Here is a 143,219-nt window from a genome sequence, read left to right on the forward strand (position 1 = left end):
ACGTTAGGTTAGGTTAGGTTAGGTAAGGATAATTTGGTTAGGTTAGGTAAGGTTAGGTTAGGTTAGGTTGGGTTGGGTGTTGTTGGGTTGGGTTGGGTTGGGTTAGGTTTGGTTAGGTTAGGTTAGGTTAGGTTAGGTTTGGTTTGGTTAGGTTAGGTTAGCTTGGGTTAGGTTGGGTTAGGTTAGGTTAGGTTAGGTTAGGTTTGGTTTGGTTAGGTTAGGTTAGCTTGGGTTAGGTTGGGTTGGGTTAGGTTGGGTTACGTTAGGTTAGGTTAGGTTAGGTTGGGTGAGAATAGTTTGGGTTAGGTTAGGTTAGGTTAGGTTGGGTTGGGTTGGGTTAGGTTAGGTTAGGTTAGGTTGGGTAAGGTTAGGTTAGGTTAGGTTAGGTTAGGTTACGTTAGGTTAAGGTATGAACCGTCGTAAAACCGCATTAAACAATGTCACTTAGTGAGATGCAGTGTTTTTCACCTTTACATGTTGGGAACTGCGATATCTAATGTGAAAGCGCTTGAAACCGTCGTAATGTTGTAGAAAGCAATGTAAAGTAGCGAGTAAAACGTTTTCTAACGATAGAAGTGCGAAGGTTATGTTAGGTTGAGTTATGTTAGTTTAAGCTAGGTAGCGTCGTGAAACCACCAAAATCGACGTCATCTAACGAGATAGTGTTGTTTTATTGCGAGTACGAAACTGCGATAGGTGAAATGTTGTGAAAGCACACAAAACGGCATGAACAAGCCAATTACTGCTTGTTGTACCGTTACAAGTGCGAAACTGCTATGTTGTGATATTCTCGTTAAAGCGCAATCAAGCATCGTGAAACCTTAAAGAAAGATGTCATTTAGCGAGAGACTGCGTTCTGTACTGTAATGAGTTGGTGAAAAACTGTGAGGTCATGCAAATATCGTAATTGTGAACGAAACAGTGTAATAGAGCGTTTTGAGATACAAGCGCGAATGTTAGGTTAGGTTAAGATATGAACCGTCGTAAAACCGCATCAAACAATGCCACTTTGTGAGATGCAGGTTTTTTCACCATTACAAGTCGGGAACTGCGATATCAAATGTGAAAGCGCATGAAACCGTCGTTATGTTGTAGAGAGCATTGTAAAGTAGCGAGTAAAACGTTTTCTAACGATAGAAGTGCGAAGGTTATGTTAGGTTGAATTAAGTTAGTTTAAGCTAGGTAGCGTCGTGAAACCACCAAAAAGGACGTCATCTAACGAGATATAATTGTTTCATTTCATGTACGAAACTGCAATAGGTGAAATGTTGTGAAAGCACACAAAACGGCATGAACGAGCCAAATACTGCGTGTTGTACCGTTACAAGTACGAAACTGCTATGTTGTGATATTCTCGTTAAAGCGCATGCAAGCATCGTGAAACCTTAAAGAATGATGTCATTTAGCGAGAGACGGCGTTCTGTACTGTAATGAGTTGGTGAAAAACTGTGAGGTCATGCAAATATCGTAATTGTGAACGAAACAGTGTAATAGAGCGTTTTGAGATACAAGTGCGAATGTTAGGTTAGGTTAAGATATGAACCGTCGTAAAACCGCATGAAACAATGTCACTAAGTGAGATGCAGCGTTTTTCACCATTACAAGTCGGGAACTGCGATATCTAATGTGAAAGCGCATGACACCGTCGTTAGGTTAGGTTACGTTAGGTTAGGTTTGGTTAGGTTAGGTTAGGTTAGGTTAGGTTAGATTAGGTTAGGTTGGGTTGAGTTGGGTTAGGTTAGGTTAGGTTAGGTTGGGTTAGGTTAGGTTAGGTTACGTTAGGTTAGGTTAGGTTACGGTAGGTTACGTTAGGTTAGGTTACGTTAGGTTAGGTTAGGTTAGGTAAGGATAATTTGGTTAGGTTAGGTAAGGTTAGGTTAGGTTAGGTTAGGTTGGGTTGGGTGTTGTTGGGTTGGGTTGGGTTAGGTTGGGTTAGGTTAGGTTAGGTTACGTTAGGTTAGGTTAGGTTAGGTTACGTTAGGTTATGTTAGGTTAGGTTAGGTTACGTTAGGTTAGGTTAGGTTGGGTTAGGTTAGGTTAGGTTAGGTTACGTTAGGTTAGGTTACGGTAGGTTACGTTAGGTTAGGTTACGTTAGGTTAGGTTAGGTTAGGTAAGGATAATTTGGTTAGGTTAGGTAAGGTTAGGTTAGGTTAGGTTGGGTTGGGTGTTGTTGGGTTGGGTTGGGTTAGGTTGGGTTAGGTTAGGTTAGGTTACGTTAGGTTAGGTTAGGTTAGGTTACGTTAGGTTATGTTAGGTTAGGTTACGTTACGTTAGGTTAGGTTAGGTCAGGTAAGGTTAGGTTACGTTAGAATAGGTTAGGTTAGGTTACGTTAGGTTAGGTTAGGTTAGGTTAGGTTAGGTTTGGTTAGGTTAGGTTAGGTTAGCTTAGGTTAGGTTAGGTTGGGTTGGGTTGGGTTATGTTGGCTTAGGTTAGGTTAGGTTAGGTTAGGTTAGGTTGGGTTAGGTTAGTTTAGGTTAGGTTAGATTAGGTTAGGTTGGGTTGGGTTGGGTTAGGTTAGGTTAGGTTAGGTAAGGTTAGGTTAGGTTAGGTTACGTTAGGTTAAGGTATGAACCGTGGTAAAACCGCATTAAACAATGTCACTGAGTGAGATGCAGTGTTTTTCACCTTTACAAGTTGGGAACTGCGATATCTAATGTGAAAGCGCTTGAAACCATCGTAATGTTGTAGAAAGCAATGTAAAGTAGCGGGTAAAACGTTGTCTAATGATAGAAGTGCGAAGGTTATGTTAGGTTGAGTTTTGTTAGTTTAAGCTAGGTAGCGTCGTGAAACCACCAAAAACAACGTCATCTAACGAGATACTGTTGTTTTATTGCGAGTACGAAACCGCGATAGGTGAAATGTTGTGAAAGCACACAAAACGGCATGAACAAGCCAAATACTGCGTGTTGTACCGTTACAAGTACGAAACTGCTATGTTGTGATATTCTCGTTAAAGCGCATGCAAGCATCGTGAAACCTTAAAGAAGGATGTCATTTAGCGAGAGACAGCATTCTGTACTGTAATAAGTTGGTGAAAAACTGTGAGGTCATGCAAATATCGTAATTGTGAACGAAACAGTGTAATAGAGCGTTTTGAGATACAAGTGCGAATGTTAGGTTAGGTTAAGATATGAACCGTCGTAAAACCGCATTAAACACTGTCACTTTGTGAGATGCAGTGTTTTTCACCATTACAAAGTCGGGAACTGCGATATCTAATGTGAAAGCGCATGAAACCGTCGTTAAGTTAGGTTAGGTTAGGTTAGGTTTGGTTAGGATAGGTTAGGTTAGGTTAGGTTAGATTAGGTTAGGTTTGGTTGAGTTGGGTTAGGTTAGGTTAGGTTAGGTTAGGTTGGGTTAGGTTAGGTTAGGTTAGGTTACGTTAGGTTAGGTTAGGTTACGTTAGGTTACGTTAGGTTAGGTTACGTTAGGTTAGGTTAGGTAAGGATAATTTGGTTAGGTTAGGTGAGGTTAGGTTAGGTTAGGTTGGGTTGGGTGTTGTTGGGTTGGGTTGGGTTACGTTAGGTTGGGTTAGGTTAGGTTAGGTTAGGTTTGGTTAGGTTAGGGTTAGGTTAGGTTAGGTTAGGTTAGGTTGGGTTGGGTTGGGTTAGGTTGGGTTAGGTTAGGTTAGGTTAGGTTAGGTTGGGTTAGGTTAGTTTAGGTTAGGTTAGGTTAGGTTATGTTAGGTTGGGTTGGGTTGGGTTAGGTTAGGTTAGGTTAGGTAAGGTTAGGTTAGGTTAGGTTAGGTTACGTTAGGTTAAGGTATGAACCGTCGTACAACCGCATTAAACAATGTCACTTAGTAAGATGCAGTGTTTTTCACCTTTACAAGTTGGGAACTGCGATATCCATTGTGAAAGCGCTTGAAACCGTCGTAATGTTGTAGAAAGCAATGTAAAGTAGCGAGTAAAACGTTTTCTAACGATAGAAGTGCGAAGGTTATGTTCGGTTGAGTTATGTTAGTTTGAGCTAGGTAGCGTCGTGAAACCACCAAAAACGACGTCATCTAACGAGATACTGTTGTTTTATTGCGAGTACGAAACTGCGATAGGTGAAATGTTGTGAAAGCACACAAAACGGCATGAACAAGCCAAATACTGCGTGTTGTACCGTTACAAGTTCGAAACTGCTATGTTGTGATGTTCTCGTTAAAGCGCATGCAAGCATCATGAAACCTTAAAGAATGATGTCATTTAGCGAGAGACAGCGTTCTGTACTGTAATAAGTTGGTGAAAAACTGTGAGGTCATGCAAATATTGTAATTGTGAACGAAACAGTGTAATAGAGCGTTTTTCAATACAAGTGCGAATGTTAGGTTAGGTTAAGATATGAACCGTCGTAAAACCGCATTAAGCAATGTCACTTAGTGAGATGCAGTGTTTTTCCCCATTACAAGTCGGGAACTGCGATATCTAATGTGAAAGCGCTTGCAACCGTCGTTAGGTTAGGTTAGGTTAGGTTAGGTTAGGTTTGGTTAGGTTAGGTTAGGTTAGGTTAGGTTAGATTAGGTTAGGTTGGGTTGAGTTGGGTTAGGTTAGGTTAGGTTAGGTTGGGTTAGGTTAGGTTAGGTTACTTTAGGTTAGGTTAGGTAAGGTTAGGTTAGGTTAGGTTAGGTTGGGTTGGGTGTTGTTGGGTTGGGTTGGGTTGGGTTAGGTTGGGTTAGGTTAGGTTAGGTTACGTTAGGTTAGGTTTGGTTAGGTTACGTTAGGTTATGTTAGGTTAGGTTAGGTTACGTTAGGTTAGGTTAGGTCAGGTAAGGTTAGGTTACGTTAGAATAGGTTAGGTTAGGTTGGGTTGAGTTGGGTTAGGTTAGGTTAGATTAGGTTAGGTTAGGCTGGGTTAGGTTAGGTTAGGTTAGGTTACGTTAGGTTAGGTTAGGTAAGGTTAGGTTAGGTTAGGTTAGGTCGGGTTGGGTGTTGTTGGGTTGGGTTGGGTTAGGTTGGGTTAGGTTAGGTTAGGTTACGTTAGGTTAGGTTTGGTTAGGTTACGTTAGGTTATGTTAGGTTAGGTTAGGTGACGTTAGGTTAGGTTAGGTCAGGTAAGTTCAGGTTACGCTAGAATAGGTTAGGTTAGGTTAGGTTACGTAAGGTTAGGTTAGGTTAGGTTAGGTTTGGTTAGGTTAGGTTAGGTTAGCTTAGTTTAGGTTAGGTTGGGTTGGGTTAGGTTGGGTTAGGTTAGGTTAGGTTAGGTTAGGTTGGGTTAGGTTAGTTTAGGTTAGGTTAGGTTAGGTTAGGCTGGGTTGGGTTGGGTTAGGTAAGGTTAGGTTATGTTAGGTAAGGTTAGGTTAGGTTAGGTTACGTTAGGTTAAGGTATGAACCGTCGTAAAACCGCATTAAACAATCTTACTTAGTGAGATGCAGTGTTTTTCACCTTTACAAGTTGGGAACTGCGATATCTAATGTGAAAGCGCTTGAAACCGTCGTAATGTTGTAGAAAGCAATGTAAAGTAGCGAGCAAAACGTTTTCTAACGATAGAAGTGCGAAGGTTATGTTAGGTTGAGTTATGTTATTTTAAGCTAGGTAGCGTCGTGAAACCACCAAAAACGACGTCATCTAACGAGATAGTGTTGTTTTATTGCGAGTACGAAACTGCGATAGATGAAATGTTGTGAAAGCACACAAAACGGCATGAACTAGCCAAATACTGCGTGTTGTACCGTTACAAGTGCGAAACTGCTATGTTGTGATATTCTCGTTAAAGCGCAATCAAGCATCGTGAAACCTTAAAGAATGATGTCATTTAGCGAGAGACAGCGTTCTGTACCGTAATAAGTTGGTGAAAAACTGTGAGGTCATGCAAATATCGTAATTCTGAACGAAACAGTGTAATAGAGCGTTTTGAGATACAAGCGCGAATGTTAGGTTAGGTTATGATATGAACCGTCGTAAAACCGCATTAAACAATGTCACTTAGTGAGATGCAGTGTTTTTCACCTTTACAAGTTGGGAACTGCGATATCTAATGTGAAAGCGCTTGAAACCGTCGTAATGTTGTAGAAAGCAATGTAAAGTAGCGAGCAAAACGTTTTCTAACGATAGAAGTGCGAAGGTTATGTTAGGTTGAGTTATGTTAGTTTAAGCTAGGTACCGTCGTGAAACCACCAAAAACGACGTCATCTAACGAGATAGTGTTGTTTTATTGCGAGTACGAAACTGCGATAGGTGAAATGTGAAAGCACACAAAACGGCATGAACAAGCCAATTACTGCGTGTTGTACCGTTACAAGTGCGAAACTGCTATGTTGTGATATTCTCGTTAAAGCGCAATCAAGCATCGTGAAACCTTAAAGAATGATGTCATTTAGCGAGAGACAGCGTTCTGTACCGTAATAAGTTGGTGAAAAACTGTGAGGTCATGCAAATATCGTAATTGTGAACGAAACAGTGTAATAGAGCGTTTTGAGATACAAGCGCGAATGTTAGGTTAGGTTATGATATGAACCGTCGTAAAACCGCATTAAACAATGTCACTTAGTGAGATGCAGTGTTTTTCACCATACAAGTCGGGAACTGCGATATCTAATGTGAAAGCGCTTGCAACCGTCGTTAGGTTAGGTTAGGTTAGGTTACGTTAGGTTAGGTTAGGTTAGGTTAGGTTTGGTTAGGTTAGGTTAGGTTAGGTTAGGTTATGTTAGGTTAGGTTTGGTTAGGTTAGGTTAGGTTAGGTCATGTTGGGTTAGGTAAGGTTAGGTTAGGTTAAATTAGGTTAGGTTAGGTTAGGTTAAGATATGAACCGCGCTAAAACCGCATTAAACAATGTCACTTAGTGAGATGCTGTGTTTTTCACCATTACAAGTCGGGAACTGCGATATCTAATGTGAAAGCGCATGAAACCGTCGTAATCTTGTAGAAAACATTGTAAAGTAGCGAATAAAACGTTTTCTAATAATAGAAGTGCGAAGGTTAGGTTAGTTTGAGCTAGGTAGCGTCGAGAAACCACCAAAAACGATGTCATCTAACGAGATAGTGTTGTTTTATTGCGAGTACAAATCTGCGATAGGTGAGATATTGTGAAAGCACACAAAATGGCATGATCTAGCCAGATACTGCGTCTTGTGCCGTTACAAGTGCGAAACTGCTTTATTGTGATATTCTCGTTAAAGCGCATGCAAGTATCGTGAAACCTTAAAGAACGATGTCATTTAGCGATATACAGCGTTCTGTACTGTAATAAGTTGGTGAGAAACTGTGAGGTCAAGAAAATATCGTAATTGTGAACGAAACAGTGTAATTGAGCGTATTTAGATACAAGTGCGAATGTTAGGTTAGGTTGAGATATCAACCGTCGTAAAACCGCAATAAACAATGTCACTTAGTGAGATGTAGTGTTTTTCAACATTACAAGTCGGGAACTACGATATCTAATGTGAAAGCGCATGAAACCGTCGTAATCTTGTAGAAAACATTGTAAAGTTGCGAGTAAAACGTTTTCTAACGATAGAAGTGCGATGGTTAGGTTAGGTTAGGTTAGTTTAAGCTAGGTAGCGTCGTGAAACTACCGAAAACGATGTCATCTTACGAGATAGTGTTGTTTTATTGCGAGTATGAAACGGCGATAGGTGAAATGTTGTGAAAGCACACAAAACGGCATGAACAAGCCAAATACTGCGTGTTGTACAGTTACAAGTGCGAAACTGCTATAATGTGATATTCTCGTTAAAGCGCATGCAAGCATCGTGAAACCTTAAAGAACAATGTCATTTAGCGAGATACAGCGTTCTGTACTGCAATAAGTTGGTGAAAAACTGTGAGGTTATGCAAATATCGTAATTGTGAACGAAACAGTGTAATAGAGCGTTTTTAGATACAAGTGCGAATGGTAGGTTAGGTTAAGGTATGAACCGTCGTAAAACCGCATTAAACAATGTCACTTAGTGAGATGCAGTGTTTTTCACCTTTACAAGTCGGGAACTGCGATATCTGAAGTGAAAGCGCTTGCAACCGTCGTTAGGTTAGGTTAGGTTAGGTTAGGTTAGGTTAGGTTTGGTTAGGTTAGGTTAGGTTAGGTTAGATTAGGTTAGGTTGGGTTGAGTTGGGTTAGGTTAGGTTAGGTTTGGTTAGGTTAGGTTGGGTTAGGTTAGGTTACGTTAGGTTAGGTTAGGTTACGTTAGGTTAGGTTAGGTTAGGTTACGTTAGGTTAGGTTAGGTTAGGTAAGGATAATTTGGTTAGGTTAGGTAAGGTTAGGTTAGGTTAGGTTGGGTTGGGTGTTGTTGGGTTGGGTTGGGTTGGGTTAGGTTTGGTTAGGTTAGGTTAGGTTAGGTTAGGTTTGGTTTGGTTAGGTTAGGTTAGCTTGGGTTAGGTTGGGTTAGGTTAGGTTAGGTTAGGTTAGGTTTGGTTTGGTTAGGTTAGGTTAGCTTGGGTTAGGTTGGGTTGGGTTAGGTTGGGTTACGTTAGGTTAGGTTAGGTTAGGTTGGGTGAGAATAGTTTGGGTTAGGTTAGGTTAGGTTAGGTTGGGTTGGGTTGGGTTAGGTTAGGTTAGGTTAGGTTGGGTAAGGTTGGGTTAGGTTAGGTTAGGTTACGTTAGGTTAAGGTATGAACCGTCGTAAAACCGCATTAAACAATGTCACTTAGTGAGATGCAGTGTTTTTCACCTTTACATGTTGGGAACTGCGATATCTAATGTGAAAGCGCTTGAAACCGTCGTAATGTTGTAGAAAGCAATGTAAAGTAGCGAGTAAAACGTTTTCTAACGATAGAAGTGCGAAGGTTATGTTAGGTTGAGTTATGTTAGTTTAAGCTAGGTAGCGTCGTGAAACCACCAAAATCGACGTCATCTAACGAGATAGTGTTGTTTTATTGCGAGTACGAAACTGCGATAGGTGAAATGTTGTGAAAGCACACAAAACGGCATGAACAAGCCAATTACTGCTTGTTGTACCGTTACAAGTGCGAAACTGCTATGTTGTGATATTCTCGTTAAAGCGCAATCAAGCATCGTGAAACCTTAAAGAAAGATGTCATTTAGCGAGAGACGGCGTTCTGTACTGTAATGAGTTGGTGAAAAACTGTGAGGTCATGCAAATATCGTAATTGTGAACGAAACAGTGTAATAGAGCGTTTTGAGATACAAGCGCGAATGTTAGGTTAGGTTAAGATATGAACCGTCGTAAAACCGCATCAAACAATGCCACTTTGTGAGATGCAGGTTTTTTCACCATTACAAGTCGGGAACTGCGATATCAAATGTGAAAGCGCATGAAACCGTCGTTATGTTGTAGAGAGCATTGTAAAGTAGCGAGTAAAACGTTTTCTAACGATAGAAGTGCGAAGGTTATGTTAGGTTGAATTAAGTTAGTTTAAGCTAGGTAGCGTCGTGAAACCACCAAAAAGGACGTCATCTAACGAGATATAATTGTTTCATTTCATGTACGAAACTGCAATAGGTGAAATGTTGTGAAAGCACACAAAACGGCATGAACGAGCCAAATACTGCGTGTTGTACCGTTACAAGTACGAAACTGCTATGTTGTGATATTCTCGTTAAAGCGCATGCAAGCATCGTGAAACCTTAAAGAATGATGTCATTTAGCGAGAGACGGCGTTCTGTACTGTAATGAGTTGGTGAAAAACTGTGAGGTCATGCAAATATCGTAATTGTGAACGAAACAGTGTAATAGAGCGTTTTGAGATACAAGTGCGAATGTTAGGTTAGGTTAAGATATGAACCGTCGTAAAACCGCATGAAACAATGTCACTAAGTGAGATGCAGCGTTTTTCACCATTACAAGTCGGGAACTGCGATATCTAATGTGAAAGCGCATGACACCGTCGTTAGGTTAGGTTACGTTAGGTTAGGTTTGGTTAGGTTAGGTTAGGTTAGGTTAGGTTAGATTAGGTTAGGTTGGGTTGAGTTGGGTTAGGTTAGGTTAGGTTAGGTTGGGTTAGGTTAGGTTAGGTTACGTTAGGTTAGGTTAGGTTACGGTAGGTTACGTTAGGTTAGGTTACGTTAGGTTAGGTTAGGTTAGGTAAGGATAATTTGGTTAGGTTAGGTAAGGTTAGGTTAGGTTAGGTTAGGTTGGGTTGGGTGTTGTTGGGTTGGGTTGGGTTAGGTTGGGTTAGGTTAGGTTAGGTTACGTTAGGTTAGGTTAGGTTAGGTTACGTTAGGTTATGTTAGGTTAGGTTAGGTTACGTTAGGTTAGGTTAGGTTGGGTTAGGTTAGGTTAGGTTAGGTTACGTTAGGTTAGGTTACGGTAGGTTTCGTTAGGTTAGGTTACGTTAGGTTAGGTTAGGTTAGGTAAGGATAATTTGGTTAGGTTAGGTAAGGTTAGGTTAGGTTAGGTTAGGTTGGGTTGGGTGTTGTTGGGTTGGGTTGGGTTAGGTTGGGTTAGGTTAGGTTAGGTTACGTTAGGTTAGGTTAGGTTAGGTTACGTTAGGTTATGTTAGGTTAGGTTAGGTTACGTTAGGTTAGGTTAGGTCAGGTAAGGTTAGGTTACGTTAGAATAGGTTAGGTTAGGTTACGTTAGGTTAGGTTAGGTTAGGTTAGGTTAGGTTTGGTTAGGTTAGGTTAGGTTAGCTTAGGTTAGGTTAGGTTGGGTTGGGTTGGGTTATGTTGGCTTAGGTTAGGTTAGGTTAGGTTAGGTTAGGTTGGGTTAGGTTAGTTTAGGTTAGGTTAGATTAGGTTAGGTTGGGTTGGGTTGGGTTAGGTTAGGTTAGGTTAGGTAAGGTTAGGTTAGGTTAGGTTACGTTAGGTTAAGGTATGAACCGTGGTAAAACCGCATTAAACAATGTCACTGAGTGAGATGCAGTGTTTTTCACCTTTACAAGTTGGGAACTGCGATATCTAATGTGAAAGCGCTTGAAACCATCGTAATGTTGTAGAAAGCAATGTAAAGTAGCGGGTAAAACGTTTTCTAATGATAGAAGTGCGAAGGTTATGTTAGGTTGAGTTTTGTTAGTTTGAGCTAGGTAGCGTCGTGAAACCACCAAAAACAACGTCATCTAACGAGATACTGTTGTTTTATTGCGAGTACGAAACCGCGATAGGTGAAATGTTGTGAAAGCACACAAAACGGCATGAACAAGCCAAATACTGCGTGTTGTACCGTTACAAGTACGAAACTGCTATGTTGTGATATTCTCGTTAAAGCGCATGCAAGCATCGTGAAACCTTAAAGAAGGATGTCATTTAGCGAGAGACAGCATTCTGTACTGTAATAAGTTGGTGAAAAACTGTGAGGTCATGCAAATATCGTAATTGTGAACGAAACAGTGTAATAGAGCGTTTTGAGATACAAGTGCGAATGTTAGGTTAGGTTAAGATATGAACCGTCGTAAAACCGCATTAAACACTGTCACTTTGTGAGATGCAGTGTTTTTCACCATTACAAAGTCGGGAACTGCGATATCTAATGTGAAAGCGCATGAAACCGTCGTTAAGTTAGGTTAGGTTAGGTTAGGTTTGGTTAGGATAGGTTAGGTTAGGTTAGGTTAGATTAGGTTAGGTTTGGTTGAGTTGGGTTAGGTTAGGTTAGGTTAGGTTAGGTTGGGTTAGGTTAGGTTAGGTTAGGTTACGTTAGGTTAGGTTAGGTTACGTTAGGTTACGTTAGGTTAGGTTACGTTAGGTTAGGTTAGGTAAGGATAATTTGGTTAGGTTAGGTGAGGTTAGGTTAGGTTAGGTTGGGTTGGGTGTTGTTGGGTTGGGTTGGGTTACGTTAGGTTGGGTTAGGTTAGGTTAGGTTAGGTTTGGTTAGGTTAGGGTTAGGTTAGGTTAGGTTAGGTTAGGTTGGGTTGGGTTGGGTTAGGTTGGGTTAGGTTAGGTTAGGTTAGGTTAGGTTGGGTTAGGTTAGTTTAGGTTAGGTTAGGTTAGGTTATGTTAGGTTGGGTTGGGTTGGGTTAGGTTAGGTTAGGTTAGGTAAGGTTAGGTTAGGTTAGGTTAGGTTACGTTAGGTTAAGGTATGAACCGTCGTACAACCGCATTAAACAATGTCACTTAGTAAGATGCAGTGTTTTTCACCTTTACAAGTTGGGAACTGCGATATCCATTGTGAAAGCGCTTGAAACCGTCGTAATGTTGTAGAAAGCAATGTAAAGTAGCGAGTAAAACGTTTTCTAACGATAGAAGTGCGAAGGTTATGTTCGGTTGAGTTATGTTAGTTTGAGCTAGGTAGCGTCGTGAAACCACCAAAAACGACGTCATCTAACGAGATACTGTTGTTTTATTGCGAGTACGAAACTGCGATAGGTGAAATGTTGTGAAAGCACACAAAACGGCATGAACAAGCCAAATACTGCGTGTTGTACCGTTACAAGTTCGAAACTGCTATGTTGTGATGTTCTCGTTAAAGCGCATGCAAGCATCATGAAACCTTAAAGAATGATGTCATTTAGCGAGAGACAGCGTTCTGTACTGTAATAAGTTGGTGAAAAACTGTGAGGTCATGCAAATATTGTAATTGTGAACGAAACAGTGTAATAGAGCGTTTTTCAATACAAGTGCGAATGTTAGGTTAGGTTAAGATATGAACCGTCGTAAAACCGCATTAAGCAATGTCACTTAGTGAGATGCAGTGTTTTTCCCCATTACAAGTCGGGAACTGCGATATCTAATGTGAAAGCGCTTGCAACCGTCGTTAGGTTAGGTTAGGTTAGGTTAGGTTAGGTTTGGTTAGGTTAGGTTAGGTTAGGTTAGGTTAGATTAGGTTAGGTTGGGTTGAGTTGGGTAAGGTTAGGTTAGGTTAGGTTGGGTTAGGTTAGGTTAGGTTACTTTAGGTTAGGTTAGGTAAGGTTAGGTTAGGTTAGGTTAGGTTGGGTTGGGTGTTGTTGGGTTGGGTTGGGTTGGGTTAGGTTGGGTTAGGTTAGGTTAGGTTACGTTAGGTTAGGTTTGGTTAGGTTACGTTAGGTTATGTTAGGTTAGGTTAGGTTACGTTAGGTTAGGTTAGGTCAGGTAAGGTTAGGTTACGTTAGAATAGGTTAGGTTAGGTTGGGTTGAGTTGGGTTAGGTTAGGTTAGATTAGGTTAGGTTAGGCTGGGTTAGGTTAGGTTAGGTTAGGTTACGTTAGGTTAGGTTAGGTAAGGTTAGGTTAGGTTAGGTTAGGTCGGGTTGGGTGTTGTTGGGTTGGGTTGGGTTGGGTTAGGTTGGGTTAGGTTAGGTTAGGTTACGTTAGGTTAGGTTTGGTTAGGTTACGTTAGGTTATGTTAGGTTAGGTTAGGTGACGTTAGGTTAGGTTAGGTCAGGTAAGTTTAGGTTACGCTAGAATAGGTTAGGTTAGGTTAGGTTACGTAAGGTTAGGTTAGGTTAGGTTAGGTTTGGTTAGGTTAGGTTAGGTTAGCTTAGTTTAGGTTAGGTTGGGTTGGGTTAGGTTGGGTTAGGTTAGGTTAGGTTAGGTTAGGTTGGGTTAGGTTAGTTTAGGTTAGGTTAGGTTAGGTTAGGCTGGGTTGGGTTGGGTTAGGTAAGGTTAGGTTATGTTAGGTAAGGTTAGGTTAGGTTAGGTTACGTTAGGTTAAGGTATGAACCGTCGTAAAACCGCATTAAACAATCTTACTTAGTGAGATGCAGTGTTTTTCACCTTTACAAGTTGGGAACTGCGATATCTAATGTGAAAGCGCTTGAAACCGTCGTAATGTTGTAGAAAGCAATGTAAAGTAGCGAGCAAAACGTTTTCTAACGATAGAAGTGCGAAGGTTATGTTAGGTTGAGTTATGTTATTTTAAGCTAGGTAGCGTCGTGAAACCACCAAAAACGACGTCATCTAACGAGATAGTGTTGTTTTATTGCGAGTACGAAACTGCGATAGATGAAATGTTGTGAAAGCACACAAAACGGCATGAACTAGCCAAATACTGCGTGTTGTACCGTTACAAGTGCGAAACTGCTATGTTGTGATATTCTCGTTAAAGCGCAATCAAGCATCGTGAAACCTTAAAGAATGATGTCATTTAGCGAGAGACAGCGTTCTGTACCGTAATAAGTTGGTGAAAAACTGTGAGGTCATGCAAATATCGTAATTCTGAACGAAACAGTGTAATAGAGCGTTTTGAGATACAAGCGCGAATGTTAGGTTAGGTTATGATATGAACCGTCGTAAAACCGCATTAAACAATGTCACTTAGTGAGATGCAGTGTTTTTCACCTTTACAAGTTGGGAACTGCGATATCTAATGTGAAAGCGCTTGAAACCGTCGTAATGTTGTAGAAAGCAATGTAAAGTAGCGAGCAAAACGTTTTCTAACGATAGAAGTGCGAAGGTTATGTTAGGTTGAGTTATGTTAGTTTAAGCTAGGTAGCGTCGTGAAACCACCAAAAACGACGTCATCTAACGAGATAGTGTTGTTTTATTGCGAGTACGAAACTGCGATAGGTGAAATGTTGTGAAAGCACACAAAACGGCATGAACAAGCCAATTACTGCGTGTTGTACCGTTACAAGTGCGAAACTGCTATGTTGTGATATTCTCGTTAAAGCGCAATCAAGCATCGTGAAACCTTAAAGAAAGATGTCATTTAGCGAGAGACAGCGTTCTGTACTGTAATAAGTTGGTGAAAAACTGTGAGGTCATGCAAATATCGTAATTGTGAACGAAACAGTGTAATAGAGCGTTTTGAGATACAAGCGCGAATGTTAGGTTAGGTTAAGATATGAACCGTCGTAAAACCGCATCAAACAATGCCACTTTGTGAGATGCAGGTTTTTTCACCATTACAAGTCGGGAACTGCGATATCAAATGTGAAAGCGCATGAAACCGTCGTTATGTTGTAGAGAGCATTGTAAAGTAGCGAGTAAAACGTTTTCTAACGATAGAAGTGCGAAGGTTATGTTAGGTTGAATTAAGTTAGTTTAAGCTAGGTAGCGTCCTGAAACCACCAAAAAGGACGTCATCTAACGAGATATAATTGTTTCATTTCATGTACGAAACTGCAATAGGTGAAATGTTGTGAAAGCACACAAAACGGCATGAACGAGCCAAATACTGCGTGTTGTAGCGTTACAAGTACGAAACTGCTATGTTGTGATATTCTCGTTAAAGCGCATGCAAGCATCGTGAAACCTTAAAGAATGATGTCATTTAGCGAGAAACGGCGTTCTGTACTGTAATGAGTTGGTGAAAAACTGTGAGGTCATGCAAATATCGTAATTGTGAACGAAACAGTGTAATAGAGCGTTTTGGGATACAAGTGCGAATGTTAGGTTAGGTTAAGATATGAACCGTCGTAAAACCGCATGAAACAATGTCACTAAGTGAGATGCAGCGTTTTTCACCATTACAAGTCGGGAACTGCGATATCTAATGTGAAAGCGCATGACACCGTCGTTAGGTTAGGTTACGTTAGGTTAGGTTTGGTTAGGTTAGGTTAGGTTAGGTTAGGTTAGATTAGGTTAGGTTGGGTTGAGTTGGGTTAGGTTAGGTTAGGTTAGGTTGGGTTAGGTTAGGTTAGGTTAGGTTACGTTAGGTTAGGTTAGGTTACGGTAGGTTACGTTAGGTTAGGTTACGTTAGGTTAGGTTAGGTTAGGTAAGGATAATTTGGTTAGGTTAGGTAAGGTTAGGTTAGGTTAGGTTAGGTTGGGTTGGGTGTTGTTGGGTTGGGTTGGGTTAGGTTGGGTTAGGTTAGGTTAGGTTACGTTAGGTTAGGTTAGGTTAGGTTACGTTAGGTTATGTTAGGTTAGGTTAGGTTACGTTAGGTTAGGTTAGGTTGGGTTAGGTTAGGTTAGGTTAGGTTACGTTAGGTTAGGTTACGGTAGGTTACGTTAGGTTAGGTTACGTTAGGTTAGGTTAGGTTAGGTAAGGATAATTTGGTTAGGTTAGGTAAGGTTAGGTTAGGTTAGGTTAGGTTGGGTTGGGTGTTGTTGGGTTGGGTTGGGTTAGGTTGGGTTAGGTTAGGTTAGGTTACGTTAGGTTAGGTTAGGTTAGGTTACGTTAGGTTATGTTAGGTTAGGTTAGGTTACGTTAGGTTAGGTTAGGTCAGGTAAGGTTAGGTTACGTTAGAATAGGTTAGGTTAGGTTGGGTTGAGTTGGGTTAGGTTAGGTTAGGTTAGGTTAGGTTAGGCTGGGTTAGGTTAGGTTAGGTTAGGTTACATTAGGTTAGGTTAGGTAAGGTTAGGTTAGGTTAGGTTAGGTCGGGTTGGGTGTTGTTGGGTTGGGTTGGGTTGGGTTAGGTTGGGTTAGGTTAGGTTAGGTTACGTTAGGTTAGGTTTGGTTAGGTTACGTTAGGTTATGTTAGGTTAGGTTAGGTGACGTTAGGTTAGGTCAGGTAAGTTTAGGTTACGCTAGAATAGGTTAGGTTAGGTTAGGTTACGTAAGGTTAGGTTAGGTTAGGTTAGGTTTGGTTAGGTTAGGTTAGGTTAGCTTAGTTTAGGTTAGGTTGGGTTGGGTTAGGTTGGGTTAGGTTAGGTTAGGTTAGGTTAGGTTGGGTTAGGTTAGTTTAGGTTAGGTTAGGTTAGGTTAGGCTGGGTTGGGTTGGGTTAGGTAAGGTTAGGTTATGTTAGGTAAGGTTAGGTTAGGTTAGGTTACGTTAGGTTAAGGTATGAACCGTCGTAAAACCGCATTAAACAATGTCACTTAGTGAGATGCAGTGTTTTTCACCTTTACAAGTTGGGAACTGCGATATCTAATGTGAAAGCGCTTGAAACCGTCGTAATGTTGTAGAAAGCAATGTAAAGTAGCGAGCAAAACGTTTTCTAACGATAGAAGTGCGAAGGTTATGTTAGGTTGAGTTATGTTATTTTAAGCTAGGTAGCGTCGTGAAACCACCAAAAACGACGTCATCTAACGAGATAGTGTTGTTTTATTGCGAGTACGAAACTGCGATAGATGAAATGTTGTGAAAGCACACAAAACGGCATGAACTAGCCAAATACTGCGTGTTGTACCGTTACAAGTGCGAAACTGCTATGTTGTGATATTCTCGTTAAAGCGCATGCAAGCATCGTGAAACCTTAAAGAATGATGTCATTTAGCGAGAAACAGCGTTTTGTACTGTAATAAGTTGGTGAAAAACTGTGAGGTCATGCAAATATTGTAATTGTTAACGAAACAGTGTAATAGAGCGTTTTGTGATACAAGCGCGAATGTTTGGTTAGGTTAAGATATGAACCGTCGTAAAACCGCATGAAACAATGTCACTAAGTGAGATGCAGTGTTTTTCACCAATACAAGTCGGGAACTGCGATATCTATTGTGAAAGCGCATGAAACTGTCGTAATGTTGTAGAGAGCATTGTAAAGTAGCGAGTAAAACGTTTTCTAACGATAGAAGTGCGAAGGTTATGTTAGGTTGATTTATGTTAGTTTAAGCTAGGTAGCGTCGTGAAACCACCAAAAAGGACGTCATCTAACGAAATAGTGTTGTTTTATTGCGAGTATTAAACTGCGATAGGTGAAATGTTGCGAAAGCACACAAAACGGCATGAACAAGCCAAATACTGCGTGTTCTACCGTTACAAGTGCGAAACTGCTATATTTTGATATTCTCGTTAAAGCGCATGCAAGCATCGTGAAACCTTAAAGAACAATGTCATTTAGCGAGATAGAGCGTTCTGTACTGCAATAAGTTGGTGAAAAACTGTGAGGTTATGCAAATATCGTAATTTTGAACGAAACAGTGTAATAGAGCGTTTTTCAATACAAGTGCGAATGTTAGGTTAGGTTAAGATATGAACCGTCGTAAAACCGCATTAAGCAATGTCACTTAGTGAGATGCAGTGTTTTTCCCCATTACAAGTCGGGAACTGCGATATCTAATGTGAAAGCGCTTGCAACCGTCGTTAGGTTAGGTTAGGTTAGGTTAGGTTAGGTTTGGTTAGGTTAGGTTAGGTTAGGTTAGGTTAGGTTAGATTAGGTTGGGTTGAGTTGGGTTAGGTTAGGTTGGGTTAGGTTGGGTTAGGTTAGGTTAGGTTAGGTTACTTTAGGTTAGGTTAGGTAAGGTTAGGTTAGGTTAGGTTGGGTTGGGTGTTGTTGGGTTGGGTTGGGTTGGGTTAGGTTGGGTTAGGTTAGGTTAGGTTACGTTAGGTTAGGTTAGGTTAGGTTAGGTTAGGCTGGGTTAGGTTAGGTTAGGTTAGGTTACGTTAGGTTAGGTTAGGTTAGGTTAGGTTAGGTTAGGTTAGGTCGGGTTGGGTGTTGTTGGGTTGGGTTGGGTTGGGTTAGGTTGGTTAGGTTAGGTTAGGTTAGGTTACGTTAGGTTAGGTTTGGTTAGGTTACGTTAGGTTATGTTAGGTTAGGTTAGGTGACGTTAGGTTAGGTTAGGTCAGGTAAGGTTAGGTTACGTTAGAATAGGTTAGGTTAGGTTAGGTTACGTTAGGTTACGTTAGGTTAGGTTAGGTTAGGTTTGGTTAGGTTAGGTTAGGTTAGCTTAGTTTAGGTTAGGTTGGGTTGGGTTAGGTTGGGTTAGGTTAGGTTAGGTTAGGTTAGGTTGGGTTAGGTTAGTTTAGGTTAGGTTAGGTTAGGTTAGGCTGGGTTGGGTTGGGTTGGGTTAGGTTAGGTTAGGTTATGTTAGGTAAGGTTAGGTTAGGTTAGGTTACGTTAGGTTAAGGTATGGACCGTCGTAAAACCGCATTAAACAATGTTACTTAGTGAGATGCAGTGTTTTTCACCTTTACAAGTTGGGAACTGCGATATCTAATGTGAAAGCGCTTGAAACCGTCGTAATGTTGTAGAAAGCAATGTAAAGTAGCGAGCAAAACGTTTTCTAACGATAGAAGTGCGAAGGTTATGTTAGGTTGAGTTATGTTATTTTAAGCTAGGTAGCGTCGTGAAACCACCAAAAACGACGTCATCTAACGAGATAGTGTTGTTTTATTGCGAGTACGAAACTGCGATAGGTGAAATGTTGTGAAAGCACACAAAACGGCATGAACTAGCCAAATACTGCGTGTTGTACCGTTACAAGTGCGAAACTGCTATGTTGTGATATTCTCGTTAAAGCGCATGCAAGCATCGTGAAACCTTAAAGAATGATGTCATTTAGCGAGAGACAGCGTTTTGTACTGTAATAAGTTGGTGAAAAACTGTGAGGTCATGCAAATATTGTAATTGTTAACGAAACAGTGTAATAGAGCGTTTTGTGATACAAGCGCGAATGTTTGGTTAGGTTAAGATATGAACCGTCGTAAAACCGCATGAAACAATGTCACTAAGTGAGATGCAGTGTTTTTCACCAATACAAGTCGGGAACTGCGATATCTATTGTGAAAGCGCATGAAACTGTCGTAATGTTGTAGAGAGCATTGTAAAGTAGCGAGTAAAACGTTTTCTAACGATAAAAGTGCGAAGGTGATGTTAGGTTGAATTATGTTAGTTTAAGCTAGGTAGCGTCGTGAAACCACCAAAAAGGACGTCAGCTAACGTGATAGTGTTGTTTAATTGCATGTACGAAACTGCAATAGGTGAAATGTTGTGAAAGTACACAAAACGGCATGAACAAGCCAGATACTGCGTGTTGTACCGTTACAAGTGCGAAACTGCTATAATGTGACATTCTCGTTAAAGCGCATGCAAACATCGTGAAACCTTAAAGAACGATGTCATTTAGCGAGATACAGCGTTCTGTACTGCAATAAGTTGGTGAAAAACTGTGAGGTTATGCAAATATCGTAATTTTGAACGAAACAGTGTACTAGAGCGTTTTTCAATACAAGTGCGAACGTTAGGTTAGGTTAAGATATGAACCGTCGTAAAACCGCATTCAACAATGTCACTTAGTGAGATGCAGTGTTTTTCACCATTACAAGTCGGGAACTGCGATATCTATTGTGAAAGCGCATGAAACTGTCGTAATGTTATAGAGAGCATTGTAAAGTGGCGAGTAAAACGTTTTCGAACGATAGAAGTGCAAAGGTTATGTTAGGTTGAATTATGTTAGTTTAAGCTAGGTAGCGTCGTGAAACCACCAAAAAGGACGTCATCTAACGAGACATAATTGTTTTATTTCATGTACGAAACTGCAATAGGTGAAATGTTGTGAAAGCACACAAAACGGCATGAACAAGCCAGATACTGCGTGTTGTACCGTTACAAGTGCGAAACTGCTATAATGTGATATTCTCGTTAAAGCGCATGCAAGCATCGTGAAACCTTAAAGAACGATGTCATTTAGCGAGATACAGCATTCTGTACTGCAATAAGTTGGTGAAAAACTGTGAGGTTATGCAAATATAGTAATTGTGAACGAAACAGTGTAATAGAGCGTTTTTCAATACAAGTCCGAATGTTAGGTTAGGTTAAGATATGAACCGTCGTAAAAGCGCATTAAACAATGTCACTTAGTGAGATGCAGTGTTTTTTACCATTACAAGTCGGGAACTGCGATATCGAATGTGAAAGCGCTTCCAAACGTCGTTAGGTTAGGTTAGGTTAGGTTAGGTTAGGTTAGGTTAGGTTACGTTAGGTTAGGTTAGGTTTGGTTAGGTTAGGTTATGTTAGGTAAGGTTTGGTTAGGTTAGGTTAGGTTAGGTTGGGTTAGTTAAGGTTAGGTTAGGTTAAATTAGGTTAGGTTAGGTTAGGTTAGGTTAAGATATGAACCGCGCTAAAACCGCATTAAACAATGTCACTTAGTGAGATGCTGTGTTTTTCACCATTACAAGTCGGGAACTGCGATATCTAATGTGAAAGCGCATGAAACCTTCGTAATCTTGTAGAAAACATTGTAAAGTAGCGAATAAAACGTTTTCTAACGACAGAAGTGCGAAGGTTAGGTTAGTTTGAGCTAGGTAGCGTCGTGAAACCACCAAAAACGATGTCATCTAACGAGATAGTGTTGTTTTATTGCGAGTACGAAACTGCGATAGGTGAAATATTGTGAAAGCACACAAAATGGCATGAACTAGCCAGATACTGCGTCTTTTGCCGTTACAAGTGCGAAACTGCTTTATTGTGATATTCTCGTTAAAGCGCATGCATGTATCGTGAAACCTTAAAGAACGATGTCATTTAGCGAGATACAGCGTTCTGTACTGTAATAAGTTGGTGAGAAACTGTGAGGTCAAGCAAATATCGTAATTGTGAACGAAACAGTGTAATTGAGCGTAATTAGATACAAGTGTGAATGTTAGGTTTGGTTGAGATATCAACCGTCGTAAAACCGCATTAAACAATGTCACTTAGTGAGATGTAGTGTTTTTCAACATTACAAGTCGGGAACTACGATATCTAATGTGAAAGCGCATGAAACCTTCGTAATCTTGTAGAAAACATTGTAAAGTTGCGAGTAAAACGTTTTCTAACGATAGAAGTGCGAAGGTTAGGTTAGGTTAGGTTAGTTTAAGCTAGGTAGCGTCGTGAAACTACCAAAAACGACGTCATCTAACGAGATAGTGTTTTTTTATTGCGAGTATTAAGCCGCGATAGGTGAAATGTTGTGAAAGCACACAAAACGGCATGAACAAGCCAAATACTGCGTGTTCTACCGTTACAAGTGCGAAACTGCTTTATTGTGATATTCTCGTTAAAACGCATGCAAGTATCGTGAAACCTTAAAGAACGATGTCATTTAGCGAGATACAGCGTTCTGTACTGTAATAAGTTGGTGAGAAACTGTGAGGTCAAGCAAATATCGTAATTGTGAACGAAACAGTGTAATTGAGCGTAATTAGATACAAGTGTGAATGTTAGGTTAGGTTGAGATATCAACCGTCGTAAAACCGCATTAAACAATGTCACTTAGTAAGATGCAGTGTTTTTCACCTTTACAAGTTGGGAACTGCGATATCTAATGTGAAAGCGCTTGAAACCGTCGTAATGTTGTAGAAAGCAATGTAAAGTAGCGAGTAAAACGTTTTCTAACGATAGAAGTGCGAAGGTTATGTTCGGTTGAGTTATGTTAGTTTGAGCTAGGTAGCGTCGTGAAACCACCAAAAACGACGTCATCTAACGAGATACTGTTGTTTTATTGCGAGTACAAAACTGCGATAGGTGAAATGTTGTGAAAGCACACAAAACGGCATGAACAAGCCAAATACTGCGTGTTGTACCGTTACAAGTTCGAAACTGCTATGTTGTGATATTCTCGTTAAACCGCATGCAAGCATCATGAAACCTTAAAGAATGATGTCATTTAGCGAGAGACAGTGTTCTGTACTGTAATAAGTTGGTGAAAAACTGTGAGGTCATGCAAATATTGTAATTGTGAACGAAACAGTGTAATAGAGCGTTTTGAGATACAAGTGCGAATGTTAGGTTAGGTTAAGATATGAACCGTCATAAAACCGCATTAAACAATGACACTTAGTAAGATGTAGTGTTTTTCAACATTACAAGTAGGTAACTACGATATCTAATATGAAAGCGCATGAAACGGTCGTAATCTTGTAGAAAACCCTTAAAGTTGCGAGTAAAACGTTTTCTAACGATAGAAGTTCGAAGGTTAGGTTAGGTTAGGTTAGTTTAAGCTAGGTAGCGTCGTGAAACTACCAGAAACGACGTCATCTAACGAAATAGTGTTGTTTTATTGCGAGTATTAAACTGCGATAGGTGAAATGTTCCGAAAGCACACAAAACGGCATGAACAAGCCAAATACTGCGTGTTCTACCGTTACAAGTGCGAAACTGCTATATTTTGATATTCTCGTTAAAGCGCATGCAAGCATCGTGAAACCTTAACGAACAATGTCATTTAGCGAGATAGAGCGTTCTGTACTGCAATAAGTTGGTGAAAAACTGTGAGGTTATGCAAATATCGTAATTTTGAACGAAACAGTGTAATAGAGCGTTTTTCAATACAAGTGCGAATGTTAGGTTAGGTTAAGATATGAACCGTCGTAAAACCGCATTAAGCAATGTCACTTAGTGAGATGCAGTGTTTTTCCCCATTACAAGTCGGGAACTGCGATATCTAATGTGAAAGCGCTTGCAACCGTCGTTAGGTTAGGTTAGGTTAGGTTAGGTTAGGTTTGGTTAGGTTAGGTTAGGTTAGGTTAGGTTAGATTAGGTTAGGTTGGGTAGAGTTGGGTTAGGTTAGGTTAGGGTAGGTTGGGTTAGGTTAGGTTAGGTTAGGTTACTTTAGGTTAGGTTAGGTAAGGTTAGGTTAGGTTAGGTTGGGTTGGGTGTTGGGTGTTGGGTTGGGTTGTGTTGGGTTAGGTTAGGTTAGGTTACGTTAGGTTAGGTTAGGTTAGGTTAGGCTGGGTTAGGTTAGGTTAGGTTAGGTTACGTTAGGTTAGGTTAGGTAAGGTTAGGTTAGGTTAGGTTAGGTCGGGTTGGGTGTTGTTGGGTTGGGTTGGGTTAGGTTGGGTTAGGTTAGGTTAGGTTAGGTTACGTTAGGTTAGGTTTTGTTAGGTTACGTTAGGTTATGTTAGGTTAGGTTAGGTGACGTTAGGTTAGGTTAGGTCAGGTAAGGTTAGGTTACGTTAGAATAGGTTAGGTTAGGTTAGGTTACGTTAGGTTAGGTTAGGTTAGGTTTGGTTAGGTTAGGTTAGGTTAGCTTAGTTTAGGTTAGGTTGGGTTGGGTTAGGTTGGGTTAGGTTAGGTTAGGTTAGGTTAGGTTGGGTTAGGTTAGTTTAGGTTAGGTTAGGTTAGGTTAGGCTGGGTTGGGTTGGGTTAGGTTAGGTTAGGTTAGGTTATGTTAGGTAAGGTTAGGTTAGGTTAGGTTACGTTAGGTTAAGGTATGAACCGTCGTAAAACCGCATTAAACAATGTCACTTAGTGAGATGCAGTGTTTTTCACCTTTACAAGTTGGGAACTGCGATATCTAATGTGAAAGCGCTTGAAACCGTCGTAATGTTGTAGAAAGCAATGTAAAGTAGCGAGCAAAACGTTTTCTAACGATAGAAGTGCGAAGGTTATGTTAGGTTGAGTTATGTTATTTTAAGCTAGGTAGCGTCGTGAAACCACCAAAAACGACGTCATCTAACGAGATAGTGTTGTTTTATTGCGAGTACGAAACTGCGATAGGTGAAATGTTGTGAAAGCACACAAAACGGCATGAACTAGCCAAATACTGCGTGTTGTACCGTTACAAGTGCGAAACTGCTATGTTGTGATATACTCGTTAAAGCGCATGCAAGCATCGTGAAACCTTAAAGAATGATGTCATTTAGCGAGAGACAGCGTTTTGTACTGTAATAAGTTGGTGAAAAACTGTGAGGTCATGCAAATATTGTAATTGTTAACGAAACAGTGTAATAGAGCGTTTTGTGATACAAGCGCGAATGTTTGGTTAGGTTAAGATATGAACCGTCGTAAAACCGCATGAAACAATGTCACTAAGTGAGATGCAGTGTTTTTCACCAATACAAGTCGGGAACTGCGATATCTATTGTGAAAGCGCATGAAACTGTCGTAATGTTGTAGAGAGCATTGTAAAGTAGCGAGTAAAACGTTTTCTAACGATAGAAGTGCGAAGGTTATGTTAGGTTGATTTATGTTAGTTTACGCTAGGTAGCGTCGTGAAACCACCAAAAAGGACGTTAGCTAACGTGATAGTGTTGTTTAATTGCATGTACGAAACTGCAGTAGGTGAAATGTTGTGAAAGTACACAAAACGGCATGAACAAGCCAGATACTGCGTGTTGTACCGTTACAAGTGCGAAACTGCTATAATGTGACATTCTCGTTAAAGCGCATGCAAGCATCGTGAAACCTTAAAGAACGATGTCATTTAGCGAGATACAGCGCTCTGTACTGCAATAAGTTGGTGAAAAACTGCGAGGTTATGCAAATATCGTTCTTGTGGACGAAACAGTGCAATAGAGCGTTTTTAGATACAAGTGCGAACGTTAGGTTAGGTTAAGATATGAACCGTCGTAAAACCGCAATAAACAATGTCACTAAGTGATATGCAGTGTTTTTCACCATTACAAGTCGGGAACTGCGATATCTAATGTGAAAGCGCTTGCAAACGTCGTTAGGTTAGGTTAGGTTAGGTTACGTTAGGTTAGGTTAGGTTAGGTTTGGTTAGGTTAGGTTATGTTAGGTAAGGTTTGGTTAGGTTAGGTTAGGTTAGGTTGGGTTAGGTAAGGTTAGGTTAGGTTAAATTAGGTTAGGTTAGGTTAGGTTAGGTTAAGATATGAACCGCGCTAAAACCGCATTAAACAATGTCACTTAGTGAGATGCTGTGTTTTTCACCATTACAAGTCGGGAACTGCGATATCTAATGTGAAAGCGCATGAAACCGTCGTAATCTTGTAGAAAACATTGTAAAGTAGCAAATAAAACGTTTTCTAACGATAGAAGTGCGAAGGTTAGGTTAGTTTGAGCTAGGTAGCGTCGTGAAACCACCAAAAACGATGTCATCTAACGAGATAGTGTTGTTTTATTGCGAGTACGAAACTGCGATAGGTGAAATATTGTGAAAGCACACAAAATGGCATGAACTAGCCAGATACTGCGTCTTGTGCCGTTACAAGTGCGAAACTGCTTTATTGTGATATTCTCGTTAAAACGCATGCAAGTATCGTGAAACCTTAAAGAACGATGTCATTTAGCGAGATACAGCGTTCTGTACTGTAATAAGTTGGTGAGAAACTGTGAGGTCAAGCAAATATCGTAATTGTGAACGAAACAGTGTAATTGAGCGTAATTAGATACAAGTGTGAATGTTAGGTTAGGTTGAGATATCAACCGTCGTAAAACCGCACTAAACAATGTCACTTAGTGAGATGTAGTGTTTTTCAACATTACAAGTCGGGAACTACGATATTTAATGTGAAAGCGCATGAAACCTTCGTAATCTTGTAGAAAACATTGTAAAGTTGCGAGTAAAACGTTTTCTAACGATAGAAGTGCGAAGGTTAGGTTAGGTTAGGTTAGTTTAGGCTAGGTAGCGTCGTGAAACTACCAAAAACGACGTCATCTAACGAGATAGTGTTTTTATTGCGAGTATTAAACTGCGATAGGTGAAATGTTGTGAAAGCACACAAAACGGCATGAACAAGCCAAATACTGCGTGTTCTACCGTTACAAGTGCGAAACTACTATATTGTGATTATCTCGTTAAAGCGCATGCCAGCATCGTGAAACCTTAAAGAACAATGTCATTTAGCGAGATACGGCGTTCTGCACTGCACTAAGTTTGTGAAAAACTGTGAGGTTATGCAAATATCGTAATTGTGAACGAAACAGTGTAATAGAACGTTTTTAGATACAAGTGCGAATGTTAGGTTAGGTTAAGATATGAACCGTCGTAAAACCGCATTAAACAATGTCACTTGGTGAGATGCAGTGTTTTTCACCATCACAAGTCGGGAACTGCGATATCTAGTGTGAAAGCGCTTGCAACCGTCGTTAGGTTAGGTTAGGTTAGGTTAGGTTAAGTTTGGTTAGGTTAGGTCAGGTTAGGTTAGATTAGGTTAGGTTGGGTTGAGTTAGGTTAGGTTAGGTTAGGTTAGGTTGGGTTAGGTTAGGTTAGGTTAGGTTAGGTTACGTTGGGTTAGGTTAGGTTACGTTAGGTTAGGTTAGGTTAGGTTACGTTAGGTTAGGTTAGGTAAGAATAATTTGGTTAGGTTAGGTAAGGTTAGGTTAGGTTAGGTTAGGTTGGGTGTTGTTGGGTTGGGTTGGGTTGGGTTAGGTTAGGTTAGGTTAGGTTACGTTAGGTTAGGTTAGGTTAGGTTACGTTAGGTTATGTTAGGTTAGGTTAGGTTATGTTAGGTTAGGTTAGGTCAGGTAAGGTTAGGTTACGTTAGAATAGGTTAGGTTAGGTTAGGTTACGTTAGGTTAGGTTAGGTTTGGTTTGGTTAGTTAGGTTAGGTTAGCTTAGGTTAGGTTAGGTTGGGTTGGGTTGGGTTAGGTTGTGTTAGGTTAGGTTAGGTTAGGTTGGGTTAGGTTAGTTTGGGTTAGGTTAGATTAGGTTGGGTTGGGTTGCGTTAGGTTAGGTTATGTTAGGTAAGGTTAGGTTAGGTTAGGTTAGGTTACGTTAGGTTAAGGTATGAACCGTCGTAAAACCGCATTAAACAATGTCACTTAGTGAGATGCAGTGTTTTTCACCTTTACAAGTTGGGAACTGCGATATCTAATGTGAAAGCGCTTGAAACCGTCGTAATGTTGTAGAAAGCAATGTAAACTAGCGAGTAAAACGTTTTCTAACGATAGAAGTGCGAAGGTTATGTTAGGTTGAGTTATGTTAGTTTAAGCTAGGTAGCGTCATGAAACCACCAAAAACAACGTCATCTAACGAGATAGTGTTGTTTTATTGCGAGTACGAAACTGCGATAGGTGAAATTTTGTGAAAGCACACAAAACGGCATGAACAAGCCAAATACTGCGTGTTGTACCGTTACAAGTGCGAAACTGCTATGTTGTGATATTCTCGTTAAAGCGCATGCAAGCATCGTGAAACCTTAAAGAACGATGTCATTTAGCGAGATACAGCGTTCTGTACTGCAATAAGTTGGTGAAAAACTGTGAGGTCATGCAAATATCGTAAATGTGAACGAAACAGTGTAATAGAGCGTTTTTAGATACAAGTGCGAATGTAGGTTAGGTCAAGATATGAACGGTCATAAAACCGCATTAAACAATGTCACTTAGTGAGATGCAGTGTTTTTCACCATTACAACTCGGGAACTGCGATATCTAATGTGAAAGCGCATGAAACCGTCGTAATGTTGTAGAGAGCATTGTAAAGTAGCGAGTAAAACGTTTCCTAACGATAGAAGTGCGAAGGTTATGTTAGGTCGAGTTATGTTAGTTTAAGCTAGGTAGCGTCGTGAAACCACCAAAAAGGACGTCATCTAACGAGATATATTTGTTTTATTTCATGTACGAAACTGCAATAAGTGAAATGTTGTGAAAGCACACAAAACGGCATGAACAAGCCAAATACTGCGTGTTGTACCGTTACAAGTGCGAAACTGCTATGTTGTGATATTCTCGTTAAAGCGCATGCGAGCATCGTGAAACCTTAGAGATTGATGTCATTTAGCGAGATACAGCGTTCTGTACTGTAATAAGTTGGTGAAAAACTGTGAGGTAAGGGAAATATTGTAATTGTGAACGAAACAGTGTAATAGAGCGTTTTTCAATACAAGTGCGAATGTTAGGTTAGGTTAAGATATGAACCGCGCTAAAACCGCATTAAACAATGTCACTTAGTGAGATGCTGTGTTTTTCACCATTACAAGTCAGGAACTGCGATATCTAATGTGAAAGCGCATGAAACCGTCGTAATCTTGTAGAAAACATTGTAAAGTAGCGAATAAAACGTTTTCTAATGATAGAAGTGCGAAGGTTAGGTTAGTTTGAGCTAGGTAGCGTCGTGAAACCACCAAAAACGATGTCATCTAACGAGATAGTGTTGTTTTATTGCGAGTACGAAACTGCGATAGGTGAAATATTGTGAAAGCACACAAAATGGCATGATCTAGCCAGATACTGCGTCTTGTGCCGTTACAAGTGCGAAACTGCTTTATTGTGATATTCTCGTTAAAGCGCATGCAAGTATCGTGAAACCTTAAAGAACGATGTCATTTAGCGACATACAGCGTTCTGTACGGTAATAAGTTCGTGAGAAACTGTGAGGTCAAGCAAATATCGTAATTGTGAACGAAACAGTGTAATTGAGCGTATTTAGATACAAGTGCGAATGTTAGGTTAGGTTGAGATATCAACCGTCGTAAAACCGCAATAATCAATGTCACTTAGTGAGATGTAGTGTTTTTCAACATTACAAGTCGGGAACTACGATATCTAATGTTAAAGCGCATGAAACCGTCGTAATCTTGTAGAACACATTGTAAAGTTGCGAGTAAAACGTTTTCTAACGATAGAAGTGCGATGGTTAGGTTAGGTTAGGTTAGTTTAAGCTAGGTAGCGTCGTGAAACTACCGAAAACGACGTCATCTAACGAGATAGTGTTGTTTTATTGCGAGTATGAAACTGCGATAGGTGAAATGTTCTGAAAGCACACAAAACGGCATGAACAAGGCAAATACTGCGTGATGTACCGTTACAAGTGCGAAACTGCTATAATGTGATACTCTCGTTAAAGCGCATGCAAGCATCGTGAAACCTTAAAGAACAATGTCATTTAGCGAGATACAGCGTTCTGTACTGCAATAAGTTGGTGAAAAACTGTGAGGTTATGCAAATATCGTAATTGTGAACGAAACAGTGTAATAGAGCGTTTTACATACAAGTGCGAATGGTAGGTTGGGTTAAGATATGAACCGTCGTAAAACCGCATTAAACAATGTCACTTAGTGAGATGCAGTGTTTTTCACCTTTACAAGTCGGGAACTGCGATATCTGAAGTGAAAGCGCTTGCAACCGTCGTTAGGTTAGGTTAGGTTAGGTTAGGTTAGGTTAGGTTTGGTTAGGTTAGGTTAGGTTAGGTTAGATTAGGTTAGGTTGGGTTGAGTTGGGTTAGGTTAGGTTAGGTTAGGTTGGGTTAGGTTAGGTTAGGTTAGGTTACGTTAGGTTAGGTTAGGTTACGTTAGGTTAGGTTAGGTTAGGTTAGGTTACGTTAGGTTAGGTTAGGTTAGGATAATTTGGTTAGGTTAGGTAAGGTTAGGTTAGGTTAGGTTAGGTTAGGTTGGGTTGGGTGTTGTTGGGTTGGGTTGGGTTGGGTTAGGTTTGGTTAGGTTAGGTTAGGTTACGTTAGGTTAGGTTAGGTTAGGTCAGGTTACGTTAGGTTATGTTATGTTAGGTTAGGTTATGTTAGGTTAGGTTAGGTTAGGTCAGGTAAGGTAAGGTTACGTTAGAATAGGTTAGGTTAGGTTAGGTTACGTTAGGTTAGGTTAGGTTTGGTTTGGTTAGGTTAGGTTAGGTTAGCTTAGGTTAGGTTAGGTTGGCTTGGGTTGGGTTAGGTTGGGTTAGGTTAGGTTAGGTTAGGTTAGGTTGGGTTAGGTTAGTTTGGGTTAGGTTAGTTTAGGTTAGGTTGGGTTGGGTTGGGTTAGGTTAGGTTAGGTTAGGTAAGGTTAGGTTTGGTTTGGTTAGGTTAGGTTAGGTTAGCTTAGGTTAGGTTGGGTTGGGTTGGGTTAGGTTGGGTTAGGTTAGGTTGGGTTAGGTTAGTTTAGGTTAGGTTAGGTTAGGTTAGGTTGAGTTGGGTTGGGTTAGGTTAGGTTAGGTTAAGTTAGGTAAGGTTAGGTTAGGTTACGTTAGGTTACGTTAGGTTAAGGTATGAACCATCGTAAAACCGCAATAAACAATGTCACTTAGTGAGATGCAGTGTTTTTCACCTTTACAAGTTGGGAACTGCGATATCTAATGTGAAAGCGCTTGAAACCGTCGTAATGTTGTAGAAAGCAATGTAAAGTAGCTAGTAAAACGTTTTCTAACGATAAAAGTGCGAAGGTTATGTTAGGTTGAGTTATGTTAGTTTAAGCTAGGTAGCGTCGTGAAACCACCAAAAACGACGTCAACTAACGAGATAGTGTTGTTTAATTGCGAGTACGAAACTGCGATAGGTGAAAAGTTGTGAAAGCACACAAAACGGCAAGAACAAGCCAAATACTGCGTGTTGTACCGTTACAAGTGCGAAACTGCTATGTTGTGATATTCTCGTTAAAGCGCATGCAAGCATCGTGAAACCTTAAAGAATGATGTCATTTAGCGAGAGACAGCGTTCTGTACGTTGGTGAAAAACTGTGTGGCCATGCAAATATCGTAATTGTGAACGAAACAGTGTAATAGAGCGTTTTGAGATACAAGCGCGAATGTTAGGTTAGGTTAAGATATGAACCCTCGTAAAACCGCATTAAACAATGTCACTTTGTGAGATGCAGGTTTTTTCACCATTACAAGTCGGGAACTGCGATATCAAATGTGAAAGCGCATGAAACCGTCGTAATGTTGTAGAGAGCATTGTAAAGTAGCGAGTAAAACGTTTTCTAACGATAGAAGTGCGAAGGTTATGTTAGGTTGAATTAAGTTAGTTTAAGCTAGGTAGCGTCGTGAAACCACCAAAAAGGACGTCATCTAACGAGATATAATTGTTTTATTTCATGTACGAAACATCAATAGGTGAAATGTGAAAGCACACAAAACGGCATGAACAAGCCAAATACTGCGTGTTGTACCGTTACAAGTACGAAACTGCTATGTTGTGATATTCTCGTTAAAGCGCATGCAAGCATCGTGAAACCTTCAAGAATGATGTCATTTAGCGGTATACAGCGTTCTGTACTGTAATAAGTTGGAGAAAAACTGTGAGGTCATGCAAATATCTTCAATGTGAACGAAACAGTGTAATAGAGCGTTTTTAGATACAAGTGCGAACGTTAGGTTAGGTTAAGATATGAACCGTCGTAAAACCGCATGAAACAATGTCAATAAGTGAGATGCAGTGTTTTTCACCATTACAAGTCGGGAACTGCGATATCTATTGTGAAAGCGCATAAAACTGTCGTAATGTTGTAGAGAGCATTGTAAAGTAGCGAGTAAAACGTTTTATAACGATAGAAGTGCCAAGGTTATATTAGGTTGAGTTATGTTAGGTTAAGCTAGGTAGCGTCATGAGACCGCCAAAAAGGACGTCATCTAATGAGATATTGTTGTTTTATTGCATGTACAAAATTGCAATAGGTGAAATGTTGTGAAAGTACACAAAACGGCATGAACAAGCCATATACTGCGTGTTGTACCGTTACAAGTGCGAAACTGCTATAATGTGATATTCTCGTTAAAGCGCATGCAAGCATCGTGAAACCTTAAAGAACGATGTCATTTAGCGAGATACAGCGTTCTGTACTGTAATAAGTTGGTGAAAAACTGTGAGGTCATGCAATTATCGTAATTGTGAACGAAACAGTGTAATAGAGCGTTTTGAGATACAAGCGCAAATGTTAGGTTAGGTTAAGATATGAACCGTCGTAAAACCGCATTAAACAATGTCACTTTGTGAGATGCAGTGTTTTTCACCATTAAAAGTCGGGAACTGCGATATCTAATGTGAAAGCGCATGAAACCGTCGTAATGTTGTAGAGAGCATTGTAAAGTAGCGAGTAAAACGTTTTCTAACGATAGAAGTGCGAAGGTTATGTTAGGTTGAGTTATGTTAGTTTAAGCTAGGTAGCGTCGTGAAACCACCAAAAACAACGTCATCTAACGAGATAGTGTTGTTTTATTGCGAGTACAAAACTGCGATAGGTGAAATGTTGTGAAAGCACACAAAACGGCATGAACAAGCCAAATACTGCGTGTTGTACCGTTACAAGTGCGAAACTGCTATGTTGTGATATTCTCGTTAAAGCGCATGCAAGCATCGTGAAACCTTAAAGAACGATGTCATTTAGCGAGATACAGCGTTCTGTACTGCAATAAGTTGGTGAAAAACTGTGAGGTCATGCAAATATCGTAAATGTGAACGAAACAGTGTAATAGAGCGTTTTTAGATACAAGTGCGAATGTAGGTTAGGTCAAGATATGAACGGTCATAAAACCGCATTAAACAATGTCACTTAGTGAGATGCAGTGTTTTTCACCATTACAACTCGGGAACTGCGATATCTAATGTGAAAGCGCATGAAACCGTCGTAATGTTGTAGAGAGCATTGTAAAGTAGCGAGTAAAACGTTTTATAACGATAGAAGTGCGAAGGTTATGTTAGGTCGAGTTATGTTAGTTTAAGCTAGGTAGCGTCGTGAAAGCACCAAAAAGGACGTCATCTAACGAGATATATTTGTTTTATTTCATGTACGAAACTGCAATAGGTGAAATGTTGTGAAAGCAAACAAAACGGCATGAACAAGGCAAATATTGCGTGTTGTACCGTTACAAGTGCGAAACTGCTATGTTGTGATATTCTCGTTAAAGCGCATGCAAGCATCGTGAAACCTTAGAGATTGATGTCATTTAGCGAGATACAGCGTTCTGTACTGTAATAAGTTGGTGAAAAACTGTGAGGTAAGGCAAATATCGTAATTGTGAACGAAACAGTGTAATAGAGCGTTTTTCAATACAAGTGCGAATGTTAGGTTAGGTTAAGATATGAACCGCGCTAAAACCGCATTAAACAATGTCACTTAGTGAGATGCTGTGTTTTTCACCATTACAAGTCGGGAACTGCGATATCTAATGTGAAAGCGCATGAAACCGTCGTAATCTTGTAGAAAACATTGTAAAGTAGCGAATAAAACGTTTTCTAATGATAGAAGTGCGAAGGTTAGGTTAGTTTGAGCTAGGTAGCGTTTGAAACCACCAAAAACGATGTCATCTAACGAGATAGTGTTGTTTTATTGCGAGTACAAAACTGCGATAGGTGAAATATTGTGAAAGCACACAAAATGGCATGATCTAGCCAGATACTGCGTCTTGTGCCGTTACAAGTGCGAAACTGCTTTATTGTGATATTCTCGTTAAAGCGCATGCAAGTATCGTGAAACCTTAAAGAACGATGTCATTTAGCGAGATACAGCGTTCTGTACTGCAATAAGTTGGTGAAAAACTGTGAGGTTATGCAAATATCGTAATTGTGAACGAAACAGTGTAATAGAGCGGTTTTAGATACAAGTGCGAATGGTAGGTTAGGTTAAGATATGAACCGTCGTAAAACCGCATTAAACAATGTCACTTAGTGAGATGCAGTGCTTTTCACCTTTACAAGTCGGGAACTGCGATATCTGAAGTGAAAGCGCTTGCAACCGTCGTTAGGTTAGGTTAGGTTAGGTTAGGTTAGGTTTGGTTAGGTTAGGTTAGGTTAGGTTAGATTAGGTTAGGTTGGGTTGAGTTGGGTTAGGTTAGGTTAGTTTAGGTTGGGTTAGGTTAGGTTAGGTTAGGTTACGTTAGGTTAGGTTAGGTTAGGTTAGGTAAGGATAATTTGGTTAGGTTAGGTAAGGTTAGGTTAGGTTAGGTTAGGTTGGGTTGGGTGTTGTTGGGTTGGGTTGGGTTGGGTTAGGTTTGGTTAGGTTAGGTTAGGTTACGTTAGGTTAGGTTAGGTTAGGTCAGGTTACGTTAGGTTATGTTATGTTAGGTTAGGTTATGTTAGGTTAGGTTAGGTTAGGTCAGGTAAGGTTAGGTTACGTTAGAATAGGTTAGGTTAGGTTAGGTTAGGTTTGGTTAGGTTAGGTTAGGTTAGCTTAGGTTAGGTTAGGTTAGGTTGGGTTGGGTTGGGTTAGGTTGGGTTAGGTTAGGTTAGGTTAGGTTAGGTTGGGTTAGGTTAGTTTGGGTTAGGTTAGTTTAGGTTAGGTTGGGTTGGGTTGGGTTAGGTTAGGTTAGGTTAGGTAAGGTTAGGTTACGTTAGGTTAAGGTATGAACCGTCGTAAAACCGCATTAAACAATGTCACTTAGTGAGATGCAGTGTTTTTCACCTTTACAAGTTGGGAACTGCGATATCTAATGTGAAAGGGCTTGAAACCGTCGTAATGTTGTAGAAAGCAATGTAAAGTAGCGAGTAAAACGTTTTCTAACGATAGAAGTGCGAAGGTTATGTTAGGTTGAGTTATGTTAGTTTAAGCTAGGTAGCGTCGTGAAACCACCAAAAACGACGTCATCTAACGAGATAGTGTTGTTTAATTGCGAGTACGAAACTGCGATAGGTGAAAAGTTGTGAAAGCACACAAAACGGCATGAACAAGCCAAATACTGCGTGTTGTACCGTTACAAGTGCGAAACTGCTATGTTGTGATATTCTCGTTAAAGCGCATGCAAGCATCGTGAAACCTTAAAGAATGATGTCATTTAGCGAGAGACAGCGTTCTGTACTGTAATAAGTTGGTGAAAAACTGTGAGGCCATGCAAATATCGTAATTGTGAACGAAACAGTGTAATAGAGCGTTTTTAGATACAAGTGCGAACGTTAGGTTAGGTTAAGATATGAACTGTCGTAAAACCGCATGAAACAATGTCAATAAGTGAGATGCAGTGTTTTTCACCATTACAAGTCGGGAACTGCGATATCTATTGTGAAAGCGCATAAAACTGTCGTAAAGTTGTAGAGAGCATTGTAAAGTAGCGAGTAAAACGTTTTCTAACGATAGAAGTGCCAAGGTTATATTAGGTTGAGTTATGTTAGGTTAAGCTAGGTAGCGTCGTGAGACCACCAAAAAGGACGTCATCTAATGAGATAGTGTTGTTTTATTGCATGTACAAAACTGCAATAGGTGAAATGTTGTGAAAGTACACAAAACGGCATGAACAAGCCATATACTGCGTGTTGTACCGTTACAAGTGCGAAACTGCTATAATGTGATATTCTCGTTAAAGCGCATGCAAGCATCGTGAAACCTTAAAGAATGATGTCATTTAGCGATATACAGCGTTCTGTACTGTAATAAGTTGGAGAAAAACTGTGAGGTCATGCGAATATCGTCAATGTGAACGAAACAGTGTAATAGAGCGTTTTTAGATACAAGTGCGAATGTTAGGTTAGGTCATGATATGAACCATCATAAAACCGCATTAAACAATGTCACTTAGTGAGATGCAGTGTTTTTCACCATTACAACTCGGGAACTGCGATATCTAATGTGAAAGCGCATGAAACCGTCGTAATGTTGTAGAGAGCATTGTAAAGTAGCGAGTAAAACGTTTTAACGATAGAAGTGCGAAGGTTATGTTAGGTTGAGTTATGTTAATTTAAGCTAGGTAGCGTCGTGAAACCACCAAAAACGACGTCATCTAACGAGATAGTGTTGTTTTATTGTGAGTACGAAACTGCGATAGATGAAATGTGAAAGCTCACAAAACGGCATGAACAAGCCAAATACTGCGTGTTGTACCGTTACAAGTGCGAAACTGCTATGTTGTGATATTCTCGTTAAAGCGCATGCAAGCATCGTGAAACCTTAAAGAATGATGTCATTTAGCGAGAGACGGCGTTCTGTACTGTATTAAGTTGGTGAAAAACTGTGAGGTCATGCAAATATCGTAATTGTGAACGAAACAGTGTAATAGAGCGTTTTGAGATACAAGTGCGAATGTAAGGTTAGGTTAAGATATGAACCGTCGTAAAACCGCATTAAACACTGTCACTTTGTGAGATGCAGTGTTTTTCACCATTACAAGTCGGGAACTGCGATATCTAATGTGAAAGCGCATGAAACCGTCGTTAGGTTAGGTTAGGTTAGGTTAGGTTAGGTTAGGTTAGGTTAGGTTAGGTTAGATTAGGTTAGGTTGGGTTGAGTTGGGTTAGGTTAGGTTAGGTTGGGTTAGGTTAGGTTAGGTTAGGTTACGTTAGGTTAGGTTAGGTTACGTTAGGTTAGGTTAGGTTAGGTTGGGTTAGGTTAGTTTGGGTTAGGTTAGTTTAGGTTAGGTTGGGTTGGGTTGGGTTAGGTTAGGTTAGGTTAGGTAAGGTTAGGTTAGGTTAGGTTACGTTAGGTTAAGGTATGAACCGTCGTAAAACCGCATTAAACAATGTCACTTAGTGAGATGCAGTGTTTTTCACCTTTACAAGTTGGGAACTGCGATATCTAATGTGAAAGCGCTTGAAACCGTCGTAATGTTGTAGAAAGCAATGTAAAGTAGCGAGTAAAACGTTTTCTAACGATAGAAGTGCGAAGGTTATGTTAGGTTGAGTTATGTTAGTTTAAGCTAGGTAGCGTCGTGAAACCACCAAAAACGACGTCATCTAACGAGATAGTGTTGTTTAATTGCGAGTACGAAACTGCGATAGGTGAAAAGTTGTGAAAGCACACAAAACGGCATGAACAAGCCAAATACTGCGTGTTGTACCGTTACAAGTGCGAAACTGCTATGTTGTGATATTCTCGTTAAAGCGCATGCAAGCATCGTGAAACCTTAAAGAATGATGTCATTTAGCGAGAGACAGCGTTCTGTACTGTAATAAGTTGGTGAAAAACTGTGAGGCCACGCAAATATCGTAATTGTGAACGAAACAGTGTAATAGAGCGTTTTGAGATACAAGCGCGAATGTTAGGTTAGGTTAAGATATGAACCGTCGTAAAACCGCATTAAACAATGTCACTTTGTGAGATGCAGGTTTTTTCACCAATACAAGTCGGGAACTGCGATATCAAATGTGAAAGCGCATGAAACCGTCGTAATGTTGTAGAGAGCATTGTAAAGTAGCGAGTAAAATGTTTTCTAACGATAGAAGTGCGAAGGTTATGTTAGGTTGAATTAAGTTAGTTTAAGCTAGGTAGCGTCGTGAAACCACCAAAAAGGACGTCATCTAAGGAGATATAATTGTTTTATTTCATGTACGAAACTGCAATAGGTGAAATGTTGTGAAAGCACACAAAACGGCATGAACAAGCCAAATACTGCGTGTTGTACCGTTACAAGTACGAAACTGCTATGTTGTGATATTCTCGTTAAAGCGCATGCAAGCATCGTGAAACCTTCAAGAATGATGTCATTTAGCGGTATACAGCGTTCTGTACTGTAATAAGTTGGAGAAAAACTGTGAGGTCATGCAAATATCTTCAATGTGAACGAAACAGTGTAATAGAGCGTTTTTAGATACAAGTGCGAACGTTAGGTTAGGTTAAGATATGAACTGTCGTAAAACCGCATGAAACAATGTCAATAAGTGAGATGCAGTGTTTTTCACCATTACATGTCGGGAACTGCGATATCTATTGTGAAAGCGCATAAAACTCTCGTAATGTTGTAGAGAGCATTCTAAAGTAGCGAGAAACGTTTTCTAACGATAGAAGTGCCAAGGTTATATTAAGTTGAGTTATGTTAGGTTAAGCTAGGTAGCGTCGTGAGACCACCAAAAAGGACGTCATCTAATGAGATAGTGTTGTTTTATTGCATGTACAAAACTGCAATAGGTGAAATGTTGTGAAAGCACACAAAACGGCACGAACAAGCCATATACTGCGTGTTGTACCGTTACAAGTGCGAAACTGCTATAATGTGATATTCTCGTTAAAGCGCATGCAAGCATCGTGAAACCTTAAAGAACGATGTCATTTAGCGAGATACAGCGTTCTGTACTGTAATAAGTTGGTGAAAAACTGTGAGGTCATGCAATTATCGTAATTGTGAACGAAACAGTGTAATAGAGCGTTTTGAGATACAAGCGAAAATGTTAGGTTAGGTTAAGATATGAACCGACGTAAAACCGCATTAAACAATGTCACTTTGTGAGATGCAGTGTTTTTCACCATTACAAGTCGGGAACTGCGATATCTAATGTGAAAGCGCATGAAACCGTCGTAATGTTGTAGAGAGCATTGTAAAGTAGCGAGTAAAACGTTTTCCAACGATAGAAGTGCGAAGGTTATATTAGGTTGAATTATGTTAGTTTAAGCTAGGTAGCGTCGTGAAACCACCAAAAAGGACGTCATCTAACGAGATATAATTGTTTTATTTCATGTACAAAACTGCAATAGGTGAAATGTTGTGAAAGCACACAAAACGGCACGAACAAGCCAAATACTGCATGTTGTACCGTTACAAGTACGAAACTGCTATGTTGTGATATTCTCGTTAAAGCGCGTGCAAGCATCGTGAAACCTTAAAGAATGATGTCATTTACCGATATACAGCGTTCTGTACTGTAATAAGTTGGAGAAAAACTGTGAGGTCACGCGAATATCGTCAATGTGAACGAAACCGTGTAATAGAGCGTTTTTAGATACAAGTGCGAATGTTAGGTTAGGTCAAGATATGAACCGTCATAAAACCGCATTAAACAATGTCACTTAGTGAGATGCAGTGTTTTTCACCATTACAACTCGGGAACTGCGATATCTAATGTGAAAGCACATGAAACCGTCGTAATGTTGTAGAGAGCATTGTAAAGTAGCGAGTAAAACGTTTTCTAACGATAGAAGTGCGAAGGTTATGTTAGGTTGAGTTATGTTAATTTAAGCTAGGTAGCGTCGTGAAACCACCAAAAACGACGTCATCTAACGAGATAGTGTTGTTTTATTGTGAGTACGAAACTGCGATAGATGAAATGTGAAAGCTCACAAAACGGCATGAACAAGCCAAATACTGCGTGTTGTACCGTTACAAGTGCGAAACTGCTATGTTGTGATATTCTCGTTAAAGCGCATGCAAGCATCGTGAAACCTTAAAGAATGATGTCATTTAGCGAGAGACGGCGTTCTGTACTGTATTAAGTTGGTGAAAAACTGTGAGGTCATGCAAATATCGTAATTGTGAACGAAACAGTGTAATAGAGCGTTTTGAGATACAAGTGCGAATGTAAGGTTAGGTTAAGATATGAACCGTCGTAAAACCGCATTAAACACTGTCACTTTGTGAGATGCAGTGTTTTTCACCATTACAAGTCGGGAACTGCGATATCTAATGTGAAAGCGCATGAAACCGTCGTTAGGTTAGGTTAGGTTAGGTTAGGTTTGGTTAGGTTAGGTTAGGTTAGGTTAGATTAGGTTAGGTTGGGTTGAGTTGGGTTAGGTTAGGTTAGGTTGGGTTAGGTTAGGTTAGGTTAGGTTACGTTATGTTAGGTTAGGTTACGTTAGGTTACGTTAGGTTAGGTTACGTTAGGTTAGGTTTGGTTAGGTTAGGTTAGGTTAGGTTAGGTTAGGTTGGGTTAGGTAAGGTTAGGTTAGGTTACGTTAGGTTAGGTTAGGTTAGGTTAAGATATGAACCGCGCTAAAACCGCATTAAACAATGTCACTTAGTGAGATGCTGTGTTTTTTACCATTACAAGTCGGGAACTGCGATATCTAATGTGAAAGCGCATGAAACCGTCGTAATCTTGTAGAAAACATTGTAAAGTAGCGAATAAAACGTTTTCTAACGATAGAAGTGCGAAGGTTAGGTTAGTTTGAGCTAGGTAGCGTCGTGAAACCACCATAAACGATGTCATCTAACGAGATAGTGTTGTTTTATTGCGAGTACGAAACTGCGATAGGTGAAATATTGTGAAAGCACACAAAATGGCATGAACTAGCCAGATACTGCGTCTTTTGCCGTTACAAGTGCGAAACTGCTTTATTGTGATATTCTCGTTAAAGCGCATGCAAGTATCGTGAAACCTTAAAGAACGATGTCATTTAGCGAGATACAGCGTTCTGTACTGTAATAAGTTGGTGAAAAACTGTGAGGTCAAGCAAATATCGTAATTGTGAACGAAACAGTGTAATTGAGCGTAATTAGATACAAGTGCGAATGTTGAGTTAGGTTGAGATATCAACCGTCGTAAAACCGCATTAAACAATGTCACTTAGTGAGATGTAGTGTTTTTCAACATTACAAGTCGGGAACTACGATATCTAATGTGAAAGCGCATGAAACCGTCGTAATCTTGTAGAAAACATTGTAAAGTTGCGAGTAAAACGTTTTCTAACGATAGAAGTGCGAAGGTTAGGTTAGGTTAGGTTAGTTTAAGCTAGGTAGCATCGTGAAACTACCAAAAACGACGTCATCTAACGAGATAGTGTTGTTTTATTGCGAGTATTAAACTGCGATAGGTGAAATGTTGTGAAAGCACACAAAACGGCATGAACAAGCCAAATACTGCGTGTTCTACCGTTACAAGTGCGAAACTGCTATATTGTGATATTCTCGTTAAAGCGCATGCAAGCATCGTGAAACCTTAAAGAACAATGTCATTTAGCGAGATACAGCGTTCTGTACTGCACTAAGTTTGTGAAAAACTGTGAGGTTATACAAATATCGTAATTGTGAACGAAAAAGTGTAATAGAGCGTTTTTAGATACAAGTGCGAATGTTAGGTTAGGTCAAGATATGAACCGTCGAAAAACCGCATTAAACAATGTCACTTAGTGAGATGCAGTGTTTTTCACCATCACAAGTCGGGAACTGCGATATCTAATGTGAAAGCGCTTGCAACCGTCGTTAGGTTAGGTTAGGTTAGGTTAGGTTTGGTTAGGTTAGGTCAGGTTAGGTTAGATTAGGTTAGATTAGGTTAGGTTGGGTTGAGTTGGGTTAGGTTAGGTTAGGTTGGGTTAGGTTAGGTTAGGTTAGGTTACGTTAGGTTAGGTTAGGTTACGTTAGGTTACGTTAGGTTAGGTTACGTTAGGTTAGGTTAGGTTAGGTTAGGTAAGGATAATTTGGTTAGGTTAGGTAAGGTTAGGTTAGGTTAGGTTGGGTGTTGTTGGGTTGGGTTAGGTTGGGTTAGGTTAGGTTAGGTTACGTTAGGTTAGGTTAGGTTAGGTTAGGTTACGTTAGGTTATGTTAGGTTAGGTTAGGTTACGTTAGGTTAGGTTAGGTCAGGTAAGGTTAGGTTACGTTAGAATAGGTTAGGTTAGGTTAGGTTACGTTAGGTTAGGTTAGGTTAGGTTAGGTTTGGTTACGTTAGGTTAGGTTAGCTTAGGTTAGGTTAGGTTGGGTTGGGTTGGGTTAGGTTGGGTTAGGTTAGGTTAGGTTAGGTTAGGTTGGGTTAGGTTAGTTTAGGTTAGGTTAGGTTAGGTTATGTTAGGTTCGGTTGGGTTGGGTTAGGTTAGGTTAGGTTAGGTTAGGTAAGGTTAGGTTAGGTTAGGTTAGGTTACGTTAGGTTAAGGTATGAACCGTCGTAAAACCGCAATAAACAATGGCACTTAGTAAGATGCAGTGTTTTTCACCTTTACAAGTTGGGAACTGCGATATTTAATGTGAAAGCGCTTGAAACCGTCGTAATGTTGTAGAAAGCAATGTAAAGTAGCGAGTAAAACGTTTTCTAACGATAGAAGTGCGAAGGTTATGTTCGGTTGAGTTATGTTAGTTTGAGCTAGGTAGCGTCGTGAAACAACCAAAAACGACGTCATCTAACGAGATACTGTTGTTTTATTGCGAGTACGAAACTGCGATAGGTGAAATGTTGTGAAAGCACACAAAACGGCATGAACAAGCCAAATAATGCGTGTTGTACCGTTACAAGTGCGAAACTGCTATGTTGTGATATTCTCGTTAAAGCGCATGCAAGCATCGTAAAACCTTAAAGAATGATGTCATTTAGCGAGAGACAGCGTTCTGTACTGTAATAAGTTGGTGAAAAACTGTGAGGTCATGCAAATATCGTAATTGTGAACGAAACAGTGTAATAGAGCGTTTTGAGATACAAGCGCGAATGTTAGGTTAGGTTAAGATATCAACCGTCGTAAAAACGCATTAAACAATGTCACTTAGTGAGATGTAGTGTTTTTCAACATTACAAGTCGGGAACTACGATATCTAATGTGAAAGCGCATGAAACGATCGTAATCTTGTAGAAAACCTTGTAAAGTTGCGAGTAAAACGTTTTCTAACGATAGAAGTTCGAAGGTTAGGTTAGGTTAGGTTAGTTTAAGCTAGGTAGCGTCGTGAAACTACCAAAAACGACGTCATCTAACGAGATAGTGTTGTTTTATTGCGAGTATTAAACTGCGATAGGTGAAATGTTGCGAAAGCACACAAAACGGCATGAACAAGCCAAATACTGCGTGTTCTACCGTTACAAGTGCGAAACTGCTATATTGTGATATTCTCGTTAAAGCGCATGCAAGCATCGTGAAACCTTAAAGAACAATGTCATTTAGCGAGATACAGCGTTCTGTACTGCAATAAGTTGGTGAAAAACTTTGAGGTTATGCAAATATCGTAACTGTGAACGAAACAGTGTAATAGAGCGTTTTTCAAAACAAGTGCGAATGTTAGGTTAGGTTAAGATATAAACCGTCGTAAAACCGCATTAAACAATGTCACTTAGTGAGATGCAGTGTTTTTCACCATTACAAGTCGGGAACTGCGATATCTAATGTGAAAGCGCTTGCAACCGTCGTTAGGTTAGGTTAGGTTAGGTTAGGTTTGGTTAGGTTAGGTTAGGTTAGGTTAGATTAGGTTAGGTTGGGTTGAGTTGGGTTAGGTTAGGTTAGGTTAGGTTGGGTTAGGTTAGGTTAGGTTACGTTAGGTTAGGTTAGGTTAGGTAAGGTTAGGTTAGGTTAGGTTAGGTTGGGTTGGGTGTTGTTGGGTTGGGTTGGGTTAGGTTGGGTTAGGTTAGGTTAGGTTACGTTAGGTTAGGTTTGGTTAGGTTACGTTAGGTTATGTTAGGTTAGGTTAGGTTACGTTAGGTTAGGTTAGGTCAGGTAAGGTTAGGTTACGTTAGAATAGGTTAGGTTAGGTGAGGTTACGTTAGGTTAGGCTAGGTTAGGTTAGGTTAGGTTGGGTTGGGTTAGGTTGGGTTAGGTTAGGTTAGGTTAGGTTAGGTTAGGTTGGGTTAGGTTAGTTTAGGTTAGGTTAGGTTAGGTTAGGCTGGGTTGGGTTGGGTTAGGTTAGGTTAGGTTAGGTAAGGTTAGGTTAGATTAGGTTAGGTTAGGTTACGTTAGGTTAAGGTATGAACCGTCGTAAAACCGCATTAAACAATGTCACTTAGTGAGATGCAGTGTTTTTCACCTTTACAAGTTGGGAACTGCGATATCTAAAGTGAAGGCGCTTGAAACCGTCGTAATGTTGTAGAAAGCAATGTAAAGTAGCGAGTAAAACGTTTTCTAACGATAGAAGTGCGAAGGTTATGTTAGGTTGAGTTATGTTAGTTTAAGCTAGGTAGCGTCGTGAAACCACCAAAAACGACGTCATCTAACGAGATAGTGTTGTTTTACTGCGAGTACGAAACTGCGATAGGTGAAATGTTGTGAAAGCACACAAAACGGCATGAACAAGCCAAATACTGCGTGTTGTACCGTTACAAGTGCGAAACTGCTATGTTGTGATATTCTCGTTAAAGCGCATGCAAGCATCGTGAAACCTTAAAGAACGATGTCATTTAGCGAGATACAGCGTTCTGTACTGCAATAAGTTGGTGAAAAACTGTGAGGTTATGCAAATATCGTAATTGTGGACGAAACAGTGCAATAGAGCGTTTTTAGATACAAGTGCGAACGTTAGGTTAGGTTAAGATATGAACCGTCGTAAAACCGCAATAAACAATGTCACTAAGTGAGATGCAGTGTTTTTCACCATTACAAGTCGGGAACTGCGATATCTATTGTGAAAGCGCATGAAACTGTCGTAATGTTATAGAGAGCATTGTAAAGTAGCGAGTAAAACGTTTTCTAACGATAGAAGTGCGAAGGTAATGTTAGGTTGAATTATGTTAGTTTAAGCTAGGTAGCGTCGTGAAACCACCAAAAAGGACGTCATCTAACGAGATATAATTGTTTTATTTCATGTACGAAACTGCAATAGGTGAAATCTTGTGAAAGCACACAAAACGGCATGAACAAGCCAGATACTGCGTGTTGTACCGTTACAAGTGCGAAACTGCTATAATGTGATATTCTCGTTAAAGCGCATGCAAGCATCGTGAAACCTTAAAGAACGATGTCATTTAGCGAGATACAGCGTTCTGTACTGCAATAAGTTGGTGAAAAACTGTGAGGTTATGCAAATATCGTAATTGTGAACGAAACAGTGTAATAGAGCGTTTTTCAATACAAGTGCGAATGTTAGGTTAGGTTAAGATATAAACCGTCCTAAAACCGCATTAAACAATGCCACTTAGTGAGATGCAGTGTTTTTCACCATTACAAGTCGGGAACTGCGATATCTAATGTGAAAGCGCTTGCAAACGTCGTTAGGTTAGGTTAGGTTAGGTTTGGTTAGGTTAGGTTAGGTTAGGTTAGGTTATGTTAAGTAAGGTTTGGTTAGGTTAGGTTAGGTTAGGTTGGGTTAGGTAAGGTTAGGTTAGGTTAAATTAGGTTAGGTTAGGTTAGGTTAAGATATGAACCGCGCTAAAACCGCATTAAACAATGTCACTTAGTGAGATGCTGTGTTTTTCACCATTACAAGTCGGGAACTGCGATATCTAATGTGAAAGCGCATGAAACCGTCGTAATCTTGTAGAAAACATTGTAAAGTAGCGAATAAAACGTTTTCTAAAGATAGAAGGGCGAAGGTTAGGTTAGTTTGAGCTAGGTAGCGTCGTGAAACCACCATAAACGATGTCATCTAACGAGATAGTGTTGTTTTATTGCGAGTACGAAACTGCGATAGGTGAAATATTGTGAAAGCACACAAAATGGCATGAACTAGCCAGATACTGCGTCTTGTGCCGTTACAAGTGCGAAACTGCTTTATTGTGATATTCTCGTTAAAGCGCATGCAAGTATCGTGAAACCTTAAAGAACGATGTCATTTAGCGAGATACAGCGTTCTGTACTGTAATAAGTTGGTGAAAAACTGTGAGGTCAAGCAAATATCGTAATTGTGAACGAAACAGTGTAATTGAGCGTAATTAGATACAAGTGCGAATGTTGAGTTAGGTTGAGATATCAACCGTCGTAAAACCGCATTAAACAATGTCACTTAGTGAGATGTAGTGTTTTTCAACATTACAAGTCGGGAACTACGATATCTAATGTGAAAGCGCATGAAGCCGTCGTAATCTTGTAGAAAACATTGTAAAGTTGCGAGTAAAACGTTTTCTAACGATAGAAGTGCGAAGGTTAGGTTAGGTTAGGTTAGTTTAAGCTAGGTAGCGTCGTGAAACTACCAAAAACGACGTCATCTAACGAGATAGTGTTGTTTTGTTGCGAGTATTAAACTGCGATAGGTGAAATGTTGTGAAAGCACACAAAACGGCATGAACAAGCCAAATACTGCGTAAAAACTTGCGTTGGGTCTAGTTGGTACATAGCACAAAAAAAGAAGTTAACTTCTTTGGCGCAAACAATACGGAAAAAGGAAAAAAGAAGGCGAGGAAAGAAACAGATTGACGCCAAACTAACAACTGCTTTATTCTTCACACAGCAACGCATATATATGCCGAAACCACATACATTGCATGCGCACGCACAGCTTCTTATCGTATACGTAAAAATGAAAATTCCTTAAACCTTAATACATCACACCACACACCTGAAAGTACACGCGTGTTGTCAAATTACACTTGTAGAACACGATATCTTAACCAAGATGTGTACGCAAAAATTCATATTCGATGGCATGCAAAGAAACGGAAGTATCACTGATACAGTCAGCTCCGCTTTTCTTAATATGATAAGCCTCCATCGAATATGAATTTTTGCGTACACATCTTGGTTAAGATATCGTGTTCTACAAGTGTAATTTGACAACACGCGTGTACTTTCAGGTGTGTGGTGTGATGTATTAAGGTTTAAGGAATTTTCATTTTTACGTATACGATAAGAAGCTGTGCGTGCGCATGCAATGTATGTGGTTTCGGCATATATATGCGTTGCTGTGTGAAGAATAAAGCAGTTGTTAGTTTGGCGTCAATCTGTTTCTTTCCTCGCCTTCTTTTTTCCTTTTTCCGTATTGTTTGCGCCAAAGAAGTTAACTTCTTTTTTTGTGCAAATACTGCGTGTTCTACCGTTACAAGTGCGAAACTGCTATATTGTGATATTCTCGTTAAAGCGCATGCAAGCATCGTGAAACCTTAAAGAACAATGTCATTTAGCGAGATACAGCGTTCTGTACTGCACTAAGTTTGTGAAAAACTGTGAGGTTATACAAATATCCTAATTGTGAACGAAACAGTGTAATAGAGCGTTTTTAGATACAAGTGCGAATGTTAGGTTAGGTTAAGATATGAACCGTCGAAAAACCGCATTAAACAATGTCACTTAGTGAGATGCAGTGTTTTTCACCATCACAAGGCGGGAACTGCGATATCTAATGTGAAAGCGCTTGCAACCGTCGTTAGGTTAGGTTAGGTTAGGTTAGGTTTGGTTAGGTTAGGTCAGGTTAGGTTAGATTAGGTTAGGTTGGGTTGAGTTAGGTTAGGTTAGGTTAGGTTAGGTTAGGTTAGGTTAGGTTACGTTAGGTTAGGTTAGGTTACGTTAGGTTAGGTTAGGTTACGTTAGGTTAGGTTAGGTTAGGTAAGGATAATTTGGTTAGGTTAGGTAAGGTTAGGTTAGGTTAGGTTAGGTTAGGTTGGGTTGGGTGTTGTTGGGTTGGGTTGGGTTGGGTTAGGTTCGGTTAGGTTAGGTTAGGTTACGTTAGGTTAGGTTAGGTTAGGTTAGGTTACGTTAGGTTATGTTAGATTAGGTTAGGTTATGTTAGGTTAGGTTAGGTCAGGTAAGGTTAGGTTACGTTAGAATAGGTTAGGTTAGGTTAGGCTACGTTAGGTTAGGTTAGGTTAGGTTTGGTTTGGTTAGGTTAGGTTAGGTTTGCTTAGGTTAGGTTGGGTTGGGTTGGGTTAGGTTGGGTTAGGTTAGGTTAGGTTAGGTTAGGTTGGGTTAGGTTAGTTTGGGTTAGGTTAGGTTAGGTTGGGTTGGGTTGGGTTAGGTTAGGTTAGGTTAGGTAAGGTTAGGTTAGGTTAGGTTAGGTTACGTTAGGTTAAGGTATGAACCGTCGTAAAACCGCATTAAACAATGTCACTTTGTGAGATGCAGTGTTTTTCACCTTTACAAGTTGGGAACTGCGATATCTAATGTGAAAGCGCTTGAAACCGTCGTAATGTTGTAGAAAGGAATGTAAAGTAGCGAGTAAAACGTTTTCTAACGATAGAAGTGCGAAGGTTATTTTAGGTTGAGTTATGTTAGTATAAGCTAGGTAGCGTCGTGAAACCACCAAAAACGACGTCATCTAACGAGATAGTGTTGTTTTATTGCGAGTACGAAACTGCGATAGGTGAAATGTTGTGAAAGCACACAAAACGGCATGAACAAGCCAAATACTGCGTGTTGTACCGTTACAAGTGCGAAACTGCTATGCTGTGATATTCTCGTTAAAGCGCATGCAAGCATCGTGAAACCTTAAAGAATGATGTCATTTAGCGAGAGACAGCGTTCTGTACTGTAATAAGTTGGTGAAAAACTGTGAGGTCATGCAAATATCGTAATTGTGAACGAAACAGTGTAATAGAGCGTTTTGAGATACAAGCGCGAATGTTAGGTTAGGTTAAGATATGAACCGTCGTAAAACCGCATTAAACAATGTCACTTTGTGAGATGCAGGTTTTTTCACCATTACAAGTCGGGAACTGCGATATCAAATGTGAAAGCGCATGAAACCGTCGTAATGTTGTAGAGAGCATTGTAAAGTAGCGAGTAAAACGTTTTCTAACGATAGAAGTGCGAAGGTGATGTTAGGTTGAATTATGTTAGTTTAAGCTAGGTAGCGTCGTGAAACCACCAAAAAGGACGTCATCTAACGAAATATAATTGTTTTATTTCATGTACGAAACTGCAAAAGGTGAAATGTTGTGAAAGCACACAAAACGGCATGAACAAGCCAAATACTGCGTGTTGCACCGTTAAAAGTACGAAACTGCTATGTTGTGATATTCTCGTTAAAGCGCATGCAAGCATCGTGAAACCTTCAAGAATGATGTCATTTAGCGGTATACAGCGTTCTGTACTGTGATAAGTTGGAGAAAAACTGTGAGGTCTTGCAAATATCTTCAATGCGAACGAAACAGTGTAATAGAGCGTTTTTAGATAAAAGTGCGAACGTTAGGTTAGGTTAAGATATGAACCGTCGTAAAACCGCATGAAACAATGTCAATAAGTGAGATGCAGTGTTTTTCACCATTACAAGTCGGGAACTGCGATATCTATTGTGAAAGCGCATAAAACTGTCGTAATGTTGTAGAGAGCATTGTAAAGTAGCGAGTAAAACGTTTTCTAACAATAGAAGTGCGAAGGGTATATTACGTTGAGTTATGTTAGGTTAAGCTAGGTAGCGTCGTGAGACCACCAAAAAGGACGTCATCTAACGAGATAGTGTTGTTTTATTGCATGTACGAAACTGCAATAGGTGAAATGTTGTGAAAGTACACAAAACGGCATGAACAAGCCAGATACTGCGTGTTGTACCGTTACAAGTGCGAAACAGCTATAATGTGATATTCTCGTTAAAGCGCATGCAAGCATCGTGAAACCTTAAAGAACGATGTCATTTAGCGAGATACAGCGTTCTGTACTGTAATAAGTTGGTAAAAAACTGTGAGGTCATGCAATTATCGTAATTGTGAACGAAACAGTGTAATAGAGCGTTTTGAGATACAAGCGCGAATGTTAGGTTAGGTTAAGATATGAACCGTCGTAAAACCGCATTAAACAATGTCACTTTGTGAGATGCAGTGTTTTTCACCATTACAAGTCGGGAACTGCGATATCTAATGTGAAAGCGCTTGCAAACGTCGTTAGGTTAGGTTAGGTTAGGTTAGGTTACGTTAGGTTAGGTTAGGTTAGGTTTGGTTAGGTTAGGTTAGGTTAGGTTAGGTTATGTTAGGTAAGGTTTGGTTAGGTTAGGTTAGGTTAGGTTGGGTTAGGTAAGGTTAGGTTAGGTTAAATTAGGTTAGGTTAGGTTAGGTTAGGTTAAGATATGAACCGCGCTAAAACCGCATTAAACAATGTCACTTAGTGAGATGCTGTGTTTTTCACCATTACAAGTCGGGAACTGCGATATCTAATGTGAAAGCGCTTGAAACCGTCGTAGTCTTGTAGAAAACATTGTAAAGTAGCGAATAAAACGTTTTCTAACGATAGAAGTGCGAAGGCTAGGTTAGTTTGAGCTAGGTAGCGTCGTGAAACCACCAAAAACGATGTCATCTAACGAGATAGTGTTGTTTTATTGCGAGTACGAAACTGCGATAGGTGAAATATTGTGAAAGCACACAAAATGGCATGAACTAGCCAGATACTGCGTCTTGTGCCGTTACAAGTGCGAAACTGCTTTATTGTGATATTCTCGTTAAAGCGCATGCAAGTATCGTGAAACCTTAAAGAACGATGTCATTTAGCGAGATACAGCGTTCTGTACTGTAATACGTTGGTGAGAAACTGTGAGGTCAAGCAAATATCGTAATTGTGAACGAAACAGTGTAATAGAGCGTTTTTCAATACAAGTGCGAATGTTAGGTTAGGTTAAGATATAAACCGTCGTAAAACCGCATTAAACAATGTCACTTAGTGAGATGCAGTGTTTTTCACCATTACAAGTCGGGAACTGCGATATCTAATGTGAAAGCGCTTGCAACCGTCGTTAGGTTAGGTTAGGTCAGGTTAGGTTTGGTTAGGTTAGGTTAGGTTAGGTTAGATTAGGTTAGGTTTGGTTGAGTTGAGTTGGGTTAGGTTAGGTTAGGTTAGGTTGGGTTAGGTTAGGTTAGGTTAGGTTAGGTAAGGTAAGGTTAGGTTAGGTTAGGTTAGGTTGGGTTGGGTGTTGTTGGGTTGGGTTGGGTTGGGTTAGGTTGGGTTAGGTTAGGTTAGGTTACGTTAGGTTAGGTTTGGTTAGGTTACCTTAGGGTATGTTAGATTATGTTAGGTTACGTTAGGTTAGGTTAGGTCAGGTAAGGTTAGGTTACTTTAGAATAGGTTAGGTTAGGTTAGGTTACGTTAGGTTAGGTTAGGTTAGGTTAGGTTAGGTTGGGTTGGGTTGGGTTGGGTTAGGTTAGGTTAGGTTAGGTTAGGTTAGGTTGGGTTAGGTTAGTTTAGGTTAGGTTAGGTTAGGTTAGGCTGGGTTGGGTTGGGTTAGGTTAGGTTAGGTTAGGTAAGGTTAGGTTAGATTAGGTTAGGTTAGGTTACGTTAGGTTAAGGTATGAACCGTCGTAAAACCGCATTAAACAATGTCACTTAGTGAGATGCAGTGTTTTTCACCTTTACAAGTTGGGAACTGCGATATCTAATGTGAAGGCGCTTGAAACCGTCGTAATGTTGTAGAAAGCAATGTAAAGTAGCGAGTAAAACGTTTTCTAACGATAGAAGTGCGAAGGTTATGTTAGGTTGAGTTATGTTAGTTTAAGCTAGGTAGCGTCGTGAAACCACCAAAAACGATGTCATCTAACGAGATAGTGTTGTTTTATTGCGAGTACGAAACTGCGATAGGTGAAATATTGTGAAAGCACACAAAATGGCATGAACTAGCCAGATACTGCGTCTTGTGCCGTTACAAGTGCGAAACTGCTTTATTGTGATATTCTCGTTAAAGCGCATGCAAGTGTCGTGAAACCTTAAAGAACGATGTCATTTAGCGAGATACAGCGTTCTGTACTGTAATGAGTTGGTGAGAAACTGTGAGGTCAAGCAAATATCGTAATTGTGAACGAAACAGTGTAATTGAGCGTAATTAGATACAAGTGCGAATGTTAGGTTAGGTTGAGATATCAACCGTCGTAAAACCGCATTAAACAATGTCACTTAGTGAGATGTAGTGTTTTTCAACATTACAAGTCGGGAACTACGATATCTAATGTGAAAGCGCATGAAACCGTCGTAATCTTGTAGAAAACATTGTAAAGTTGCGAGTAAAACGTTTTCTAACGATAGAAGTGCGAAGGTTAGGTTAGGTTAGGTTAGTTTAAGCTAGGTAGCGTCGTGAAACTACCAAAAACGACGTCATCTAACGAGATAGTGTTGTTTTATTGCGAGTATTAAACTGCGATAGGTGAAATGTTGTGAAAGCACACAAAACGGCATGAACAAGTTAAACACTGCGTGTTCTACCGTTACAAGTGCGAAACAGCTATATTGTGATATTCTCGTTAAAGCGCATGCAAGCACCGTGAAACCTTAAAGAACAATGTCATTTAGCGAGATACAGCGTTCTGTACTGCACTAAGTTTGTGAAAAACTGTGAGGTTATGCAAATATCGTAATTGTGAACGAAACAGTGTAATAGAGCGTTTTTAGATACAAGTGCGAATGTTAGGTTAGGTTAAGATATGAACCGTCGTAAAACCGCAATAAACAATGTCACTTAGTGAGATGCAGTGTTTTTCACCATCACAAGTCGGGAACTGCGATATCTAATGTAAAAGCGCTTGCAACCGTCGTTAGGTTAGGTTAGGTTAGGTTAGGTTTGGTTAGGTTAGGTTAGGTTACGTTAGGTTAGGTTACGTTAGGTTAGGCTAGGTTAGGTTGGGTTGGGTTAGGTTGGGTTAGGTTAGGTTAGGTTAGGTTAGGTTAGGTTGGGTTAGGTTAGTTTAGGTTAGGTTAGGTTAGGTTAGGCTGGGTTGGGTTGGGTTAGGTTAGGTTAGGTTAGGTAAGGTTAGGTTAGATTAGGTTAGGTTAGGTTACGTTAGGTTAAGGTATGAACCGTCGTAAAACCGCATTAAACAATGTCACTTAGTGAGATGCAGTGTTTTTCACCTTTACAAGTTGGGAACTGCGATATCTAAAGTGAAGGCGCTTGAAACCGTCGTAATGTTGTAGAAAGCAATGTAAAGTAGCGAGTAAAACGTTTTCTAACGATAGAAGTGCGAAGGTTATGTTAGGTTGAGTTATGTTAGTTTAAGCTAGGTAGCGTCGTGAAACCACCAAAAACGACGTCATCTAACGAGATAGTGTTGTTTTACTGCGAGTACGAAACTGCGATAGGTGAAATGTTGTGAAAGCACACAAAACGGCATGAACAAGCCAAATACTGCGTGTTGTACCGTTACAAGTGCGAAACTGCTATGTTGTGATATTCTCGTTAAAGCGCATGCAAGCATCGTGAAACCTTAAAGAACGATGTCATTTAGCGAGATACAGCGTTCTGTACTGCAATAAGTTGGTGAAAAACTGTGAGGTTATGCAAATATCGTAATTGTGGACGAAACAGTGCAATAGAGCGTTTTTAGATACAAGTGCGAACGTTAGGTTAGGTTAAGATATGAACCGTCGTAAAACCGCAATAAACAATGTCACTAAGTGAGATGCAGTGTTTTTCACCATTACAAGTCGGGAACTGCGATATCTATTGTGAAAGCGCATGAAACTGTCGTAATGTTATAGAGAGCATTGTAAAGTAGCGAGTAAAACGTTTTCTAACGATAGAAGTGCGAAGGTAATGTTAGGTTGAATTATGTTAGTTTAAGCTAGGTAGCGTCGTGAAACCACCAAAAAGGACGTCATCTAACGAGATATAATTGTTTTATTTCATGTACGAAACTGCAATAGGTGAAATCTTGTGAAAGCACACAAAACGGCATGAACAAGCCAGATACTGCGTGTTGTACCGTTACTAGTGCGAAACTGCTATAATGTGATATTCTCGTTAAAGCGCATGCAAGCATCGTGAAACCTTAAAGAACGATGTCATTTAGCGAGATACAGCGTTCTGTACTGCAATAAGTTGGTGAAAAACTGTGAGGTTATTCAAATATCGTAATTGTGAACGAAACAGTGTAATAGAGCGTTTTTCAATACAAGTGCGAATGTTAGGTTAGGTTAAGATATAAACCGTCGTAAAACCGCATTAAACAATGCCACTTAGTGAGATGCAGTGTTTTTCACCATTACAAGTCGGGAACTGCGATATCTAATGTGAAAGCGCTTGCAAACGTCGTTAGGTTAGGTTAGGTTAGGTTTGGTTAGGTTAGGTTAGGTTAGGTTAGGTTATGTTAAGTAAGGTTTGGTTAGGTTAGGTTAGGTTAGGTTGGGTTAGGTAAGGTTAGGTTAGGTTAAATTAGGTTAGGTTAGGTTAGGTTGAGATATCAACCGTCGTAAAACCGCATTAAACAATGTCACTTAGTGAGATGTAGTGTTTTTCAACATTACAAGTCGGGAACTACGATATCTAATGTGAAAGCGCATGAAACCGTCGTAATCTTGTAGAAAACATTGTAAAGTGGTGAGTAAAACGTTTTCTAACGATAGAAGTGCGAAGGTTAGGTTAGGTTAGGTTAGTTTAAGCTAGGTAGCGTCGTGAAACTACCAAAAACGACGTCATCTAACGAGATAGTGTTGTTTTATAGCGAGTATTAAACTGCGATAGGTGAAATGTTGTGAAAGCACACAAAACGGCATGAACAAGCCAAATACTGCGTGTTCTACCGTTACAAGTGCGAAACTGCTATATTGTGATATTCTCGTTAAAGCGCATGCAAGCATCGTGAAACCTTAAAGAACAATGTCATTTAGCGAGATACAGCGTTCTGTACTGCACTAAGTTTGTGAAAAACTGTGAGGTTATACAAATATCGTAATTGTGAACGAAACAGTGTAATAGAGCGTTTTTAGATACAAGTGCGAATGTTAGGTTAGGTTAAGATATGAACCGTTGAAAAACCGCATTAAACAATGTCACTTAGTGAGATGCAGTGTTTTTCACCATCACAAGTCGGGAACTGCGATATCTAATGTGAAAGCGCTTGCAACCGTCGTTAGGTTAGGTTAGGTTAGGTTAGGTTTGGTTAGGTTAGGTCAGGTTAGGTTAGATTAGGTTAGGTTGGGTTGAGTTAGGTTTGGTTAGGTTAGGTTAGGTTAGGTTACGTTAGGTTAGGTTAGGTTACGTTAGGTTAGGTTAGGTTACGTTAGGTTAGGTTAGGTTAGGTAAGGATAATTTGGTTAGGTTAGGTAAGGTTAGGTTAGGTTAGGTTAGGTTAGGTTGGGTTGGGTGTTGTTGGGTTGGGTTGGGTTGGGTTAGGTTCGGTTAGGTTAGGTTAGGTTACGTTAGGTTAGGTTAGGTTAGGTTAGGTTACGTTAGGTTATGTTAGATTAGGTTAGGTTATGTTAGGTTAGGTTAGGTCAGGTAAGGTTAGGTTACGTTAGAATAGGTTAGGTTAGGTTAGGCTACGTTAGGTTAGGTTAGGTTAGGTTTGGTTTGGTTAGGTTAGGTTAGGTTAGCTTAGGTTAGGTTAGGTTGGGTTGGGTTGGGTTAGGTTGGGTTAGGTTAGGTTAGGTTAGGTTAGGTTAGGTTGGGTTAGGTTAGTTTGGGTTAGGTTAGGTTAGGTTGGGTTGGGTTGGGTTAGGTTAGGTTAGGTTAGGTAAGGTTAGGTTAGGTTAGGTTACGTTAGGTTAAGGTATGAACCGTCGTAAAACCGCATTAAACAATGTCACTTTGTGAGATGCAGTGTTTTTCACCTTTACAAGTTGGGAACTGCGATATCTAATGTGAAAGCGCTTGAAACCGTCGTAATGTTGTAGAAAGGAATGTAAAGTAGCGAGTAAAACGTTTTCTAACGATAGAAGTGCGAAGGTTATTTTAGGTTGAGTTATGTTAGTATAAGCTAGGTAGCGTCGTGAATCCACCAAAAACGACGTCATCTAACGAGATAGTGTTGTTTTATTGCGAGTACGAAACTGCGATAGGTGAAATGTTGTGAAAGCACACAAAACGTCATGAACAAGCCAAATACTGCGTGTTGTACCGTTACAAGTACGAAACTGCTATGCTGTGATATTCTCGTTAAAGCGCATGCAAGCATCGTGAAACCTTAAAGAATGATGTCATTTAGCGAGAGACAGCGTTCTGTACTGTAATAAGTTGGTGAAAAACTGTGAGGTCATGCAAATATCGTAATTGTGAACGAAACAGTGTAATAGAGCGTTTTGAGATACAAGCGCGAATGTTAGGTTAGGTTAAGGTATGAACCGTCGTAAAACCGCATTAAACAATGTCACTTTGTGAAATGCAGGTTTTTTCACCATTACAAGTCGGGAACTGCGATATCAAATGTGAAAGCGCATGAAACCGTCGTAATGTTGTAGAGAGCATTGTAAAGTAGCGAGTAAAACGTTTTCTAACGATAGAAGTGCGAAGGTGATGTTAGGTTGAATTATGTTAGTTTAAGCTAGGTAGCGTCGTGAAACCACCAAAAAGGACGTCATCTAACGAAATATAATTGTTTTATTTCATGTACGAAACTGCAAAAGGTGAAATGTTGTGAAAGCACACAAAACGGCATGAACAAGCCAAATACTGCGTGTTGCACCGTTACAAGTACGAAACTGCTATGTTGTGATATTCTCGTTAAAGCGCATGCAAGCATCGTGAAACCTTCAAGAATGATGTCATTTAGCGGTATACAGCGTTCTGTACTGTAATAAGTTGGAGAAAAACTGTGAGGTCTTGCAAATATCTTCAATGTGAACGAAACAGTGTAATAGAGCGTTTTTAGATAAAAGTGCGAACGTTAGGTTAGGTTAAGATATGAACCGTCGTAAAACCGCATGAAACAATGTCAATAAGTGAGATGCAGTGTTTTTCACCATTACAAGTCGGGAACTGCGATATCTATTGTGAAAGTGCATAAAACTGTCGTAATGTTGTAGAGAGCATTGTAAAGTAGCGAGTAAAACGTTTTCTAACAATAGAAGTGCGAAGGGTATATTACGTTGAGTTATGTTAGGTTAAGCTAGGTAGCGTCGTGAGACCACCAAAAAGAACGTCATCTAACGAGATAGTGTTGTTTTATTGCATGTACGAAACTGCAATAGGTGAAATGTTGTGAAAGTACACAAAACGGCATGAACAAGCCAGATACTGCGTGTTGTACCGTTACAAGTGCGAAACAGCTATAATGTGATATTCTCGTTAAAGCGCATGCAAGCATCGTGAAACCTTAAAGAACGATGTCATTTAGCGAGATACAGCGTTCTGTACTGTAATAAGTTGGTAAAAAACTGTGAGGTCATGCAATTATCGTAATTGTGAACGAAACAGTGTAATAGAGCGTTTTGAGATACAAGCGCGAATGTTAGGTTAGGTTAAGATATCAACCGTCGTAAAACCGCATTAAACAATGTCACTTTGTGAGATGCAGTGTTTTTCACCATTACAAGTCGGGAACTGCGATATCTAATGTGAAAGCGCTTGCAAACGTCGTTAGGTTAGGTTAGGTTAAATTAGGTTACGTTAGGTTAGGTTAGGTTAGGTTTGGTTAGGTAAGGTTAGGTTAGGTTAAATTAGGTTAGGTTAGGTTAGGTTAAGATATGAACCGCGCTAAAACCGCATTAAACAATGTCACTTATTGAGATGCTGTGTTTTTCACCATTACAAGTCGGGAACTGCGATATCTAATGTGAAAGCGCTTGAAACCGTCGTAATCTTGTAGAAAACATTGTAAAGTAGCGAATAAAACGTTTTCTAACGATAGAAGTGCGAAGGCTAGGTTAGTTTGAGCTAGGTAGCGTCGTGAAACCACCAAAAACGATGTCATCTAACGAGATAGTGTTGTTTTATTGCGAGTACGAAACTGCGATAGGTGAAATATTGTGAAAGCACACAAAATGGCATGAATTAGCCAGATACTGCGTCTTGTGCCGTTACAACTGCGAAACTGCTTTATTGTGATATTCTCGTTAAAGCGCATGCAAGTATCGTGAAACCTTAAAGAACGATGTCATTTAGCGAGATACAGCGTTCTGTACTGTAATACGTTGGTGAGAAACTGTGAGGTCAAGCAAATATCGTAATTGTGAACGAAACAGTGTAATTGAGCGTAATTAGATACAAGTGCGAATGATAGGTTAGGTTGAGATATCAACCGTCGTAAAACCGCATTAAACAATGTCACTTAGTGAGATGTAGTGTTTTTCAACATTACAAGTCGGGAACTACGATATCTAATGTGAAAGCGCATGAAACCGTCGTAATCTTGTAGAAAACATTGTAAAGTTGCGAGTAAAACGTTTTCTAACGATAGAAGTGCGAAGGTTAGGTTAGGTTAGGTTAGTTTAAGCTAGGTAGCGTCGTGAAACCACCAAAACAACGTCATCTAACGAGATAGTGTTGTTTTATTGCGAGTATTAAACTGCGATAGGTGAAATGTTGTGAAAGCACACAAAACGGCATGAACAAGCCAAACACTGCGTGTTCTACCGTTACAAGTGCGAAACAGCTATATTGTGATATTCTCGTTAAAGCGCATGCAAGCATCGTGAAACCTTAAAGAACAATGTCATTTAGCGAGATACAGCGTTCTGTACTGCAAAAAGTTGGTGAAAAAATGTGAGGTTATGCAAATATCGTAATTGTGAACGAAACAGTGTAATAGAGCGTTTTTCAATACAAGTGCGAATGTTAGGTTAGGTTAAGATATAAACCGTCGTAAAACCGCATTAAACAATGTCACTTAGTGAGATGCAGTGTTTTTCACCATTACAAGTCGAGAACTGCGATATCTAATGTGAAAGCGCTTGCAACCGTCGTTAGGTTAGGTTGGTTAGGTTAGGTTTGGTTAGGTTAGGTTAGGTTAGGTTAGATTAGGTTAGGTTTGGTTGAGTTGAGTTGGGTTAGGTTAGGTTAGGTTAGGTTGGGTTAGGTTAGGTTAGGTTAGGTTAGGTTAGGTTAGGTAAGGTTAGGTTAGGTTAGGTTAGGTGGGTTGGGTGTTGTTGGGTTGGGTTGGGTTGGGTTAGGTTGGGTTAGGTTAGGTTAGGTTACGTTAGGTTAGGTTTGGTTAGGTTACCTTAGGTTATGTTAGGTTATGTTAGGTTACGTTAGGTTAGGTTAGGTCAGGTAAGGTTAGGTTACGTTAGAATAGGTTAGGTTAGGTTAGGTTACGTTAGGTTAGGTTAGGTTAGGTTAGGTTAGGTTGGGTTGGGTTGGGTTGGGTTAGGTTAGGTTAGGTTAGGTTAGGTTAGGTTGGGTTAGGTTAGTTTAGGTTAGGTTAGGTTAGGTTAGGCTGGGTTGGGTTGGGTTAGGTTAGGTTAGGTTAGGTAAGGTTAGGTTAGATTAGGTTAGGTTAGGTTACGTTAGGTTAAGGTATGAACCGTCGTAAAACCGCATTAAACAATGTCACTTAGTGAGATGCAGTGTTTTTCACCTTTACAAGTTGGGAACTGCGATATCTAATGTGAAGGCGCTTTAAACCGTCGTAATGTTGTAGAAAGGAATGTAAAGTAGCGAGTGAAACGTTTTCTAACGATAGAAGTGCGAAGGTTATGTTAGGTTGAGTTATGTTAGTATAAGCTAGGTAGCGTCGTGAAACCACCAAAAACGACGTCATCTAACGAGATAGTGTGTTTTATTGCGAGTACGAAACTGCGATAGGTGAAATGTTGTGAAAGCACACAAAACGGCATGAATAAGCCAAATACTGCGTGTTGTACCGTTACAAGTGCGAAACTGCTATGTTGTGATATTCTCGTTAAAGCGCATGCAAGCATCGTGAAACCTTAAAGAATGATGTCATTTAGCGAGAGACAGCGTTCTGTACTGTAATAAGTTGGTGAAAAACTGTGAGGTCATGCAAATATCGTAATTGTGAACGAAACAGTGTAATAGAGCGTTTTGAGATACAAGCGCGAATGTTAGGTTAGGTTAAGATATGAACCGTCGTAAAACCGCATTAAACAATGTCACTTTGTGAGATGCAGGTTTTTTCACCATTACAAGTCGGGAACTGCGATATCAAATGTGAAAGCGCATGAAACCGTCGTAATGTTGTAGAGAGCATTGTAAAGTAGCGAGTAAAACGTTTTCTAACGATAGAAGTGCGAAGGTGATGTTAGGTTGAATTATGTTAGTTTAAGCTAGGTAGCGTCGTGAAACCACCAAAAAGGACGTCATCTAACGAAATATAATTGTTTTATTTCATGTACGAAACTGCAAAAGGTGAAATGTTGTGAAAGCACACAAAACGGCATGAACAAGCCAAATACTGCGTGTTGTACCGTTACAAGTACGAAACTGCTATGTTGTGATATTCTCGTTAAAGCGCATGCAAGCATCGTGAAACCTTCAAGAATGATGTCATTTAGCGGTATACAGCGTTCTGTACATTAATAAGTTGGAGAAAAACTGTGAGGTCATGCAAATATCTTCAATGTGAACGAAACAGTGTAATAGAGCGTTTTTAGATAAAAGTGCGAACGTTAGGTTAGGTTAAGATATGAACCGTCGTAAAACCGCATGAAACAATGTCAATAAGTGAGATGCAGTGTTTTTCACCATTACAAGTCGGGAACTGCGATATCTATTGTGAAAGCGCATAAAACTGTCGTAATGTTGTAGAGAGCATTGTAAAGTAGCGAGTAAAACGTTTTCTAACGATAGAAGTGCGAAGGGTATATTAGGTTGAGTTATGTTAGGTTAAGCTAGGTAGCGTCGTGAGACCACCAAAAAGGACGTCATCTAACGAGATAGTGTTGTTTTATTGCATGTACGAAACTGCAATAGGTGAAATGTTGTGAAAGTACACAAAACGGCATGAACAAGCCAGATACTGCGTGTTGTACCGTTACAAGTGCGAAACAGCTATAATGTGATATTCTCGTTAAAGCGCATGCAAGCATCGTGAAACCTTAAAGAACGATGTCATTTAGCGAGATACAGCGTTCTGTACTGTAATAAGTTGGTAAAAAACTGTGAGGTCATGCAATTATCGTAATTGTGAACGAAACAGTGTAATAGAGCGTTTTGAGATAAAAGCGCGAATGTTAGGTTAGGTTAAGATATGAACCGTCGTAAAACCGCATTAAACAATGTCACTTAGTGAGATGCAGTGTTTTTCACCATCACAAGTCGGGAACTCCGATATCTAATGTGAAAGCGCTTGCAACCGTCGTTAGGTTAGGTTAGGTTAGGTTTGGTTAGGTTAGGTCAGGTTAGGTTAGATTAGGTTAGGTTGGGTTGAGTTAGGTTAGGTTAGGTTAGGTTAGGTTGGGTTAGGTTAGGTTAGGTTAGGTTAGGTTACGTTAGGTTAGGTTAGGTTACGTTAGGTTAGGTTAGGTTAGGTAAGGATAATTTGGTTAGGTTAGGTAAGGTTAGGTTAGGTTAGGTTAGGTTGGGTTGGGTGTTGTTGGGTTGGGTTGGGTTGGGTTAGGTTCGGTTAGGTTAGGTTAGGTTACGTTAGGTTAGGTTAGGTTAGGTTAGGTTACGTTAGGTTATGTTAGATTAGGTTAGGTTATGTTAGGTTAGGTTAGGTCAGGTAAGGTTAGGTTACGTTAGAATAGGTTAGGGTAGGTTAGGTTACGTTAGGTTAGGTTAGGTTAGGTTTGGTTTGGTTAGGTTAGGTTAGGTTAGCTTAGGTTAGGTTAGGTTAGGTTGGGTTGGGTTGGGTTAGGTTGGGTTAGGTTAGGTTAGGTTAGGTTAGGTTGGGTTAGGTTAGTTTGGGTTAGGTTAGGTTAGGTTGGGTTGGGTTGGGTTAGGTTAGGTTAGGTTAGGTAAGGTTAGGTGAGGTTAGGTTAGGTTACGTTAGGTTGAGGTATGAACCGTCGTAAAACCGCATTAAACAATGTCACTTAGTGAGATGCAGTGTTTTTCACCTTTACAAGTTGGGAACTGCGATATCTAATGTGAAAGCGCTTGAAACCGTCGTAATGTTGTAGAAAGGAATGTAAAGTAGCGAGTAAAACGTTTTCTAACGATAGAAGTGCGAAGGTTATGTTAGGTTGAGTTATGTTAGTATAAGCTAGGTAGCGTCGTGAAACCACCAAGAACGACGTCATCTAACGAGATAGTGTGTTTTATTGCGAGTACGAAACTGCGATAGGTGAAATGTTGTGAAAGCACACAAAACGGCATGAACAAGCCAAATACTGCGTGTTGTACCGTTACAAGTGCGAAACTGCTATGTTGTGATATTCTCGTTAAAGCGCATGCAAGCATCGTGAAACCTTAAAGAATGATGTCATTTAGCGAGAGACAGCGTTCTGTACTGTAATAAGTTGGTGAAAAACTGTGAGGTCATGCAAATATCGTAATTGTGAACGAAACAGTGTAATAGAGCGTTTTGAGATACAAGCGCGAATGTTAGGTTAGGTTAAGATATGAACCGTTGTAAAACCGCATTTAACAATGTCACTTTGTGAGATGCAGGTTTTTTCACCATTACAAGTCGGGAACTGCGATATCAAATTTGAAAGCGCATGAAACCGTCGTAATGTTGTAGAGAGCATTGTAAAGTAGCGAGTAAAACGTTTTCTAACGATAGAAGTGCGAAGGTGATGTTAGGTTGAATTATGTTAGTTTAAGCTAGGTAGCGTCGTGAAACCACCAAAAAGGACGTCATCTAACGAAATATAATTGTTTTATTTCATGTACGAAACTGCAAAAGGTGAAATGTTGTGAAAGCACACAAAACGGCATGAACAAGCCAAATACTGCGTGTTGTACCGTTACAAGTACGAAACTGCTATGTTGTGATATTCTCGTTAAAGCGCATGCAAGCATCGTGAAACCTTCAAGAATGATGTCATTTAGCGGTATACAGCGTTCTGTACTGTAATAAGTTGGAGAAAAACTGTGAGGTCATGCAAATATCTTCAATGTGAACGAAACAGTGTAATAGAGCGTTTTTAGATAAAAGTGCGAACGTTAGGTTAGGTTAAGATATGAACCGTCGTAAAACCGCATGAAACAATGTCAATAAGTGAGATGCAGTGTTTTTCACCATTACAAGTCGGGAACTGCGATATCTATTGTGAAAGCGCATAAAACTGTCGTAATGTTGTAGAGAGCATTGTAAAGTAGCGAGTAAAACGTTTTCTAACGATAGAAGTGCGAAGGGTATATTAGGTTGAGTTATGTTAGGTTAAGCTAGGTAGCGTCGTGAGACCACCAAAAAGGACGTCATCTAACGAGATAGTGTTGTTTTATTGCATGTACGAAACTGCAATAGGTGAAATGTTGTGAAAGTACACAAAACGGCATGAACAAGCCAGATACTGCGTGTTGTACCGTTACAAGTGCGAAACAGCTATAATGTGATATTCTCGTTAAAGCGCATGCAAGCATCGTGAAACCTTAAAGAACGTTGTCATTTAGCGAGATACAGCGTTCTGTACTGTAATAAGTTGGTAAAAAACTGTGAGGTCATGCAATTATCGTAATTGTGAACGAAACAGTGTAATAGAGCGTTTTGAGATAAAAGCGCGAATGTTAGGTTAGGTTAAGATATGAACCGTCGTAAAACCGCATTAAACAATGTCACTTAGTGAGATGCAGTGTTTTTCACCATCACAAGTCGGGAACTCCGATATCTAATGTGAAAGCGCTTGCAACCGTCGTTAGGTTAGGTTAGGTTAGGTTTGGTTAGGTTAGGTCAGGTTAGGTTAGATTAGGTTAGGTTGGGTTGAGTTAGGTTAGGTTAGGTTAGGTTAGGTTGGGTTAGGTTAGGTTAGGTTAGGTTAGGTTACGTTAGGTTAGGTTAGGTTAGGTTAGGTTAGGTTAGGTTAGGTAAGGATAATTTGGTTAGGTTAGGTAAGGTTAGGTTAGGTTAGGTTAGGTTGGGTTGGGTGTTGTTGGGTTGGGTTGGGTTAGGTTCGGTTAGGTTAGGTTAGGTTACGTTAGGTTAGGTTAGGTTAGGTTAGGTTATGTTAGATTAGGTTAGGTTATGTTAGGTTAGGTTAGGTCAGGTAAGGTTAGGTTACGTTAGAATAGGTTAGGGTAGGTTAGGTTACGTTAGGTTAGGTTAGGTTAGGTTAGGTTTGGTTTGGTTAGGTTAGGTTAGGTTAGCTTAGGTTAGGTTAGGTTAGGTTGGGTTGGGTTGGGTTAGGTTGGGTTAGGTTAGGTTAGGTTAGGTTAGGTTAGGTTGGGTTAGGTTAGTTTGGGTTAGGTTAGGTTAGGTTGGGTTGGGTTGGGTTAGGTTAGGTTAGGTTAGGTAAGGTTAGGTGAGGTTAGGTTAGGTTACGTTAGGTTGAGGTATGAACCGTCGTAAAACCGCATTAAACATTGTCACTTAGTGAGATGCAGTGTTTTTCACCTTTACAAGTTGGGAACTGCGATATCTAATGTGAAAGCGCTTGAAACCGTCGTAATGTTGTAGAAAGGAATGTAAAGTAGCGAGTAAAACGTTTTCTAACGATAGAAGTGCGAAGGTTATGTTAGGTTGAGTTATGTTAGTATAAGCTAGGTAGCGTCGTGAAACCACCAAGAACGACGTCATCTAACGAGATAGTGTGTTTTATTGCGAGTACGAAACTGCGATAGGTGAAATGTTGTGAAAGCACACAAAACGGCATGAACAAGCCAAATACTGCGTGTTGTACCGTTACAAGTGCGAAACTGCTATGTTGTGATATTCTCGTTAAAGCGCATGCAAGCATCGTGAAACCTTAAAGAATGATGTCATTTAGCGAGAGACAGCGTTCTGTACTGTAATAAGTTGGTGAAAAACTGTGAGGTCATGCAAATATCGTAATTGTGAACGAAACAGTGTAATAGAGCGTTTTGAGATACAAGCGCGAATGTTAGGTTAGGTTAAGATATGAACCGTCGTAAAACCGCATTTAACAATGTCACTTTGTGAGATGCAGGTTTCTTCACCATTACAAGTCGGGAACTGCGATATCAAATGTGAAAGCGCATGAAACCGTCGTAATGTTGTAGAGAGCATTGTAAAGTAGCGAGTAAAACGTTTTCTAACGATAGAAGTGCGAAGGTGATGTTAGGTTGAATTATGTTAGTTTAAGCTAGGTAGCGTCGTGAAACCACCAAAAAGGACGTCATCTAACGAAATATAATTGTTTTATTTTATGTACGAAACTGCAAAAGGTGAAATGTTGTGAAAGCACACAAAACGGCATGAACAAGCCAAATACTGCGTGTTGTACCGTTACAAGTACGAAACTGCTATGTTGTGATATTCTCGTTAAAGCGCATGCAAGCATCGTGAAACCTTCAAGAATGATGTCATTTAGCGGTATACAGCGTTCTGTACTGTAATAAGTTGGAGAAAAACTGTGAGGTCATGCAAATATCTTCATTGTGAACGAAACAGTGTAATAGAGCGTTTTTAGATAAAAGTGCGAACGTTAGGTTAGGTTAAGATATGAACCGTCGTAAAACCGCATGAAACAATGTCAATAAGTGAGATGCAGTGTTTTTCACCATTACAAGTCGGGAACTGCGATATCTATTGTGAAAGCGCATAAAACTGTCGTAATGTTGTAGAGAGCATTGTAAAGTAGCGAGTAAAACGTTTTCTAACGATAGAAGTGCGAAGGTGATGTTAGGTTGAATTATGTTAGTTTAAGCTAGGTAGCGTCGTGAAACCACCAAAAAGGACGTCATCTAACGAAATATAATTGTTTTATTTTATGTACGAAACTGCAAAAGGTGAAATGTTGTGAAAGCACACAAAACGGCATGAACAAGCCAAATACTGCGTGTTGTACCGTTACAAGTACGAAACTGCTATGTTGTGATATTCTCGTTAAAGCGCATGCAAGCATCGTGAAACCTTCAAGAATGATGTCATTTAGCGGTATACAGCGTTCTGTACTGTAATAAGTTGGAGAAAAACTGTGAGGTCATGCAAATATCTTCAATGTGAACGAAACAGTGTAACAGAGCGTTTTTAGATAAAAGTGCGATCGTTAGGTTAGGTTAAGATATGAACCGTCGTAAAACCGCATGAAACAATGTCAATAATTGAGATGCAGTGTTTTTCACCATTACAAGTCGGGAACTGCGATATCTATTGTGAAAGCGCATAAAACTGTCGTAATGTTGTAGAGAGCATTGTAAAGTAGCGAGTAAAACGTTTTCTAACGATAGAAGTGCGAAGGGTATATTAGGTTGAGTTATGTTAGGTTAAGCTAGGTAGCGTCGTGAGACCACCAAAAAGGACGTCATCTAACGAGATAGTGTTGTTTTATTGCATGTACGAAACTGCAATAGGTGAAATGTTGTGAAAGTACACAAAACGGCATGAACAAGCCAGATACTGCGTGTTGTACCGTTACAAGTGCGAAACAGCTATAATGTGATATTCTCGTTAAAGCGCATGCAAGCATCGTGAAACCTTAAAGAACGTTGTCATTTAGCGAGATACAGCGTTCTGTACTGTAATAAGTTGGTAAAAAACTGTGAGGTCATGCAATTATCGTAATTGTGAACGAAACAGTGTAATAGAGCGTTTTGAGATAAAAGCGCGAATGTTAGGTTAGGTTAAGATATGAACCGTCGTAAAACCGCATTAAACAATGTCACTTAGTGAGATGCAGTGTTTTTCACCATCACAAGTCGGGAACTCCGATATCTAATGTGAAAGCGCTTGCAACCGTCGTTAGGTTAGGTTAGGTTAGGTTTGGTTAGGTTAGGTCAGGTTAGGTTAGATTAGGTTAGGTTGGGTTGAGTTAGGTTAGGTTAGGTTAGGTTGGGTTAGGTTAGGTTAGGTTAGGTTAGGTTACGTTAGGTTAGGTTAGGTTACGTTAGGTTAGGTTAGGTTAGGTAAGGATAATTTGGTTAGGTTAGGTAAGGTTAGGTTAGGTTAGGTTAGGTTGGGTTGGGTGTTGTTGGGTTGGGTTGGGTTGGGTTAGGTTCGGTTAGGTTAGGTTAGGTTACGTTAGGTTAGGTTAGGTTAGGTTAGGTTATGTTAGATTAGGTTAGGTTATGTTAGGTTAGGTTAGGTCAGGTAAGGTTAGGTTACGTTAGAATAGGTTAGGGTAGGTTAGGTTACGTTAGGTTAGGTTAGGTTAGGTTTGGTTTGGTTAGGTTAGGTTAGGTTAGCTTAGGTTAGGTTAGGTTAGGTTGGGTTGGGTTGGGTTAGGTTGGGTTAGGTTAGGTTAGGTTAGGTTAGGTTGGGTTAGGTTAGTTTGGGTTAGGTTAGGTTAGGTTGGGTTGGGTTGGGTTAGGTTAGGTTAGGTTAGGTAAGGTTAGGTGAGGTTAGGTTAGGTTACGTTAGGTTGAGGTATGAACCGTCGTAAAACCGCATTAAACATTGTCACTTAGTGAGATGCAGTGTTTTTCACCTTTACAAGTTGGGAACTGCGATATCTAATGTGAAAGCGCTTGAAACCGTCGTAATGTTGTAGAAAGGAATGTAAAGTAGCGAGTAAAACGTTTTCTAACGATAGAAGTGCGAAGGTTATGTTAGGTTGAGTTATGTTAGTATAAGCTAGGTAGCGTCGTGAAACCACCAAGAACGACGTCATCTATCGAGATAGTGTGTTTTATTGCGAGTACGAAACTGCGATAGGTGAAATGTTGTGAAAGCACACAAAACGGCATGAACAAGCCAAATACTGCGTGTTGTACCGTTACAAGTGCGAAACTGCTATGTTGTGATATTCTCGTTAAAGCGCATGCAAGCATCGTGAAACCTTAAAGAATGATGTCATTTAGCGAGAGACAGCGTTCTGTACTGTAATAAGTTGGTGAAAAACTGTGAGGTCATGCAAATATCGTAATTGTGAACGAAACAGTGTAATAGAGCGTTTTGAGATACAAGCGCGAATGTTAGGTTAGGTTAAGATATGAACCGTCGTAAAACCGCATTTAACAATGTCACTTTGTGAGATGCAGGTTTCTTCACCATTACAAGTCGGGAACTGCGATATCAAATGTGAAAGCGCATGAAACCGTCGTAATGTTGTAGAGAGCATTGTAAAGTAGCGAGTAAAACGTTTTCTAACGATAGAAGTGCGAAGGTGATGTTAGGTTGAATTATGTTAGTTTAAGCTAGGTAGCGTCGTGAAACCACCAAAAAGGACGTCATCTAACGAAATATAATTGTTTTATTTTATGTACGAAACTGCAAAAGGTGAAATGTTGTGAAAGCACACAAAACGGCATGAACAAGCCAAATACTGCGTGTTGTACCGTTACAAGTACGAAACTGCTATGTTGTGATATTCTCGTTAAAGCGCATGCAAGCATCGTGAAACCTTCAAGAATGATGTCATTTAGCGGTATACAGCGTTCTGTACTGTAATAAGTTGGAGAAAAACTGTGAGGTCATGCAAATATCTTCAATGTGAACGAAACAGTGTAATAGAGCGTTTTTAGATAAAAGTGCGAACGTTAGGTTAGGTTAAGATATGAACCGTCGTAAAACCGCATGAAACAATGTCAATAAGTGAGATGCAGTGTTTTTCACCATTACAAGTCGGGAACTGCGATATCTATTGTGAAAGCGCATAAAACTGTCGTAATGTTGTAGAGAGCATTGTAAAGTAGCGAGTAAAACGTTTTCTAACGATAGAAGTGCGAAGGGTATATTAGGTTGAGTTATGTTAGGTTAAGCTAGGTAGCGTCGTGAGACCACCAAAAAGGACGTCATCTAACGAGATAGTGTTGTTTTATTGCATGTACGAAACTGCAATAGGTGAAATGTTGTGAAAGTACACAAAACGGCATGAACAAGCCAGATACTGCGTGTTGTACCGTTACAAGTGCGAAACAGCTATAATGTGATATTCTCGTTAAAGCGCATGCAAGCATCGTGAAACCTTAAAGAACGATGTCATTTAGCGAGATACAGCGTTCTGTACTGTAATAAGTTGGTAAAAAACTGTGAGGTCATGCAATTATCGTAATTGTGAACGAAACAGTGTAATAGAGCGTTTTGAGATACAAGCGCGAATGTTAGGTTAGGTTAAGATATGAACCGTCGTAAAACCGCATTAAACAATGTCACTTTGTGAGATGCAGTGTTTTTCACCATTACAAGTCGGGAACTGCGAGATCTAATGTGAAAGCGCTTGCAAACGTCGTTAGGTTAGGTTAGGTTAGGTTAGGTTACGTTAGGTTAGGTTAGGTTAGGTTAGGTTTGGTTAGGTTAGGTTAGGTTAGGTTAGGTTATGTTAGGTAAGGTTTGGTTAGGTTAGGTTAGATTAGGTTGGGTTAGGTTAGGTTAGGTTAGGGTAAATTAGGTTAGGTTAGGTTACGTTAGGTTAGGTTAGGTTAGGTTAGGTTACGTTAGGTTAGGTTAGTTTAGGTAAGGATAATTTGGTTAGGTTAGGTTAGGTTAGGTTGGGTTGGGTGTTGTTGGGTTGGGTTGGGTTGGGTTAGGTTTGGTTAGGTTAGGTTAGGTTACGTTAGGTTAGGTTAGGTTAGGTTACGTTAGGTTAGGTTAGGTTAGGTTTGGTTTGGTTAGGTTAGGTTAGGTTAGCTTAGGTTAGGTTAGGTTGGGTTGGGTTGGGTTGGGTTAGGTTGGGTTAGGTTAGGTTAGGTTAGGTTAGGTTGGGTTAGGTTAGTTTTGGGTTAGGTTAGGTTAGGTTGGGTTGGGTTGGGTTAGGTCAGGTTAGGTTAGGTAAGGTTAGGTTAGGTTAGGTTAGGTTAGGTTACGTTAGGTTAGGTTAGGTTAGGTTAGATTAGGTTAGGTTTGGTTAAGTTAGGTTAGGTTAGGTTATGTTAGGTAAGGTTTGGTTAGGTTAGGTTAGGTTAGGTTGGGTTAGGTAAGGTTAGGTTAGGTTAAATGAGGTTAGGTTAGGTTAGGTTAGGTTAAGATATGAACCGCGCTAAAACCGCATTAAACAATGCCACTTAGTGAGATGCTGTGTTTTTCACCATTACAAGTCGGGAACTGCGATATCTAATGTGAAAGCGCATGAAACCGTCGTAATCTTGTAGAAAACATAGTAAAGTAGCGAATAAAACGTTTACTAACGATAGAAGTGCGAAGGTTAGGTTAGTTTGAGCTAGGTAGCGTCGTGAAACCACCAAAAACGATGTCATCTAACGAGATAGTGTTGTTTTATTTCATGTACGAAACTGCAAAAGGTGAAATGTTGTGGAAGCACACAAAACGGCATGAACAAGCCAAATACTGCGTGTTGTACCGTTACAAGTACGAAACTGCTATGTTGTGATATTCTCGTTAAAGCGCATGCAAGCATCGTGAAACCTTCAAGAATGATGTCATTTAGCGGTATACAGCGTTCTGTACTGTAATAAGTTGGAGAAAAACTGTGAGGTCATGCAAATATCTTCAATGTGAACGAAACAGTGTAATAGAGCGTTTTGAGATAAAAGCGCGAATGTTAGGTTAGGTTAAGATATGAACCGTCGTAAAACCGCATTAAACAATGTCACTTAGTGAGATGCAGTGTTTTTCACCATCACAAGTCGGGAACTGCGATATCTAATGTGAAAGCGCTTGCAATCGTCGTTAGGTTAGGTTAGGTTAGGTTAGGTTAGGTTTGGTTAGGTTAGGTCAGGTTAGGTTAGATTAGGTTAGGTTGGGTTGAGTTAGGTTAGGTTAGGTTAGGTTAGGTTGGCTTAGGTTAGGTTAGGTTAGGTTAGGTTAGGTTACGTTAGGTTAGGTTAGGTTACGTTAGGTTAGGTTAGGTTAGGTTACGTTAGGTTAGGTTAGGTTAGGTAAGGATAATTTGGTTAGGTTAGGTTAGGTTAGGTTGGGTTGGGTGTTGTTGGGTTGGGTTGGGTTGGGTTAGGTTTGGTTAGGTTAGGTTACGTTAGGTTAGGTTAGGTTAGGTTAGGTTACGTTAGGTTATGTTAGGTTATGTTAGGTTATGTTAGGTCAGGTAAGGTTAGGTTACGTTAGAATAGGTTAGGTTAGGTTAGGTTACGTTAGGTTAGGTTAGGTTAGGTTTGGTTTGGTTAGGTTAGGTTAGGTTAGCTTAGGTTAGGTTAGGTTGGGTTGGGTTGGGTTGGGTTAGGTTGGGTTAGGTTAGGTTAGGTTAGGTTAGGTTGGGTTAGGTTAGTTTTGGGTTAGGTTAGGTTAGGTTGGGTTGGGTTGGGTTAGGTCAGGTTAGGTTACGTAAGGTTAGGTTAGGTTAGGTTAGGTTACGTTAGGTTAGGTTAGGTTAGGTTAGGATAGATTAGGTTAGGTTTGGTTAAGTTAGGTTAGGTTAGGTTAGGTTATGTTAGGTAAGGTTTGGTTAGGTTAGGTTAGGTTAGGTTGGGTTAGGTAAGGTTAGGTTAGGTTAAATGAGGTTAGGTTAGGTTAGGTTAGGTTAAGATATGAACCGCGCTAAAACCGCATTAAACAATGCCACTTAGTGAGATGCTGTGTTTTTCACCATTACAAGTCGGGAACTGCGATATCTAATGTGAAAGCGCATGAAACCGTCGTAATCTTGTAGAAAACATAGTAAAGTAGCGAATAAAACGTTTTCTAACGATAGAAGTGCGAAGGTTAGGTTAGTTTGAGCTAGGTAGCGTCGTGAAACCACCAAAAACGATGTCATCTAACGAGATAGTGTTGTTTTATTGCGAGTACGAAACTGCGATAGGTGAAATATTGTGAAAGCACACAAAATGGCATGAACTAGCCAGATACTGCGTCTTGTGCCGTTACAAGTGCGAAATTGCTTTATTGTGATATTCTCGTTAAAGCGCATGCAAGTATCGTGAAACCTTAAAGAACGATGTCATTTAGCGAGATACAGCGTTCTGTACTGTAATAAGTTGGTGAGAAACTGTGAGGTCAAGCAAATATTGTAATGGTGAACGAAACAGTGTAATTGAACGTTATTAGATACAAGTGCGAATGTTAGGTTAGGTTGAGATATGAACCGTCGTAAAACTGCATTAAACAATGTCACTTAGTGAGATGTAGTGTTTTTCAACATTACAAGTCGGGAACTACGATATCTAATGTGAAAGCGCATGAAACCGTCGTAATCTTTTAGAAAACATTGTAAAGTTGCGAGTAAAACGTTTTCTAACTATAGAAGTGCGAAGGTTAGGTTAGGTTAGGTTAGTTTAAGCTAGGTAGCGTCGTGAAACTACCAAAAACGACGTCATCTAACGAGATAGTGTTGTTTTATTGCGAGTAATAAACTGCGATAGGTTAAATGTTGTGAAAGCACACAAAACGGCATGAACAAGCCAAATACTGCGTGTTCTACCGTTACAAGTGCGAAACTGCTATATTGTGATATTCTCGTTAAAGCGCATGCAAGCATCGTGAAACCTTAAAGAACAATGTCATTTAGCGAGATACAGCGTTCTGTACTGCACTAAGTTTGTGACAAACTGTGAGGTTATGCAAATATCGTAATTGTGAACGAAACAGTGTAATAGAGCGTTTTTAGATACAAGCGCGAATGTTAGGTTAGGTTAAGATATGAACCGTCGTAAAACCGCATTAAACAATGTCACTTTGTGAGATGCAGTGTTTTTCACCATTACAAGTCGGGAACTGCGAGATCTAATGTGAAAGCGCTTGCAAACGTCGTTAGGTTAGGTTAGGTTAGGTTAGGTTACGTTAGGTTAGGTTAGGTTAGGTTAGGTTTGGTTAGGTTAGGTTAGGTTAGGTTAGGTTATGTTAGGTAAGGTTTGGTTAGGTTAGGTTAGATTAGGTTGGGTTAGGTTAGGTTAGGTTAGGGTAAATTAGGTTAGGTTAGGTTACGTTAGGTTAGGTTAGGTTAGGTTAGGTTACGTTAGGTTAGGTTAGTTTAGGTAAGGATAATTTGGTTAGGTTAGGTTAGGTTAGGTTGGGTTGGGTGTTGTTGGGTTGGGTTGGGTTGGGTTAGGTTTGGTTAGGTTAGGTTAGGTTACGTTAGGTTAGGTTAGGTTAGGTTACGTTAGGTTAGGTTAGGTTAGGTTTGGTTTGGTTAGGTTAGGTTAGGTTAGCTTAGGTTAGGTTAGGTTGGGTTGGGTTGGGTTGGGTTAGGTTGGGTTAGGTTAGGTTAGGTTAGGTTAGGTTGGGTTAGGTTAGTTTTGGGTTAGGTTAGGTTAGGTTGGGTTGGGTTGGGTTAGGTCAGGTTAGGTTAGGTAAGGTTAGGTTAGGTTAGGTTAGGTTAGGTTACGTTAGGTTAGGTTAGGTTAGGTTAGATTAGGTTAGGTTTGGTTAAGTTAGGTTAGGTTAGGTTATGTTAGGTAAGGTTTGGTTAGGTTAGGTTAGGTTAGGTTGGGTTAGGTAAGGTTAGGTTAGGTTAAATGAGGTTAGGTTAGGTTAGGTTAGGTTAAGATATGAACCGCGCTAAAACCGCATTAAACAATGCCACTTAGTGAGATGCTGTGTTTTTCACCATTACAAGTCGGGAACTGCGATATCTAATGTGAAAGCGCATGAAACCGTCGTAATCTTGTAGAAAACATAGTAAAGTAGCAAATAAAACGTTTTCTAACGATAGAAGTGCGAAGGTTAGGTTAGTTTGAGCTAGGTAGCGTCGTGAAACCACCAAAAACGATGTCATCTAACGAGATAGTGTTGTTTTATTTCATGTACGAAACTGCAAAAGGTGAAATGTTGTGAAAGCACACAAAACGGCATGAACAAGCCAAATACTGCGTGTTGTACCGTTACAAGTACGAAACTGCTATGTTGTGATATTCTCGTTAAAGCGCATGCAAGCATCGTGAAACCTTCAAGAATGATGTCATTTAGCGGTATACAGCGTTCTGTACTGTAATAAGTTGGAGAAAAACTGTGAGGTCATGCAAATATCTTCAATGTGAACGAAACAGTGTAATAGAGCGTTTTGAGATAAAAGCGCGAATGTTAGGTTAGGTTAAGATATGAACCGTCGTAAAACCGCATTAAACAATGTCACTTAGTGAGATGCAGTGTTTTTCACCATCACAAGTCGGGAACTGCGATATCTAATGTGAAAGCGCTTGCAATCGTCGTTAGGTTAGGTTAGGTTAGGTTAGGTTAGGTTTGGTTAGGTTAGGTCAGGTTAGGTTAGATTAGGTTAGGTTGGGTTGAGTTAGGTTAGGTTAGGTTAGGTTAGGTTGGCTTAGGTTAGGTTAGGTTAGGTTAGGTTACGTTAGGTTAGGTTAGGTTACGTTAGGTTAGGTTAGGTTAGGTTACGTTAGGTTAGGTTAGGTTAGGTAAGGATAATTTGGTTAGGTTAGGTTAGGTTAGGTTGGGTTGGCTGTTGTTGGGTTGGGTTGGGTTGGGTTAGGTTTGGTTAGGTTAGGTTACGTTAGGTTAGGTTAGGTTAGGTTAGGTTACGTTAGGTTATGTTAGGTTATGTTAGGTTATGTTAGGTCAGGTAAGGTTAGGTTACGTTAGAATAGGTTAGGTTAGGTTAGGTTACGTTAGGTTAGGTTAGGTTAGGTTTGGTTTGGTTAGGTTAGGTTAGGTTAGCTTAGGTTAGGTTAGGTTGGGTTGGGTTGGGTTGGGTTAGGTGGGGTTAGGTTAGGTTAGGTTAGGTTAGGTTGGGTTAGGTTAGTTTTGGGTTAGGTTAGGTTAGGTTGGGTTGGGTTGGGTTAGGTCAGGTTAGGTTACGTAAGGTTAGGTTAGGTTAGGTTAGGTTACGTTAGGTTAGGTTAGGTTAGGTTAGGTTAGATTAGGTTAGGTTTGGTTAAGTTAGGTTAGGTTAGGTTAGGTTATGTTAGGTAAGGTTTGGTTAGGTTAGGTTAGGTTAGGTTGGGTTAGGTAAGGTTAGGTTAGGTTAAATGAGGTTAGGTTAGGTTAGGTTAGGTTAAGATATGAACCGCGCTAAAACCGCATTAAACAATGCCACTTAGTGAGATGCTGTGTTTTTCACCATTACAAGTCGGGAACTGCGATATCTAATGTGAAAGCGCATGAAACCGTCGTAATCTTGTAGAAAACATAGTAAAGTAGCGAATAAAACGTTTTCTAACGATAGAAGTGCGAAGGTTAGGTTAGTTTGAGCTAGGTAGCGTCGTGAAACCACCAAAAACGATGTCATCTAACGAGATAGTGTTGTTTTATTGCGAGTACGAAACTGCGATAGGTGAAATATTGTGAAAGCACACAAAATGGCATGAACTAGCCAGATACTGCGTCTTGTGCCGTTACAAGTGCGAAATTGCTTTATTGTGATATTCTCGTTAAAGCGCATGCAAGTATCGTGAAACCTTAAAGAACGATGTCATTTAGCGAGATACAGCGTTCTGTACTGTAATAAGTTGGTGAGAAACTGTGAGGTCAAGCAAATATTGTAATGGTGAACGAAACAGTGTAATTGAACGTAATTAGATACAAGTGCGAATGTTAGGTTAGGTTGAGATATCAACCGTCGTAAAACTGCATTAAACAATGTCACTTAGTGAGATGTAGTGTTTTTCAACATTACAAGTCGGGAACTACGATATCTAATGTGAAAGCGCATGAAACCGTCGTAATCTTTTAGAAAACATTGTAAAGTTGCGAGTAAAACGTTTTCTAACGATAGAAGTGCGAAGGTTAGGTTAGGTTAGGTTAGTTTAAGCTAGGTAGCGTCGTGAAACTACCAAAAACGACGTCATCTAACGAGATAGTGTTGTTTTATTGCGAGTAATAAACTGCGATAGGTTAAATGTTGTGAAAGCACATAAAACGGCATGAACAAGCCAAATACTGCGTGTTCTACCGTTACAAGTGCGAAACTGCTATATTGTGATATTCTCGTTAAAGCGCATGCAAGCATCGTGAAACCTTAAAGAACAATGTCATTTAGCGAGATACAGCGTTCTGTACTGCACTAAGTTTGTGACAAACTGTGAGGTTATGCAAATATCGTAATTGTGAACGAAACAGTGTAATAGAGCGTTTTTAGATACAAGTGCGAATTTTAGGTTAGGTTAAGATATGAACCGTCGTAAAACCGCATTAAACAATGTCACTTAGTGAGATGCAGTGTTTTTCACCATCACAAGTCGGGAACTGCGATATCTAATGTGAAAACGCTTGCAATCGTCGTTAGGTTAGGTTAGGTTAGGTTAGGTTAGGTTTGGTTAGGTTAGGTCAGGTTAGGTTAGATTAGGTTAGGTTGGATTAAGTTAGGTAAGGTTAGGTTAGGTTAGGTTGGGTTAGGTTAGGTTAGGTTAGGTTACGTTAGGTTAGGTAAGGTTAGGTTAGGTTAGGTTACGTTAGGTTAGGTTAGGTTAGGTAAGGATAATTTGGTTAGGTTAGGTAAGGTTAGGTTAGGTTAGGTTAGGTAAGGTTGGTTTGGGTGTTGTTGGGTTGGGTTGGGTTGGGTTAGGTTCGGTTAGGTTAGGTTAGGTTACGTTAGGTTAGGTTAGGTTAGGTTACGTTAGGTTATGTTAGATTAGGTTAGGTTATGTTAGGTTAGGTTAGGTCAGCTAAGGTTAGGTTACGTTAGAATAGGTTAGGTTAGGTTAGGTTACGTTAGGTTAGGTTAGGTTAGGTTTGGTTTGGTTTGGTTAGGTTAGGTTAGCTTAGGTTAGGTTAGGTTGGGTTGGGTTGGGTTAGGTTGGGTTAGGTTAGGTTAGGTTAGGTTAGGTTGGGTTAGGTTAGTTTGGGTTAGGTTAGGCTAGGTTGGGTTGGGTTGGGTTAGGTTAGGTTAGGTTAGGTAAGGTTAGGTTAGGTTAGGTTACGTTAGGTTAAGGTATGAACCATCGTAAAACCGCATTAAACAATGTCACTTAGTGAGATGCAGTGTTTTTGACCTTTACAAGTTGGGAACTGCGATATCTAATGTGAAAGCGCTTGAAACCGTCGTAATGTTGTAGAAAGCAATGTAAAGTAGCGAGTAAAACGTTTTCTAACGATAGAAGTGCGAAGGTTATGTTAGGTGGAATTATGTTAGTTTAAGCTAGGTAGCGTCGCGAAACCACCAAAAAGGACGTCATCTAACGAGATATAATTGTTTTATTTCATGTACGAAACTGCAATAGGTGAAATGTTGTGAAAGCACACAAAACGGCATGAACAAGCCAAATACTGCGTGTTGTACCGTTACAAGTACGAAACTGCTATGTTGTGATATTCTCGTTAAAGCGCATGCAAGTATCGTGAAACCTTAAAGAACGATGTCATTTAGCGGTATACAGCGTTCTGTACTGTAATAAGTTGGAGAAAAACTGTGAGGTCATGCAAATATCTTCAATGTGAACGAAACAGTGTAATAGAGCGTTTTTAGATAAACGTGCGAACGTTAGGTTAGGTTAAGATATGAACCGTCGTAAAACCTCATGAAACAATGTCAATAAGTGAGATGCAGTGTTTTTCACCATTACAAGTCGGGAACTGCGATATCTATTGTGAAAGCGCATAAAACTGTCGTAATGTTGTAGAGAGCATTGTAAAGTAGCGAGTAAAACGTTTTCTACGATAGAAGTGCGAAGGGTATATTAGGTTGAGTTATGTTAGGTCAAGCTAGGTAGCGTCGTGAGACCACCAAAAAGGACGTCATCTAACGAGATAGTGTTGTTTTATTGCATGTACGAAACTGCAATAGGTGAAATGTTGTGAAAGTACACAAAACGGCATGAACAAGCCAGATACTGCGTGTTGTACCGTTACAAGTGCGAAACAGCTATAATGTGATATTCTCGTTAAAGCGCATGCAAGCATCGTGAAACCTTAAAGAACGATGTCATTTAGCGAGATACAGCGTTCTGTACTGTAATAAGTTGGTAAAATCTGTGAGGTCATGCAATTATCGTAATTGTGAACGAAACAGTGTAATAGAGCGTATTGAGATACAAGCGCGAATGTTAGGTTAGGTTAAGATATGAACCGTCGTAAAACCGCATTAAACAATGTCACTTTGTGAGATGCAGTGTTTTTCACCATTACAAGTCGGGAACTGCGATATCTAATGTGAAAGCGCTTGCAAACGTCGTTAGGTTAGGTTAAGTTAGGTTAGGTTACGTTAGGTTAGGTTAGGTTAGGTTAGGTTTGGTTAGGTTAGGTTAGGTTAGGTTAGGTTATGTTAGGTAAGGTTTGGTTAGGTTAGGTTAGATTAGGTTGGGTTAGGTAAGGTTAGGTTAGGGTAAATTAGGTTAGGTTAGGTTACGTTAGGTTAGGTTAGGTTAGGTTAGGTTACGTTAGGTTAGGTTAGGTTAGGTAAGGATAATTTGGTTAGGTTAGGTTAGGTTAGGTTGGGTTGGGTGTTGTTGGGTTGGGTTGGGTTGGGTTAGGTTTGGTTAGGTTAGGTTAGGTTACGTTAGGTTAGGTTAGGTTAGGTTAGGTTACGTTAGGTTAGGTTAGGTTTGGTTTGGTTAGGTTAGGTTAGGTTAGCTTAGGTTAGGTTAGGTTGGGTTGGGTTGGGTTAGGTTGGGTTAGGTTAGGTTAGGTTAGGTTAGGTTGGGTTAGGTTAGTTTTGGGTTAGGTTAGGTTAGGTTGGGTTGGGTTGGGTTAGGTCAGGTTAGGTTAGGTAAGGTTAGGTTAGGTTAGGTTAGGTTAGGTTACGTTAGGTTAGGTTAGGTTAGGTTAGGTTAGATTAGGTTAGGTTTGGTTAAGTTAGGTTAGGTTAGGTTAGGTTATGTTAGGTAAGGTTTGGTTAGGTTAGGTTAGGTTAGGTTGGGTTAGGTAAGGTTAGGTTAGGTTAAATGAGGTTAGGTTAGGTTAGGTTAGGTTAAGATATGAACCGCGCTAAAACCGCATTAAACAATGCCACTTAGTGAGATGCTGTGTTTTTCACCATTACATGTCGGGAACTGCGATATCTAATGTGAAAGCGCATGAAACCGTCGTAATCTTGTAGAAAACATAGTAAAGTAGCGAATAAAACGTTTTCTAACGATAGAAGTGCGAAGGTTAGGTTAGTTTGAGCTAGGTAGCGTCGTGAAACCACCAAAAACGATGTCATCTAACGAGATAGTGTTGTTTTATTTCATGTACGAAACTGCAAAAGGTGAAATGTTGTGAAAGCACACAAAACGGCATGAACAAGCCAAATACTGCGTGTTGTACCGTTACAAGTACGAAACTGCTATGTTGTGATATTCTCGTTAAAGCGCATGCAAGCATCGTGAAACCTTCAAGAATGATGTCATTTAGCGGTATAAAGCGTTCTGTACTGTAATAAGTTGGAGAAAAACTGTGAGGTCATGCAAATATCTTCAATGTGAACGAAACAGTGTAATAGAGCGTTTTTAGATAAAAGTGCGAACGTTAGGTTAGGTTAAGATATGAACCGTCGTAAAACCGCATGAAACAATGTCAATAAGTGAGATGCAGTGTTTTTCACCATTACAAGTCGGGAACTGCGATATCTATTGTGAAAGCGCATAAAACTGTCGTATTGTTGTAGAGAGCATTGTAAAGTAGCGAGTAAAACGTTTTCTAACGATAGAAGTGCGAAGGGTATATTAGGTTGAGTTATGTTAGGTTAAGCTAGGTAGCGTCGTGAGACCACCAAAAAGGACGTCATCTAACGAGATAGTGTTGTTTTATTGCATGTACGAAACTGCAATAGGTGAAATGTTGTGAAAGTACACAAAACGGCATGAACAAGCCAGATACTGCGTGTTGTACCGTTACAAGTGCGAAACAGCTATAATGTGATATTCTCGTTAAAGCGCATGCAAGCATCGTGAAACCTTAAAGAACGATGTCATTTAGCGAGATACAGCGTTCTGTACTGTAATAAGTTGGTAAAAAACTGTGAGGTCATGCAATTATCGTAATTGTGAACGAAACAGTGTAATAGAGCGTTTTGAGATAAAAGCGCGAATGTTAGGTTAGGTTAAGATATGAACCGTCGTAAAACAGCATTAAACAATGTCACTTAGTGAGATGCAGTGTTTTTCACCATCACAAGTCGGGAACTGCGATATCTAATGTGAAAGCGCTTGCAATCGTCGTTAGGTTAGGTTAGGTTAGGTTAGGTTAGGTTTGGTTAGGTTAGGTCAGGTTAGGTTAGATTAGGTTAGGTTGGGTTGAGTTAGGTTAGGTTAGGTTAGGTTAGGTTGGCTTAGGTTAGGTTAGGTTAGGTTAGGTTAGGTTACGTTAGGTTAGGTTAGGTTACGTTAGGTTAGGTTAGGTTAGGTTACGTTAGGTTAGGTTAGGTTAGGTAAGGATAATTTGGTTAGGTTAGGTTAGGTTAGGTTGGGTTGGGTGTTGTTGGGTTGGGTTGGGTTGGGTTAGGTTTGGTTAGGTTAGGTTACGTTAGGTTAGGTTAGGTTAGGTTAGGTTACGTTAGGTTATGTTAGGTTATGTTAGGTTATGTTAGGTCAGGTAAGGTTAGGTTACGTTAGAATAGGTTAGGTTAGGTTAGGTTACGTTAGGTTAGGTTAGGTTAGGTTTGGTTTGGTTAGGTTAGGTTAGGTTAGCTTAGGTTAGGTTAGGTTGGGTTGGGTTGGGTTGGGTTAGGTTGGGTTAGGTTAGGTTAGGTTAGGTTAGGTTGGGTTAGGTTAGTTTTGGGTTAGGTTAGGTTAGGTTGGGTTGGGTTGGGTTAGGTCAGGTTAGGTTACGTAAGGTTAGGTTAGGTTAGGTTAGGTTACGTTAGGTTAGGTTAGGTTAGGTTAGGTTAGATTAGGTTAGGTTTGGTTAAGTTAGGTTAGGTTAGGTTAGGTTATGTTAGGTAAGGTTTGGTTAGGTTAGGTTAGGTTAGGTTGGGTTAGGTAAGGTTAGGTTAGGTTAAATGAGGTTAGGTTAGGTTAGGTTAGGTTAAGATATGAACCGCGCTAAAACCGCATTAAACAATGCCACTTAGTGAGATGCTGTGTTTTTCACCATTACAAGTCGGGAACTGCGATATCTAATGTGAAAGCGCATGAAACCGTCGTAATCTTGTAGAAAACATAGTAAAGTAGCGAATAAAACGTTTTCTAACGATAGAAGTGCGAAGGTTAGGTTAGTTTGAGCTAGGTAGCGTCGTGAAACCACCAAAAACGATGTCATCTAACGTGATAGTGTCGTTTTATTGCGAGTACGAAACTGCGATAGGTGAAATATTGTGAAAGCACACAAAATGGCATGAACTAGCCAGATACTGCGTCTTGTGCCGTTACAAGTGCGAAACTGCTTTATTGTGATATTCTCGTTAAAGCGCATGCAAGTATCGTGAAACCTTAAAGAACGATGTCATTTAGCGAGATACAGCGTTCTGTACTGTAATAAGTTGGTGAGAAACTGTGAGGTCAAGCAAATATTGTAATGGTGAACGAAACAGTGTAATTGAACGTAATTAGATACAAGTGCGAATGTTAGGTTAGGTTGAGATATCAACCGTCGTAAAACTGCATTAAACAATGTCACTTAGTGAGATGTAGTGTTTTTCAACATTACAAGTCGGGAACTACGATATCTAATGTGAAAGCGCATGAAACCGTCGTAATCTTTTAGAAAACATTGTAAAGTTGCGAGTAAAACGTTTTCTAACGATAGAAGTGCGAAGGTTAGGTTAGGTTAGGTTAGTTTAAGCTAGGTAGCGTCGTGAAACTACCAAAAACGACGTCATCTAACGAGATAGTGTTGTTTTATTGCGAGTAATAAACTGCGATAGGTTAAATGTTGTGAAAGCACACAAAACGGCATGAACAAGCCAAATACTGCGTGTTCTACCGTTACAAGTGCGAAACTGCTATATTGTGATATTCTCGTTAAAGCGCATGCAAGCATCGTGAAACCTTAAAGAACAATGTCATTTAGCGAGATACAGCGTTCTGTACTGCACTAAGTTTGTGACAAACTGTGAGGTTATGCAAATATCGTAATTGTGAACGAAACAGTGTAATAGAGCGTTTTTAGATACAAGTGCGAATTTTAGGTTAGGTTAAGATATGAACCGTCGTAAAACCGCATTAAACAATGTCACTTAGTGAGATGCAGTGTTTTTCACCATCACAAGTCGGGAACTGCGATATCTAATGTGAAAACGCTTGCAATCGTCGTTAGGTTAGGTTAGGTTAGGTTAGGTTTGGTTAGGTTAGGTCAGGTTAGGTTAGATTAGGTTAGGTTGGATTAAGTTAGGTTAGGTTAGGTTAGGTTAGGTTGGGTTAGGTTAGGTTAGGTTAGGTTACGTTAGGTTAGGTAAGGTTAGGTTAGGTTAGGTTACGTTAGGTTAGGTTAGGTTAGGTAAGGATAATTTGGTTAGGTTAGGTAAGGTTAGGTTAGGTTAGGTTAGGTAAGGTTGGTTTGGGTGTTGTTGGGTTGGGTTGGGTTGGGTTAGGTTCGGTTAGGTTAGGTTAGGTTACGTTAGGTTAGGTTAGGTTAGGTTACGTTAGGTTATGTTAGATTAGGTTAGGTTATGTTAGGTTAGGTTAGGTCAGCTAAGGTTAGGTTACGTTAGAATAGGTTAGGTTAGGTTAGGTTACGTTAGGTTAGGTTAGGTTAGGTTTGGTTTGGTTTGGTTAGGTTAGGTTAGCTTAGGTTAGGTTAGGTTGGCTTGGGTTGGGTTAGGTTGGGTTAGGTTAGGTTAGGTTAGGTTAGGTTGGGTTAGGTTAGTTTGGGTTAGGTTAGGCTAGGTTGGGTTGGGTTGGGTTAGGTTAGGTTAGGTTAGGTAAGGTTAGGTTAGGTTAGGTTACGTTAGGTTAAGGTATGAACCATCGTAAAACCGCATTAAACAATGTCACTTAGTGAGATGCAGTGTTTTTCACCTTTACAAGTTGGGAACTGCGATATCTAATGTGAAAGCGCTTGAAACCGTCGTAATGTTGTAGAAAGCAATGTAAAGTAGCGAGTAAAACGTTTTCTAACGATAGAAGTGCGAAGGTTATGTTAGGTGGAATTATGTTAGTTTAAGCTAGGTAGCGTCGTGAAACCACCAAAAAGGACGTCATCTAACGAGATATAATTGTTTTATTTCATGTACGAAACTGCAATAGGTGAAATGTTGTGAAAGCACACAAAACGGCATGAACAAGCCAAATACTGCGTGTTGTACCGTTACAAGTACGAAACTGCTATGTTGTGATATTCTCGTTAAAGCGCATGCAAGTATCGTGAAACCTTAAAGAACGATGTCATTTAGCGGTATACAGCGTTCTGTACTGTAATAAGTTGGAGAAAAACTGTGAGGTCATGCAAATATCTTCAATGTGAACGAAACAGTGTAATAGAGCGTTTTTAGATAAACGTGCGAACGTTAGGTTAGGTTAAGATATGAACCGTCGTAAAACCTCATGAAACAATGTCAATAAGTGAGATGCAGTGTTTTTCACCATTACAAGTCGGGAACTGCGATATCTATTGTGAAAGCGCATAAAACTGTCGTAATGTTGTAGAGAGCATTGTAAAGTAGCGAGTAAAACGTTTTCTACGATAGAAGTGCGAAGGGTATATTAGGTTGAGTTATGTTAGGTCAAGCTAGGTAGCGTCGTGAGACCACCAAAAAGGACGTCATCTAACGAGATAGTGTTGTTTTATTGCATGTACGAAACTGCAATAGGTGAAATGTTGTGAAAGTACACAAAACGGCATGAACAAGCCAGATACTGCGTGTTGTACCGTTACAAGTGCGAAACAGCTATAATGTGATATTCTCGTTAAAGCGCATGCAAGCATCGTGAAACCTTAAAGAACGATGTCATTTAGCGAGATACAGCGTTCTGTACTGTAATAAGTTGGTAAAATCTGTGAGGTCATGCAATTATCGTAATTGTGAACGAAACAGTGTAATAGAGCGTATTGAGATACAAGCGCGAATGTTAGGTTAGGTTAAGATATGAACCGTCGTAAAACCGCATTAAACAATGTCACTTTGTGAGATGCAGTGTTTTTCACCATTACAAGTCGGGAACTGCGATATCTAATGTGAAAGCGCTTGCAAACGTCGTTAGGTTAGGTTAAGTTAGGTTAGGTTACGTTAGGTTAGGTTAGGTTAGGTTAGGTTTGGTTAGGTTAGGTTAGGTTAGGTTAGGTTATGTTAGGTAAGGTTTGGTTAGGTTAGGTTAGATTAGGTTGGGTTAGGTAAGGTTAGGTTAGGGTAAATTAGGTTAGGTTAGGTTACGTTAGGTTAGGTTAGGTTAGGTTAGGTTACGTTAGGTTAGGTTAGGTTAGGTTAGGTTACGTTAGGTTAGGTTAGGTTAGGTAAGGATAATTTGGTTAGGTTAGGTTAGGTTAGGTTGGGTTGGGTGTTGTTGGGTTGGGTTGGGTTGGGTTAGGTTTGGTTAGGTTAGGTTAGGTTACGTTAGGTTAGGTTAGGTTAGGTTAGGTTACGTTAGGTTAGGTTAGGTTTGGTTTGGTTAGGTTAGGTTAGGTTAGCTTAGGTTAGGTTAGGTTGGGTTGGGTTGGGTTGGGTTAGGTTGGGTTAGGTTAGGTTAGGTTAGGTTAGGTTGGGTTAGGTTAGTTTTGGGTTAGGTTAGGTTAGGTTGGGTTGGGTTGGGTTAGGTCAGGTTAGGTTAGGTAAGGTTAGGTTAGGTTAGGTTAGGTTAGGTTACGTTAGGTTAGGTTAGGTTAGATTAGGTTAGGTTTGGTTAAGTTAGGTTAGGTTAGGTTAGGTTATGTTAGGTAAGGTTTGGTTAGGTTAGGTTAGGTTAGGTTGGGTTAGGTAAGGTTAGGTTAGGTTAAATGAGGTTAGGTTAGGTTAGGTTAGGTTAAGATATGAACCGCGCTAAAACCGCATTAAACAATGCCACTTAGTGAGATGCTGTGTTTTTCACCATTACATGTCGGGAACTGCGATATCTAATGTGAAAGCGCATGAAACCGTCGTAATCTTGTAGAAAACATAGTAAAGTAGCGAATAAAACGTTTTCTAACGATAGAAGTGCGAAGGTTAGGTTAGTTTGAGCTAGGTAGCGTCGTGAAACCACCAAAAACGATGTCATCTAACGAGATAGTGTTGTTTTATTTCATGTACGAAACTGCAAAAGGTGAAATGTTGTGAAAGCACACAAAACGGCATGAACAAGCCAAATACTGCGTGTTGTACCGTTACAAGTACGAAACTGCTATGTTGTGATATTCTCGTTAAAGCGCATGCAAGCATCGTGAAACCTTCAAGAATGATGTCATTTAGCGGTATAAAGCGTTCTGTACTGTAATAAGTTGGAGAAAAACTGTGAGGTCATGCAAATATCTTCAATGTGAACGAAACAGTGTAATAGAGCGTTTTTAGATAAAAGTGCGAACGTTAGGTTAGGTTAAGATATGAACCGTCGTAAAACCGCATGAAACAATGTCAATAAGTGAGATGCAGTGTTTTTCACCATTACAAGTCGGGAACTGCGATATCTATTGTGAAAGCGCATAAAACTGTCGTATTGTTGTAGAGAGCATTGTAAAGTAGCGAGTAAAACGTTTTCTAACGATAGAAGTGCGAAGGGTATATTAGGTTGAGTTATGTTAGGTTAAGCTAGGTAGCGTCGTGAGACCACCAAAAAGGACGTCATCTAACGAGATAGTGTTGTTTTATTGCATGTACGAAACTGCAATAGGTGAAATGTTGTGAAAGTACACAAAACGGCATGAACAAGCCAGATACTGCGTGTTGTACCGTTACAAGTGCGAAACAGCTATAATGTGATATTCTCGTTAAAGCGCATGCAAGCATCGTGAAACCTTAAAGAACGATGTCATTTAGCGAGATACAGCGTTCTGTACTGTAATAAGTTGGTAAAAAACTGTGAGGTCATGCAATTATCGTAATTGTGAACGAAACAGTGTAATAGAGCGTTTTGAGATAAAAGCGCGAATGTTAGGTTAGGTTAAGATATGAACCGTCGTAAAACAGCATTAAACAATGTCACTTAGTGAGATGCAGTGTTTTTCACCATCACAAGTCGGGAACTGCGATATCTAATGTGAAAGCGCTTGCAATCGTCGTTAGGTTAGGTTAGGTTAGGTTAGGTTAGGTTTGGTTAGGTTAGGTCAGGTTAGGTTAGATTAGGTTAGGTTGGGTTGAGTTAGGTTAGGTTAGGTTAGGTTAGGTTGGCTTAGGTTAGGTTAGGTTAGGTTACGTTAGGTTAGGTTAGGTTACGTTAGGTTAGGTTAGGTTAGGTTACGTTAGGTTAGGTTAGGTTAGGTAAGGATAATTTGGTTAGGTTAGGTTAGGTTAGGTTGGGTTGGGTGTTGTTGGGTTGGGTTGGGTTGGGTTAGGTTTGGTTAGGTTAGGTTACGTTAGGTTAGGTTAGGTTAGGTTACGTTAGGTTATGTTAGGTTATGTTAGGTTATGTTAGGTCAGGTAAGGTTAGGTTACGTTAGAATAGGTTAGGTTAGGTTAGGTTACGTTAGGTTAGGTTAGGTTAGGTTTGGTTTGGTTAGGTTAGGTTAGGTTATCTTAGGTTAGGTTAGGTTAGGTTACGTTAGGTTAGGTTAGGTTAGGTTTGGTTTGGTTTGGTTAGGTTAGGTTAGCTTAGGTTAGGTTAGGTTGGGTTGGGTTGGGTTAGGTTGGGTTAGGTTAGGTTAGGTTAGGTTAGGTTGGGTTAGGTTAGTTTGGGTTAGGTTAGGCTAGGTTGGGTTGGGTTGGGTTAGGTTAGGTTAGGTTAGGTAAGGTTAGGTTAGGTTAGGTTACGTTAGGTTAAGGTATGAACCATCGTAAAACCGCATTAAACAATGTCACTTAGTGAGATGCAGTGTTTTTCACCTTTACAAGTTGGGAACTGCGATATCTAATGTGAAAGCGCTTGAAACCGTCGTAATGTTGTAGAAAGCAATGTAAAGTAGCGAGTAAAACGTTTTCTAACGATAGAAGTGCGAAGGTTATGTTAGGTGGAATTATGTTAGTTTAAGCTAGGTAGCGTCGTGAAACCACCAAAAAGGACGTCATCTAACGAGATATAATTGTTTTATTTCATGTACGAAACTGCAATAGGTGAAATGTTGTGAAAGCACACAAAACGGCATGAACAAGCCAAATACTGCGTGTTGTACCGTTACAAGTACGAAACTGCTATGTTGTGATATTCTCGTTAAAGCGCATGCAAGTATCGTGAAACCTTAAAGAACGATGTCATTTAGCGGTATACAGCGTTCTGTACTGTAATAAGTTGGAGAAAAACTGTGAGGTCATGCAAATATCTTCAATGTGAACGAAACAGTGTAATAGAGCGTTTTTAGATAAACGTGCGAACGTTAGGTTAGGTTAAGATATGAACCGTCGTAAAACCTCATGAAACAATGTCAATAAGTGAGATGCAGTGTTTTTCACCATTACAAGTCGGGAACTGCGATATCTATTGTGAAAGCGCATAAAACTGTCGTAATGTTGTAGAGAGCATTGTAAAGTAGCGAGTAAAACGTTTTCTACGATAGAAGTGCGAAGGGTATATTAGGTTGAGTTATGTTAGGTCAAGCTAGGTAGCGTCGTGAGACCACCAAAAAGGACGTCATCTAACGAGATAGTGTTGTTTTATTGCATGTACGAAACTGCAATAGGTGAAATGTTGTGAAAGTACACAAAACGGCATGAACAAGCCAGATACTGCGTGTTGTACCGTTACAAGTGCGAAACAGCTATAATGTGATATTCTCGTTAAAGCGCATGCAAGCATCGTGAAACCTTAAAGAACGATGTCATTTAGCGAGATACAGCGTTCTGTACTGTAATAAGTTGGTAAAATCTGTGAGGTCATGCAATTATCGTAATTGTGAACGAAACAGTGTAATAGAGCGTATTGAGATACAAGCGCGAATGTTAGGTTAAGATATGAACCGTCGTAAAACCGCATTAAACAATGTCACTTTGTGAGATGCAGTGTTTTTCACCATTACAAGTCGGGAACTGCGATATCTAATGTGAAAGCGCTTGCAAACGTCGTTAGGTTAGGTTAAGTTAGGTTAGGTTACGTTAGGTTAGGTTAGGTTAGGTTAGGTTTGGTTAGGTTAGGTTAGGTTAGGTTAGGTTATGTTAGGTAAGGTTTGGTTAGGTTAGGTTAGATTAGGTTGGGTTAGGTAAGGTTAGGTTAGGGTAAATTAGGTTAGGTTAGGTTACGTTAGGTTAGGTTAGGTTAGGTTAGGTTACGTTAGGTTAGGTTAGGTTAGGTAAGGATAATTTGGTTAGGTTAGGTTAGGTTAGGTTGGGTTGGGTGTTGTTGGGTTGGGTTGGGTTGGGTTAGGTTTGGTTAGGTTAGGTTAGGTTACGTTAGGTTAGGTTAGGTTAGGTTAGGTTACGTTAGGTTAGGATAGGTTTGGTTTGGTTAGGTTAGGTTAGGTTAGCTTAGGTTAGGTTAGGTTGGGTTGGGTTGGGTTGGGTTAGGTTGGGTTAGGTTAGGTTAGGTTAGGTTAGGTTGGGTTAGGTTAGTTTTGGGTTAGGTTAGGTTAGGTTGGGTTGGGTTGGGTTAGGTCAGGTTAGGTTAGGTAAGGTTAGGTTAGGTTAGGTTAGGTTAGGTTACGTTAGGTTAGGTTAGGTTAGGTTAGGTTAGATTAGGTTAGGTTTGGTTAAGTTAGGTTAGGTTAGGTTAGGTTATGTTAGGTAAGGTTTGGTTAGGTTAGGTTAGGTTAGGTTGGGTTAGGTAAGGTTAGGTTAGGTTAAATGAGGTTAGGTTAGGTTAGGTTAGGTTAAGATATGAACCGCGCTAAAACCGCATTAAACAATGCCACTTAGTGAGATGCTGTGTTTTTCACCATTACATGTCGGGAACTGCGATATCTAATGTGAAAGCGCATGAAACCGTCGTAATCTTGTAGAAAACATAGTAAAGTAGCGAATAAAACGTTTTCTAACGATAGAAGTGCGAAGGTTAGGTTAGTTTGAGCTAGGTAGCGTCGTGAAACCACCAAAAACGATGTCATCTAACGAGATAGTGTTGTTTTATTTCATGTACGAAACTGCAAAAGGTTAAATGTTGTGAAAGCACACAAAACGGCATGAACAAGCCAAATACTGCGTGTTGTACCGTTACAAGTACGAAACTGCTATGTTGTGATATTCTCGTTAAAGCGCATGCAAGCATCGTGAAACCTTCAAGAATGATGTCATTTAGCGGTATAAAGCGTTCTGTACTGTAATAAGTTGGAGAAAAACTGTGAGGTCATGCAAATATCTTCAATTTGAACGAAACAGTGTAATAGAGCGTTTTTAGATAAAAGTGCGAACGTTAGGTTAGGTTAAGATATGAACCGTCGTAAAACCGCATGAAACAATGTCAATAAGTGAGATGCAGTGTTTTTCACCATTACAAGTCGGGAACTGCGATATCTATTGTGAAAGCGCATAAAACTGTCGTATTGTTGTAGAGAGCATTGTAAAGTAGCGAGTAAAACGTTTTCTAACGATAGAAGTGCGAAGGGTATATTAGGTTGAGTTATGTTAGGTTAAGCTAGGTAGCGTCGTGAGACCACCAAAAAGGACGTCATCTAACGAGATAGTGTTGTTTTATTGCATGTACGAAACTGCAATAGGTGAAATGTTGTGAAAGTACACAAAACGGCATGAACAAGCCAGATACTGCGTGTTGTACCGTTACAAGTGCGAAACAGCTATAATGTGATATTCTCGTTAAAGCGCATGCAAGCATCGTGAAACCTTAAAGAACGATGTCATTTAGCGAGATACAGCGTTCTGTACTGTAATAAGTTGGTAAAAAACTGTGAGGTCATGCAATTATCGTAATTGTGAACGAAACAGTGTAATAGAGCGTTTTGAGATAAAAGCGCGAATGTTAGGTTAGGTTAAGATATGAACCGTCGTAAAACAGCATTAAACAATGTCACTTAGTGAGATGCAGTGTTTTTCACCATCACAAGTCGGGAACTGCGATATCTAATGTGAAAGCGCTTGCAATCGTCGTTAGGTTAGGTTAGGTTAGGTTAGGTTAGGTTTGGTTAGGTTAGGTCAGGTTAGGTTAGATTAGGTTAGGTTGGGTTGAGTTAGGTTAGGTTAGGTTAGGTTAGGTTGGCTTAGGTTAGGTTAGGTTAGGTTACGTTAGGTTAGGTTAGTTTACGTTAGGTTAGGTTAGGTTAGGTTACGTTAGGTTAGGTTAGGTTAGGTAAGGATAATTTGGTTAGGTTAGGTTAGGTTAGGTTGGGTTGGGTTGGGTTGGGTTAGGTTTGGTTAGGTTAGGTTACGTTAGGTTAGGTTAGGTTAGGTTACGTTAGGTTATGTTAGGTTATGTTAGGTTATGTTAGGTCAGGTAAGGTTAGGTTACGTTAGAATAGGTTAGGTTAGGTTAGGTTACGTTAGGTTAGGTTAGGTTAGGTTTGGTTTGGTTAGGTTAGGTTAGGTTATCTTAGGTTAGGTTAGGTTGGGTTGGGTTGGGTTGGGTTAGGTTGGGTTAGGTTAGGTTAGGTTAGGTTAGGTTGGGTTAGGTTAGTTTTGGGTTAGGTTAGGTTAGGTTGGGTTGGGTTGGGTTAGGTCAGGTTAGGTTACGTAAGGTTAGGTTAGGTTAGGTTAGGTTACGTTAGGTTAGGTTAGGTTAGGTTAGGTTAGGTTAGATTAGGTTAGGTTTGGTTAAGTTAGGTTAGGTTAGGTTAGGTTATGTTAGGTAAGATTTGGTTAGGTTAGGTTAGGTTAGGTTGGGTTAGGTAAGGTTAGGTTAGGTTAAATGAGGTTAGGTTAGGTTAGGTTAGGTTAAGATATGAACCGCGCTAAAACCGCATTAAACAATGCCACTTAGTGAGATGCTGTGTTTTTCACCATTACAAGTCGGGAACTGCGATATCTAATGTGAAAGCGCATGAAACCGTCGTAATCTTGTAGAAAACATAGTAAAGTAGCGAATAAAACGTTTTCTAACGATAGAAGTGCGAAGGTTAGGTTAGTTTGAGCTAGGTAGCGTCGTGAAACCACCAAAAACGATGTCATCTAACGAGATAGTGTTGTTTTATTGCGAGTACGAAACTGCGATAGGTGAAATATTGTGAAAGCACACAAAATGGCATGAACTAGCCAGATACTGCGTCTTGTGCCGTTACAAGTGCGAAACTGCTTTATTGTGATATTCTCGTTAAAGCGCATGCAAGTATCGTGAAACCTTAAAGAACGATGTCATTTAGCGAGATACAGCGTTCTGTACTGTAATAAGTTGGTGAGAAACTGTGAGGTCAAGCAAATATTGTAATGGTGAACGAAACAGTGTAATTGAACGTAATTAGATACAAGTGCGAATGTTAGGTTAGGTTGAGATATCAACCGTCGTAAAACTGCATTAAACAATGTCACTTAGTGAGATGTAGTGTTTTTCAACATTACAAGTCGGGAACTACGATATCTAATGTGAAAGCGCATGAAACCGTCGTAATCTTTTAGAAAACATTGTAAAGTTGCGAGTAAAACGTTTTCTAACGATAGAAGTGCGAAGGTTAGGTTAGGTTAGGTTAGTTTAAGCTAGGTAGCGTCGTGAAACTACCAAAAACGACGTCATCTAACGAGATAGTGTTGTTTTATTGCGAGTAATAAACTGCGATAGGTTAAATGTTGTGAAAGCACACAAAACGGCATGAACAAGCCAAATACTGCGTGTTCTACCGTTACAAGTGCGAAACTGCTATATTGTGATATTCTCGTTAAAGCGCATGCAAGCATCGTGAAACCTTAAAGAACAATGTCATTTAGCGAGACACAGCGTTCTGTACTGCACTAAGTTTGTGACAAACTGTGAGGTTATGCAAATATCGTAATTGTGAACGAAACAGTGTAATAGAGCGTTTTTAGATACAAGTGCGAGTTTTAGGTTAGGTTAAGATATGAACCGTCGTAAAACCGCATTAAACAATGTCACTTAGTGAGATGCAGTGTTTTTCACCATCACAAGTCGGGAACTGCGATATCTAATGTGAAAACGCTTGCAATCGTCGTTAGGTTAGGTTAGGTTAGGTTAGGTTAGGTTTGGTTAGGTTAGGTCAGGTTAGGTTAGATTAGGTTAGGTTGGATTAAGTTAGGTTAGGTTAGGTTAGGTTAGGTTGGGTTAGGTTAGGTTAGGTTAGGTTACGTTAGGTTAGGTTAGGTTAGGTTAGGTTAGGTTACGTTAGGTTAGGTTAGGTTAGGTAAAGATAATTTGGTTAGGTTAGGTAAGGTTAGGTTAGGTTAGGTTAGGTAAGGTTGGGTTGGGTGTTGTTGGGTTGGGTTGGGTTGGGTTAGGTTCGGTTAGGTTAGGTTAGGTTACGTTAGGTTAGGTTAGGTTAGGTTACGTTAGGTTATGTTAGATTAGGTTAGGTTATGTTAGGTTAGGTTAGGTCAGCTAAGGTTAGGTTACGTTAGAATAGGTTAGGTTAGGTTAGGTTACGTTAGGTTAGGTTAGGTTAGGTTTGGTTTGGTTAGGTTAGGTTAGGTTAGCTTAGGTTAGGTTAGGTTGGGTTAGGTTGGGTTAGGTTGGGTTAGGTTAGGTTAGGTTAGGTTAGGTTGGGTTAGGTTAGTTTGGGTTAGGTTAGGCTAGGTTGGGTTGGGTTAGGTTAGGTTAGGTTAGGTAAGGTTAGGTTAGGTTAGGTTACGTTAGGTTAAGGTATGAACCGTCGTAAAACCGCATTAAACAATGTCACTTAGTGAGATGCAGTGTTTTTCACCTTTACAAGTTGGGAACTGCGATATCTAATGTGAAAGCGCTTGAAACCGTCGTAATGTTGTAGAAAGCAATGTAAAGTAGCGAGTAAAACGTTTTCTAACGATAGAAGTGCGAAGGTTATGTTAGGTTGAGTTATGTTAGTATAAGCTAGGTAGCGTCGTGAAACCACCAAAAACGACGTCATCTAACGAGATAGTGTTGTTTTATTGCGAGTACGAAACTGCGATAGGTGAAATGTTGTGAAAGCACACAAAACGGCATGAACAAGCCAAATACTGCGTGTTGTACCGTTACAAGTGCGAAACTGCTATGTTGTGATATTCTCGTTAAAGCGCATGCAAGCATCGTGAAACCTTAAAGAATGATGTCATTTAGCGAGAGACAGCGTTCTGTACTGTAATAAGTTGGTGAAAAGCTGTGAGGTCATGCAAATATCGTAATTGTGAACGAAACAGTGTAATAGAGCGTTTTGAGATACAAGCGCGAATGTTAGGTTAGGTTAAGATATGAACCGTCGTAAAACCGCATTAAACAATGTCACTTTGTGAGATGCAGGTTTTTTCACCATTACAAGTCGGGAACTGCGATATCAAATGTGAAAGCGCATGAAACCGTCGTAATGTTGTAGAGAGCATTGTAAAGTAGCGAGTAAAACGTTTTCTAACGATAGAAGTGCGAAGGTTATGTTAGGTGGAATTATGTTAGTTTAAGCTAGGTAGCGTCGTGAAACCACCAAAAAGGACGTCATCTAACGAGATATAATTGTTTTATTTCATGTACGAAACTGCAATAGGTGAAATGTTATGAAAGCACACAAAACGGCATGAACAAGCCAAATACTGCGTGTTGTACCGTTACAAGTACGAAACTGCTATGTTGTGATATTCTCGTTAAAGCGCATGCAAGTATCGTGAAACCTTAAAGAACGATGTCATTTAGCGGTATACAGCGTTCTGTACTGTAATAAGTTGGAGAAAAACTGTGAGGTCATGCAAATATCTTCAATGTGAACGAAACAGTGTAATAGAGCGTTTTTAGATAAACGTGCGAACGTTAGGTTAGGTTAAGATATGAACCGTCGTAAAACCTCATGAAACAATGTCAATAAGTGAGATGCAGTGTTTTTCACCATTACAAGTCGGGAACTGCGATATCTATTGTGAAAGCGCATAAAACTGTCGTAATGTTGTAGAGAGCATTGTAAAGTAGCGAGTAAAACGTTTTCTAACGATAGAAGTGCGAAGGGTATATTAGGTTGAGTTATGTTAGGTTAAGCTAGGTAGCGTCGTGAGACCACCAAAAAGGACGTCATCTAACGAGATAGTGTTGTTTTATTGCATGTACGAAACTGCAATAGGTGAAATGTTGTGAAAGTACACAAAACGGCATGAACAAGCCAGATACTGCGTGTTGTACCGTTACAAGTGCGAAACAGCTATAATGTGATATTCTCGTTAAAGCGCATGCAAGCATCGTGAAACCTTAAAGAACGATGTCATTTAGCGAGATACAGCGTTCTGTACTGTAATAAGTTGGTAAAATCTGTGAGGTCATGCAATTATCGTAATTGTGAACGAAACAGTGTAATAGAGCGTATTGAGATACAAGCGCGAATGTTAGGTTAGGTTAAGATATGAACCGTCGTAAAACCGCATTAAACAATGTCACTTTGTGAGATGCAGTGTTTTTCACCATTACAAGTCGGGAACTGCGATATCTAATGTGAAAGCGCTTGCAAACGTCGTTAGGTTAGGTTAGGTTAGGTTACGTTAGGTTAGGTTAGGTTAGGTTAGGTTTGGTTAGGTTAGGTTAGGTTAGGTTAGGTTATGTTAGGTAAGGTTTGGTTAGGTTAGGTTAGATTAGGTTGGGTTAGGTAAGGTTAGGTTAGGTTAGGTTAGGTTAGGTTAGGTTAGGTTAAGATATGAACCGCGCTAAAACCGCATTAAACAATGTCACTTAGTGAGATGCTGTGTTTTTCACCATTACAAGTCGGGAACTGCGATATCTAATGTGAAAGCGCATGAAACCATCGTAATCTTGTAGAAAACATTGTAAAGTAGCGAATAAAACGTTTTCTAACGATAGAAGTGCGAAGGTCAGGTTAGTTTGAGCTAGGTAGCGTCGTGAAACCACCAAAAAGGATGTCATCTAACGAGATAGTGTTGTTTTATTGCGAGTACGAAACTGCGATAGGTGAAATATTGTGAAAGCACACAAAATGGCATGAACTAGCCAGATACTGCGTCTTGTGCCGTTACAAGTGCGAAACTGCTTTATTGTGATATTCTCGTTAAAGCGCATGCAAGTATCGTGAAACCTTAAAGAACGATGTCATTTAGCGAGATACAGCGTTCTGTACTGTAATAAGTTGGTGAGAAACTGTGAGGTCAAGCAAATATCGTAATTGTGAACGAAACAGTGTAATTGAGCGTAATTAGATACAAGTGCGAATGTTAGGTTAGGTTGAGATATCAACCGTCGTAAAACCGCATTAAACAATGTCACTTAGTGAGATGTAGTGTTTTTCAACATTACAAGTCGGGAACTACGATATCTAATGTGAAAGCGCTTGCAACCGTCGTTAGGTTAGCTTAGGTTAGGTTAGGTTAGGTTTGGTTAGGTTAGGTCAGGTTAGGTTAGATTAGGTTAGGTTGGGTTGAGTTAGGTTAGGTTAGGTTAGGTTAGGTTAGGTTAGGTTAGGTTACGTTAGGTTAGGTTAGGTTACGTTAGGTTAGGTTAGGTTAGGTTAGGTTACGTTAGGTTAGGTTAGGTTAGGTAAGGATAATTTGGTTAGGTTAGGTTAGGTTAGGTTGGGTTGGGTGTTGTTGGGTTGGGTTGGGTTAGGTTTGGTTAGGTTAGGTTAGGTTACGTTAGGTTAGGTTAGGTTAGGTTACGTTAGGTTATGTTAGGTTATGTTAGGTTATGTTAGGTCAGGTAAGGTTAGGTTACGTTAGAATAGGTTAGGTTAGGTTAGGTTACGTTAGGTTAGGTTAGGTTAGGTTTGGTTTGGTTAGGTTAGGTTAGGTTAGCTTAGGTTAGGTTAGGTTGGGTTGGGTTGGGTTAGGTTGGGTTAGGTTAGGTTAGGTTAGGTTAGGTTGGGTTAGGTTAGTTTTGGGTTAGGTTAGGTTAGGTTGGGTTGGGTTGGGTTAGGTCAGGTTCGGTTAGGTAAGGTTAGGTTAGGTTAGGTTAGGTTTGGTTAAGTTAGGTTAGGTTAGGTTAGGTTATGTTAGGTAAGGTTTGGTTAGGTTCGGTTAGGTTAGGTTGGGTTAGGTAAGGTTAGGTTAGGTTAGGTTAGGTTAAGATATGAACCGCGCTAAAACCGCTATAAACAATGTCACTTAGTGAGATGCTGTGTTTTTCACCATTACAAGTCGGGAACTGCGATATCAAATGTGAAAGCGCATGAAACCGTCGTAATCTTGAAGAAAACATAGTAAAGTAGCGAATAAAACGTTTTCTAACGATAGAAGTGCGAAGGTTAGGTTAGTTTGAGCTAGGTAGCGTCGTGAAACCACCAAAAACGATGTCATCTAACGAGATAGTGTTGTTTTTTTGCGAGTACGAAACTGCGATAGGTGAAATATTGTGAAAGCACACAAAATGGCATGAACTAGCCAGATACTGCGTCTTGTGCCGTTACAAGTGGAAACTGCTTTATTGGGATATTCTCGTTAAAGCGCATGCAAGTATCGTGAAACCTTAAAGAACGATGTCATTTAGCGAGATACAGCGTTCTGTACTGTAATAAGTTGGTGAGAAACTGTGAGGTCAAGCAAATATCGTAATTGTGAACGAAACAGTGTAATTGAACGTAATTAGATACAAGTGCGAATGTTAGGTTAGGTTGAGATATCAACCGTCGTAAAACCGCATTAAACAATGTCACTTAGTGAGATGTAGTGTTTTTCAACATTACAAGTCGGGAACTACGATATCTAATGTGAAAGCGCATGAAACCGTCGTAATCTTTTAGAAAACATTGTAAAGTTGCGAGTAAAACGTTTTCTAACGATAGAAGTGCGAAGGTTAGGTTAGGTTAGGTTAGTTTAAGCTAGGTAGCGTCGTGAAACTACCAAAAACGACGTCATCTAACGAGATAGTGTTGTTTTATTGCGAGTAATAAACTGCGATAGGTTAAATGTTGTGAAAGCACACAAAACGGCATGAACAAGCCAAATACTGCGTGTTCTACAGTTACAAGTGCGAAACTGCTATATTGTGATATTCTCGTTAAAGCGCATGCAAGCATCGTGAAACCTTAAAGAACAATGTCATTTAGCGAGATACAGCGTTCTGTACTGCACTAAGTTTGTGAAAAACTGTGAGGTTATGCAAATATCGTAATTGTGAACGAAACAGTGTAATAGAGCGTTTTTAGATACAAGTGCGAATGTTAGGTTAGGTTAAGATATGAACCGTCGTAAAACCGCATTAAACAATGTCACTTAGTGAGATGCAGTGTTTTTCACCATCACAAGTCGGGAACTGCGATATCTAATGTGAAAGCGCTTGCAATCGTCGTTAGGTTAGGTTAGGTTAGGTTAGGTTAGGTTTGGTTAGGTTAGGTCAGGTTAGGTTAGATTAGGTTAGGTTGGGTTGAGTTAGGTTAGGTTAGGTTAGGTTAGGTTGGGTTAGGTTAGGTTAGGTTAGGTTACGTTAGGTTAGGTTAGGTTAGGTTACGTTAGGTTAGGTTAGGTTAGGTAAGGATAATTTGGTTAGGTTAGGTAAGGTTAGGTTAGGTTAGGTTAGGTTAGGTTGGGTTGGGTTAGGTTAGGTTAGGTTAGGTTAGGTTAGGTTAGGTAAGGTTAGGTTAGGTTAGGTTAGGTTACGTTAGGTTAAGGTATGAACCGTCGTAAAACCGCATTAAACAATGTCACTTAGTGAGATGCAGTGTTTTTCACCTTTACAAGTTGGGAACTGCGATATCTAATGTGAAAGCGCTTGAAACCGTCGTAATGTTGTAGAAAGCAATGTAAAGTAGCGAGTAAAACGTTTTCTAACGATAGAAGTGCGAAGGTTATGTTAGGTTGAGTTATGTTAGTATAAGCTAGGTAGCGTCGTGAAACCACCAAAAACGACGTCATCTAACGAGATAGTGTTGTTTTATTGCGAGTACGAAACTGCGATAGGTGAAATGTTGTGAAAGCACACAAAACGGCATGAACAAGCCAAATACTGCGTGTTGTACCGTTACAAGTGCGAAACTGCTATGTTGTGATATTCTCGTTAAAGCGCATGCAAGCATCGTGAAACCTTAAAGAATGATGTCATTTAGCGAGAGACAGCGTTCTGTACTGTAATAAGTTGGTGAAAAACTGTGAGGTCATGCAAATATCGTAATTGTGAACGAAACAGTGTAATAGAGCGTTTTGAGATACAAGCGCGAATGTTAGGTTAGGTTAGGATATGAACCGTCGTAAAACCGCATTAAACAATGTCACTTTGTGAGATGCAGGTTTTTTCACCATTACAAGTCGGGAACTGCGATATCAAATGTGAAAGCGCATGAAACCGTCGTAATGTTGTAGAGAGCATTGTAAAGTAGCGAGTAAAACGTTTTCTAACGATAGAAGTGCGAAGGTTATGTTAGGTGGAATTATGTTAGTTTAAGCTAGGTAGCGTCGTGAAACCACCAAAAAGGACGTCATCTAACGAGATATAATTGTTTTATTTCATGTACGAAACTGCAATAGGTGAAATGTTGTGAAAGCACACAAAACGGCATGAACAAGCCAAATACTGCGTGTTGTACCGTTACAAGTACGAAACTGCTATGTTGTGATATTCTCGTTAAAGCGCATGCAAGTATCGTGAAACCTTAAAGAACGATGTCATTTAGCGGTATACAGCGTTCTGTACTGTAATAAGTTGGAGAAAAACTGTGAGGTCATGCAAATATCTTCAATGTGAACGAAACAGTGTAATAGAGCGTTTTTAGATAAAAGTGCGAACGTTAGGTTAGGTTAAGATATGAACCGTCGTAAAACCGCATGAAACAATGTCAATAAGTGAGATGCAGTGTTTTTCACCATTACAAGTCGGGAACTGCGATATCTATTGTGAAAGCGCATAAAACTGTCGTAATGTTGTAGAGAGCATTGTAAAGTAGCGAGTAAAACGTTTTCTAACGATAGAAGTGCGAAGGGTATATTAGGTTGAGTTATGTTAGGTTAAGCTAGGTAGCGTCGTGAGACCACCAAAAAGGACGTCATCTAATGAGATAGTGTTGTTTTATTGCATGTACGAAACTGCAATAGGTGAAATGTTGTGAAAGTACACAAAACGGCATGAACAAGCCAGATACTGCGTGTTGTACCGTTACAAGTGCGAAACAGCTATAATGTGATATTCTCGTTAAAGCGCATGCAAGCATCGTGAAACCTTAAAGAATGATGTCATTTAACGAGATACAGCGTTCTGTACTGTAATAAGTTGGTAAAAAACTGTGAGGTCATGCAATTATCGTAATTGTGAACGAAACAGTGTAATAGAGCGTTTTGAGATACAAGCGCGAATGTTAGGTTAGGTTAAGATATGAACCGTCGTAAAACCGCATTAAACAATGTCACTTTGTGAGATGCAGTGTTTTTCACCATTACAAGTCGGGAACTGCGATATCTAATGTGAAAGCGCTTGCAAACGTCGTTAGGTTAGGTTAGGTTAGGTTACGTTAGGTTAGGTTAGGTTAGGTTTGGTTAGGTTAGGTTACGTTAGGTTAGGTTATGTTAGGTAAGGTTTGGTTAGGTTAGGTTAGATTAGGTTGGGTTAGGTAAGGTTAGGTTAGGTTAAATTAGGTTAGGTTAGGTTAAGATATGAACCGCACTAAAACCGCTATAAACAATGTCACTTAGTGAGATGCTGTGTTTTTCACCATTACAAGTCGGGAACTGCGATATCTAATGTGAAAGCGCATGAAACCGTCGTAATCTTGAAGAAAACATAGTAAAGTAGCGAATAAAACGTTTTCTAACGATAGAAGTGCGAAGGTTAGGTTAGTTTGAGCTAGGTAGCGTCGTGAAACCACCAAAAACGATGTCATCTAACGAGATAGTGTTGTTTTTTTGCGAGTACGAAACTGCGATAGGTGAAATATTGTGAAAGCACACAAAATGGCATGAACTAGCCAGATACTGCGTCTTGTGCCGTTACAAGTGGAAACTGCTTTATTGTGATATTCTCGTTAAAGCGCATGCAAGTATCGTGAAACCTTAAAGAACGATGTCATTTAGCGAGATACAGCGTTCCGTACTGTAATAAGTTGGTGAGAAACTGTGAGGTCAAGCAAATATCGTAATTGTGAACGAAACAGTGTAATTGAACGTAATTAGATACAAGTGCGAATGTTAGGTTAGGTTGAGATATCAACCGTCGTAAAACCGCATTAAACAATGTCACTTAGTGAGATGTAGTGTTTTTCAACATTACAAGTCGGGAACTACGATATCTAATGTGAAAGCGCATGAAACCGTCGTAATCTTTTAGAAAACATTGTAAAGTTGCGAGTAAAACGTTTTCTAACGATAGAAGTGCGAAGGTTAGGTTAGGTTAGGTTAGTTTAAGCTAGGTAGCGTCGTGAAACTACCAAAAATGACGTCATCTAACGAGATAGTGTTGTTTTATTGCGAGTAATAAACTGCGATAGGTTAAATGTTGTGAAAGCACACAAAACGGCATGAACAAGCCAAATACTGCGTGTTCTACCGTTACAAGTGCGAAACTGCTATATTGTGATATTCTCGTTAAAGCGCATGCAAGCATCGTGAAACCTTAAAGAACAATGTCATTTAGCGAGATACAGCGTTCTGTACTGCACTAAGTTTGTGAAAAACTGTGAGGTTATGCAAATATCGTAATTGTGAACGAAACAGTGTAATAGAGCGTTTTTAGATACAAGTGCGAATGTTAGGTTAGGTTAAGATATGAACCGTCGAAAAACCGCATTAAACAATGTCACTTAGTGAGATGCAGTGTTTTTCACCATCACAAGTCGGGAACTGCGATATCTAATGTGAAGCGCTTGCAATCGTCGTTAGGTTAGGTTAGGTTAGGTTAGGTTAGGTTTGGTTAGGTTAGGTCAGGTTAGGTTAGATTAGGTTAGGTTGGGTTGAGTTAGGTTAGGTTAGGTTAGGTTAGGTTGGGTTAGGTTAGGTTAGGTTAGGTTACGTTAGGTTAGGTTAGGTTACGTTAGGTTAGGTTAGGTTAGGTTACGTTAGGTTAGGTTAGGCTAGGTAAGGATAATTTGGTTAGGTTAGGTAAGGTTAGGTTAGGTTAGGTTAGGTTAGGTTAGGTTGGGTTGGGTTGGGTTAGGTTTGGTTAGGTTAGGTTAGGTTACGTTAGGTTAGGTTAGGTTAGGTTAGGTTACGTTAGGTTATGTTAGGTTAGGTTAGGTTATGTTAGGTTAGGTTAGGTCAGCTAAGGTTAGGTTACGTTAGAATAGGATAGGTTAGGTTAGGTTACGTTAGGTTAGGTTAGGTTAGGTTTGGTTTGATTAGGTTAGGTTAGGTTAGCTTAGGTTAGGTTAGGTTGGGTTGGGTTGGGTTAGGTTGGGTTAGGTTAGGTTAGGTTAGGTTAGGTTAGGTTGGGTTAGGTTAGTTTGGGTTAGGTTAGGCTAGGTTGGGTTGGGTTGGGTTAGGTTAGGTTAGGTTAGGTAAGGTTAGGTTAGGTTAGGTTAGGTTACGTTAGGTTAAGGTATGAACCGTCGTAAAACCGCATTAAACAATGTCACTTAGTGAGATGCAGTGTTTTTCACCTTTACAAGTTGGGAACTGCGATATCTAATGTGAAAGCGCTTGAAACCGTCGTAATGTTGTAGAAAGCAATGTAAAGTAGCGAGTAAAACGTTTTCTAACGATAGAAGTGCGAAGGTTATGTTAGGTTGAGTTATGCTAGTATAAGCTAGGTAGCGTCGTGAAACTACCAAAAACGACGTCATCTAACGAGATAGTGTTGTTTTATTGCGAGTACGAAACTGCGATAGGTGAAATGTTGTGAAAGCACACAAAACGGCATGAACAAGCCAAATACTGCGTGTTGTACCGTTACAAGTGCGAAACTGCTATATTGTGATATTCTCGTTAAAGCGCATGCAAGCATCGTGAAACCTTAAAGAATGATGTCATTTAGCGAGAGACAGCGTTCTGTACTGTAATAAGTTGGTGAAAAACTGTGAGGTCATGCAAATATCGTAATTGTGAACGAAACAGTGTAATAGAGCGTTTTTAGATACAAGTGCGAATGGTAGGTTAGGTTAAGATATGAACCGTCGTAAAACCGCATTAAACAATGTCACTTAGTGAGATTCAGTGTTTTTCACCTTTACAAGTCGGGAACTGCGATATCTGAAGTGAAAGCGCTTGCAACCGTCGTTAGGTTAGGTTAGGTTAGGTTAGGTTAGGTTAGGTTTGGTTAGGTTAGGTTAGGTTAGGTTAGATTAGGTTAGGTTGGGTTGAGTTGGGTTAGGTTAGGTTAGGTTAGGTTAGGTTGGGTTAGGTTAGGTTAGGTTAGGTTACGTTAGGTTAGGTTAGGTTACGTTAGGTTAGGTTAGGTTAGGTTACGTTAGGTTAGGTTAGGTTAGGTAAGGATAGTTTGGTTAGGTTAGGTAAGGTCAGGTTAGGTTAGGTTAGGTTAGGTTGGGTTGGGTGTTGTTGGGTTGGGTTGGGTTGGGTTAGGTTTGGTTAGGTTAGGTTAGGTTACGTTAGGTTAGGTTAGGTTAGGTTAGGTTACGTTAGGTTATGTTATGTTAGGTTAGGTTATGTTAGGTTAGGTTAGGTTAGGTCAGGTAAGGTTAGGTTACGTTAGAATAGGTTAGGTTAGGTTAGGTTACGTTAGGTTAGGTTAGGTTAGGTTTGGTTTGATTAGGTTAGGTTAGGTTGGGTTGGGTTGGGTTAGGTTGGGTTAGGTTAGGTTAGGTTAGGTTAGGTTGGGTTAGGTTAGTTTGGGTTAGGTTAGGTTAGGTTAGGTAAGGTTAGGTTAGGTTAGGTTACGTTAGGTTAAGGTATGAACCGTCGTAAAACCGCATTAAACAATGGCACTTAGTAAGATGCAGTGTTTTTCACCTTTACAAGTTGGGAACTGCGATATCTAATGTGAAAGCGCTTCAAACCGTCGTAATGTTGTAGAAAGCAATGTAAAGTAGCGAGTAAAACGTTTTCTACGATAGAAGTGCGAAGGTTATGTTCGGTTGAGTTATGTTAGTTTGAGCTAGGTAGCGTCGTGAAACCACCAAAAACGACGTCATCTAACGAGATACTGTTGTTTTATTGCGAGTACGAAACTGCGATAGGTGAAATGTTGTGAAAGCACACAAAACGGCATGAACAAGCCAAATACTGCGTGTTGTACCGTTACAAGTGCGAAAGTGCTATGTTGTGATATTCTCGTTAAAGCACATGCAAGCATCGTGAAACCTTAAAGAATGATGTCATTTAGCGAGAGACAGCGTTCTGTACTGTAATAAGTTGGTGAAAAACCGTGAGGTCATGCAAATATCGTAATTGTGAACGAAACAGTGTAATATTGCGTTTTTAGATACAAGCGCGAATGATAGGTCAGGTTAAGATATCAACCGTCGTAAAAACGCATTAAACAATGTCACTTAGTGAGATGTAGTGTTTTTCAACATTACAAGTCGGGAACTACGATATCTAATGTGAAAGCGCATGAAACGATCGTAATCTTGTAGAAAACCTTGTAAAGTTGCGAGTAAAACGTTTTCTAACGATAGAAGTTCGAAGGTTAGGTTAGGTTAGGTTAGTTTAAGCTAGGTAGCGTCGTGAAACTACCAAAAACGACGTCATCTAACGAGATAGTGTTGTTTTATTGCGAGTATTAAACTGCGATAGGTGAAATGTTGCGAAAGCACACAAAACGGCATGAACAAGCCAAATACTGCGTGTTCTACCGTTACAAGTGCGAAACTGCTATATTGTGATATTCTCGTTAAAGCGCATGCAAGCATCGAGAAACCTTAAAGAACAATGTCATTTAGCGAGATACAGCGTTCTGTACTGCAATAAGTTGGTGAAAAACTGTGAGGTTATGCAAATATCGTAATTGTGAACGAAACAGTGTAATAGAGCGTTTTTCAATACAAGTGCGAATGTTAGGTTACGTTAAGATATGAACCGTCGTAAAACCGCATTAAACAATGTCACTTAGTGAGATGCAGTGTTTTTCACCATTACAAGTCGGGAACCGCGATATCTAATGTGAAAGCGCTTGCAACCGTCGTTAGGTTAGGTTAGGTTAGGTTAGGCTTGGTTAGGTTAGGTTAGGTTAGGTTAGATTAGGTTAGGTTGGGTTGAGTTGGGTTAGGTTAGGTTAGGTTAGGTTAGGTTGGGTTAGGTTAGGTTAGGTTAGGTTACGTTAGGTTAGGTTAGGTTAGGTAAGGTTAGGTTAGGTTAGGTTGGGTTGGGTGTTGTTGGGTTGGGTTGGGTTGGGTTAGGTTGGGTTAGGTTAGGTTAGGTTACGTTAGGTTAGGTTTGGTTAGGTTACGTTAAGTTATGTTAGGTTAGGTTAGGTTACGTTAGGTTAGGTTAGGTCAGGTAAGGTTAGGTTACGTTAGAATAGGTTAGGTTAGGTTAGGTTACGTTAGGTTAGGTTAGGTTAGGTTAGGTTAGGTTGGGTTAGGTTAGGTTAGGTTAGGTTAGGTTGGGTTAGGTTAGTTTAGGTTAGGTTAGGTTAGGTTAGGCTGGGTTGGGTTGGGTTAGGTTAGGTTAGGTTAGGTAAGGTTAGGTTAGATTAGGTTAGGTTAGGTTACGTTAGGTTAAGGTATGAACCGTCGTAAAACCGCATTAAACAATGTCACTTAGTGAGATGCAGTGTTTTTCACCTTTACAAGTTGGGAACTGCAATATCTAATGTGAAGGCGCTTGAAACCGTCGTAATGTTGTAGAAAGCAATGTAAAGTAGCGAGTAAAACGTTTTCTAACGATAGAAGTGCGAAGGTTAGGCTAGGTTAGGTTAGTTTAAGCTAGGCAGCGTCGTGAAACTACCAAAAACGACGTCATCTAACGAGATAGTGTTGTTTTATTGCGAGTATTAAACTGCGATAGGTGAAATGTTGTGAAAGCACACAAAACGGCATGAACAAGCCAAATACTGCGTGTTCTACCGTTACAAGTGCGAAACTGCTATATTGTGATATTCTCGTTAAAGCGCATGCAAGCATCGTGAAACCTTAAAGAACAATGTCATTTAGCGAGATACAGCGTTCTGTACTGCACTAAGTTTGTGAAAAACTGTGAGGGTATACAAATATCGTAATTGTGAACGAAACAGTGTAATAGAGCGTTTCTAGATACAAGTGCGAATGTTAGGTTAGGTTAAGATATGAACCGTCGAAAAACCGCATTAAACAATGTCACTTAGTGAGATGCAGTGTTTTTCACCACCACAAGTCGGGAACTGCGATATCTAATGTGAAAGCGCTTGCAACCGTCGTTAGGTTAGGTTAGGTTAGGTTTGGTTAGGTTAGGTCAGGTTAGGTTAGATTAGGTTAGGTTGGGTTGAGTTAGGTTAGGTTAGGTTAGGTTAGGTTGGGTTAGGTTAGGTTAGGTTAGGTTAGGTTACGTTAGGTTAGGTTAGGTTACGTTAGGTTAGGTTAGGTTAGGTAAGGATAATAATGTTAGGTTAGGTAAGGTTAGGTTAGGTTAGGTTAGGTTAGGTTGGGTTGGGTGTTGTTGGGTTGGGTTGGGTTGGGTTGGGTTCGGTTAGGTTAGGTTAGGTTACGTTAGGTTAGGTTAGGTTAGGTTACGTTAGGGTATGTTAGATTAGGTTAGGTTATGTTAGGTTAGGTTAGGTCAGGTAAGGTTAGGTTACGTTAGAATAGGTTAGGTTAGGTTACGTTAGGTTAGGTTAGGTTAGGTTTGGTTTGGTTAGGTTAGGTTAGGATGGGTTAGGTTAGGTTAGGTTACGTTAGGTTAAGGTATGAACCGTCGTAAAACCGAATTAAACAATGTCACTTTGTGAGATGCAGTGTTTTTCACCTTTACAAAATGGGAACTGCGATATCTAATGTGAAAGCGCTTGAAACCGTCGTAATGTTGTAGAAAGGAATGTAAAGTAGCGAGTAAAACGTTTTTTAACGATAGAAGTGCGAAGGTTATGTTAGGTTGAGTTATGTTAGTATAAGCTATGTAGCGTCGTGAAACCACCAAAAACGACGTCATCTAACGAGATAGTGTTGTTTTATTGCGAGTACGAAACTGCGATAGGTGAAATGTTGTGAAAGCACACAAAGCGGCATGAACAAGCCATATACTGCGTGTTGTACCGTTACAAGTGCGAAACAGCTATAATGTGATATTCTCGTTAAAGCGCATGCAAGCATCGTGAAACCTTAAAGAACGATGTCATTTAGCGAGATACAGCGTTCTGTACTGTAATAAGTTGGTAAAAAACTGTGAGGTCATGCAATTCGCGTAATTGTGAACGAAACAGTGAAATAGAGCGTTTTGAGATACAAGCGCGAATGTTAGGTTAGGTTAAGATATGAACCGTCGTAAAAACGCATTAAACAATGTCACTTAGTGAGATGTAGTGTTTTTCAACATTACAAGTCGGGAACTACGATATCTAATGTGAAAGCGCATGAAACGATCGTAATCTTGTAGAAAACCTTGTAAAGTTGCGAGTAAAACGTTTTCTAACGATAGAAGTTCGAAGGTTAGGTTAGGTTAGTTTAAGCTAGGTAGCGTCGTGAAACTACCAAAAACGACGTCATCTAACGAGATAGTGTTGTTTTATTGCGAGTATTAAACTGCGATAGGTGAAATGTTGCGAAAGCACACAAAACGGCATGAACAAGCCAAATACTGCGTGTTCTACCGTTACAAGTGCGAAACTGCTATATTGTGATATTCTCGTTAAAGCGCATGCAAGCATCGAGAAACCTTAAAGAACAATGTCATTTAGCGAGATACAGCGTTCTGTACTGCAATAAGTTGGTGAAAAACTGTGAGGTTATGCAAATATCGTAATTGTGAACGAAACAGTGTAATAGAGCGTTTTTCAATACAAGTGCGAATGTTAGGTTACGTTAAGATATGAACCGTCGTAAAACCGCATTAAACAATGTCACTTAAAGAGATGCAGTGTTTTTCACCATTACAAGTCGGGAACTGCGATATCTAATGTGAAAGCGCTTGCAACCGTCGTTAGGTTAGGTTAGGTTAGGTTAGGCTTGGTTAGGTTAGGTTAGGTTAGGTTAGATTAGGTTAGGTTGGGTTGAGTTGGGTTAGGTTAGGTTAGGTTAGGTTAGGTTGGGTTAGGTTAGGTTAGGTTAGGTTACGTTAGGTTAGGTTAGGTTAGGTAAGGTTAGGTTAGGTTAGGTTGGGTTGGGTGTTGTTGGGTTGGGTTGGGTTGGGTTAGGTTGGGTTAGGTTAGGTTAGGTTACGTTAGGTTAGGTTTGGTTAGGTTACGTTAAGTTATGTTAGGTTAGGTTAGGTTACGTTAGGTTAGGTTAGGTCAGGTAAGGTTAGGTTACGTTAGAATAGGTTAGGTTAGGTTAGGTTACGTTAGGTTAGGTTAGGTTAGGTTAGGTTGGGTTAGGTTAGGTTAGGTTAGGTTAGGTTGGGTTAGGTTAGTTTTGGTTAGGTTAGGTTAGGTTAGGCTGGGTTGGGTTGGGTTAGGTTAGGTTAGGTTAGGTAAGGTTAGGTTAGATTAGGTTAGGTTAGGTTACGTTAGGTTAAGGTATGAACCGTCGTAAAACCGCATTAAACAATGTCGCTTAGTGAGATGCAGTGTTTTTCACCTTTACAAGTTGGGAACTGCAATATCTAATGTGAAGGCGCTTGAAACCGTCGTAATGTTGTAGAAAGCAATGTAAAGTAGCGAGTAAAACGTTTTCTAACGATAGAAGTGCGAAGGTTAGGCTAGGTTAGGTTAGTTTAAGCTAGGCAGCGTCGTGAAACTACCAAAAACGACGTCATCTAACGAGATAGTGTTGTTTTATTGCGAGTATTAAACTGCGATAGGTGAAATGTTGTGAAAGCACACAAAACGGCATGAACAAGCCAAATACTGCGTGTTCTACCGTTACAAGTGCGAAACTGCTATATTGTGATATTCTCGTTAAAGCGCATGCAAGCATCGTGAAACCTTAAAGAACAATGTCATTTAGCGAGATACAGCGTTCTGTACTGCACTAAGTTTGTGAAAAACTCTGAGGGTATACAAATATCGTAATTGTGAACGAAACAGTGTAATAGAGCGTTTTTAGATACAAGTGCGAATGTTAGGTTAGGTTAAGATATGAACCGTCGAAAAACCGCATTAAACAATGTCACTTAGTGAGATGCAGTGTTTTTCACCACCACAAGTCGGGAACTGCGATATCTAATGTGAAAGCGCTTGCAACCGTCGTTAGGTTAGGTTAGGTTAGGTTTGGTTAGGTTAGGTCAGGTTAGGTTAGATTAGGTTAGGTTGGGTTGAGTTAGGTTAGGTTAGGTTAGGTTAGGTTGGGTTAGGTTAGGTTAGGTTAGGTTACGTTAGGTTAGGTTAGGTTACGTTAGGTCAGGTTAGGTTAGGTAAGGATAATAATGTTAGGTTAGGTAAGGTTAGGTTAGGTTAGGTTAGGTTAGGTTGGGTTGGGTGTTGTTGGGTTGGGTTGGGTTGGGTTGGGTTCGGTTAGGTTAGGTTAGGTTACGTTAGGTTAGGTTAGGTTAGGTTACGTTAGGGTATGTTAGATTAGGTTAGGTTATGTTAGGTTAGGTTAGGTCAGGTAAGGTTAGGTTACGTTAGAATAGGTTAGGTTAGGTTACGTTAGGTTAGGTTAGGTTAGGTTTGGTTTGGTTAGGTTAGGTTAGGATGGGTTAGGTTAGGTTAGGTTACGTTAGGTTAAGGTATGAACCGTCGTAAAACCGAATTAAACAATGTCACTTTGTGAGATGCAGTGTTTTTCACCTTTACAAAATGGGAACTGCGATATCTAATGTGAAAGCGCTTGAAACCGTCGTAATGTTGTAGAAAGGAATGTAAAGTAGCGAGTAAAACGTTTTTTAACGATAGAAGTGCGAAGGTTATGTTAGGTTGAGTTATGTTAGTATAAGCTATGTAGCGTCGTGAAACCACCAAAAACGACGTCATCTAACGAGATAGTGTTGTTTTATTGCGAGTACGAAACTGCGATAGGTGAAATGTTGTGAAAGCACACAAAGCGGCATGAACAAGCCAAATACTGCGTGTTGTACCGTTACAAGTGCGAAACAGCTATAATGTGATATTCTCGTTAAAGCGCATGCAAGCATCGTGAAACCTTAAAGAACGATGTCATTTAGCGAGATACAGCGTTCTGTACTGTAATAAGTTGGTAAAAAACTGTGAGGTCATGCAATTATCGTAATTGTGAACGAAACAGTGAAATAGAGCGTTTTGAGATACAAGCGCGAATGTTAGGTTAGGTTTGGTTAGGTTGGGTTAGGTAAGGTTAGGTTAGGTTAAATTAGGTTAGGTTACGTTAGGTTAGGTTAAGATATGAACCGCGCTAAAACCGCATTAAACAATGTCACTTAGTGAGATGCTGTGTTTTTCACCATTACAAGTCGGGAACTGCGATATCTGATGTGAAAGCGCATGAAACCGTCGTAATCTTGTAGAAAACATTGTAAAGTAGCGAATAAAACGTTTTCTAACGATAGAAGTGCGAAGGTTAGGTTAGTTTGAGCTAGGTAGCGTCGTAAAACCACCAAAAACGATGTCATCTAACGAGATAGTGTTGTTTTATTGCGAGTACGAAACTGCGATAGGTGAAATATTGTGAAAGCACACAAAATGGCATGAACTAGCCAGATACTGCGTGTTGTACCGTTACAAGTGCGAAACTGCTATGTTGTGATATTCTCGTTAAAGCGCATGCAAGCATCGTGAAACCTTAAAGAACGATGTCATTTAGCGAGATACAGCGTTCTGTACTGTAATAAGTTGGTGAGAAACTGTGAGGTCAAGCGAATATCGTAATTGTGAACGAAACAGTGTAATTGAGCGTAATTAGATACAAGTGCGAATGTTAGGTTAGGTTGAGATATCAACCGTCGTAAAACCGCATTAAACAATGTCACTTATTAAAATGTAGTGTTTTTCAACATTACAAGTCGGGAACTACGATATCTAATGTGAAAGCGCATGAAACCGTCGTAATCTTGTAGAAAAAATTGTGAAGTTGCAAGTAAAACGTTTTCTAACGATAGAAGTGCGAAGGTTAGGTTATGTTAGGTTAGTTTAAGCTAGGTAGCGTCGTGAAACTACCAAAAACGACGTCATCTAACGAGATAGTGTTGTTTTATTGCGAGTATTAAACTGCGATAGGTGAAATTTTGTGAAAGCACACAAAACGGCATGAACAAGCCAAACACTGCGTGTTCTACCGTTACAAGTGCGAAACAGCTATATTGTGATATTCTCGTTAAAGCGCATGCAAGCATCGTGAAACCTTAAAGAACAATGTCATTTAGCGAGATACAGCGTTCTGTACTGCACTAAGTTTGTGAAAAACTGTGAGGTTATGCAAATATCGTAATTGTGAACGAAACAGTGTAATAGAGCGTTTTTAGATACAAGTGCGAATGTTACGTTAGGTTAAGATATGAACCGTCGTAAAACCGCATTAAACAATGTCACTTAGTGAGATGCAGTGTTTTTCACCATCACAAGTCGGGAACTGCGATATCTAATGTGAAAGCGCTTGCAACCGTCGTTAGGTTAGGTTAGGTTAGGTTAGGTTAGGTTTGGTTAGGTTAGGTCAGGTTAGGTTAGATTAGGTTAGGTTGGGTTGAGTTAGGTTAGGTTAGGTTAGGTTAGGTTGGGTTAGGTTAGGTTAGGTTAGGTTAGGTTACGTTAGGTTAGGTTAGGTTACGTTAGGTTAGGTTAGGTTAGGTTACGTTAGGTTAGGTTAGGTTAGGAAAGGATAATTTGGTTAGGTTAGGTTAGGTTAGGTTGGGTTGGGTGTTGTTGGGTTGGGTTGGGTTGGGTTAGGTTTGGTTAGGTTAGGTTAGGTTACATTAGGTTAGGTTAGGTTAGGTAACGTTAGGTTATGTTATGTTATGTTAGGTCAGGTAAGGTTAGGTTACGTTAGAATAGGTTAGGTTAGGTTAGGTTACGTTAGGTTAGGTTAGGTTAGGTTTGGTTTGGTTAGGTTAGGTTAGGTTAGCCTAGGTTAGGTTAGGTTGGGTTGGGTTGGGTTGGGTTAGGTTGGGTTAGGTTAGGTTAGGTTAGGTTAGGTTGGGTTAGGTTAGTTTTGGGTTAGGTTAGGTTAGGTTGGGTTGGGTTGGGTTAGGTCAGGTTAGGTTAGGTAAGGTTAGGTTAGGTTAGGTTAGGTTACGTTAGGTTAGGTTAGGTTAGGTTAGGTTTGGTTAAGTTAGGTTAGGTTAGGTTATGTTAGGTAAGGTTTGGTTAGGTTAGGTTAGGTTAGGTTGGGTTAGGTAAGGTTAGGTTAGGTTAAATTAGGTTAGGTTAGGTTAGGTTAGGTTAAGATATGAACCGCGCTAAAACCGCATTAAACAATGTCACTTAGTGAGATGCTGTGTTTTTCACCATTACAAGTCGGGAACTGCGATATCTAATGTGAAATCGCATGAAACCGTCGTAATCTTGAAGAAAACATAGTAAAGTAGCGAATAAAACGTTTTCTAACGATAGAAGTGCGAAGGTTAGGTTAGTTTGAGCTAGGTAGCGTCGTGAAACCACCAAAAACGATGTCATCTAACGAGATAGTGTTGTTTTTTTGCGAGTACGAAACTGCGATAGGTGAAATATTGTGAAAGCACACAAAATGGCATGAACTAGCCAGATACTGCGTCTTGTGCCGTTACAAGTGGAAACTGCTTTATTGTGATATTCTCGTTAAAGCGCATGCAAGTATCGTGAAACCTTAAAGAACGATGTCATTTAGCTAGATACAGCGTTCTGTACTGTAATAAGTTGGTGAGAAACTGTGAGGTCAAGCAAATATCGTAATTGTGAACGAAACAGTGTAATTGAACGTAATTAGATACAAGTGCGAATGTTAGGTTAGGTTGAGATATCAACCGTCGTAAAACCGCATTAAACAATGTCACTTAGTGAGATGTAGTGTTTTTCAACATTACAAGTCGGGAGCTACGATATCTAATGTGAAAGCGCATGAAACCGTCGTAATCTTTTAGAAAACATTGTAAAGTTGCGAGTAAAACGTTTTCTAACGATAGAAGTGCGAAGGTTAGGTTAGGTTAGGTTAGTTTAAGCTAGGTAGCGTCGTGAAAGTACCAAAAACGACGTCATCTAACGAGATAGTGTTGTTTTATTGCGAGTAATAAACTGCGATAGGTTAAATGTTGTGAAAGCACACAAAACGGCATGAACAAGCCAAATACTGCGTGTTCTACCGTTACAAGTGCGAAACTGCTATATTGTGATATTCTCGTTAAAGCGCATGCAAGCATCGTGAAACCTTAAAGAACAATGTCATTTAGCGAGATACAGCGTTCTGTACTGCACTAAGTTTGTGAAAAACTGTGAGGTTATGCAAATATCGTAATTGTGAACGAAACAGTGTAATAGAGCGTTTTTAGATACAAGTGCGAATGTTAGGTTAGGTTAAGATATGAACCGTCGTAAAACCGCATTAAACAATGTCACTTAGTGAGATGCAGTGTTTTTCACCATCACAAGTCGGGAACTGCGATATCTAATGTGAAAGCGCTTGCAATCGTCGTTAGGTTAGGTTAGGTTAGGTTAGGTTTGGTTAGGTTAGGTCAGGTTAGGTTAGATTAGGTTAGGTTGGGTCGAGTTAGGTTAGGTTAGGTTAGGTTAGGTTGGGTTAGGTTAGGTTAGGTTAGGTTACGTTAGGTTAGGTTAGGTTACGTTAGGTTAGGTTAGGTTAGGTTACGTTAGGTTAGGTTAGGTTAGGTAAGGATAATTTGGTTAGGTTAGGTAAGGTTAGGTTAGGTTAGGTTAGGTTGGGTTGGGTGTTGCTGGGTTGGGTTGGGTTGGGTTGGGTTAGGTTTGGTTAGGTTAGGTTAGGTTAGGTTAGGTTACGTTAGGTTATGTTAGGTTATGTTAGGTTATGTTAGGTCAGGTAAGGTTAGGTTACGTTAGAATAGGTTAGGTTAGGTTAGGTTACGTTAGGTTAGGTTAGGTTAGGTTTGGTTTGGTTAGGTTAGGTTAGGTTAGCTTAGGTTAGGTTAGGTTGGGTTGGGTTGGGTTGGGTTAGGTTGGGTTAGGTTAGGTTAGGTTAGGTTAGGTTGGGTTAGGTTAGTTTTGGGTTAGGTTAGGTTAAGTTGGGTTGGGTTGGGTTAGGTCAGGTTAGGTTAGGTAAGGTTAGGTTAGGTTAGGTTAGGTTACGTTAGGTTAGGTTAGGTTAGGTTAGGTTTGGTTAAGTTAGGTTAGGTTAGGTTATGTTAGGTAAGGTTTGGTTAGGTTAGGTTAGGTTGGGTTAGGTAAGGTTAGGTTAGGTTAAATTAGGTTAGGTTAGGTTAGGTTAGGTTAAGATATGAACCGCGCTAAAACCGCATTAAACAATGTCACTTAGTGAGATGCTGTGTTTTTCACCATTACAAGTCGGGAACTGCGATATCTAATGTGAAAGCGCATGAAACCGTCGTAATCTTGTAGAAAACATAGTAAAGTAGCGAATAAAACGTTTTCTAACGATAGAAGTGCGAAGGTTAGGTTAGTTTGAGCTAGGTAGCGTCGTGAAACCACCAAAAACGATGTCATCTAACGAGATAGTGTTTTATTGCGAGTACGAAACTGCGATAGGTGAAATATTGTGAAAGCACACAAAATGGCATGAACTAGCCAGATACTGCGTCTCGTGCCGTTACAAGTGCGAAACTGCTTTATTGTGATATTCTCGTTAAAGCGCATGCAAGTATCGTGAAACCTTAAAGAACGATGTCATTTAGCGAGATACAGCGTTCTGTACTGTAATAAGTTGGTGAGAAACTGTGAGGTCAAGCAAATATCGTAATTGTGAACGAAACAGTGTAATTGAACGTAATTAGATACAAGTGCGAATGTTAGGTTAGGTTGAGATATCAACCGTCGTAAAACCGCATTAAACAATGTCACTTAGTGAGATGTAGTGTTTTTCAACATTACAAGTCGGGAACTACGATATCTAATGTGAAAGCGCATGAAACCGTCGAAATCTTTTAGAAAACATTGTAAAGTTGCGAGTAAAACGTTTTCTAACGATAGAAGTGCGAAGGTTAGGTTAGGTTAGGTTAGTTTAAGCTAGGTAGCGTCGTGAAACTACCAAAAATGACGTCATCTAACGAGATAGTGTTGTTTTATAGCGAGTAATAAACTGCGATAGGTTAAATGTTGTGAAAGCACACAAAACGGCATGAACAAGCCAAATACTGCGTGTTCAACCGTTACAAGTGCGAAACTGCTATATTGTGATATTCTCGTTAAAGCGCTTGCAAGCATCGTGAAACCTTAAAGAACAATGTCATTTAGCGAGATACAGCGTTCTGTACTGCACTAAGTTTGTGAAAAACTGTGAGGTTATGCAAATATCGTAATTGTGAACGAAACAGTGTAATAGAGCGTTTTTAGATACAAGTGCGAATGTTAGGTTAGGTTAAGATATGAACCGTCGTAAAACCGCATTAAACAATGTCACTTAGTGAGATGCAGTGTTTTTCACCATCACAAGTCGGGAACTGCGATATCTAATGTGAAAGCGCTTGCAATCGTCGTTAGGTTAGGTTAGGTTAGGTTAGGTTAGGTTTGGTTAGGTTAGGTCAGGTTAGGTTAGATTAGGTTAGGTTGGGTTGAGTTAGGTTAGGTTAGGTTAGGTTAGGTTGGGTTAGGTTAGGTTAGGTTAGGTTACGTGAGGTTAGGTTAGGTTACGTTAGGTTAGGTTAGGTTAGGTTACGTTAGGTTAGGTTAGGTTAGGTAAGGATAATTTGGTTAGGTTAGGTAAGGTTAGGTTAGGTTAGGTTAGGTTAGGTTAGGTTGGGTTGGGTGTTGTTGGGTTGGGTTGGGTTGGGTTAGGTTTGGTTAGGTTAGGTTAGGTTACGTTAGGTTAGGTTAGGTTAGGTTAGGTTACGTTAGGTTATGTTAGGTTAGGTTAGGTTATGTTAGGTTAGGTTAGGTCAGCTAAGGTTAGGTTACGTTAGAATAGGTTAGGTTAGGTTAGGTTACGTTAGGTTAGGTTAGGTTAGGTTTGGTTTGGTTAGGTTAGGTTAGCTTAGGTTAGGTTAGGTTGGGTTGGGTTGGGTTAGGTTGGGTTAGGTTAGGTTAGGTTAGGTTAGGTTAGGTTGGGTTAGGTTAGTTTGGGTTAGGTTAGGTTAGGTTGGGTTGGGTTAGGTTAGGTTAGGTTACGTTAGGTTAGGTTAGGTAAGGTTAGGTTAGGTTAGGTTGGGTTGGGTGTTGTTGGGTTGGGTTGGGTTGGGTTAGGTTGGGTTAGGTTAGGTTAGGTTACGTTAGGTTAGGTTAGGTTAGGTTACGTTAGGTTATGTTAGGTTAGGTTAGGTTACGTTAGGTTAGGTTAGGTCAGGTAAGGTTAGGTTACGTTAGAATAGGTTAGGTTAGGTTAGGTTAGATTAGGTTAGGTTAGGTTAGGTTTGGTTAGGTTAGGTTAGCTTAGTTTAGGTTAGGTTGGGTTGGGTTAGGTTGGGTTAGGTTAGGTTAGGTTGGGTTGAGTTGAGTTGGGTTAGGTTAGGTTAGGTTGGGTTGAGTTGAGTTGGGTTAGGTTAGGTTAGGTTAGGTTAGGTTGGGTTAGGTTAGGTTAGGTTAGGTTAGGTTACGTTAGGGTAGGTTTGGTTAGGTTACGTTATGTTACGTTAGGTTAGGTTAGGTAAGGATAATTTGGTTAGGTTAGGTAAGGTTAGGTTAGGTTAGGTTAGGTTGGGTTGGGTGTTGTTGGGTTGGGTTGGGTTGGGTTAGGTTGGGTTAGGTTAGGTTAGGTTACGTTAGGTTAGGTTAGGTTAGGTTAGGTTACGTTAGGTTATGTTAGGTTAGGTTAGGTTATGTTAGGTCAGGTAAGGTTAGGTAAGGTTAGGTTAGGTTAGGTTACGTTACGTTAGGTTAGGTTAGGTTAGGTTTGGTTTGGTTAGGTTAGGTTAGGTTAGCTTAGGTTAGGTTAGGTTGGGTTGGGTTGGGTTAGGTTGGGTTAGGTTAGGTTAGGTTAGGTTAGGTTGGGTTAGGTTAGTTTGGGTTAGGTTGGGTTGGGTTGGGTTAGGTTAGGTTAGGTTAGGTAGGGTTAGGTTAGGTTAGGTTAGGTTAGGTTAAGGTGTGAAGCATCGTAAAACCGCATTAAACAATGTCACTTAGTGAGATGCAGTGTTTTTCACCATTACAAGTCGAGAACTGCGATATCTATTGTGAAAGCGCATAAAACTGTCGTAATGTTGTAGAGAGCATTGTAAAGTAGCGAGTAAAACGTTTTCTAACGATAGAAGTGCGAAGGTTATATTAGGTTGAGTTATGTTAGGTTAAGCTAGGTAGCGTCGTGAGACCACCAAAAAGGACGTCATCTAACGAGATAGTGTTGTTTTATTGCATGTACGAAACTGCAATAGGTGAAATGTTGTGAAAGTACACAAAACGGCATGAACAAGCCAGATACTGCGTGTTGTACTGTTACAAGTGCGAAACAGCTATAATGTGATATTCTCGTTAAAGCGCATGCAAGCATCGTGAAACCTTAAAGAACGATGTCATTTAGCGAAATACAGCGTTCTGTACTGTAATAAGTGTGAAAAACTGTGAGGTCATGCAATTATCGTAATTGTGAACGAAACAGTGTAATAGAGCGTTTTGAGATACAAGCGCGAATGTTAGGTAAGGTTAAGATATGAACCGTCGCAAAACTGCATGAAACAATGTCACTAAGTGAGATGCAGTGTTTTTCACCATTACAAGTCGGGAACTGCGATATCTATTGTGAAAGCGCATGAAACTGTCGTAATGTTGTAGAGAGCATTGTAAAGTAGCGAGTAAAACATTTTCTAACGATAGAAGTGCGAAGGTTATATTAGGTTGAGTTATGTTAGTTTAAGCTAGGTAGCGTCGTGAGACCACCAAAAAGGACGTCATCTAACGTGATAGTGTTGTTTTATTGCATGTACGAAACTGCAATAGGTGAAATGTTGTGAAAGTACACAAAACGGCATGAACAAGCCAGATACTGCGTGTTGTACCGTTACAAGTGCGAAACTGCTATAATGTGACATTCTCGTTAAAGCGCATGCAAGCATCGTGAAACCTTAAAGAACGATGTCATTTAGCGAGATACAGCGTTCTGTACTGCAATAAGTTGGTGAAAAACTGTGAGGTTATGCAAATATCGTAATTGTGGATGAAACAGTGTAATAGAGCGTTTTTAGATACAAGTGCGAACGTTAGGTTAGGTTAAGATATGAACCGTCGTAAAACCACAATAAACAATGTCACTAAGTGAGATGCAGTGTTTTTCACCTTTACAAGTTGGAAACTTCGATATCTAATGTGAAAGCGCTTGAAACCGTCGTAATGTTGTAGAAAGCAATGTAAAGTAGCGAGTAAAACGTTTTCTAACGATAGAAGTGCGAAGGTTATGTTAGGTTGAGTTATGTTAGTTTAAGCTAGGTAGCGTCGTGAAACCACCAAAAACGACGTCATCTAACGAGATAGTGTTGTTTTATTGCGAGTACGAAACTGCGATAGGTGAAATGTTGTGAAAGCACACAAAACGGCATGAACAAGCCAAATACTGCGTGTTGTACCGTTACAAGTGCGAAACTGCTATGTTGTGATATTCTCGTTAAAGCGCATGCAAGCATCGTGAAACCTTAAAGAATGATGTCATTTAGCGAGAGACAGCGTTTTGTACTGTAATAAGTTGGTGAAAAACTGTGAGGTCATGCAAATATTGTAATTGTTAACGAAACAGTGTAATAGAGCGTTTTGAGATACAAGCGCGAATGTTACGTTAGGTTAAGATATGAACCGTCGTAAAACCGCATGAAACAATGTCACTAAGTGAGATGCAGTGTTTTTCACCATTACAAGTCGGGAACTGCGATATCTATTGTGAAAGCGCATGAAACTGTCGTAATGTTGTAGAGAGCATTGTAAAGTAGCGAGTAACACGTTTTCTAACGATAGAAGTGCGAAGGGTATATTAGGTTGAGTTATGTTAGTTCAAGCTAGGTAGCGTCGTGAGACCACCAAAAAGGACGTCATCTAACGTGATAGTGTTGTTTTATTGCATGTACGAAACTGCAATAGGTGAAATGTTGTGAAAGTACACAAAACGGCATGAACAAGCCAGATACTGCGTGTTGTACCGTTACAAGTGCGAAACTGCTATAATGTGACATTCTCGTTAAAGCGCATGCAAGCATCGTGAAACCTTAAAGAACGATGTCATTTAGCGAGATACAGCGTTCTGTACTGCAATAAGTTGGTGAAAAACTGTGAGGTTATGCAAATATCGTAATTGTGGATGAAACAGTGTAATAGAGCGTTTTTAGATACAAGTGCGAACGTTAGCTTAGGTTAAGATATGAACCGTCGTAAAACCGCAATAAACAATGTCACTAAGTGAGATGCAGTGTTTTTCACCATTACAAGTCGGGAACTGCGATATCTAATGTGAAAGCGCATGAAACCGTCGTTAGGTTAGGTTAGGTTAGGTTAGGTTACGTTAGGTTAGGTTAGGTTAGGTTTGGTTAGGTTAGGTTAGGTTAGGTTAGGTTAGGTTATGTTAGGTAAGGTTTGGTTAGGTTAGGTTAGGTTAGGTTGGGTTAGGTAAGGTTAGGTTAGGTTAAATTAGGTTAGGTTATGTTATGTTAGGTTAAGATATGAACCGCGCAAAAACCGCATTAAACAATGTCACTTAGTGAGATGCTGTGTTTTTCACCATTACAAGTCGGGAACTGCGATATCTGATGTGAAAGCGCATGAAACCGTCGTAATCTTGTAGAAAACATTGTAAAGTAGCGAATAAAACGTTTTCTAACGATAGAAGTGCGAAGGTTAGGTTAGTTTGAGCTAGGTAGCGTCGTGAAACCACCAAAAACGATGTCATCTAACGAGATAGTGTTGTTTTATTGCGAGTACGAAACTGCGATAGGTGAAATATTGTGAAAGCACACAAAATGGCATGAACTAGCCAGATACTGCGTGTTGTACCGTTACAAGTGCGAAACTGCTATGTTGTGATATTCTCGTTAAAGCGCATGCAAGCATCGTGAAACCTTAAAGAACGATGTCATTTAGCGAGATACAGCGTTCTGTACTGTAATAAGTTGGTGAGAAACTGTGAGGTCAAGCGAATATCGTAATTGTGAACGAAACAGTGTAATTGAGCGTAATTAGATACAAGTGCGAATGTTAGGTTAGGTTGAGATATCAACCGTCGTAAAACCGCATTAAACAATGTCACTTAGTAAAATGTAGTGTTTTTCAACATTACAAGTCGGGAACTACGATATCTAATGTGAAAGCACATGAAACCGTCGTAATCTTGTAGAAAAAATTGTGAAGTTGCAAGTAAAACGTTTTCTAACGATAGAAGTGCGAAGGTTAGGTTATGTTAGGTTAGTTTAAGCTAGGTAGCGTCGTGAAACTACTAAAAACGACGTCATCTAACGAGATAGTGTTGTTTTATTGCGAGTATTAAACTGCGATAGGTGAAATTTTGTGAAAGCACACAAAACGGCATGAACAAGCCAAACACTGCGTGTTCTACCGTTACAAGTGCGAAACAGCTATATTGTGATATTCTCGTTAAAGCGCATGCAAGCATCGTGAAAGCTTAAAGAACAATGTCATTTAGCGAGATACAGCGTTCTGTACTGCACTAAGTTTGTGAAAAACTGTGAGGTTATGCAAATATCGTAATTGTGAACGAGACAGTGTAATAGAGCGTTTTTAGATACAAGTGCGAATGTTAGGTTAGGTTAAGATATGAACCGTCGTAAAACCGCATTAAACAATGTCACTTAGTGAGATGCAGTGTTTTTCACCATCACAAGTCGGGAACTGCGATATCTAATGTGAAAGCGCTTGAAACCGTCGTTAGGTTAGGTTAGGTTAGGTTAGGTTTGGTTAGGTTAGGTCAGGTTAGGTTAGATTAGGTTAGGTTGGGTTGAGTTAGGTTAGGTTAGGTTAGGTTAGGTTGGGTTAGGTTAGGTTAGGTTAGGTTACGTTAGGTTAGGTTAGGTTACGTTAGGTTAGGTTAGGTTACGTTAGGTTAGGTTAGGTTAGGTAAGGATAATTTGGTTAGGTTAGGTTAGGTTAGGTTGGGTTGGGTGTTGTTGGGTTGGGTTGGGTTAGGTTAGGTTTGGTTAGGTTAGGTTAGGTTACATTAGGTTAGGTTAGGTTAGGTAACGTTAGGTTATGTTAGGTTATGTTAGGTCAGGTAAGGTTAGGTTACGTTAGAATAGGTTAGGTTAGGTTAGGTTACGTTAGGTTAGGTTAGGTTAGGTTTGGTTTGGTTAGGTTAGGTTAGGTTAGCTTAGGTTAGGTTAGGTTGGGTTGGGTTGGGTTGGGTTAGGTTGGGTTAGGTTAGGTTAGGTTAGGTTAGGTTGGGTTAGGTTAGTTTTGGGTTAGGTTAGGTTAGGTTGGGTTGGGTTGGGTTAGGTCAGGTTAGGTTAGGTAAGGTTAGGTTAGGTTAGGTTAGGTTACGTTAGGTTAGGTTAGGTTAGGTTAGGTTAGGTTTGGTTAAGTTAGGTTAGGTTAGGTTAGGTTAGGTTAGGTAAGGTTTGGTTAGGTTAGGTTAGGTTAGGTTGGGTTAGGCAAGGTTAGGTTAGGTTAAATTAGGTTAGGTTAGGTTAGGTTAAGATATGAACCGCGCTAAAACCGCATTAAACCATGTCACTTAGTGAGATGCTGTGTTTTTCACCATTACAAGTCGGGAACTGCGATATCTAATGTGAAAGCGCATGAAACCGTCGTAATCTTGAAGAAAACATAGTAAAGTAGCGAATAAAACGTTTTCTAACGATAGAAGTGCGAAGGTTAGGTTAGTTTGAGCTAGGTAGCGTCGTGAAACCACCAAAAACGATGTCATCTAACGAGATAGTGTTGTTTTTTTGCGAGTACGAAACTGCGATAGGTGAAATATTGTCAAAGCACACAAAATGGCATGAACTAGCCAGATACTGCGTCTTGTGCCGTTACAAGTGGAAACTGCTTTATTGTGATATTCTCGTTAAAGCGCATGCAAGTATCGTGAAACCTTAAAGAACGATGTCATTTAGCGAGATACAGCGTTCTGTACTGTAATAAGTTGGTGAGAAACTGTGAGGTCAAGCAAATATCGTAATTGTGAACGAAACGGTGTAATTGAACGTAATTAGATACAAGTGCGAATGTTAGGTTAGGTTGAGATATCAACCGTCGTAAAACCGCATTAAACAATGTCACTTAGTGAGATGTAGTGTTTTTCAACATTACAAGTCGGGAACTACGATATCTAATGTGAAAGCGCATGAAACCGTCGTTAGGTTAGGTTAGGTTAGGTTAGGTTACGTTAGGTTAGGTTAGGTTAGGTTTGGTTAGGTTAGGTTAGGTTAGGTTAGGTTAGGTTATGTTAGGTAAGGTTTGGTTAGGTTAGGTTAGGTTAGGTTGGGTTAGGTAAGGTTAGGTTAGGTTAAATTAGGTTAGGTTATGTTATGTTAGGTTAAGATATGAACCGCGCAAAAACCGCATTAAACAATGTCACTTAGTGAGATGCTGTGTTTTTCACCATTACAAGTCGGGAACTGCGATATCTGATGTGAAAGCGCATGAAACCGTCGTAATCTTGTAGAAAACATTGTAAAGTAGCGAATAAAACGTTTTCTAACGATAGAAGTGCGAAGGTTAGGTTAGTTTGAGCTAGGTAGCGTCGTGAAACCACCAAAAACGATGTCATCTAACGAGATAGTGTTGTTTTATTGCGAGTACGAAACTGCGATAGGTGAAATATTGTGAAAGCACACAAAATGGCATGAACTAGCCAGATACTGCGTGTTGTACCGTTACAAGTGCGAAACTGCTATGTTGTGATATTCTCGTTAAAGCGCATGCAAGCATCGTGAAACCTTAAAGAACGATGTCATTTAGCGAGATACAGCGTTCTGTACTGTAATAAGTTGGTGAGAAACTGTGAGGTCAAGCGAATATCGTAATTGTGAACGAAACAGTGTAATTGAGCGTAATTAGATACAAGTGCGAATGTTAGGTTAGGTTGAGATATCAACCGTCGTAAAACCGCATTAAACAATGTCACTTAGTAAAATGTAGTGTTTTTCAACATTACAAGTCGGGAACTACGATATCTAATGTGAAAGCACATGAAACCGTCGTAATCTTGTAGAAAAAATTGTGAAGTTGCAAGTAAAACGTTTTCTAACGATAGAAGTGCGAAGGTTAGGTTATGTTAGGTTAGTTTAAGCTAGGTAGCGTCGTGAAACTACTAAAAACGACGTCATCTAACGAGATAGTGTTGTTTTATTGCGAGTATTAAACTGCGATAGGTGAAATTTTGTGAAAGCACACAAAACGGCATGAACAAGCCAAACACTGCGTGTTCTACCGTTACAAGTGCGAAACAGCTATATTGTGATATTCTCGTTAAAGCGCATGCAAGCATCGTGAAAGCTTAAAGAACAATGTCATTTAGCGAGATACAGCGTTCTGTACTGCACTAAGTTTGTGAAAAACTGTGAGGTTATGCAAATATCGTAATTGTGAACGAGACAGTGTAATAGAGCGTTTTTAGATACAAGTGCGAATGTTAGGTTAGGTTAAGATATGAACCGTCGTAAAACCGCATTAAACAATGTCACTTAGTGAGATGCAGTGTTTTTCACCATCACAAGTCGGGAACTGCGATATCTAATGTGAAAGCGCTTGCAACCGTCGTTAGGTTAGGTTAGGTTAGGTTAGGTTTGGTTAGGTTAGGTCAGGTTAGGTTAGATTAGGTTAGGTTGGGTTGAGTTAGGTTAGGTTAGGTTAGGTTAGGTTGGGTTAGGTTAGGTTAGGTTAGGTTACGTTAGGTTAGGTTAGGTTACGTTAGGTTAGGTTAGGTTACGTTAGGTTAGGTTAGGTTAGGTAAGGATAATTTGGTTAGGTTAGGTTAGGTTAGGTTGGGTTGGGTGTTGTTGGGTTGGGTTGGGTTAGGTTAGGTTTGGTTAGGTTAGGTTAGGTTACATTAGGTTAGGTTAGGTTAGGTAACGTTAGGTTATGTTAGGTTATGTTAGGTCAGGTAAGGTTAGGTTACGTTAGAATAGGTTAGGTTAGGTTAGGTTACGTTAGGTTAGGTTAGGTTAGGTTTGGTTTGGTTAGGTTAGGTTAGGTTAGCTTAGGTTAGGTTAGGTTGGGTTGGGTTGGGTTGGGTTAGGTTGGGTTAGGTTAGGTTAGGTTAGGTTGGGTTAGGTTAGTTTTGGGTTAGGTTAGGTTAGGTTGGGTTGGGTTGGGTTAGGTCAGGTTAGGTTAGGTAAGGTTAGGTTAGGTTAGGTTAGGTTACGTTAGGTTAGGTTAGGTTAGGTTAGGTTTGGTTAAGTTAGGTTAGGTTAGGTTAGGTTAGGTTAGGTAAGGTTTGGTTAGGTTAGGTTAGGTTAGGTTGGGTTAGGCAAGGTTAGGTTAGGTTAAATTAGGTTAGGTTAGGTTAGGTTAAGATATGAACCGCGCTAAAACCGCATTAAACCATGTCACTTAGTGAGATGCTGTGTTTTTCACCATTACAAGTCGGGAACTGCGATATCTAATGTGAAAGCGCATGAAACCGTCGTAATCTTGAAGAAAACATAGTAAAGTAGCGAATAAAACGTTTTCTAACGATAGAAGTGCGAAGGTTAGGTTAGTTTGAGCTAGGTAGCGTCGTGAAACCACCAAAAACGATGTCATCTAACGAGATAGTGTTGTTTTTTTGCGAGTACGAAACTGCGATAGGTGAAATATTGTCAAAGCACACAAAATGGCATGAACTAGCCAGATACTGCGTCTTGTGCCGTTACAAGTGGAAACTGCTTTATTGTGATATTCTCGTTAAAGCGCATGCAAGTATCGTGAAACCTTAAAGAACGATGTCATTTAGCGAGATACAGCGTTCTGTACTGTAATAAGTTGGTGAGAAACTGTGAGGTCAAGCAAATATCGTAATTGTGAACGAAACGGTGTAATTGAACGTAATTAGATACAAGTGCGAATGTTAGGTTAGGTTGAGATATCAACCGTCGTAAAACCGCATTAAACAATGTCACTTAGTGAGATGTAGTGTTTTTCAACATTACAAGTCGGGAACTACGATATCTAATGTGAAAGCGCATGAAACCGTCGTAATCTTTTAGAAAACATTGTAAAGTTGCGAGTAAAACGTTTTCTAACGATAGAAGTGCGAAGGTTAGGTTAGTTTGAGCTAGGTAGCGTCGTGAAACTACCAAAAACGACGTCATCTAACGAGATAGTGTTGTTTTATTGCGAGTAATAAACTGCGATAGGTTAAATGTTGTGAAAGCACACAAAACGGCATGAACAAGCCAAATACTGCGTGTTCTACCGTTACAAGTGCGAAACTGCTATATTGTGATATTCTCGTTAAAGCGCATGCAAGCATCGTGAAACCTTGAAGAACAATGTCATTTAGCGAGATACAGCGTTCTGTACTGCACTAAGTTTGTGAAAAACTGTGAGGTTATGCAAATATCGTAATTGTGAACGAAACAGTGTAATAGAGCGTTTTTAGATACAAGTGCGAATGTTAGGTTAGGTTAAGATATGAACCGTCGTAAAACCGCATTAAACAATGTCACTTAGTGAGATGCAGTGTTTTTCACCATCACAAGTCGGGAACTGCGATATCTAATGTGAAAGCGCTTGCAATCGTCGTTAGGTTAGGTTAGGTTAGGTTAGGTTAGGTTTGGTTAGGTTAGGTCAGGTTAGGTTAGATTAGGTTAGGTTGGGTTGAGTTAGGTTAGGTTAGGTTAGGTTAGGTTGGGTTAGGTTAGGTTAGGTTAGGTTAGGTTAGGTTACGTTAGGTTAGGTTAGGTTACGTTAGGTTAGGTTAGGTTAGGTTAGGTTAGGTTACGTTAGGTTAGGTTAGGTTAGGTAAGGATAATTTGGTTAGGTTAGGTTAGGTTAGGTTGGGTTGGTTGTTGTTGGGTTGGGTTGGGTTGGGTTAGGTTTGGTTAGGTTAGGTTAGGTTACATTAGGTTAGGTTAGGTTAGGTAACGTTAGGTTATGTTAGGTTATGTTAGGTCAGGTAAGGTTAGGTTACGTTAGAATAGGTTAGGTTAGGTTAGGTTACGTTAGGTTAGGTTAGGTTAGGTTTGGTTTGGTTAGGTTAGGTTAGGTTAGCTTAGGTTAGGTTAGGTTGGGTTGGGTTGGGTTGGGTTAGGTTGGGTTAGGTTAGGTTAGGTTAGGTTAGGTTGGGTTAGGTTAGTTTTGGGTTAGGTTAGGTTAGGTTGGGTTGGGTTGGGTTAGGTCAGGTTAGGTTAGGTAAGGTTAGGTTAGGTTAGGTTAGGTTACGTTAGGTTAGGTTAGGTTAGGTTAGGTTTGGTTAAGTTAGGTTAGGTTAGGTTAGGTTATGTTAGGTAAGGTTTGGTTAGGTTAGGTTAGGTTAGGTTGGGTTAGGTAAGGTTAGGTTAGGTTAAATTAGGTTAGGTTAGGTTAGGTTAGGTTAAGATATGAACCGCGCTAAAACCGCATTAAACAATGTCACTTAGTGAGATTCTGTGTTTTTCACCATTACAAGTCGGGAACTGCGATATCTAATGTGAAAGCGCATGAAACCGTCGTAATCTTGAAGAAAACATAGTAAAGTAGCGAATAAAACGTTTTCTAACGATAGAAGTGCGAAGGTTAGGTTAGTTTGAGCTAGGTAGCGTCGTGAAACCACCAAAAACGATGTCATCTAACGAGATAGTGTTGTTTTTTTGCGAGTACGAAACTGCGATAGGTGAAATATTGTGAAAGCACACAAAATGGCATGAACTAGCCAGATACTGCGTCTTGTGCCGTTACAAGTCGAAACTGCTTTATTGTGATATTCTCGTTAAAGCGCATGCAAGTATCGTGAAACCTTAAAGAACAATGTCATTTAGCGAGATACAGCGTTCTGTACTGCACTAAGTTTGTGAAAAACTGTGAGGTTATGCAAATATCGTAATTGTGAACGAAACAGTGTAATAGAGCGTTTTTAGATACAAGTGCGAATGTTAGGTTAGGTTAAGATATGAACCGTCGTAAAACCGCATTAAACAATGTCACTTAGTGAGATGCAGTGTTTTTCACCATCATAAGTCGGGAACTGCGATATCTAATGTGAAAGCGCTTGCAATCGTCGTTAGGTTAGGTTAGGTTAGGTTAGGTTAGGTTTGGTTAGGTTAGGTCAGGTTAGGTTAGATTAGGTTAGGTTGGGTTGAGTTAGGTTAGGTTAGGTTAGGTTGGGTTAGGTTAGGTTAGGTTAGGTTACGTTAGGTTAGGTTAGGTTACGTTAGGTTAGGTTAGGTTAGGTTACGTTAGGTTAGGTTAGGTTAGGTAAGGATAATTTGGTTAGGCTAGGTAAGGTTAGGTTAGGTTAGGTTAGGTTAGGTTGGGTTGGGTGTTGTTGGGTTGGGTTGGGTTAGGTTTGGTTAGGTTAGGTTAGGTTACGTTAGGTTAGGTTAGGTTAGGTTAGGTTATGTTAGGTTATGTTAGGTTAGGTTATGTTAGGTTAGGTTAGGTCAGCTAAGGTTAGGTTACGTTAGAATAGGTTAGGTTAGGTTAGGTTACGTTAGGTTAGGTTAGGTTAGGTTTGGTTTGGTTAGGTTAGGTTAGGTTAGCTTAGGTTAGGTTAGGTTGGGTTGGGTTGGGTTAGGTTGGGTTAGGTTAGGTTAGGTTAGGTTAGGTTGGGTTAGGTTAGTTTGGGTTAGGTTAGGTTAGGTTAGGTTGGGTTGGGTTAGGTTAGGTTAGGTTACGTTAGGTTAGGTTAGGTAAGGTTAGGTTAGGTTAGGTTAGGTTGGGTTGGGTGTTGTTGGGTTGGGTTGGGTTGGGTTAGGTTGGGTTAGGTTAGGTTAGGTTACGTTAGGTTAGGTTAGGTTAGGTTACGTTAGGTTATGTTAGGTTAGGTTAGGTTACGTTAGGTTAGGTTAGGTCAGGTAAGGTTAGGTTCCGTTAGAATAGGTTAGGTTAGGTTAGGTTAGGTTAGATTAGGTTAGGTTAGGTTAGCTTTGGTTAGGTTAGGTTAGGTTAGCTTAGTTTAGGTTAGGTTGGGTTGGGTTAGGTTGGGTTAGGTTAGGTTAGGTTAGGTTTGGTTAGGTTAGGTTAGGTTAGATTAGGTTAGGTTAGGTTGGGTTGAGTTGAGTTGGGTTAGGTTAGGTTAGGTTAGGTTAGGTTGGGTTAGGTTAGGTTAGGTTAGGTTAGGTTACGTTAGGGTAGGTTTGGTTAGGTTACGTTAGGTTACGTTAGGTTAGGTTAGGTAAGGATAATTTGGTTAGGTAAGGTAAGGTTAGGTTAGGTTAGGTTAGGTTGGGTTGGGTGTTGTTGGGTTGGGTTGGGTTGGGTTAGGTTGGGTTAGGTTAGGTTAGGTTACGTTAGGTTAGGTTAGGTTAGGTTACGTTAGGTTATGTTAGGTTAGGTTAGGTTATGTTAGGTTAGGTTAGGTCAGGTAAGGTTAGGTTACGTTACAATAGGTTAGGTTAGGTTACGTTACGTTAGGTTAGGTTAGGTTTGGTTTGGTTAGGTTAGGTTAGGTTAGCTTAGGTTAGGTTAGGTTGGGTTGGGTTGGGTTAGGTTGGGTTAGGTTAGGTTAGGTTAGGTTAGGTTAGGTTAGGTTGGGTTAGGTTAGTTTGGGTTAGGTTGGGTTGGGTTGGGTTAGGTTAGGTTAGGTTAGGTAGGGTTAGGTTAGGTTAGGTTAGGTTACGTTAGGTTAAGGTGTGAAGCATCGTAAAACCGCATTAAACAATGTCACTTAGTGAGATGCAGTGTTTTTCACCATTACAAGTCGAGAACTGCGATATCTATTGTGAAAGCGCATAAAACTGTCGTAATGTTGTAGAGAGCATTGTAAAGTAGCGAGTAAAACGTTTTCTAACGATAGAAGTGCGAAGGTTATATTAGGTTGAGTTATGTTAGGTTAAGCTAGGTAGCGTCGTGAGACCACCAAAAAGGACGTCATCTAACGAGATAGTGTTGTTTTATTGCATGTACGAAACTGCAATAGGTGAAATGTTGTGAAAGTACACAAAACGGCATGAACAAGCCAGATACTGCGTGTTGTACTGTTACAAGTGCGAAACAGCTATAATGTGATATTCTCGTTAAAGCGCATGCAAGCATCGTGAAACCTTAAAGAACGATGTCATTTAGCGAAATACAGCGTTCTGTACTGTAATAAGTGTGAAAAACTGTGAGGTCATGCAATTATCGTAATTGTGAACGAAACAGTGTAATAGAGCGTTTTGAGATACAAGCGCGAATGTTAGGTAAGGTTAAGATATGAACCGTCGCAAAACTGCATGAAACAATGTCACTAAGTGAGATGCAGTGTTTTTCACCATTACAAGTCGGGAACTGCGATATCTATTGTGAAAGCGCATGAAACTGTCGTAATGTTCTAGAGAGCATTGTAAAGTAGCGAGTAAAACATTTTCTAACGATAGAAGTGCGAAGGTTATATTAGGTTGAGTTATGTTAGTTTAAGCTAGGTAGCGTCGTGAGACCACCAAAAAGGACGTCATCTAACGTGATAGTGTTGTTTTATTGCATGTACGAAACTGCAATAGGTGAAATGTTGTGAAAGTACACAAAACGGCATGAACAAGCCAGATACTGCGTGTTGTACCGTTACAAGTGCGAAACTGCTATAATGTGACATTCTCGTTAAAGCGCATGCAAGCATCGTGAAACCTTAAAGAACGATGCCATTTAGCGAGATACAGCGTTCTGTACTGCAATAAGTTGGTGAAAAACTGTGAGGTTATGCAAATATCGTAATTGTGGATGAAACAGTGTAATAGAGCGTTTTTAGATACAAGTGCGAACGTTAGGTTAGGTTAAGATATGAACCGTCGTAAAACCGCAATAAACAATGTCACTAAGTGAGATGCAGTGTTTTTCACCATTACAAGTCGGGAACTGCGATATCTAATGTGAAAGCGCATGAAACCGTCGTTAGGTTAGGTTAGGTTAGGTTAGGTTTGGTTAGGTTAGGTTAGGTTATGTTAGGTTAGGTTTGGTTAGGTTAGGTTAGGTTAGGTTAGGTTATGTTAGGTTAGGTAAAGTTAGGTTAGGTTAAATTAGGTTAGGTTAGGTTAGGTTAAGATATGAACCGCGCTAAAACCGCATTAAACAATGTCACTTAGTGAGATTCTGTGTTTTTCACCATTACAAGTCGGGAACTGCGATATCTAATGTGAAAGCGCATGAAACCGTCGTAATCTTGTAGAAAACATTGTAAAGTAGCGAATAAAACGTTTTCTAACGATAGAAGTGCGAAGGTTAGGTTAGTTTGAGCTAGGTAGCGTCGTGAAACCACCAAAAACGATGTCATCTAACGAGATAGTGTTGTTTTATGGCGAGTACGAAACTGCGATAGGTAAAATATTGTGAAAGCACACAAAATGGCATGAACTAGCCAGATACTGCGTCTTGTGCCGTTACAAGTGCGAAACTGCTTTATTGTGATATTCTCGTTAAAGCGCATGCAAGTATCGTGAAACCTTAAAGAACGATGTCATTTAGCGAGATACAGCGTTCTGTACGGTAATAAGTTGGTGAGAAACTGTGAGGTCAAGCAAATATCGTAATTGTGAACGAAACAGTGTAATTGAGCGTATTCAGGTACAAGTACGAATGTTAGGTTAGGTTGAGATATCAACCGTCGTAAAACCGCATTAAACAATGTCACTTAGTGAGATGTAGTGTTTTTCAACATTACAAGTCGGGAACTACGATATCTAATGTGAAAGCGCATGAAACTGTCGTAATCTTGTAGAAAACATTGTGAAGTGGCGAGTAAAACGTTTTCTAACGATGGAAGTGCGAAGGTCCGGTTAGGTTAGGTTAGTTTAAGCTAGGTAGCGTCGTGAAACTACCGAAAACGACGTCATCTAACGAGATAGTGTTGTTTTATTGCGAGTATGAAACTGCGATAAGTGAAATGTCTTGAAATCACACAAAACAGCATGAACAAGCCAAATACTGCGTGTTGTACCGTTACAAGTGCGAAACTGCTATAATGTGATATTCTCGTTAAAGCGCATGCAAGCATCGTGAAACCTTAAAGAACAATGTCATTTAGCGAGATACAGCGTTCTGTACTGCAATAAGTTGGAGAAAAACTGTGAGGTCATGCAAATATCGTCAATGTGAACGAAACAGTGTAATAGAGCGTTTTTAGATACAAGTGCGAATGTTAGGTTAGGTCAAGATATGAACCGTCATAAAACAGCATTAAACAATGTCGCTTAGTGAGATGCAGTGTTTTTCACCATTACAAGTCGGGAACTGCGATATCTAATGTGAAAGCGCTTGCAACCGTCGTTAGGTTAGGTTAGGTTAGGTTAGGTTAGGTTTGGTTAGGTTAGGTTAGGTTAGGTTAGGTTAGATTAGGTTAGGTTGGGTTGAGTTGGGTTAGGTTAGGTTGGGTTGGGTTAGGTTAGGTTAGGTTACGTTAGGTTAGGTTAGGTAAGGTTAGGTTAGGTTAGGTTAGGTTGGGTTGGGTGTTGTTGGGTTGGGTTGGGTTGGGTTAGGTTGGGTTAGGTTAGGTTAGGTTAGGTTACGTTAGGTTAGGTTAGGTTAGGTTACGTTAGGTTATGTTAGGTTAGGTTAGATTACGTTAGGTTAGGTTAGGTCAGGTAAGGTTAGGTTACGTTAGAATAGGTTAGGTTAGGTTAGGTTACGTTAAGTTAGGTTAGGTTAGGTTTGGTTTGGTTAGGTTAGGTTAGGTTAGCTTAGGTTAGGTTAGGTTGCGTTGGGTTGGGTTAGGTTGGGTTAGGTTAGGTTAGGTTAGGTTAGGTTGGGTTAGGTTAGTTTGGGTTAGGTTAGGTTGGGTTGGGTTGGGTTAGGTGAGGTTAGGTTAGGTAAGGTTAGGTTAGGTTAGGTTAGGTTACGTTAGGTTAAGGTATGAATCGTCGTAAAACCGCATTAAACAATGTCACTTAGTGAGATGCAGTGTTTTTCACCTTTACAAGTTGGGAACTGCGATATCTAATGTGAAAGCGCTTGAAACCGTCGTATTGTTGTAGAAAGCAATGTAAAGTAGCGAGTAAAACGTTTTCTAACGATAGAAGTGCGAAGGTTATGTTAGGTTGAGTTATGTTAGTTTAAGCTAGGTAGCGTCGTGAAACCACCAAAAACGACGTCATCTAACGAGATAGTGTTGTTTTATTGCGAGTACGAAACTGCGATAGGTGAAATGTTGTGAAAGCACACAAAACGGCATGAACAAGCCAAATACTGCGTGTTGTACCGTTACAAGTGCGAAACTGCTATGTTGTGATATTCTCGTTAAAGCGCATGCAAGCATCGTGAAACCTTAAAGAATGATGTCATTTAGCGAGAGACAGCGTTCTGTACTGTAATAAGTTGGTGAAAAACTGTGAGGTCATGCAAATATCGTAATTGTGAACGAAACAGTGTAATAGAGCGTTTTGAGATACAAGCGCGAATGTTAGGTTAGGTTAAGATATGAACCGTCGTAAAACCGCATTAAACAATGTCACTTTGTGAGATGCAGTTTTTTTCACCATTACAAGTCGGGAACTGCGATATCAAATGTGAAAGCGCATGAAACCGTCGTAATGTTGTAGAGAGCATTGTAAAGTAGCGAGTAAAACGTTTTCTAACGATAGAAGTGCGAAGGTTATGTTAGGTTGAATTATGTTAGTTTAAGCTAGGTAGCGTCGTGAAACCACCAAAAAGGACGTCATCTAACGAGATATAATTGTTTTATTTCATGTACGAAACTGCAATAGGTGAAATGTTGTGAAAGCACACAAAACGGCATGAACAAGCCAAATACTGCGTGTTGTACCGTTACAAGTACGAAACTGCTATGTTGTGATATTCTCGTTAAAGCGCATGCAAGCATCGTGAAACCTTCAAGAATGATGTCATTTAGCGGTATACAGCGTTCTGTACTGTAATTAGTTGGAGAAAAACTGTGAGGTCATGCAAATATCTTCAATGTGAAGGAAACAGTGTAATAGAGCGTTTTTAGATACAAGTGCGAACGTTAGGTTAGGTTAAGATATGAACCGTCGTAAAACCGCATGAAACAATGTCAATAAGTGAGATGCAGTGTTTTTCACCATTACAAGTCGGGAACTGCGATATCTATTGTGAAAGCGCATAAAACTGTCGTAATGTTGTAGAGAGCATTGTAAAGTAGCGTGTAAAACGTTTTCTAACGATAGAAGTGCGAAGGTTATATTAGGTTGAGTTATGTTAGGTTAAGCTAGGTAGCGTCGTGAGACCACCAAAAAGGACGTCATCTAACGAGATAGTGTTGTTTTATGGCGAGTACGAAACTGCGATAGGTGAAATATTGTGAAAGCACACAAAATGGCATGAACTAGCCAGATACTGCGTCTTGTGCCGTTACAAGTGCGAAACTGCTTTATTGTGATATTCTCGTTAAAGCGCATGCAAGTATCGTGAAACCTTAAAGAACGATGTCATTTAGCGAGATACAGCGTTCTGTACGGTAATAAGTTGGTGAGAAACTGTGAGGTCAAGCAAATATCGTAATTGTGAACGAAACAGTGTAATTGAGCGTATTCAGGTACAAGTACGAATGTTAGGTTAGGTTGAGATATCAACCGTCGTAAAACCGCATTAAACAATGTCACTTAGTGAGATGTAGTGTTTTTCAACATTACAAGTCGGGAACTACGATATCTAATGTGAAAGCGCATGAAACTGTCGTAATCTTGTAGAAAACATTGTGAAGTGGCGAGTAAAACGTTTTCTAACGATGGAAGTGCGAAGGTCCGGTTAGGTTAGGTTAGTTTAAGCTAGGTAGCGTCGTGAAACTACCGAAAACGACGTCATCTAACGAGATAGTGTTGTTTTATTGCGAGTATGAAACTGCGATAAGTGAAATGTCTTGAAATCACACAAAACAGCATGAACAAGCCAAATACTGCGTGTTGTACCGTTACAAGTGCGAAACTGCTATAATGTGATATTCTCGTTAAAGCGCATGCAAGCATCGTGAAACCTTAAAGAACAATGTCATTTAGCGAGATACAGCGTTCTGTACTGCAATAAGTTGGAGAAAAACTGTGAGGTCATGCAAATATCGTCAATGTGAACGAAACAGTGTAATAGAGCGTTTTTAGATACAAGTGCGAATGTTAGGTTAGGTCAAGATATGAACCGTCATAAAACAGCATTAAACAATGTCACTTAGTGAGATGCAGTGTTTTTCACCATTACAAGTCGGGAACTGCGATATCTAATGTGAAAGCGCTTGCAACCGTCGTTAGGTTAGGTTAGGTTAGGTTAGGTTAGGTTTGGTTAGGTTAGGTTAGGTTAGGTTAGGTTAGATTAGGTTAGGTTGGGTTGAGTTGGGTTAGGTTAGGTTGGGTTGGGTTAGGTTAGGTTAGGTTACGTTAGGTTAGGTTAGGTAAGGTTAGGTTAGGTTAGGTTAGGTTGGGTTGGGTGTTGTTGGGTTGGGTTGGGTTGGGTTAGGTTGGGTTAGGTTAGGTTAGGTTACGTTAGGTTAGGTTAGGTTAGGTTAGGTTACGTTAGGTTATGTTAGGTTAGGTTAGATTACGTTAGGTTAGGTTAGGTCAGGTAAGGTTAGGTTACGTTAGAATAGGTTAGGTTAGGTTAGGTTACGTTAGGTTAGGTTAGGTTAGGTTTGGTTTGGTTAGGTTAGGTTAGGTTAGCTTAGGTTGGGTTAGGTTGGGTTAGGTTAGGTTAGGTTAGGTTAGGTTGGGTTAGGTTAGTTTGGGTTAGGTTAGGTTGGGTTGGGTTGGGTTAGGTGAGGTTAGGTTAGGTAAGGTTAGGTTAGGTTAGGTTAGGTTACGTTAGGTTAAGGTATGAATCGTCGTAAAACCGCATTAAACAATGTCACTTAGTGAGATGCAGTGTTTTTCACCTTTACAAGTTGGGAACTGCGATATCAAATGTGAAAGCGCATGAAACCGTCGTAATGTTGTAGAGAGCATTGTAAAGTAGCGAGTAAAACGTTTTCTAACGATAGAAGTGCGAAGGTTATGTTAGGTTGAATTATGTTAGTTTAAGCTAGGTAGCGTCGTGAAACCACCAAAAAGGACGTCATCTAACGAGATATAATTGTTTTATTTCATGTACGAAACTGCAATAGGTGAAATGTTGTGAAAGCACACAAAACGGCATGAACAAGCCAAATACTGCGTGTTGTACCGTTACAAGTACGAAACTGCTATGTTGTGATATTCTCGTTAAAGCGCATGCAAGCATCGTGAAACCTTCAAGAATGATGTCATTTAGCGGTATACAGCGTTCTGTACTGTAATAAGTTGGAGAAAAACTGTGAGGTCATGCAAATATCTTCAATGTGAAGGAAACAGTGTAATAGAGCGTTTTTAGATACAAGTGCGAACGTTAGGTTAGGTTAAGATATGAACCGTCGTAAAACCGCATGAAACAATGTCAATAAGTGAGATGCAGTGTTTTTCACCATTACAAGTCGGGAACTGCGATATCTGTTGTGAAAGCGCATAAAACTGTCGTAATGTTGTAGAGAGCATTGTAAAGTAGCGTGTAAAACGTTTTCTAACGATAGAAGTGCGAAGGTTATATTAGGTTGAGTTATGTTAGGTTAAGCTAGGTAGCGTCGTGAGACCACCAAAAAGGACGTCATCTAACGAGATAGTGTTGTTTTATTGCATGTACGAAACTGCAATAGTTGAAATGTGTTGAAAGTACACAAAACGGCATGAACAAGCCAGATACTGCGTGCTGTACCGTTACAAGTGCGAAACAGCTATAATGTGATATTCTCGTTAAAGCGCATGCAAGCATCGTGAAACCTTAAAGAACGATGTCATTTAGCGAAATACAGCGTTCTGTACTGTAATAAGTTGGTGAAAAACTGTGAGGTCATGCAAATATTGTAATTGTTAACGAAACAGTGTAATAGAGCGTTTTGAGATACAAGCGCGAATGTTAGGTTAGGTTAAGATATGAACCGTCGTAAAACCGCATGAAACAATGTCACTAAGTGAGATGCAGCGTTTTTCACCATTACAAGTCGGGAACTGCGATATCTATTGTGAAAGCGCATGAAACTGTCGTAATGTTGTAGAGAGCATTGTAAAGTAGCGAGTAAAACGTTTTATAACGATAGAAGTGCGAAGGTTATGTTAGGTTGAGTTATGTTACTTTAAGCTAGGTAGCGTCGTGAGACCACCAAAAAGGACGTCATCTAACGTGATAGTGTTGTTTTATTGCATGTACGAAACTGCAATAGGTGAAATGTTGTGAAAGTACACAAAACGGCATGAACAAGCCAGATACTGCGTGTTGTACCGTTACAAGTGCGAAACTGCTATAATGTGACATTCTCGTTAAAGTGCATGCAAGCATCGTGAAACCTTGAAGAACGATGTCATTTAGCGAGATACAGCGTTCTGTACTGCAATAAGTTGGTGAAAAACTGTGAGGTTATGCAAATATCGTAATTGTGGATAAAACAGTGTAATAGAGCGTTTTTAGATACAAGTGCGAACGTTAGGTTAAGATATGAACCGTCGTAAAACCGCAATAAACAATGTCACTAAGTGAGATGCAGTGTTTTTCACCATTACAAGTCGGGAACTGCGATATCTATTGTGAAAGCGCTTGCAACCGTCGTTAGGTTAGGTTAGGTTACGTTAGGTTAGGTTAGGTTAGGTTAGGTTTGGTTAGGTTAGGTTAGGTTAGGTTATGTTAGGTTAGGTTTGGTTAGGTTAGGTTAGGTTAGGTTAGGTTATGTTGGGTTAGGTAAAGTTAGGTTAGGTTAAATTAGGTTAGGTTAGGTTAGGTTAAGATATGAACCGCGCTAAAACCGCAATAAACAATGTCACTTAGTGAGATGCTGTGTTTTTCACCATTACAAGTCGGGAACTGCGATATCTAATGTGAAAGCGCATGAAACCGTCGTAATCTTGTAGAAAACATTGTAAAGTAGCGAATAAAACGTTTTCTAACGATAGAAGTGCGAAGGTTAGGTTAGTTTGAGCTAGGTAGCGTCGTGAAACCACCAAAAACGATGTCATCTAACGAGATAGTGTTGTTTTATTGCGAGTACGAAACTGCGATAGGTGAAATATTGTGAAAGCACACAAAATGGCATGAACTAGCCAGATACTGCGTCTTGTGCCGTTACAAGTGCGAAACTGCTTTATTGTGATATTCTCGTTAAAGCGCATGCAAGTATCGTGAAACCTTAAAGAACGATGTCATTTAGCGAGATACAGCGTTCTGTACGGTGATAAGTTGGTGAGAAACTGTGAGGTCATGCAAATATCGTCAATGTGAACGAAACAGTGTAATAGAGCGTTTTTAGATACAAGTGCGAATGTTAGGTTAGGTCAAGATGTGAACCGTCATAAAACCGCATTAAACAATGTCACTTAGTGAGATGCAGTGTTTTACACCATTACAAGTCGGGAACTGCGATATCTAATGTGAAAGCGCTTGCAACCGTCGTTAGGTTAGGTTAGGTTAGGTTTGGTTAGGTTAGGTTAGGTTAGGTTAGAGTAGGTTAGGTTGGGTTGAGTTGGGTTAGGTTAGGTTAGGTTAGGTTGGGTTGGGTTAGGTTAGGTTAGGTTACGTTAGGTTAGGTTAGGTAAGGTTAGGTTAGGTTAGGTTAGGTTGGGTTGAGTGTTGTTGGGTTGGGTTGGGTTGGGTTAGGTTGGGTTAGGTTGGGTTAGGTTAGGTTAGGTTACGTTAGGTTAGGTTAGGTTAGGTTACGTTAGGTTATGTTAGGTTAGGTTAGGTTACGTTAGGTTAGGTTAGGTCAGGTAAGGTTAGGTTACGTTAGAATAGGTTAGGTTAGGTTAGGTTAGTTTAGATTAGGTTAGGTTAGGTTAGGTTTGGTTAGGTTAGGTTAGCTTAGTTTAGGTTAGGTTGGGTTGTGTTAGGTTGGGTTAGGTTAGGTTAGGTTAGGTTAGGTTAGGTTTGGTTAGGTTAGGTTAGGTTAGGTTAGATTAGGTTAGGTTGAGTTGAGTTGGGTTAGGTTAGGTTAGGTTAGGTTGGGTTAGGATAGGTTAGGTTAGGTTACGTTAGGTTAGGTTAGGATAGGTTACGTTAGGTTACGTTAGGTTAGGTTACGTTAGGTTAAGTTAGGTAAGGATAATTTGGTTAGGTTAGGTAAGGTTAGGTTAGGTTAGGTTAGGTTGGGTTGGGTGTTGTTGGGTTGGGTTGGGTTGAGTTAGGTTGGGTTAGGTTAGGTTAGGTTAGGTTAGGCTAGGTTACGTTAGGTTATGTTAGGTTAGGCTAGGTTACGTTAGGTTAGGTTAGGTCAGGTAAGGTTAGGTTACGTTAGAATAGGTTAGGTTAGGTTACGTTAGGTTAGGTTAGGTTTGGTTTGGTTAGGTTAGGTTAGGTTAGCTTAGGTTAGGTTAGGTTGGGTTGGGTTGGGTTAGGTTGGGTTAGGTTAGGTTAGGTTAGGTTGGGTTAGGTTTGGTTAGGTTAGGTTAGGTTAGCTTAGTTTAGGTTAGGTTGGGTTGGGTTAGGTTGGGTTAGGTTGGGTTAGGTTAGGTTAGGTTAGGTTAGGTTTTGTTAGGTTAGGTTAGGTTAGGTTAGGTAAGGTTAGGTTAGGTTAGGTTAGGTTAGGTTTGGTTAGGTTAGGTTAGGTTAGCTTAGTTTAGGTTAGGTTGGGTTGGGTTAGGTTGGGTTAGGTTAGGTTAGGTTAGGTTGGGTTGGGTTGGGTTAGGTTAGGTAAGGTTAGGTTAGGTTAGGTTAGGTTACGTTAGGTTAAGGTATGAACCGTCGTAAAACCGCATTAAACAATGTCACTTAGTGAGATGCAGTTTTTTTCACCATTACAAGTCGGGAACTGCGATATCTATTGTGAAAGCGCATAAAACTGTCGTAATGTTGTAGAAAGCAATGTAAAGTAGCGAGTAAAACGTTTTCTAACGATAGAAGTGCGAAGGTTATGTTAGGTTGAGTTATGTTAGTTTAAGCTAGGTAGCGTCGTGAAACCACCTAAAAGGACGTCATCTAACGAGATATAATTGTTTTATTTCATGTACGAAACTGCATTAGGTGAAATGTTGTGAAAGCACACAAAACGGCATGAACAAGCCAAATACTGCGTGTTGTACCGTTACAAGTACGAAACTGCAATGTTGTGATATTCTCGTTAAAGCGCATGCAAGCATCGTGAAACCTTCAAGAATGATGTCATTTAGCGGTATACAGCGTTCTGTACTGTAATAAGTTGGAGAAAAACTGTGAGGTCATGCAAATATCTTCAATGTGAAGGAAACAGTGTAATAGAGCGTTTTTAGATACAAGTGCGAACGTTAGGTTAGGTTAAGATATGAAACGTCGTAAAACCGCATGAAACAATGTCAATAAGTGAGATGCAGTGTTTTTCACCATTACAAGTCGGGAACTGCGATATCTATTGTGAAAGCACATAAAACTGTCGTAATGTTGTAGAGAGCATTGTAAAGTAGCGAGTAAAACGTTTTCTAACGATAGAAGTGCGAAGGTTATATTAGGTTGAGTTAAGCTAGGTAGCGTCGTGAGACCACCAAAAAGGACGTCATCTAACGAGATAGTGTTGTTTTATTGCATGTACGAAACTGCAATAGTTGAAATGTGTTGAAAGTACACAAAACGGCATGAACAAGCCAGATACTGCGTGTTGTACCGTTACAAGTGCGAAACAGCTATATTGTGATATTCTCGTTAAAGCGCAAGCAAGCATCGTGAAACCTTAAAGAACGATGTCATTTAGCGAAATACAGCGTTCTGTACTGCAATAAGTTGGTGAAAAACTGTGAGGTTATGCAAATATCGTAATTGTGGATGAAACAGTGTAATAGAGCGTTTTTAGATACAAGTGCGAACGTTAGGTTAGGTTAAGATATGAACCGTCGTAAAACCACAATAAACAATGTCACTAAGTGAGATGCAGCGTTTTTCACCTTTACAAGTTGGGAACTGCGATATCTAATGTGAAAGCGCTTGAAACCGTCGTAATGTTGTAGAAAGCAATGTAAAGTAGCGAGTAAAACGTTTTCTAACGATAGAAGTGCGAAGGTTATGTTAGGTTGAGTTATGTTAGTTTAAGCTAGGTAGCGTCGTGAAACCACCAAAAACGACGTCATCTAACGAGATAGTGTTGTTTTATTGCGAGTACGAAACTGCGATAGGTGAAATGTTGTGAAAGCACACAAAACGGCATGAACAAGCCAAATATTGCGTGTTGTACCGTTACAAGTGCAAAACTGCTATGTTGTGATATTCTCGTTAAAGCGCATGCAAGCATCGTGAAACCTTAAAGAATGATGTCATTTAGCGAGAGACAGCGTTTTGTACTGTAATAAGTTGGTGAAAAACTGTGAGGTCATGCAAATATTGTAATTGTTAACGAAACAGTGTAATAGAGCGTTTTGAAATACAAGCGCGAATGTTAGGTTAGGTTAAGATATGAACCGTCGTAAAACCGCATGAAACAATGTCACTAAGTGAGATTCAGTGTTTTTCACCATTACAAGTCGGGAACTGCGATATCTATTGTGAAAGCGCATGAAACTATCGTAATGTTGTAGAGAGCATTGTAAAGTAGCGAGTAAAACGTTTTCTAACGATAGAAGTGCGAAGGTTATATTAGGTTGAATTATGTTAGTTTAAGCTAGGTAGCGTCGTGAGACCACCAAAAAGGACGTCATCTAACGTGATAGTGTTGTTTTATTGCATGTACGAAACTGTAATAGTTGAAATGTTGTGAAAGTACACAAAACGGCATGAACAAGCCAGATACTGCGTGTTGTACCGTTACAAGTGCGAAACTGCTATAATGTGACATTCTCGTTAAAGCGCATGATAGCATCGTGAAACCTTAAAGAACGATGTCATTTAGCGAAATACAGCGTTCTGTACTGTAATAAGTTGGTGAAAAACTGTGAGGTCATGCAAATATTGTAATTGTTAACGAAACAGTGTAATAGAGCGTTTTGAGATACAAGCGCGAATGTTAGGTTAGGTTAAGATATGAACCGTCGTAAAACCGCATGAAACAATGTCACTAAGTGAGATGCAGCGTTTTTCACCATTACAAGTCGGGAACTGCGATATCTATTGTGAAAGCGCATGAAACTGTCGTAATGTTGTAGAGAGCATTGTAAAGTAGCGAGTAAAACGTTTTATAACGATAGAAGTGCGAAGGTTATGTTAGGTTGAGTTATGTTAGTTTAAGCTAGGTAGCGTCGTGAGACCACCAAAAAGGACGTCATCTAACGTGATAGTGTTGTTTTATTGCATGTACGAAACTGCAATAGGTGAAATGTTGTGAAAGTACACAAAACGGCATGAACAAGCCAGATACTGCGTGTTGTACCGTTACAAGTGCGAAACTGCTATAATGTGACATTCTCGTTAAAGTGCATGCAAGCATCGTGAAACCTTGAAGAACGATGTCATTTAGCGAGATACAGCGTTCTGTACTGCAATAATTGGTGAAAAACTGCGAGGTTATGCAAATATCGTAATTGTGGATGAAACAGTGTAATAGAGCGTTTTTAGATACAAGTGCGAACGTTAGGTTAAGATATGAACCGTCGTAAAACCGCAATAAACAATGTCACTAAGTGAGATGCAGTGTTTTTCACCATTACAACTCGGGAACTGCGATATCTATTGTGAAAGCGCTTGCAACCGTCGTTAGGTTAGGTTAGGTTACGTTAGGTTAGGTTAGGTTAGGTTAGGTTTGGTTAGGTTAGGTTAGGTTAGGTTAGGTTATGTTAGGTTAGGTTTGGTTAGGTTAGGTTAGGTTAGGTTAGGTTATGTTGGGTTAGGTAAAGTTAGGTTAGGTTAAATTAGGTTAGGTTAGGTTAGGTTAAGATATGAACCGCGCTAAAACCGCATTAAACAATGTCACTTAGTGAGATGCTGTGTTTTTCACCATTACAAGTCGGGAACTGCGATATCTAATGTGAAAGCGCATGAAACCGTCGTAATCTTGTAGAAAACATTGTAAAGTAGCGAATAAAACGTTTTCTAACGATAGAAGTGCGAAGGTTAGGTTAGTTTGAGCTAGGTAGCGTCGTGAAACCACCAAAAACGATGTCATCTAACGAGATAGTGTTGTTTTATTGCGAGTACGAAACTGCGATAGGTGAAATATTGTGAAAGCACACAAAATGGCATGAACTAGCCAGATACTGCGTCTTGTGCCGTTACAAGTGCGAAACTGCTTTATTGTGATATTCTCGTTAAAGCGCATGCAAGTATCGTGAAACCTTAAAGAACGATGTCATTTAGCGAGATACAGCGTTCTGTACGGTAATAAGTTGGTGAGAAACTGTGAGGTCATGCAAATATCGTCAATGTGAACGAAACAGTGTAATAGAGCGTTTTTAGATACAAGTGCGAATGTTAGGTTAGGTCAAGATGTGAACCGTCATAAAACCGCATTAAACAATGTCACTTAGTGAGATGCAGTGTTTTACACCATTACAAGTCGGGAACTGCGATATCTAATGTGAAAGCGCTTGCAACCGTCGTTAGGTTAGGTTAGGTTAGGTTTCGTTAGGTTAGGTTAGGTTAGGTTAGATTAGGTTAGGTTGGGTTGAGTTGGGTTAGGTTAGGTTAGGTTAGGTTGGGTTGGGTTAGGTTAGGTTAGGTTACGTTAGGTTAGGTTAGGTAAGGTTAGGTTAGGTTAGGTTAGGTTGGGTTGAGTGTTGTTGGGTTGGGTTGGGTTGGGTTAGGTTGGGTTAGGTTGGGTTAGGTTAGGTTAGGTTACGTTAGGTTAGGTTAGGTTAGGTTACGTTAGGTTATGTTAGGTTAGGTTAGGTTACGTTAGGTTAGGTTAGGTCAGGTAAGGTTAGGTTACGTTAGAATAGGTTAGGTTAGGTTAGGTTAGGTTAGGTTAGGTTTGGTTAGGTTAGGTTAGCTTAGTTTAGGTTAGGTTGGGTTGTGTTAGGTTGGGTTAGGTTAGGTTAGGTTAGGTTAGGTTAGGTTTGGTTAGGTTAGGTTAGGTTAGGTTAGATTAGGTTAGGTTGAGTTGAGTTGGGTTAGGTTAGGTTAGGTTAGGTTGGGTTAGGATAGGTTAGGTTAGGTTACGTTAGGTTAGGTTAGGATAGGTTACGTTAGGTTACGTTAGGTTAGGTTACGTTAGGTTAAGTTAGGTAAGGATAATTTGGTTAGGTTAGGTAAGGTTAGGTTAGGTTAGGTTAGGTTGGGTTGGGTGTTGTTGGGTTGGGTTGGGTTGAGTTAGGTTGGGTTAGGTTAGGTTAGGTTAGGTTAGGCTAGGTTACGTTAGGTTATGTTAGGTTAGGCTAGGTTACGTTAGGTTAGGTTAGGTATGGTAAGGTTAGGTTACGTTAGAATAGGTTAGGTTAGGTTAGGTTACGTTAGGTTAGGTTAGGTTAGGTTTGGTTTGGTTATGTTAGGTTAGGTTAGCTTAGGTTAGGTTAGGTTGGGTTGGGTTGGGTTAGGTTGGGTTAGGTTAGGTTAGGTTAGGTTAGGTTGGGTTAGGTTTGGTTAGGTTAGGTTAGGTTAGCTTAGTTTAGGTTAGGTTGGGTTGGGTTAGGTTGGGTTAGGTTGGGTTAGGTTAGGTTAGGTTAGGTTAGGTTTTGTTAGGTTAGGTTAGGTTAGGTTAGGTAAGGTTAGGTTAGGTTAGGTTAGGTTAGGTTTGGTTAGGTTAGGTTAGGTTAGCTTAGTTTAGGTTAGGTTGGGTTGGGTTAGGTTGGGTTAGGTTAGGTTAGGTTAGGTTGGGTTGGGTTGGGTTAGGTTAGGTAAGGTTAGGTTAGGTTAGGTTAGGTTACGTTAGGTTAAGGTATGAACCGTCGTAAAACCGCATTAAACAATGTCACTTAGTGAGATGCAGTGTTTTTCACCTTTACAAGTTGGGAACTGCGATATCTAATGTGAAAGCGCTTGAAACCGTCGTAATGTTGTAGAAAGCAATGTAAAGTAGCGAGTAAAACGTTTTCTAACGATAGAAGTGCGAAGGTTATGTTAGGTTGAGTTATGTTAGTTTAAGCTAGGTAGCGTGGTGAAACCACCAAAAACGACGTCATCTAACGAGATAGTGTTGTTTGATTGCGAGTACGAAACTGCGATAGGTTAAATGTTGTGAAAGCACACAAAACGGCATGAACAAGCCAAATACTGCGTGTTGTACCGTTACAAGTGCGAAACTGCTATATTGTGATATTCTCGTTAAAGCGCATGCAAGCATCGTGAAACCTTAAAGAATGATGTCATTTAGCGAGAGACAGCGTTCTGTACTGTAATAAGTTGGTGAAAAACTGTGAGGTCATGCAAATATCGTAATTTTGAACGAAACAGTGTAATAGAGCGTTTTGAGATACAAGCGCGAATGTTAGGTTAGGTTAAGATATGAACCGTCGTAAAACCGCATTAAACAATGTCACTTTGTGAGATGCAGTTTTTTTCACCATTACAAGTCGGGAACTGCGATATCTATTGTGAAAGCGCATAAAACTGTCGTAATGTTGTAGAAAGCAATGTAAAGTAGCGAGTAAAACGTTTTCTAACGATAGAAGTGCGAAGGTTATGTTAGGTTGAGTTATGTTAGTTTAAGCTAGGTAGCGTCGTGAAACCACCTAAAAGGACGTCATCTAACGAGATATAATTGTTTTATTTCATGTACGAAACTGCATTAGGTGAAATGTTGTGAAAGCACACAAAACGGCATGAACAAGCCAAATACTGCGTGTTGTACCGTTACAAGTACGAAACTGCAATGTTGTGATATTCTCATTAAAGCGCATGCAAGCATCGTGAAACCTTCAAGAATGATGTCATTTAGCGGTATACAGCGTTCTGTACTGTAATAAGTTGGAGAAAAACTGTGAGGTCATGCAAATATCTTCAATGTGAAGGAAACAGTGTAATAGAGCGTTTTTAGATACAAGTGCGAACGTTAGGTTAGGTTAAGATATGAAACGTCGTAAAACCGCATGAAACAATGTCAATAAGTGAGATGCAGTGTTTTTCACCATTACAAGTCGGGAACTGCGATATCTATTGTGAAAGCGCATAAAACTGTCGTAATGTTGTAGAGAGCATTGTAAAGTAGCGAGTAAAACGTTTTCTAACGATAGAAGTGCGAAGGTTATATTAGGTTGAGTTAAGCTAGGTAGCGTCGTGAGACCACCAAAAAGGACGTCATCTAACGAGATAGTGTTGGTTTATTGCATGTACGAAACTGCAACAGTTGAAATGTGTTGAAAGTACACAAAACGGCATGAACAAGCCAGATACTGCGTGTTGTACCGTTACAAGTGCGAAACAGCTATATTGTGATATTCTCGTTAAAGCGCAAGCAAGCATCGTGAAACCTTAAAGAACGATGTCATTTAGCGAAATACAGCGTTCTGTACTGTAATAAGTTGGTGAAAAACTGTGAGGTCATGCAATTATCGTAATTGTGAACGAAACAGTGTAATAGAGCGTTTTTAGATACAAGTGCGAATGTTAGGTTAGGTCAAGATATGAACCGTCATAAAACCGCATTAAACAATGTCACTTAGTGAGATGCAGTGTTTTTCACCATTACAACTCGAGAACTGCGATATCTAATGTGAAAGCGCATGAAACCGTCGTAATGTTGTAGAGAGCATTGTAAAGTAGCGAGTAAATTGTTTTCTAACGATAGAAGTGCGAAGGTTATGTTAGGTTGAGTTATGTTAGTTTAAGCTAGGTAGCGTCGAGAGACCACCAAAAAGGACGTCATCTAACGTGATAGTGTTGTTTTATTGCATGTACGAAACTGCAATAGGTGAAATGTTGTGAAAGTACACAAAACGGCATGAACAAGCCAGATACTGCGTGTTGTACCGTTACAAGTGCGAAACTGCTATAATATGACATTCTCGTTAAAGCGCATGCAAGCATCGTGAAACCTTAAAGAACGATGTCATTTAGCGAGATACAGCGTTCTGTACTGCAATAAGTTGGTGAAAAACTGTGAGGTTATGCAAATATCGTAATTGTGGATGAAACAGTGTAATAGAGCGTTTTTAGATACAAGTGCGAACGTTAGGTTAGGTTAAGATATGAACCGTCGTAAAACCACAATAAACAATGTCACTAAGTGAGATGCAGCGTTTTTCACCTTTACAAGTTGGGAACTGCGATATCTAATGTGAAAGCGCTTGAAACCGTCGTAATGTTGTAGAAAGCAATGTAAAGTAGCGAGTAAAACGTTTTCTAACGATAGAAGTGCGA

This window comes from Rhipicephalus microplus, chromosome 1, assembly GCF_043290135.1.
Source record: "Rhipicephalus microplus isolate Deutch F79 chromosome 1, USDA_Rmic, whole genome shotgun sequence".
Taxonomy (NCBI): domain Eukaryota; kingdom Metazoa; phylum Arthropoda; class Arachnida; order Ixodida; family Ixodidae; genus Rhipicephalus; species Rhipicephalus microplus.